General features: G+C 38.9%; 6 protein-coding genes across 8 annotated transcripts in view; 2 read left to right on the forward strand and 4 right to left on the reverse strand.

Annotated features, from left to right (window-relative positions):
- Nucleotides 1-10132: 10132 nt before the first annotated feature.
- aacs (acetoacetyl-CoA synthetase) lies at nucleotides 10133-60197 on the reverse strand. The gene is made up of 18 exons (XM_085181054.1): nucleotides 59876-60197; nucleotides 58743-58846; nucleotides 57932-58052; nucleotides 56677-56790; nucleotides 48874-48971; nucleotides 48169-48283; nucleotides 47870-47951; nucleotides 47636-47789; nucleotides 45126-45206; nucleotides 44139-44263; nucleotides 33094-33158; nucleotides 26928-27050; nucleotides 21325-21438; nucleotides 20349-20474; nucleotides 20015-20084; nucleotides 19760-19818; nucleotides 19244-19446; nucleotides 10133-19127 (listed from the first exon to the last, which is right to left on the reverse strand). Exons 1-18 carry the CDS (start codon nucleotides 60012-60014, stop codon nucleotides 18990-18992), a joined length of 2031 nt encoding a protein of 676 aa, XP_085037180.1. The 5' UTR covers nucleotides 60015-60197; the 3' UTR covers nucleotides 10133-18989.
- Nucleotides 60198-64938: 4741 nt separating this feature from the next.
- Nucleotides 64939-92155, forward strand: gak (cyclin G associated kinase). 3 transcript variants are annotated; one of them, XM_085181044.1, is made up of 29 exons: nucleotides 64939-65290; nucleotides 69839-69900; nucleotides 70690-70749; nucleotides 71328-71442; nucleotides 71836-71978; nucleotides 72192-72317; nucleotides 74300-74389; nucleotides 74553-74688; nucleotides 75156-75268; nucleotides 76987-77065; nucleotides 79017-79134; nucleotides 81958-82007; nucleotides 82151-82299; nucleotides 82531-82653; nucleotides 82763-82896; nucleotides 83002-83196; nucleotides 83307-83424; nucleotides 83515-83594; nucleotides 83769-83962; nucleotides 84148-84309; nucleotides 84433-84599; nucleotides 84742-85003; nucleotides 85100-85294; nucleotides 85440-85577; nucleotides 85693-85791; nucleotides 85880-86146; nucleotides 86522-86670; nucleotides 87833-88009; nucleotides 88193-92155. In XM_085181044.1, the coding sequence occupies exons 1-29, from the start codon at nucleotides 65149-65151 to the stop codon at nucleotides 88292-88294; spliced, it is 3945 nt and encodes a 1314-aa protein (XP_085037170.1). In that variant the 5' UTR covers nucleotides 64939-65148; the 3' UTR covers nucleotides 88295-92155. The 3 variants fall into 3 exon arrangements, with proteins under 3 accessions (XP_085037170.1, XP_085037171.1, XP_085037172.1); XM_085181045.1 differs by having other exon boundaries at nucleotides 85693-85779; XM_085181046.1 differs by lacking the exon at nucleotides 85693-85791.
- Nucleotides 89385-104282, reverse strand: LOC146506432 (uncharacterized). Its single transcript, XM_085181059.1, has 13 exons — nucleotides 104140-104282; nucleotides 103994-104049; nucleotides 101225-101656; nucleotides 96002-96049; nucleotides 94976-95020; nucleotides 94419-94793; nucleotides 94109-94141; nucleotides 93908-93958; nucleotides 93680-93784; nucleotides 92731-92829; nucleotides 92506-92619; nucleotides 92255-92350; nucleotides 89385-92155 (listed from the first exon to the last, which is right to left on the reverse strand). The coding sequence occupies exons 2-12, from the start codon at nucleotides 104036-104038 to the stop codon at nucleotides 92288-92290; spliced, it is 1410 nt and encodes a 469-aa protein (XP_085037185.1). The 5' UTR covers nucleotides 104039-104049; nucleotides 104140-104282; the 3' UTR covers nucleotides 89385-92155; nucleotides 92255-92287.
- Nucleotides 104283-110663: 6381 nt separating this feature from the next.
- On the reverse strand, nucleotides 110664-115985 carry LOC146506433 (uncharacterized). The gene is made up of 4 exons (XM_085181062.1): nucleotides 115585-115985; nucleotides 114119-114215; nucleotides 113613-113877; nucleotides 110664-113499 (listed from the first exon to the last, which is right to left on the reverse strand). Exons 2-4 carry the CDS (start codon nucleotides 114145-114147, stop codon nucleotides 113386-113388), a joined length of 408 nt encoding a protein of 135 aa, XP_085037188.1. The 5' UTR covers nucleotides 114148-114215; nucleotides 115585-115985; the 3' UTR covers nucleotides 110664-113385.
- Nucleotides 115986-124465: 8480 nt separating this feature from the next.
- erap1b (endoplasmic reticulum aminopeptidase 1b) lies at nucleotides 124466-137017 on the reverse strand. Its single transcript, XM_085181048.1, has 19 exons — nucleotides 136659-137017; nucleotides 135841-136351; nucleotides 135355-135493; nucleotides 135035-135169; nucleotides 134729-134849; nucleotides 134239-134393; nucleotides 133702-133815; nucleotides 133397-133528; nucleotides 133035-133166; nucleotides 132825-132908; nucleotides 132535-132692; nucleotides 130617-130696; nucleotides 130311-130494; nucleotides 129920-130076; nucleotides 128291-128475; nucleotides 128038-128199; nucleotides 127794-127934; nucleotides 126390-126471; nucleotides 124466-126243 (listed from the first exon to the last, which is right to left on the reverse strand). Exons 1-19 carry the CDS (start codon nucleotides 136693-136695, stop codon nucleotides 126073-126075), a joined length of 2880 nt encoding a protein of 959 aa, XP_085037174.1. The 5' UTR covers nucleotides 136696-137017; the 3' UTR covers nucleotides 124466-126072.
- A 3319-nt stretch (nucleotides 137018-140336) lies between these two features.
- The window catches only part of naaladl1 (N-acetylated alpha-linked acidic dipeptidase like 1), an 11151-nt gene continuing 7308 nt past the window's right edge, over nucleotides 140337-144179 (forward strand). The window contains exons 1-7 of the mRNA XM_085181053.1: nucleotides 140337-140719; nucleotides 140871-141043; nucleotides 141463-141584; nucleotides 143047-143166; nucleotides 143597-143789; nucleotides 143937-144030; nucleotides 144125-144179. The exon at nucleotides 144125-144179 is cut by the window's right edge and continues 50 nt beyond it. Coding sequence (XP_085037179.1) covers nucleotides 140520-140719; nucleotides 140871-141043; nucleotides 141463-141584; nucleotides 143047-143166; nucleotides 143597-143789; nucleotides 143937-144030; nucleotides 144125-144179 — 957 coding nt within the window. The 5' untranslated portion in view covers nucleotides 140337-140519. The remainder of the gene's footprint in view (nucleotides 140720-140870; nucleotides 141044-141462; nucleotides 141585-143046; nucleotides 143167-143596; nucleotides 143790-143936; nucleotides 144031-144124) is intronic.

Raw genomic sequence — 144179 nt, forward strand, 5'->3', positions numbered from 1 at the left:
CCATTTTTATATATACCGACAGCTTCATGCATCCTGCCACATTCTTTGTATGGATGTCTTTACTTTTCTCCACTCCTTCCTGGCTGAAGAATTGTAAAATACTTACCATTAGCTAACGTAGCAATACCACACAGTGAAAAAAAAAACCTTGCTACATTTAAAATTGGCAAACTGTATCAAAAATAAAAGTTAGATAAATGTTAGTGTTATATGAATCTATATCACTGGTGTAGATTTTTATGGCTGAGCTTATTTTAAATATTTTATATTCAGTTTAATCACCAGTAATGCATCATATTCTCTATATTTATAAATTTATAAACATATTCATAAATATATATTTTTTATTAACTTGTTTTATTAAACTGGACATGGACGGAGATGTTTGCTTGGTAACAACTCTGATAACTGATCCCGGAGCAATGAAGATTCCCATCGCCATCAAGGAGCTGGACCACATGCATGTGTAAACAATCAAAAAGAGCTGCTTTTGCTATCGGAACATGGACTTGCCTCTCAAAATTACAAGCGCTACTGATTTCAGTGAAATTGGAGTAAAGCAGTAAAGAGTTTATCATGCTTCTAGAAACACTAACCGCAAATTGGCAATAATTTAAAGGATGCAAAGGATGCCTGCTTTATGACAGAATGCTATTTTGAAATACAAGGAGAGAAATTGCTTTGATTTTTACTCACAGCTAATTTTAGATTTCATTGGACAAGCATTGCCTGTCTTGCTTGTCCAGTTACATCTCAATTGTTTGACTTTATTTTCAGACTTAAATTTTTTTACACAGTGTTTTATCATTATTGCACACCTATGCAGCCCCTGTCACGATCCTGGGTCTTATGACCCAGCGTTTTGAGTTTTAGTTCATTTTGATGTTTTTAGTTTAGGTTTAAGCTCATTAGATTTCTATGTTCATTTGCTTATTATATTCCTCTTGTGTTTTCAACCCTTGTGTTAAGTCTCCCTTATCCTTCATGTGTTTCATGTCTGTTTCTTATGTTGTCAAGTCCATGTAGTCATGTCAGTGTTTCATTGTTTCCTATTTTATTTTTGAAAGAGGTCCTGTGCTTTGGTGGTCTGTTTTGCTCTTTCCCTGTGGGCGTCGTTATGTTCATGTTGTGTCTACCTTGCCTTTCTGTCCCATGTTTCAGCTCCCTATGTTCTGTCTCAGTTGGTGTTAAGTTTACATGTTTTGAGTTCAGTCAGTGTGTTTCCTGTTTTACTTTGAAGGTCCATGTCTCATGTGAGTGTTTCTAGTTTTGCTTCCCTTGTCTCGTCCAGCCTGATTACTCCCAGCTGTGCTCTCCTTCTGTGTTTCATTCCCTCGTTATCCCTCTGTGTATTTAAGCCCTGTGTTTCTCTTTGTCAGTGTCGTAGTCTCCCTCATGGCTGTGTTTCCCTGTGCGTTAGTTATCCATGTCCCAGTTTAGTTTAGTTATATTTTTTGTGCCCTTCTGCAATAAAGCAGCTTTTTGAGTTTAATTTCGTTGTTGTGAGTCTTGCGTTTGGGTCCTTCTCCTGCCTGGACACAGCCGAAACATGACAGCCCCTGTTTGGTCTTACACCAGCAGCACACAAGCTGGAGGTAAAGGCATGCCTTTTCTGCTGCACCACATCATGCTCTTCCTGCTGAGGTGAGGCAGTTGTCTGCAAAGTATTACTTAGAAAATTTCATATATTTTTTTTTAAAAAGTATAATCATCCTTGGGATTGGACCCAGGATTTTAAGTTCACAATTTATATCCTTCAGTTTAGGATTTTCTTTATTTTTTATAATAATAATTAGGGTTTGCTCTATTGTCTCTTTGGATTGTTTATATCTCATTCCATTCCCAGACCTCCCTTAGTGTTGTGAGACTGTATGTTTGTGGTTAGTCTGTGTATCTGTTGGTTTATTTCCCCCTAGAACTAGACTCTGTCCACCTCAAACATATATGCTGTGGCATTGCTGGTCCAGTTGTTGCATTTAACTCTTTCTCACAGAGTGAGTCAGAAACTTCAAGGAATTACCAGGAAGCAAAGAATTACTTTGAGAACCAGGAATTACTCGGAGAATGTTACAGGAGTCTTAGTCACAAGAGGTTGGCTGGAGTAACACTAAAGTGGAGACCAACAATCTGTGAGAGAACAGTTGCCACAACTGATCCTAAAGTAGCACGTACAGATGAGGGATATGAGCTGCAGGTGTAAAGAAGCAAGCTTGGGAAAAAAGATGCTCCACCCACCTCCCACCCACCCAAAAAGAAAGGGTGAAAGAGAGCGCTAGGGCAAGATCAAGAGATGGAAAAAAAAACAGAAAACAGAGAACGAACCCTAGCCTGTCCTTAACCCTAACAGACCACATCAGAGTCTTGTGTTCAAGTCCTAAATTCTGAAATTCATGACATAAAGGCCGTGAATTTTTCCAAATGCTCATGTCAGTTTCCATTTCATGTTGTTTTTTATGGGCCAGATTAAAAAATTAGGGTTCATCCAGGACATTTTATAAAGCTAAAACATCAGAGTATTTAAGTAAGGGGAGCAAGCGTTGACTTGAGATGTTCACTGATTGAGTAGCCTCTTTTATATTTGCTGTCCATCTGGCTTCCCTTACACTGAAAGATTTTAGTTTAGTTCTTTTGCATTTGTGGGTCCCGCTTCTTGCTAATAACATGTGAACACTGCAAATAACTCAAAAAATAAATAATTTCCTTAAACCCAGACATCATTATTTTATGATGCATGCTGTGGCACACAACTGATGTAGCAAAAGTGCAGAAAGTTTTAGTTCTAAAAAATAAAAGACAAGGACAGACAGATGAGACAATGGAATAATCGAATACAACATAACCTGCATCTGGATGAACTGCGTAATGTATACAAGAATACACACCTATTTCTATATCTGGGTGTGTATTTGCTGTGTGTACACAAGGTGAGCAAATGCAGTGTGTGTTTAGTCTTTGGGTCAATATCAAGAGTCAAGCCTTATCCCTGTGTAATCCAGCTACCCCGATAAAGCTTTTTTTTTTCTGTGTGTATGTTTCTGAAGGTGTGTATACACACACACACACACACACACACACACACACACACACACACACACACACACACACACACACACACACACGTGTTGAGGATGCACGTTTTATCCCTGTGTAATCCACTGAACTTAATGATCATGAATGGAAAGTGATACTTCAAATAGGTTTGTTTGTATGATGAAATCCTTTCTCAGTTTTTCTTTTTCAATTATATCTCCTTGGGAGTGTGATCTCATAATCAAGGACACAGACTAATGCGCATTTGTACTAATGGACCGTGGGAAAAATCAACATGAGTCATTTTATCCAGACTAATATCAGGTAGACATTCATATGGTCCTTAGAGAGTATAGTTTGGGTCTTCTTTTTTCCTGCTTCTTTCTCTCTCTCTCTCTCTCTTGCCTTCTCAAACCCTTTCTAGGTGGTTATATGGCTGGCTCTGTCTTGCAGGTGCACCTGTTTGAGCCATCCCTTCCACACTATTTCTATATTGTGTAATCAAGTTTCTGGTATTTAAAGGCTGGATGGTGTACCCAGTCTCCACCAGACTGTCTTCATGAATATGGTTGTACTACTAATGGTTGTGGCTTTTGGTCTGTAACGTCATGTATCCATCTTCTTTTCCACTTGGAACCCAACCTGAAACCTGTCCATCTGGTTCTCCACTAAACTGAGGAGTCTTACAAGAACCTCAAGCCAAATCTACCCACTTCATTCTGTTTCTCCCATTCCCAGCCAAGGAAAGGACTTACCTGTGCTCCACCTGCCTACCCACTCTCCACCTGCATTCTCAAGGATTCCCACCTGCCATTTGTGTACGTCTCTAGAGGCCCTATTGAGGAAACAAACAAGTGAGCCAGTGAAAACACACTTAATTCTAAACAATATTCTATTGTACTCACTTTGGCAGTTGCTAACATCCTCTCTCCTCTCTGGCAGGATTTCCAGTCTCTGCCCTGCAAAATATACAACCTCAACCAGCCATTCACCAGTTGTTGTTTTTTTTGCAAACACTTATCTTTCATTCAATAATCCTTTTAAAACTGCCAACTGTTGTTTGAGTCTGTTCTCTGAGTCTGCTTTAAGCCAATACATGACATTCAGAGACTTCTGCTGGTTCCTGAGCACTGAAGGTCATCTTGATTGTCTTAATATGAGTCATGTTTGTCCTTTTCTATGGCACACCAATCCTAAAAGGTTTTAACATATATTCCATGTCTGAACCAAATGTGTTTATAGATTCATTACATTCCAATCAGTTTTACTAATATAACAACAACAGTCATAATACTAGTTACATCATATTATAAGATAAAGACCCTGCAAGGTAAAGCAATAATAGAGAGAAATTGAGAGAAACCCCCAATCAGAGGACTCTCTATAGAAAAATCTCACTTTTAATGGGAAGAAACCTCCAGAAGAACCAGCTTCAGGGAGGGGCAGCCACGTGCTGTAACTAGTTGGTGTTTATGCGTAGGAAACAGGACAAAAGTCACACTGTGGAAGAGAGTCACAGTTTATTAATGAGTAATGATTAAATTCAAAATGGTATGAAGAAGAAATATTGAATTTATCATAGGAAGTCCCAGCAGCTCAGGCCTGTTGCAGCATAATCGAGGGGCGGGCGTGGGGGTGGCTGCGTGTGTGTGGTGGGGGTGCAAGGTCATCTGATCAAACCTTAATTATAACCTTTATCAAAAAAAATCCAAATCTTACAAGTAGAGAGGGTCTGTCTCCTGAATCCAAAGAGGTTCCACATAAGAGTAAATAAAAAGTAGGTCCTTGAAAGACAATTAGACAATTCTACCATCTATTTTTATGAAAAGGTAACTGAACCTAATATATAATATAATATAATATAATATAATATAATATGTTAGTACACGGGAATGCAAACGTTAATCCCATCTAAATTCAAAATCTCACCTCGAATCTGTTCTGTATGGCACAAGCAAGTAAAAGACAAGTTTTTAAAAAATAACCATTTACTTATATCTGCATTGTAGAGGTTGACTTTGCCTCCACACTTAAAACAGAAAAAAATGAATACAATCAAGGGTTCATTGAGGGTTCATCCCCCAACTGCCAAATCTCATGGCATCTCATGGCAGTTGGGGGATTTGGCAGTATACTGTGTGGGGCATTTCCATCCCCCACACAGTATACTATCTTTATACTAGATGGTGTAAAGCTAGTACAAAGGTTTAGTTAATAATTTGAAGTATAATCAGCTTGTATGCAAATTAATGTTTGCTACACTTGATGTAACCTAACTCTGACCATGAGCATCACAGCCACTGAGCACCAGTCCAACACAGTGCACAGTTTACTAAAAAAACATTTACCACAGCTAGCCAACCTGAGATGAGACGAGTCCACAGTCAGAGGTCATAAGAGGACCATTCATCACCTTCATTTGTGCTGTTTCTAAACTTAAGGGATTCTGAATCCTGACTGAAACTCTTCAAATAAAGACAACAATTGTCTTTTGTCTTGTTTGTAGCTCTAGCTTGTCTGTTTTTTACATCTTCTACATGACTATAATAAATATTATGTATTCTTTTGTCTTCATCTTCTTTCAGTTGCTCCCTTTAGGCGTTGCCACAGGGGTTCATCTGCCTCTTACCCTATTCCTGGTATCATCTTTAGGCACAACACCCCTCTGCATGCCTTCACTACACTTATGAACCTCCTCTGAGATCATCTGCTTTTCCTCCTGCCTGGTTCCTCGATCTTCAGCAGATTAGTGTCTCCTGTGTTATATATTTTATTTATTGATGTTTCCAATTTGGACTAATAATTAAGGCATTTCTGGTTATTCCATCTGAAATCAAAATCAAAACTAGTATTTTTCCACAAAAATCTAGTTGGATAGATCATAACTTAACTATGAGAAAGCTGCTTATATCTACCCTAGGTCCTGAAAACGTGGAGTGACCAGGGAGTTTGTTACAAGAGGAAAATAATCTGATAATAATCTGATTGTAATTTACACTAATCTGCACACAAATAGAAACCTTATCAAGTGGAGTGGGTGTGCTTAAATTTTACTGACATATTAAAGTTTGCCCAACGACAAACCATAAAATGTTATTTTCAGGGTTTTTGTTGACACCTACTGTCAAACCGTAATCTATACAAGTATATCAAGGCTTATATGGTACTTTTGTAACAGTCTAATTTGTACTACATGACAAAATAAAAAGGGTACATTTAAAAAAAACAACAACATACTGGCCTACTTTCTTCATCAATTTTGTATATATTTTTTTCTGCAGTGATCCATTTCTTCACTCTGGCTGAATTTCTTCCAATGTAAAGTAACTTGCAGCTCAGAAAGCTCCTTCAGCACTGCCTTTCTATCATATGCATTGTGTCATCTCTAGTGGCATTCATTTTTTAATTCATTCATGTTTTCTGTCTCCCTTGAATAGATCTGTATCTGTCTGTCAGTCAAATGTGAAATCTCAGAAGTCAGTGATCCAGTTTTTGGCAAAACTCAAAACCGCCATATTTCCATTTTTTCTTAGATTCCAGGTGTATTAACTCAAAACAGCTAGTGAGACACTGTGAAAGAATGGGTCACTTTCAGGAGCACAGTGATTTCCAGTGTGGTACCATGATAGGGTGCCACCTATGCAATAAATCCAGTCATGAAAATGTCTTACTAAATAGTCCACGGTCAACTGTTAATGGTTTAATAACAAAGTGAAGGCAAGTAGGAATAACAGCAGCTCAGCTACAAAGTGATAGGCTACATGGAATTATAGAGCGTGGTCAATGGATGCTGAGGCTCATAATGTCCAGAGGTCACCAACTTTCTGCAGGATCAATCGCTATGGACCTCCAAACTTCAGGTGGCCTTCAGATTAGTGCAAGAACAGTGCATAATGAGCTTCACAAAATAGGTTTCCATGGTTTAGCAACTGCACCCAGGCCTTATTTCAATGCAAACTGTCAGATGCAGTAGTGGAAAACACACTGCCACTGGACTCTAAAGAAGAGTCTGGTGTTCTCTGGAGTGACAAATCCCACTTGTCGATCTGGCAACGCAACTTACAAATCTGGTTTTGATGGTTTCCAGGAGAATGGTACTTGTATGTGTATACTCCATTGTGCTAAGTGTAAAGTTTGGTGGAGGGGATGTTATGGTGTGGGGTTGCTTTTTCATATACCAAATATGGGCACGTAAACTAATCTCACTTTGCTCCTTTGAAGCTGAATGTTCAATTAGCTTTGAGCATCCGTGAACCTACCCAGAACAAGAGAAACTGTAATTAAGCATAATCATAATTCCTCAAGCATGCATCCATCTTGCATTGTTGTACAATGAGTGTAAACACACACACACACACACACACACACACACAAATAAAAACAGACTGACAGTGTTTTCCGATGTTTAGTAAAACTATTTAAAATGCATCTGACTCGTTATCCATTTTTCACCAAACTAATTCCAATACACAAAAGAGAACAGAGCTGTATCTTCTCCAACAATCAGTCTCTCACTTAACACTGAGTTTCAGATTTTGTTGTGGCATAGGGGAGAGCCAAGATTTTTCAGGCAGTTAAACTGATGCACTTAGAAAGTCAATGATGTCTCCAGCAGTGGAAACTTGGTACAAATACACACTCACAAACTGCACTCAAATAACAAAAATCATGCTGTGAGAGGAAGCAAGTGAGTACTGGTTATTTTCACAAAGCAGGAAGACACCTACAGATGAACAAACCCCACACAAAAAGACGGAAAGATTGACGGGTAGAATTGGAAAAAAATCAAAATGTTCATGGCATTCAGCCTGCCTGACTTATATTTGTGACTTCATATATGATTCATCTTTTTCTCTTTCATTTCTTCCCCTTTTTTTCTTTACTTTCTTCCCGTGTTTGGTTTGTATTTGTGTTTCTTTACACCATCATTTTGCATCAAGATGGATTAGCTCCACTTTCCTCCAACAGTCCAAAGATTTGCATTTTAGGTTAACTGATTATTGGCTATGCATGTCTCTCTGTGTTAACCCTGTGATAGTCAACCCAAATAGCCCAAAAGAATCTCAAATCCCATTTAAATTTATTTGAGCTCAAGTGCTACACCTTAGAGAGAAACAAGATCTCTTTGGATACATGAGCAGAAAGTGCAGTCACTGAATTATTTTCATGCTATTCAGTGACCATTACCTAATAAAATTAACAATAAGTGAATGAAAGACATTTCAATATTTCTCAAATTTGATTTAATTTTGGAATAAGGTCACACTGACGTCTTTCTTAATTGTTTTTCTTTTTGCCCCTTTCACTTCATAGTGAGGTTTTCATTTAGGCAAGCAAACTGAAATGTGGCGCTTAAATGAATGCATTATGTATTAGCAAATTGTACTTAACACAACACCAAGTGAGGGTGTGGGTGGTACCAAGAGTCTTTGCAGTTGCAGAAGACAAGTGCAAAGACTCCAGAATAATAACACTGCTCCACGGGCAACTAAAATGACTAAAAGTGATGCAGGGGAGCAAAACAGAAACTCTTGAAAACAGCAGTGAAACATCGGGAAGCCTGATTCCTCAGACAGCGTTCGCTTGAGAGAGCTTATGGGGATACCTTGATGTTTTCTACTTAAATTGAATACTTTTTTATCTGTCAGGCACTTGTCAGGCGACAGTAAGAAAAAGTTACTCCTCAGGTAACCTAAAGTAACTGCTGCAGTCTCTTTAAAAGGACACTGCTCGGCAAAAGTTAAGAATGCATTTTCACAATTTCTCAGTCAGTGTTTTGAAAAAACAACAAAAGGCAAAAACTATCAAATGTAATAACTCAGATAAATAACTAGAAGACTTGAATGAACACTTAAGAGGCTGATAGTAAGGTAAAAGCAATTTGACTGATGATGATTTTCAAAACCATGACTTGAGAAAGGTCTTAATGGACCATATGAGTAACATTAAATAAAAGGGAAAGACATTTTACTACACTGTGCATACAAAATAAGTGTGAACCAGATTTTTAACAATTTTATAAAATTATTTTTATTGACAGTAAATTGATCATATAAAGACATGGACAGAAAAGAAATAATGAGAGATATAAAGAACATCAGTGGTTTGCTTGTTGCAAACAGGGTTTTTTTTCCATTATTTATGATTTTTAGTGATTGTTTTTACACTGTGTTTAATAAATTTAGATGAATACTGCTGCCATTTATCTTTCAGGAGGATCAAGGAGGTATGAAGAGTTGAGAGGAGTGAATTGAGGGTCAGTTCATTAATAGTATGATGCACTGTATGATGATGTATGATGAGACTGTGCACTGTATGGGAAATACAGTGTTAAATAGGAAGTTCAGAATAAGTGATTGTTATTATCACCATGGCAGTCTGATCAGAATGTAAAGACTACAGTCGCCAGTGTTGCTCCAGTGCTCATTTTATTTTTAGATAAAGGCACTTTTAACTACATGGACTACTAAGCTCAGCTAAACCGCCCCACATGAAGAGAGTGGAAGGGAATGCAGTCCTTTAATCATTTGTGCCAGGTGATTTCCATTAATTGACAAAGTAACACAGGAGCCAGTCGGTGATAAGAAAATGAGGACAAGAATTGACATACAGGAGCTGGAGGAGGAAGAGAAGGAAGCATGGATAAGCGAGAAAAGGTAAATAAAATAGGAATCTTTACACCACATTGTCATTATATTAGAAACCGTGCCTGTATAAAACATGCTCATCAGTTAATCAAAACTTGGGAACTAACTATATCATATGCACACAGCAGCATTTTTTTCACTTGCTATAGTTGCCTCAAAATATCTTTGTGCCTCTGTGGCTACTGCCAGGCTCTGTAAATCCTTACAAGAGCTGTAGTGCAAAAGAAAATTAGTCAGGTGACTCATGGAAAGGAACACGATGCAAATTTAGGAGCTGATGAAGAAAACGATACCAGGTGTAGAGGTAGAGGTCAATGCTGAGTGCCAGTGAGGGCAAAAAAAAGCTGAAGGCAAGTGCAGGCCAGAGTTCTTGGACAAGAGGATTCAGTTAGCCGGCAAAAAGCTTTACTTTGTTCAATGTTTTAACAGTAAACAACTTGAAAAATTATGTCACATTTTTATAATAACATACTCAGCTCCTTAGCACATTTAGAGCTCAGTATTCTCTCTCTGGATTTGCAGATGTGATTCGACAGTGGAGGGAAAAAAATCAATAACTCTAAAGGTTATCAGGTTTAAGGATACATGTAAGTGTGTCATCTGTTTTTCAGTAAAATAACAATACACCATTTACCTTTGTATAGATTTTTAAAAATATTTTTGTTATACAGAATCCTAAACATAGAATTCATTGTCACAAAACCAATATCAGCCTGTCTTGGTTACCCTGATCCGATCAGCTTAATTATTACAAAAAAAAAAAACCCTTTCTGCACCGCATTTTGTTTCAAATGAACATTTGGAATGAAAGTGACAAATTATGAACATTACTTAGACCTGCTGCCACCAAATGTCCTCTATGCTTAGTCCTTTTGTCATGTACAAAGGTAAAATTTATGAATTCATTGTATGTCGCATGGATGTTCCCCACATTGCACCGATCCATCATGATGGGCAGACAGAACATGTATCAATACATCAACATTTGGCATTTTGCATCCGTCATGCTTTGCATGTGCATAATTCTACCGTATTGTCCTTTAACCTCTTTACTGATTATTCAGAATAAATGAAGGTGGCAGTTACAGTGAAATATAAGCTTTCGGGTTAAAATAGGTTGAACTAAATTGTACATTTCCCCTTTACTGTTGTTTGATTTGGGACTTTGTTTCATCCACAATCCCCTACCCACTCTGTCATATACACTCATGCCTGTGGCCTTTCTAGCGCAAAATAAATTGCGTCTAGTCGGCTTTTGAACAGTTTGAGAACAAGGAAATTGCCATTCACAGGTCCCAGGTTCCATGGAGACTGTAACATTTAATTAAATATGCTTTAAACATTTTAAAAGAAATTACTATTTTAGGGGACATAAGAAAAAAAATTTCTATGTGACAATCTGAAATCAAAAAATATATGAGAGCAATTTGCAAAACTGCTCATCTCAATCTGAGCCACTCTACACAGCCACGACTCCTTTACATTTTAGCTGCTTCCTGTGTCAAACTCAATTGATTGACTGTATAAAACAAATTGAAATTCAATTGCTTGCAGGGGGACATGAAAGAATTACTTTTGGAGATAACAGAGTGAAGGGAAGAGGGGCTCCTCTCGAACAAATTATTGACTGTGAATATGAAATAAAAGTCATGCTCAGTGTGTTCCTGCGAGAAAACAAATCTAAAGATCAAACAGGAAAGGAAGCAGGAAGAAAGCAGACTAATTGCCAAAGTCACTTTTACTGTGTAACTAATGGATGGCTATTATGAATTCTCCTTTTCATTATATGGTTATAACCATACTTTGGGTTTTTTTTTTTTGTGTGTATGAAATAGATATGCTATAGCATACACAATCAATGTTGTGGTTTTAGGTGTTGAACATGATTTATTCACATCCTTTTTTGTAAATCATCAGTGTTCATGTTCTGATTTCCAGTCAGTTATACTTTCTGCCTCCTGCTGGTTTTATGCTCCCCTTATAAGATATCTAAATGCATTTATAATGTATATACCCAAACATCAAACACATTAGCGGCCGTATAAAGACCTGTTTATAATGAGATTTCCCCAGCTCCTAACCCTGCCAACATGTTGACCAAATATGCAGTAGCTTTTACAAAATTACTAATACTAATACTAATGGGCCCCATCTTCAATGTTATGTCACTGAAACAGCAAAACAAATAAATATCAAAGCCATCCAATTTCTACTGCTAGAAAGGACAAAAGCAGATCTCCGCAGTTTAAAAGCTTCATCTTCTATAGCATCTTATTGCAATCTATTAAATAGCTGTTGCAATATTTCACTCTGGACCACACTGGTGGATTTACCACCATCTGACCCACATTGCCATTCCCAGAACTATATTCCTTGTGCGTCTAAAGATAAATCAAAAGTTTGCAAGTTCAAGGCTAGCTCTGTTTCACTTATTTTGTTTCATTCATTTGTTTAGCTGAGCAGTGATTTAGTCCTATTTTGACATTATTAACTGAAAACAGGAAGCCTAATCCACCCCCTGCTTAGAACTACCTCAGATTTACAGCAACCTTTCAACCTGGGCGACAATATGGTTTGGTTTAAGGCACAGAAAAATATAGGTATTATTATCATATTATTATTATTATTATTCTACAAAGACTTTGTGACTCTGTAACTATGTCACCTCACTTGCTCCCCATCAAGCTTGAAAAAACAACCTATGGAGTCGTTTTGATGACGGGACATGAAGCAATATTCATTTCCTGCAGAATCCCTGCTTACCAGATTTCTTCTGAATTACAGTAGACACTTAGAATAAATAAAACTCTCCCTTTCTCCTCAACTCCCCGTGGTGATCCTGTGTCCTTTGATCAGCCTAAAACGGAGGCTCCTTTCCATTCCTTATATATGAATATGACAGAAACTGGGTGAGGTGCTTCATTTTCACTTCAAGAACAAACATGTCTCTGCTACATTTCTGTCACCACAAAGTCTGTTCAGAAGTACGTGTGTGCAAGCATGTGGAATATTCATTGATGTTGTGATCAGCCTTTCAGGAGAAAGTCCCTTTGGAGCAGTTTAGATTTAACAAGTCTCCAGTGGGGGGTGAGAAGGAAGGGATGAACAAAGTCACCTGAGGATAATTGGGAACGCAGACAATAGAATAGACTAGACAAATTAAGTGAGATGGGATGACAAAGTAAACGTGGAGCTCCCAAGTAACTCCACTTTTGTAATGTATGCTCTTCTTTCGTATAGCGTGATTGATCTAACATTTTGTGTGACATCTGTCACGTGACCTCAGAAATGTAATAAACCAAGGTAAATGTTTGCAAACAAAAATATCTTTGTGATTTTCATAATGTATGTTGTCTGTAAATCTGTAACCACATAAACATCAACTACACACATACTGCAGCTAAGCCCCACAGAATATTGGATCTTCTTCTAACACCATAAATAATATATCAGTATTAAATTTAAACATTGTCATTTAAATAAATCAGTATTGTGACCGGAGAACAACCTTAGTTGATTTCTTTCTCAGTGTTATACAGTTAGTCCCCATTAGTATTTGCACAATGACACAATTTTACCTCTGTACATCACCACATTTGATTTTAAATGTGGTGATGTACACAATATAACAAATAATAATAATGTGTGACTGAAGAGCAGACTTTAAGCTTTAATTCAAGAGGTTTAACAAAAGTATTGTATTCATTGTTTAGGAATTACAGCCATTTTGTACATATTCACCCATTTTCTGAGGCTCAAAAATAATTGGACAATTAACTGACAGGCAGTTTGTGTACAGGCGCGTCCTATTCCCTCATTATTTCATGACAAATTTAGCGGGTAAAATATCTGCAGTTCATTCCAGGTGTTCCAGTCGTATTTGCTAGCTGTTCACTGAAACACTGTTCAACTGGAAAGTAGAGATGCTGATGTGATGAAGTCATTAGGCTGAAAAACCAAAATAAAGCTATCAGCTTTAGGAGTGACCAAATCAACAATGCGGTACATTTTAAATTCTTAAAAAAAATAAACGCACTGGCCAGCTCAGCAATATCAAAAGGCCTGAAAGTCCGAAGAAGATAACGACAGTGGATGACAAGGAGGAAGACAATCGCCGCCAAGGTTTATAAGGTACAAATCATGATGTTACACTAAAGAACCAGAAGACCTGATTAGGTTTTGTCAGAAAATTTATGAGCCTGTACACTTCTGAAGATAATGATAACAATATAATTTGGGGGCTGACAATTAACCTGCTCCAGAAAATTGGGTAGAGAAAAGTATGGAGAAGGAAGGGAATAGCTTGTGATCTGAAGTATACCACATCATCTGTCAAACATGGTCGAGGTAATGTTGTGGCATGGGTATGCATGGCTCCAAAGTGAACTGAGTCATTAATATTTACTGATCATGTGACTCTTGTTTTAAGTAGCAGGATGAATTGTGAATTGTACAGATAATAAAAAAATACAGAGAATTGCACACTGCTCAGATTCAGCTAAATGATGGAAAGCTGGCTGGATAGCACTTCACAGTGCAAATGGATAATAACCGAAAGCATACTGCAAAAACAGGCCAGGACTTCTTCCATCATTTCCTCTTTATTGTCCAAATACTTATGGACCTGACTGTAAAAAGTAAATATGTTACTTGACCCAGTGGTTAGCTCTCTTTAGCATAATAACAAGAAACTATTCTCTAAGTCACAGGTGTCGAACTCTAGGCCTCGAGGGCCGGTGTCCTGCAGGTTTTAGATGTATCCTTGATCCAACACAGCTGATTTAAATGGCTAACTCAACGTGTCTTGCAGTTCTCCAGAGGCCTGGTAATGAACTAATCATTTAATTCAGGTGTGTTGACCCAGGATGTTATCTAAAAGCTGCATGACACCGGCCCTCGAGGCCTGGAGTCGACACCCCTGCTCTAAGTTAACAATATCAGCTTATGATCTCCACTAAAGTGAAACGTTTAAGCTTGATACAAAAATAAAATAAAGAGCTTAGAATCTGTTGTGTAAACTTCAGAACCATAACATACTGCGGGCAACCTTCATAGGAGTGTCAAGCATGCAGTGTGACTTTAAACATGTTTTACTGCCACAACTATGCCTGGCCCATCTATGAGGGCAGTGTTGGGAAGGTTACTTTTAAAATGTATTCCATTACAGATTACAGAATACATGCCCCAAAATGTATATTGTAACGTATTCCGTTACGTTACTCAGCGAGAGTAACATATTCTGAATACTTTGGATTACTTAATATATTATTATGCTTTTTACAACTGCATGAATGTACCATTGCTGTGTGATTTATTACTATTACTGAAGGTTATTCACCATACCAATAGCAACTAGATTTTTAAATCTTAATATAAAATGAGTTACACTAGGGTGGACATTAGGTAAGGCTGCACGTTTTGCAGCGATCTTGTATAGAAAACTATTCCGCGTGTATATAAAACAGGTTTGCGGCTCCGAGCCGTAAAGGGACCTCCGTCGGGTTCCGTGCCGGGCTCGTAGCTGAAAACTAGCTTTACTTTGTTGTCTGGGTAAGCTTTGCTAGCGAGAGACAGAGAGAGGCGTTGAAAGCTGCTCCAACGGAACTTATTGTTTCGGAGGAAAACACGAACACAGTATACAGTCGAGTCTTAATTGCTTACTTACAACTGGGCTCGTCAGGCACCCTTTTTGGCTGCAGTGGTTGTTATTATATTTACATGATTCCAGTTCCCGTTTCTGGTCAGTGACAGCTCGTACTTTTCGACTCTTTTTCTCCCTCCCTCGCGCTCACCGACACATAACGGGTATGTATGCCAGTCCATTCTCCCTGTAGAACGGACTACACTGCCCATGAGGCTACATTCTTTAGGGCTATGCCTCTAACACTGCCTTCATATTAAATCATTTTTTGAACAGTCATTTTAAAAAATATTTCTTCACGTCATTATGAGACGTGAGATTGAGACACAGGCATTTGAGTCTCTTAATGCGTGTTTTGTTTGGGTTTCCACCGGCGTGGAATTACCAAAAATAGGCATAGCCTAACATATGAAACAGGAAAAGACCGCCGTGTAATCCCTTTATTTCAACAAAGTAACTATTCTGAATACCACCTTTTTAAACGGTAACTGTAACGGAATGCAGTTACTCATATTTTGTATTTCAAATACGTAACGGCGGTATATGTATTCCGTTACTCCCCAACACTGTATGAGGGTGACCTTAATTTTCATCTCACACATGCAAAGTTTTGTGAATATGTCGTTACATGATCAAGATGTTATAATTTTGTCAAAAATTGCTCACAAACCAGCAGTAAACACCAGCCAACATACTCAGAACTACCTTTGTGTTAGTTCCCACTACAGGAGACGTCGCCACAACCACATTATATGAAGCACAAACAAGCTGATACACAGACACAAGGTTCTGGATGGTAATTAGCAGTCAACCTATGTAAAGTGCAACATCAGGTGGTAAACAGTCCTTTCCTGGTTTGTGATGTGCTCTCTTATGAGACTGTTGGGATAAATCAAACAACTCAGAGCCCCTTGGGGAACTGTTTGGTACTCAGCACTGATATTTGTTAGCCTTTCTACACTGAGGAACTGGACTCTAACCAAGCCTCCCTGTTTCTATTTTTCTCACTGCTACATTTTGAAGTTTGGGTGACTGGCAGGGCTGAGCATTCACACTTATAAAGGTTATAGGGAGCTTTTAAACTGCCAAGTTTATTTCTAAAAGAGCTGTCTGTCAAAATGACTGGCTTTACACAGATCAAAACACACAAGCTGAGACACAGTTACTCAAACACACGTGCACACACATTTTTTGTTATTCAACGAGTGTGTCAGTTTGTTTTATGGTGCGTTTTTTTTTCCACAGTTCGTATGCCGAGTTGTTCATCTCACATCGAAAGCTATAGCACCAGTGCTAATTTAGTAATATCATATTGGCTGTGGATGAAGATAAAACTCAAATAAGCTGTATACCTCAGCTCAGAATATTTAGGTCTATAAACTTTTGGCAACTACTTATTAGTTGCTGGTAGTTTTATGTCAGAGCTCAGAGGTAAATATTTTAGTTAAGCTGTTAAACATAAATGTTGATTCACACTCCTGTTTACTTCATACATGTGTGCTGTGCCTAGAAAGCCTTGGATAAAGAGCTTCCCAGTTTATCTTAGGAAAGCAATGTGGATGCGTACTGTAAATTTACAATAAGCATAAAAGGCTTACATTTTGGAACACACAACTTTTTGTTTGCTCTCAGACTGGCCTCACTTTATTGGTTAGCTGACAGTTTCCAGCCAGAAAATGCATACAACAAAATCCCTGTGTTAAACAGCTTTAAAGTTGTTTCTTACACAGATATTCCCTCGGAAAACTCAACAAAGACAAGGTGTGCAAATAGCGTTCACAATCACACAGCTCGAAACCAGAACTACACTGACCAACGTTATCCCGTTATCAAAAAGAACATACAACCTAGAATATCGTCCAAAACATCTGTCATGTTTGATTCTTGCATTCTCAAATTAAATACACACAGTAAAAATGCTTTATCATAAGAAATAGTTGATGCCTAAAGAACATATATTTACTAAAAAACAATGCAGATCTCCAATGTTCCACCTGATTTCACTCAAGTGCAAACCGTCCAGTTATTTATGATTCTTGTCTCCTATAGGAGTAAAAGGACTTGTGCATCTTTATGAGACGAAATAATTAAATTAAATAATGAAATGAAATCGTCTACATACAAAATAGCAGTATTCCAATCAAAACTTTGTTCCTGGAGCTTTTGTTTGATCTAGGCATGATTGTGAACTCAAACATTAAACGCACATGTATCCAGTTTAATGGTTTACAGTTATACCAAATATTTAAAATAATCATAAAGAAAAGAAGCTTAACACACCAACTTATACAGGAAACCACACACACAATAAGCCAAATGAGAAATTGGTCCCTATTTTTAATTTTTTTCAGTTTAATTCTTATCCATAGATCAAATGGCTCTCTGACATCTGTTCCTTTGCACAATTGACACTCTGCTCGGGTATTTGCTTCTCATGGAAAACGGAAATCAAACCCAAAGGAATTGTGTTTTATTACAGATTTACTAGTGCCCAAACCACTACAGTTAATAGCATCAACAAGGCTACAGAATTTGTTATTATAATTAGGAAATTTTAAATAAATAACTAATTTTTCTATGTACAAAGTACAACACATGCTTTTCTTAGCGTTGTAACAATCATGGAACAAATGTATACAACAGGCTTCTGTGGTGAAATGAGAAATGTGCATCTTGACTGAATCCTTGGTACAACAGATTGATAGATAACGACCTATTCTGGTTTTGGATGGGGGGACAACATTGAATAGAGGATTTCGAAAATAAAGGTTCAGAATCAATTATGAAATATTATATAGCTTTTTAGGCAGAAAAAAAAGCTATATTAGTTATTAGTAAGCTATATTAAATTATATTAGTTTAGTTTTCTAGGCTCCCTTATTCAAGAATTAAGTAAACTAGAACTGTTACACAAACATAACACAACTTCCATGACTTTGGTTAACAAGTTTGGGTGGCTATCGTTAAAGGCATAACTGTAAAGTCAACACAGTTTCACAGTCCCAAAATATATACTGATGTACAAATATATCCACATTAAGATAGCAATCCACACCACATAAACATGATATGGTGATATGAGCCAAAGCTGAGGCGTAACTCCAAGATGCGTGGGTGTATTTATCTACACACCTCCATGGATTTTATTCAGGGACCCACTCAAGGTTACAGGCAGGTGACACAGGGAGATATGGTTCTTCAGTAGCTGATAACAATCAAAGTGTGAAGCTGAAGCAAAGCACTTTATGCTGCGTTTCATTTCTTCAAGGGCTTCAAAGCATGAGCTTATTCACAAGCGCTGCTAAACACACGATATTATATCCAAAGCCTCCTTCAGTGTTCCATTTCCAACACTTAATTGTGCAGTATGGTAGACTATGAGCAGCTGCTTGATGACTTGTGGAACACTACGTCTCTCTGTCTGCCTGATATCATCAATTTATTATTATAATACATCTTGTTTGGTATTGTTATATATTATTTTGACACACATCATCACCTTTTTGCCCTGTATGCAGCGCAGGGTGCCTGTTTGAGGAACCCATGCAATGAACTTTGCACATCACCCTGTACCTGTAAATTTACATAAAGTTAGTCTAAAATCAAAGTTAAAATCTTTTCAGGCTACGTGTCTTTGCAGACCCTCTCTTCAGCTCTGTGAAGCCACATCTCTAATAGTTTTGCAGTTCAGGAATGTTTTTGTAGAGGTCCAGTGAGTCAGGATTGGAGAATGCTCCTCTTTGTGTCACCTCCCGACCAGCAATCACTTGTTTTACAGCTACCTCCACCTTCTTACCGCTGATGGTATACTGTGGAGGAATAAAATAAAGGCTGTCATTCAAGAAAAATGATTTTTCTATTTGCAGCCTGACAGAATAATATAAAGTTTTTTCATAACTAACTGATAGATTTTTTTTTTTCTTACAGGAATGTCTCTGGTCTCCAGCAGCAGGGCGGGTACGTGTCGAGCAGACAGAGCTTTTCTAATGGCTCCTTTAATCTTCGCCACCAACTCTGGACTGAAGGGCTTACCAGGTGCCATCTTTAAGAACAAAATAACTCTCTCTTCTCCGTCAGCGTTGTACTGTGGAACACAAAGACTGTCTGACACTTCCTCAAACGCCTCCACTGCAGAGAGGAGAGCAAAGGAGAGGGCAGAGGGCAAAAAGGCAAACCAAAAAAGATGAGACACAGAGAGAAAAAGATGTGAGAGGTGAAAAGAAAATGAGAGTAAAGATTAAAAGAACAGAAAAGACAAAACGTGTCCAAACTAAGCAGCGTGAGTACGTACGGAGAATGGCAAGTGAGTAAACTTTAAAAAGTGGACAATGGGATGGCAAAGTCTTATTTTTCCAGGAACATAAAAAGAACCATGACTCAGAACCATTTTCTTTTATTATCTTACACCCACACCCTACTCCATCTGCAGATAAAGACTCACCAATGTTGTAAATCTCTGAGCTGCCGAATCGGACTCCATTGGGGTTCAGCGTGCCGTCACTACAGAAAAAACAGACTTTCTAAATTCAGAGCTGGCGTTCCTGTAATTGCGAGCCATTTTGCCACAAATTTCCACAGGAAAAAAATGACTCTACAGCCTAGAGTTGTGACAAAATATCACGCAAAAGGGTATGAAGTACATTTAAGCCTGTCCTGATGAATCAATAAAACTTATTGATTGCAGTTAATGGCTGACCTTCTGCCCAGCATGACAATGCCCCCTGTCTTTGGATTGATTTTACAGTAGTCTCCGTGGGCCCACACCCCTACAGAATGAGAAAAGGAAAAATTTGTCTGAAACTTTGATTGTTTTTGTGCATACCTGAAGAACACATACTGAAAACAAACATTAAAAAATGAAGGAGCAATAAATGCAAATAAAAACAGTTACATAATATAAGCACAGATAAATTTAAACTGGGCGATATTCCTTAAAGGGTAGCTGTACAGCAAGGGTATTACAGGTGTCTCTTTATGTACATGTAAACTGTAAATATGTTTCTATTTTTACACAACATTTGTGTGGTTACCGGGATATGTAGAAAAGTATGCTTTATGATATTTGCTCTGATTCTCGTCATTCCAGAAGTGTGTTGGCTGGCAGGGGATTGGCTTCAAGCAGACAAGCTCCCCACTCTCTCCCCACACAGGCTCACCTGTTAAAACACATATTTCACAGGAACAGAAAGTTGCGGTGTGTGTTTCCCTGCAACCCATATAAACCTGGGCACACATCCATATGCACAAACACATAAGCGTATAAGAGACACAGTATAAATCCTTCTCTGATAAAAACAAAAAGAATGTGTGTCGCTCTCAGAGAACCTGATACCTTTAGTGTGTGGTTTCACACAACCCTAACAGCCTCCCTCAGGACGGTGTTATAGGCTTAAAGACTGACTAAAATAATCCCAAACTCTTTCTACAAAACTGCCTTTAAATTATCCTTCAATCCACTCTCCTTTGAGGTGGTGGAGACATGCCAGTACAGCCTGCAGCAGGGAGCTGGGGAAAGAGGGACTGAAATCAATGACAGAAACCTAGAGGGCTTTGAAGACTTCCACCGTGATGATGATAAAAAAAAATAAATAAAAAAAAAAGAACACCCTTTTTATTTGAAATTAATAATTTTTTGCTAAAGTTGGTCAGTATATTGTTCCAGGGAAAGTTCACACATTCCTTCAGTTACTTTTTGGCCTGGCATATATATATACATATAAGCTCCACCATCAGTGACATGTAAAATAAAGGGAGCATTTCTAATTTCCTTGGTAACTATATATATATATATATATATATATATATATATATATATATATATATATATATATATATATATTAATACAGCCTGAACCTGAAACTTATTTAAAAGCTGAGCACAATCCCTTGACTCTGTTGCTCTATTGTCCCCATACAGTAAATCTCTTAATTGCTATTGAGGTTGAATGAAACAGAAAGTGGTAGGAGGGATTATTAAATTCTGAAGAGATTCACCCGGAGTCTTACCGTCAGGGCTCCAGGCTTCCACAGCCATGCCGAGATTTCTTGATTGAATCTCACCTCGATACACTGGAACTGTTGGGTTCTGGCCCATGAAACACGACACTATGTCAGTGCCACCTGGGAAAAGAGTTGAGAGAAACCGGGAAGTTTTCCATTATGTTTCTGCAACAGACATATAATTTTTCTAAGAAGTTAAAATTGACCAGCTTGTGTCTTAAGATTTTGTCATTAACGCTGTTGAAGGAACCTTGACCTACAAATAAGACAGAGCAATGGGAAGTCTGTTAACTCTGTAGCGTCTTAATAAATCCATTGCTTTGGTTTTCATTGTACCGTGAATAAAGTCAGTGAACCCTATAACAGTTATATAGCAAGGTTCTCCCATTATAACAGAGTACCATCTGTGTTTCAAAGAGGTGTTCTTTTCTTTAAAAGCAATTCTTGTTTGTTTGTTTTTCTTATTCCTCAGTGAACACGGAGCTGATGAGCGATTCTAATTGTGATTTCTCCTACAAGCACTGTTGCTCGTCTACATGTATTTTAGCAAACTTTATGCTGGCTTTTTTATTTCTGTTTTAAAAGTGGAATCTCCTCAGCTCTTGCCACAAAGAACCTGGGCCAAACATTACTATTGCCCCTGTCCCCTGGATCTTAAACTTTATAAATAATAGGAAGAGCTGTGGTAACAGGAACAGGAAGTTGCTTTGGTGATTCTTCTAGTCTTAACTTTGACCATGTTTGACATATACTTATGACGCCTATGATAAAGACAATCGTTAGTTTCCATATTTCCATATTCCACTTATTTATCACCATTTCTGAGGGGTACCAATAATTTTCTCTACAAATTTTAATTTCAAAAACTTTTCAGGAAGGCGTAGACCATTCTTTAATCCTTTAGAGTCATTGGATGTGCCAGTTTAAGATGACCTAGCAGCAAGACGCAGCCTCCCTTTTAAATTATATTGAAAGTGCAGACAAAAATAGATTGAAGCCAACAAAACAGGGTATGCTTCTGTTTTAGACACATTTTACTGTAAATAGTCAGAAGTCTCTTAGATATTTTATGATGTGATAAAGCTAATGAATCACATTTAGTGTTATATTGTACATAATTTCAATATATATTTGGGATTCAGGTATTTATTTTTGTTTGATATTGCAAAGCACCATTTGTGAGGAAAGGTTGTCTCCCATACTGTGTGGTAGGACTAGGGTTAGGGTTAGCACATATGATGACTTAGACCTCAAATGGTGAAACTGGTTCGAGGGAGGCAATTTGTAGATTTTTACCTTATTTCATTTAGTTTGGAATACTTGGAATGTACAGAGCCACACCCATATCACGTAACTATGTAAAATATCAGCAAACACTGACCAAGAGACATTATTACACTTAATACCAGTGTCTTGTATTTTTTTCCTCCACACATAGGCAGCATTAGCTCGCTGCTCCACCTTCATTGACCTATATAGGAGTTCCTTCCCTTTGCAGCACTTTCCTAAAACTGTCATGAAGACGCACACATCTATTCATCTCTTTCTACCTTCCAATCATATACCATTTCTGACACATTCTATTCATCTCCCTTCTTATTGTTTGTTCTCTACCTCCCTATTTCGTTCCACTCTGCGTGACAGATACCATCCATCCATCTTGTTTGCTTTCTCTCAGCTCTATGCCCTTCTACTGCTCCTTCCTCCTTTCTCGCATTTCTTTGTTCTTTACACTCGTTTTCTCCGTCTCTCTTTCCGGCAGGTTCTTTATTGAGCTCTAATTGGCTCCCAGGAGGAAGTAGAAACTTTGTCTTCTGATTAAACACACACACTTATAGTGGGACGATACGCAATTAGATTAATATTACATTTACCTTAATAGGTGAGTACAAACACACAAAAATACATACATACACACACACACAAACAGAAGCACATTTAAGCCAAAAGTCAATGTGGTTTTCTTGGGATGCCTTCCATCATCTGACATGTAGTGTGCATGTGTGAGTAAGGTACACAAGAGTGCAACGTGTCACACTGATCTGATGCTCCTAACAGCAGTGACTATTTTGAAGTGAAGAAAAAGGTTTTTTGAACTCCCCAGTTAGTTTTCATAGATTTTTTGCACATGTGAGTGTGTGCACGCACATCTTCTTTCATTTGTGGAGGTGTTACTGCTTTGAAAAACTACCGGCGCAGTTTGAGGTCAAACAAAGCCACCAACTGAGACAAACCAAGCAACCTACACAGCTAACCTACGCATGAATTCATGTATCCAAAAATGAACTGAATTGAAACCAAAAACTAAAGGAAAATTGAAAAGATGACTTGGTAAATACTTCAAAATTAACACACAGACACACACAAGAGAAGAGAAGAGAAGAGAAGAGAAGAGAAGAGAAGAGAAGAGAAGAGAAGAGAAGAGAAGAGAAGAGAAGAGGCAAAATGGGTGTGGAGAGCTGACATATGGAGAGTCAGATGGAGGTATATTAGGATTGAGTAAATCCAGCAGTGAAAGTGTTAAAATCACCCACTGAAGAGCAACAGGGGTCTGAGGTCCCTGCTGAACAGAAAACACACAAACACTCTCCTGATATACACAACAATCTCCATTAAAAGTTTTCACAACCCCAAGTAGACATTAACTGAAGCACATGTTTATACACACACAGTGACATGGGGTAAAATCAGCAAGGGACCCACATATATGAGCATTCAGAACACACACACACAGCATTGACCTCATGGGTCAAGGTTAGGTCGGTTGGCAGCCAAAAGGGTTGCAGCCCTCTGTTGCCCTTGGCAGCAAGATGGAAAGTGACTGGGGCAGGACCTGCTGTTTCGAGTCACACATACATTCACAAAGAGCCAGCGCTATAATTCCAAAAGGACGAGTCCAGATGAATATCAAATTGGGTCTTCTTCACAATTTTTTCCCTCATCCTTCTGCTGCTGGAGTATGGCAGTCCCAAAACCTTATGGTAAAATATAATGTAATTTGGCACAATGGCTGAACTGATGCACCTCAACGGCACTGTTGGGATTAAACTCATTTTTCTAATGCCAAAAGCTACAACAGTAACAGAACCTACTGTTTCCAGTTTGACTCATTAAAAAAAACCTTTACAAAGTAACTATAAAGGATCTTTAAAGTGGAGGAAGAAAACAGTTTTATCTGTTCAGCTAACATGGTTTCTCAGTGCCTCTGTTATGTGATACCATTTAATACTGAACTTGTTTTATTGACTTACTAACGCAATTAAAAGGGGGATGAATACAGCTTTGTATTTACATGGAGCTAATAAGCAAAAACTTATTTTTCCTCGATTCGTTCTATGTGTTTGTCTCATAAAAGTTGTGGATGTGTGTCACAAAATCGTATGAGTTGTTGAGTAACAACCTATAACGCAAACAAACGAAAATGTGTAATTGCCATAACCAACTATTTTTGAAGTTTTCAGTAGATTCTTAAGCCTACAGCAAATTTTGCACAGACCACCTTCCTCACTAAACAGATTTCTTTCTTCACTTATCTTACAGGCTCTGCAGAGACACAGATATTTACGACAAAAATAACCCAAGAAAATCTGCTTGCAGATTTCTTCTGTTTATTTTCCATCTCTCACCAGATTTCTGCCTGTGATTGACATTTCAGCTGACGCTTGTGTCCAGCATTTCGACTTACATGTCATTGTGAGCATGTGCAACTTTGCATGTTTGCTTGTGTATTTGAGGCTATATGCTGTACCCATTTGGGCTGTCATTCACAATGGCTGCGTGTATGTGTATGCAAGCGTGACATTCCAAGCTGCGTATGTGTGTGTGTTTGTGTGTGTGTTTAATACGTCAGTCACCCAAGCTCTGCTAAATGTTAAACGTTTCAGGACTCACAGAAAGAGACAGATAGCATTCTACTGGCCTGACAACATCACAATGGGCTGAGAAGCACTGTGTGCGTTAGACCCGTGCGTGTGTGTGCATGTGCGACAGTTGTGGGTGGTGAGGAATATGTAGCCTTCTATACAATTTATTGTTTTATTATTATGCATCAGTCCTTTTGTGCTTGTGTCACAGATGCTTTTCTGTTTTAGTTTTAAAATTTCAAAATACAAATACAGTATATATTTTAAATGTTTTAAAATACTTTTTTTTAATATATATATATATATATATATATATATATATATATATATATATATATATAAAATAACATTAGGTTAAATATAAGTAATCTTATATTTACATAATCCTTCTTTTCTTTCATTTTTGTCAGGGATGTTCCTTACAACTAACGTATTAGTTGTTTAAACATGAGAGAAAAAAATCAAAGTGGTCAACTAGTCTAAATTAAAGAAAACACTCAGAACACATCTAAAAATAAACACAATCTAATGGACAAGGCTAGACATTGCATTTGTATTTGGGTTCAACAGGCTTGCTAGTTTTGCTAGTGCATGTGTATGTGTGTGTTCTAATGTGCTCTTCTTCAGTTTTGTGAAAAGCACTTTAGGGAGAATTTCAAAAGGTCAGAAAAGCTCATGTTTCAACAACAATGAAGTATTGTACAGTTATGATAAATGTTAAACTGGCCAGTTCACACGTTAATGTTAGCTGTTAGCTGTTAGCAATTACCCGTTTACCAAAAACCTCGCCTTAGGGTGTCACAAGCTAGTGCCAGTGTTGGTCCCAAGCCCAGGTAATTGGGAGGGTTGTGCCTGGAAGAGCATCTGGCATAAGATTTTTGCCAAATCAAATATGTGGATCCAGCTGCTGTGGAAACCACTGGAGAAAAACACAGAGCAGCTGAAGTTACCTTTATCCAATAGCCACCTTAGCCATCTGTTATCATTAAGGTAGTGGTTAGCAGCTATGGCTAATATTAAAATGATAACATTAATGTGAGAACCGGGCAACAAACACCATCAGTCCTGTCTGCAGAGTTGTAATGGATGGTGTTAATTTTACAAAATAAAACAATTACTTAAGTCTAAAAAATGCCAAGTTTCTCTGAAAGTACCAGACTGAAACTGAGGAAAGTCTAGACACAAGATAACAGCCTACCTGACTAACTCTATTTGATTGGTAATTAAAATGTGGATCAAATTAAAAATAAACAGAACTTGGTTTCATTTGTTAATGAACAAAACAGACAACAGATCTTTAGCAGTAACTGGAGAAAAAAACAACAGCTGGCACAATTAATCTTTACTTATTGTGCAGGCATTTCATGCATTATGTTCCTAGTTAAGCAGCTATTAATTTGAAGCGCCACAGATTGTCTGTCAAACTTTTATAAAGAATATATTATAGACAATAGTTTTTTTGTCAAACCACAATCTGATTAGCAGAAAATGCACTAATATGCACCAGTTGAATATTTCATTCATTAAAAATGTATACTATAAATGGTTCTTATTGAGTAAAAGCTTGACATTTTTAAATTAATGAAAACTTTAATATTAATGTTCAAGAGAAATATTTATCTACAGTGCTTTTTAATGATTAAATGATTTTGTGTCATAATTCTAAAAAAACAATATGTTGTTCTTAAATTCTTAAGTATTAGGAAAATAATATGTGTCCTAGCAGGGTATGTGTTATTGAGTCACCTGAAATGGAGCCCAGCAGCACGGTGCTCTTTATGCAGCGGTAGACATAGTCGTAGATCTGAGGTTTGAGAGGAGATCCAGTAGACAGGATAGTGTGGAGGGACTGGAGATTGTGTGTTTCTGCTAGAGAAGGAAAACACAAAAGATAAAAATAAATAGCGAAAGAAGATGAACAATAAACTCCGTCGTTTTGTTATCAGTAATACATAACTGTGTTTGAACCAAATTAGTAAACCAAACACATAAAATGGGTATTCACATTTGAACAGCTGTGGCTTGCTGCACCACAACTTGTTGTGTTATTGTAGTTTGCCACCCTGATGTGACAGAGCATGCAACGTACCGCACACATCGCTTTAGCCATCCTCAAGATCCATGTGCATGTTCTCTGTCACACACATATGCCCAAACCACAAGCCAATAACACTCTGGGAACTAATAAGGTTCCAGCAACTGGCCCTTGCTCTGCGCAGAAACACACAGACAGTTGGACTTTTGCTACCCCCCACCATGCCTCCAGGTGTCCAGTCCAAATGTCATCCTAGGGAAAAGGGCCTCTCCGCTGGGGCAGCCAGTGAAGAAGCTCCCACTATCCTTCTCGGGCCAGTGGAGGCATGCATGTACACACACACACACACACACACACGCACACACACACACACACACCAACATCTCCCTTTGCCACGCTCTCTTTCTCTAATAAGCATCCAAATGCACACACACAGTGCCAACTGGATCAAGTGGCTGGCTGACTAATAGGGGTGGGGCAGCGAGCGGGAACAGGAGAGCGAGACAAGCACAGAGACACAGCAATGTTTTATTTTTTTTATGCCTTTCTGTTTAGTTTTAGAATTAGGAATGGATTCAGCTCATTTAAAGTTAAAGAGAGACGCACAAACAATGGGCAACAAATGCAGATTTGTGGCGATTATCAGAATGCACTGTGCTACATGGTGACACTTGGTATATGCAAGTTTTTTCTGTTTGCACTTCTGACACAAAAATTGTTAAGCCTGGTGACTGCAATTTAGCCATACACTACAAATGTTATTACTGCAATGTGTATGGATGACACACACAGAGCTCTTAACACACACAGCTGGTTTGGTACTTTACTTGGAATCCTATTTCAGTGTCCCACTATTTCCTCTACATTGTACTCCTGAGTGTAGATGGACAACAAAGTAAATTTAGACTAAACTCACATTAAAACCATTATATTTTGATTTGATGAAAATCATGTAATGTTTCTGATATGCCATATAGGCTTAATAAATCCTGGACTTCACTGTGATTTCTTCATGTTTGTTTTAATTTTTCCAGCTGGTAGCGGATGTTTAAACCCATCAATTTTCTTCCACAAATTAGGATAACAGTTGGGCTACAGCCTATCCCAGCTGCCATAGGACAAGAGGTTGGGTACACCCTGGACACAATGCCAATCTAAAGAGAGTTAACACAGAGAGACAAACAGCTATTTCTGCTCACATTCACACCTATGGCCAATAAGAATGTCTTCAGGCTGTGGAAGGAAGCTGGAGAGAGAACCCACGCAGACATGGGTGGAATACAGACAGCCTGTGGATTCGAACCCAGGACCTGTGAGGAAACAGTGCTAACCACTGTGTTACTTTAGAACAGTGGTTCCCAAACTTTTTTCGCTGGGCCCCCCTTTGTTTTACAGAAAAATGGTCGCGCCCCCCCCCCCCCCCCCTCGCGCACACACACGCACGCACTAACACATCCTCCAACCACACACCATATTTTGCTCAATTGCAGTTTATTTCACACCTCAAACATTTAGTAAACAATTAAGCAAAAACAAGTAAGCTAAGAAAATAAACTGCTAACTAATTTACACTACGTCCACACCTACACGGGTATTTTTGAAAACGCAGCTGTTTCGTCCACACATAAATGGCGAAAATGGAGATTTTTTAAAACTAATTTTTTGCATTTACGTGTGGACGAGGAATAGAGTTCATGTGCCTTTTTTCACGTCAGCTGTGCGCCACGTTATTGTTTACATGAGAGGAATTGCAGAATGGCAGATAGTCAGATTAACAGTATTTTGTCTCTATCTTCAGGTTTTACACGCTTACATATAAACACGCAGTTGCTGTCTATTTAGAAAGGCAGAGGCATCACGGTGTGATTATTTTACATGTAGTTGTTTTTTCCCTGTGTAATAATATTCAACATTGCTATCAATACAATTTTCAAAAAAAAATGCCTCTCTGTGCAAAATGGGTTTAAAAACATAAACAACTGTGGGATACTGTTTGTCCGTGATTTAGACAGGGGGAACAAATCCTGGCAGGATCAGCCTGATGTTATTTGTATCCCACAGTAACTTTACTGTATAAAGAGCTAACATCTCCAAAATGTCAGGAGTAGTTAGTCATTACAACAAGTGTTTGTGAACTAAAAATCAAGAATGTGGGATACTGTTTGTCCGTGATTTGAACAGCCAAGCGTGTGCTCCCGACAAAGGGAAAACCAATTCTGCAGGGGAGACCTACCTTGGCACTTGTGCAGGTGAAACCAAAGGGAAGATATGCTTCGCTATATTTTCTAGTCTTTGGCTTAGAATGAAGTTGATTTGGAAACATATTCAGCGATGCTTCATCTCCTGCTTTGCGTTTGTGTAGGCGCCCCATGCTAGCAGCATTGTTGTTTATTTTCCCCTTTTCATGCCGCGCCCCCCCTGCAATGGCTCTGCGCCCCCCCTAGGGGGCGGGCCCCACACTTTGGGAACGTCTGCTTTAGAAGTAGCTAACTTCCTGATACCTTCTAATTCTGTTAAATTTAATATATTCGGGGCGGGGGGGCTGGGAAGAGATGCTGGCTGTCTGATTGGCCTCCCTGCTGCTGCGGAGCCTGGGGCGGTCTGCTTGCCTCCACCCCGGAGGGAAGGGTAACATCTCTTGGGTCTGGGTGCCGTTTCCATCTCTGGGGGTGAGGATACCTGGACCTGGGGTATAGAGTATGTTTGGGGAGTGTGATTGTGTGTACATGTCCATTTACGTTTATTCCTACGTTGGGTGAGTGCTGAGTGTTTGTATATGTGTGCATGAGGGTGGGAATGCATGTCTGTGTCTGTGTGTGCCTGTTTGTCTGTGTCTATATGTCAGGTCGGGTCTTAGACTCCACCTCTCTGGGAACTCCCAGGCCCCCCAAAGTGTGGAGGCCTATCTCCCCTCACCACACTCCCTGCCGGTGACTGATGCCCTCAGGGGTCGGTGCATTGTTGGTTCTTGGTGTCCGGGGCTGGGCGCTCAGGTCATGTGCCAGCTCACTCCCGGTGGCTACTTGGCGGAGCCTGGCGCCTGCTGCTCGGTCAGGCCTCTTCCGGGGCGCGGGGGGCCCTCGGGCCTCCGGCCTCTGTGCCTGCGGCTCGGTTCACTCAGGCACAGCTGGCTGCCGGCGGAGCCGGCGGGCACGCCAGTGCAGCCCCCTCTAGCTTCTGCCCGGTGGCTACTGGGTGACCCCTCGTCTGGGGATCCTCAGCCCTTCCCATGAAGGTGGCACGGATGCCCCTCCGGTGGTCCTCCTTGGGCTCTTGCACTCTGGGGCCTCTGGATGTCTGGGGCCTGGATCTCCTCCATGCCTGCTTCATGCCCTGGGGGACGGGGCTATGGCTCTCTACATCCTCTTGCAGACCATTACATGGGGAAACCATTTGAATACAAGCGCGCCGATCCACACAGGTGTGCACATGGGTGTTCACTGTTCGTAGACTTAAATCACACCTTTCTTGGCTGCTACTTCAAAGCACATTGTGCGCTGTCTGTCCTGCGTGCTGCACAACAACATTCAATATTTAGTATTTACTGCTGTTTACACTTAGCTAGATTAATGCGATGGTGTTGTGTATAGTATGTTGCTTTGTTTTGTTTTTTTTGCTTGTTTTCTATTCTTTTTCTCTCAACAGGTGATCCCGGAGATATTTTTTCTTCCCCCCTTTCTCACTGTCCCTCTCCCCTTCTGTTTTTCTTTTCCTTCCTCTTTCTTTCTCCCTTTCCTATCCCTCACTCATGTCTGTCCCGTCTGTAACAACTGAAAATAAAATAAATAATAAAAACAAAGGTCGATCAAATGGACCAATACGGCAATGCCATGATGATCCATTTGGCAAAATAAATCCATCGGGTATCCTTGTTGGTCTTCAGACAACAATTCTGATGGCTAAAGAACCAAATGGGACAGGCGGAAAAAAAAAAATAAATAAATAAAAAAAATAAATAAATAAATAAATTTAATATATTCTGTTTTCATGGATGCCTGGATGTTAAACTTGTTATACCTGGTAAAGCAGCAACGCTGATCATTTTATTAAAGATGAAAGAATTTAGACAGTTTCTAACTCACAGTAATGCTGCAGTGTTCGTTTGACTTTGGGACCTGAAGCGGACGGAGTTTTGGACCCAGATTACTCTGCGAGGCTCCTGACTACGGTAGCCGTAATGCTCCGACAATCCATCAGGCAGTGCGGCTTCGTAGCTTACCAAAGTCGTAATAAAACATTTTTTGACAATTCAGATGAACCAGAATTGGTTTGTAAAAATGGTGCAACTTCAGTGGTGTGGAACTAGTTTGGTCTTCGTCCGTCAGATACAAACCGAAGCACAATTTTTGGTAGATCATGCAAGCGGGCCGTCGTTATTACCGTACTGATTTTAGGTGGTACACGGCGCTCAAAAATCTGTCAAAAATCTGTCAAAATCCGTCAAGCCGGACCGCTTGACGGATTGTCGGAGCATTACGGCTACCGTAGTCGGGAGCCTCACGGAGTAATGCGTACTGTGCTTCAACATAATATTACTGCATTGTGTGCGTATAACCTCTTTTTAGGTTTTGTGGATATTATACATTTTATGCATTTTTTTCCACTGGAAATGCCTTTTGGTTAAACTGTCAGCAAGGAATTAGCATTTGCACTGTTAAATTTTTATATAGCTTTAATGCACATAAAAAAAACGGCTGCTTGTCTAAGTGAAAATACATCGATGGTGGTTTTTTTGCACTAATAAAGTTGTGGAGGAGACAAAGTATTTTGTCTCGCGTCAATTATATCGTCAGTTATATCGTTATCGCAGATTTTCAAATATATATTGTGAGAAATATTTTTGGCCATATTGCCCTGCCCTATTGACATATCTATTGTAGTAGTAAGGAGGTGGACTACAATGTCAAGCTCAACTGCAATCTGATCAGATCTTAATGCCAGCCCACATCGATCGAGGGCTAATTGGAAAATCTAATATATTTATATCAATATAGTTAATCTGCTTCAGACTGCTTGCAGTGAATGCATATCTGCAGGTATCTTTAAAAACCACCTCCACCACAGCTCCTTCTTTTATGCTGTGTTTCACTTAATCAATGTAATGTCTGCTTTCATTGATGCTTGCTCTATTTTGTGCTAACATCTATGGATGTGGAAAGGCTGGGAGGTGTGCAGTCCCAGAATAGAGGCATCAGATATAAATTACTGAAGATGGAAATAACTGTGTCTCTCAAACTATAGTTTTGCTGTCTAAAATATGGCTGTGTGAAACTGAAATATAGCTTAACTAATTTAACTAGAATTCCTGTTGCTTTCCAATGAAATGAACACCTACAATAATGCGAAACAGGTATAAAATCTAGAATTCTTACAAATAAGAAAAACCTGATGGAAGTTACTCTATAGCAAAGACTAACAACTATGCTGTGATAGTGTTTTGTTCTAACACAATACAGTATCTAATTTATTGCTGCACAAGTTCCAAAGAGTAACCACTACATGAAAGCTAGCAGCAAGTCAAAAAAAAAAAAAAGCACCAGCACAGCTCTGGTTATCTGTCCAGATCTTTCTCTAGAAAGTTGTGTCACTAAAAGCAATTAGGTGGACCTATCCATGACTCATATGAAAAATCATAACAGCCTTTTTATCCTTTCGATTCAGTGTCAAACTCCAGAACACAGGGCAAACTGTTATTTCATCCAGCTAATGGAATAAAGGACATTCAGAGTCAAACAACATTGCTATTATAATCATTATTGTGTCCATCTGCTCTTATTGCTACAGATTCCATTCTCATAAAGTAGGTGTGTGTGTCTATATGTCTGTGATCATGCTCACATTTTCTTTTACTCTTTTCTATCCATGAACACAACTTACAGGGTGTCAGGTTCCTCTCCTGCAGCACAGACAGCCACTTGGCCCCGGTACCAAAGATAGTGATGCTGATGAAGAAGAAAAAAAGATAAACATTATTCAGTTTGCCAAAAGTAGCGAGTGTTCTCATATACTTTGAGAAGAAAAAGAAAAAAAAGAAGTAAGAATTTGCGTCAGTGTTGCCAACACCGACAGTCATTGCAAAAGGCCTCCTACATACATGTACTATATTCTGCATTGTGACAGCAGGAACTCCAAACAACAGAACCAAGCTAGCAGACTTTATGAGTGGGGGTGGCATAAATATTGTTGCCAAGTTTCACTGCAATCTGGCTGGCTATTTTGGAAGGATGCTGCTGGACAAGGTGATGGATGAATAAGTGATAGATTCACAAAGCTGCCAATGATCCTTGTGACATCACAATCTTCACCATCACTGGGATATTCCTGAGTGTGTCAATCACAATTAAACATACCCTGTTTTAGTTCTTGGATGCTTTTGATTAATATCGTTAAACAAGAGACGTGGTGAACAACTGAAAATATTAAGAGAAGCATTTTTAAATTCTCAAGGAGTTTTGTATTTAAAACCCTCACAAATCTGTGACACCTGTTACACCTACAGGCCAGTAGACACTCTGTCAATGAGGATATATACATCCTGGACAGGGAGGAACGCTGATTTGAGCGAGGAGTCAAAGAGGACATTTACGTGAAAAGGGAAAGACCATCTCTGAATCGAGGAGGGGGCCTAAGGGTACATCTTTCACCACCTTACAATGCTGTTATTGCAGTAATTCACCAACTCTCTATGAATGGTACTCATGGCAATTGATCAATGGTCATTGACCAGTGGCCATGACAATTTTCATATTATTGATCATGAAACTGACCTCATGGCCCATTGTTAGTCAGTGGTGCTAGTTTCAGTCATTATGTAAATGTAATGTTTAAAAGGTTGGGAAAACCTGCAATCAGCTGAAAATGAAGAAGTCACTTGGATGAGTGACGAAATGTTTCTCACGCTGAAAATGCTGCATCCAGATGAAGAGAATCAATTTTTGGGGTCTCTGAATTCTAAAAATGTGACACTTTAGATATTAGATAGTATGAAGGTTATTTAGATGCAAAAACATTGTACATCGTTTTAAACCAACATTTCTAAAAAAAAAAAAGAAAAAAAGGTGAAGAGTAAATTCAGGTAAAATTAGTCATCAGCCAAGTCAAGTACTGTTAAGTTTATCTTCTTCGTAACATTTGCCAGATTGTTTGCAAGTACTCTACTCTTTATGGGTTTCAAAACATTTTTTCAGTTGTCCTATGAAATCCATTGTCAACAAACACATGCATGAGTGCAATAAAGCCCTTATATATCTGTATTAACATCACTGTACATTACTATTAAGGCAACAGTCAAGTAACTTCTGAATACAACATTTGTGATACTTGAAAGACCTGCCAGTCTGCTTAAGACTTTGGTACTGAGACTGAACTGTAACATGGCTTCACTTGTTGCCCTGAATCTATGCCGACAAGGGATAATTTCATTGTATCTGCTCTGAATGCAAAAACATAAAATGGGCAACAGTTATTCAGCAGACCTTTGCCCTTAATCCCATGTGCTCCAGTGGAGCTGCTCAGTAGTCTGGTTGGACAAGGAAGCTCCCAGCGGGGGAGTGTGTGCCACTGTGTAAATGTAAAAGAAGGTGATGTTAAAACAGCTTGTGTGCTCATCCTTCTAGACAGATAAAATTTTAAAAAGGAAAGAAAGGGGGGGGGGGGAAAAAACTGGCAAGGACAACTTTCAACTGGGTAAATACAAAAGAGAGCCGAAAAAAATAAATAAATAAAGACAAATTGCTTCATTTTTAGATGTTCCGCAAGAAAATTGTTCAGATGAGAATGCAACAACACAACGGTTGCTCACAACAATTCTGGGAAAAATAATTTTAGAAAGTTTTGTCTGCGTGAATTGATGTCACCCTGACAGCTGACAACAGTTGGGAAACGTGGATGGTAAGAAGCGACAAAACGTCACTTTTGTGTTCCCCTGCCGTTTTAATTTTAAAACAAAGGGCCTTTTCAAGCCTGTCTGTAAATGGGTTTATTTGTGTCTCAGTCTATGTCTTGCTGTCTTTTTAAGTTATTTTTGTTGACATTAAATCAATCAAATTTCATCCATCGCTATGGTAACCATTTATGTCAATCATAAAAGGGCTGTCTCTATAAGAACAAACAACAGCTTGATGAACAATAATCAGGAATTGTTTTGCAGTGCAAGATCTCCTTTGCTCTCGGTGGCTCATTTTGATTAGTGGTGATAGGGGTAAATGAAGAGAGTGAGGATTTGATAACGGTCTCAAGATGCAACATGAAGTATGATTACACAACTGTTGTCAGTGCTCTTTCTGTCAACTCACACTGAATCAAGTGTTTTATCTTGTTTTACCTTGTGAGTCAAATGTTATATCACACTATGCGTAACATTAAATGTTAAACCTATCTGACGTGATCAGACTTAACCAGACTTGGATGGCCATTTTCTGCAAATCTGGGAAAGAAGAACTGGGACCAGTAACAGTGGTTTATGACATTCATACAAAAACTGTTTCACTCTTGTCGTCCTAAAAGCATGCCAGTGTTTTGTGGACCACCCATTTGGCACAGCTATAATACCTCAAGGGCACCAACTGTACATGATGGAAAACCAAAATGAATGCTAAATTTTCAAAAGGTCCTTCTCCACCAGCATTTGTACAGATGATTTAACATGGAAACTTACAAGACTTCGGGAAGACAACAGAGGAACGTAAAGTATAGAAAGTACAAAAGTAGAACTATAGTGTCTAAAGTGCCTACGCCTGTGTGTGCGTGTGCTTTCAAGCTGTACTTCTCATTCACTTACAGTGTGGTTCATAATAAGGTAATAATATATTTCATGATATTAGAAATCTAAGAAGATTCAAACAGAAGAAAATATTAGAAAACAACATACTTTATAATACTTATGTATTATTTTGTCAGTAGTTAATTAAGTTCTTTTAAAAATAGATTTTAATCATAAAATCTGTACTTCATGAAATTAATTTACAGAATAATCTCCAGTGATATACACTGCAAATGTATTCAAATCCTTTAAATATTAAATATAGTGTGCTTGTTTTAGTGTAAAAGAAAAAAAAAGAAGATCACACACCAAGCAATTTAGACATATCGATAGACTAATGGATGTTTTTTCTGCATTTTGCATGCAGACCCTTTTTTGTTATCTAAACCTACATACAGACAGTCATTATCCATCCTACCTATCATCTCTGATCCGCATATGAATTTTTTGATTTCTGGCTACCATGGAAACAGTCGCTCTATTCTGATTGGAGGCAGGTGGCCAGGTGTAGCTGCTAATTGGGTGCTTAGGATGGAGGGTGGAGGAGAAGCTGTGAGTCTCTGTTTGTCAGAGTGTGTGACAGCATGTGCAAATATACCCGTGTCTGTTTCAGGGAAGACATGTTACTGGAAGCTACTAAGTCAATAAAAGACACTCAGGAGCAATCAGACACAAGAGCACCTCTGAGCAATTATCATGGTAATGTGTCCCTACGCGTGTCGTGATGTAGCAATTGAAGCTCCACTTGTCAGCGGAGTTTACAAATTATTCTCACACTTGTTCTCCATCACAGTTTGAGTATGTTGGAGATATGAAGCATTGTCCTCTTCACATGTGCGTTAGACTAGAAAGAACAATGAGTAACTCCTGTTTGACAATACATTTGTTTATTCAAATGTGAAAAATGAGGGAACTTTAGTGTAATTGCTATAGTTTACACTCTAAAGCTGCTAAATAGACGTAACCTGGTAACCTGGATTTCAAAATTAAAGTCGTGACATTCTTTATAAGGTAAATATTGCATTTTGGATGTAAAAGAATTGTTAATTATGTTAATTAATTATGTTAAAGATTTGAAGATACCAGAAAATCCCATTACAGATAAGCTTTGAGTGCTCAAATACAGTAGAAAGCTGTGTATATGAACTATTTACCATGTACGATAGATAGATGGATCCAGCTTGAAGAAGTGGATATTTTAATTGTTAAGCCCACATGTCTAAAACTGTAGCTGAGCTGGCAAGATGCAATCTGTTAAACTGTCTGTACTGTACTGAATCTCTTCCAAAGAATAAAATTAATAAATAACTGAGAATTTCATCTGGCAGTAATTAAAGATAAGACTTCCACACGGCAGTCGCTGGCACAAGAGTGGAGGAGGAGTTTTCCCGGACATAGTAGTTCAAAACATAATGAACAAAGGATTGAAGGGAAAACCTTTGAATAAATCTTGTGGCCACTTCATACATAGAACCCATTGAATAAAATTTTATTTTTTTGGCTCTTCTCAGAAATAATGCTAATTCAATTTTTACTCTGGCTGGTAAATCAACTAAAGTATGACACCTTACTGTAATACATTTAGTGACTGACTTTCTTCCTTGAAAGACTTGGAATGCCTTCCATTCAATTAAATGTTTGTATTTCTTGCTTGTCTGAATGTTTTACTTTAGAGATGACATCCAAATGAACAATTTCCATCACTGGGTCCCTTTAGGTATTCAGATCCCTTCATGGCTTTTGGCAGGTTTTACCACTGCCAAAGTAAATACAGCTTACTGCTTTTCATCAAAGCCCCATTGTGACCCATTACTAGTGGTAGTTTTCCCTTCCCATCTCTAAAAATTCTTGAATTTTATTTCCATTGATATTCTGATTGGTTAGTAACCCAGCTGCATAACTGCACACCTAGAAAGTTTGATTGCAATCAGAGTATTACCTTTGGATTAAGATAGCAAATGTGATACTAGGCTATGAAGATAAGATCTTAAAGCTATTCGTGTGTGTGTGTGTGTGTGTGTGTGTGTGTGTGTGTGTGTGTGTGTGTAACCGCCACAACTAAAAGATAACATGAATAGCTTTTTAATAAGAATTTAAATGTCTTTGATATTTGCCTGAATCCCAACACTGAAATTAACTCAGAAGCAGAAAGAGAAGACTTCTAAAAATACTATTATCTCTAATGAAGCTTACAGGATGTTTCTGAGGGACAGCTGCAGGGAAGAAAAGAGGGGACATGAAAACATAATACTGTTTTAATAATATTGTGTGGTGGAATTGAGCACTAGTCTCCCAGCCTTGTCAACCCTTTCCAGTTTATCTGGATGTTGCCTAGCAACACAAACAGAAATTTAGAGGCCCAGAAACAATTTCATGACATTTAAAATAGGAGACTGAGATCAAAATTGAAGTGAATTAATGACAGATATTTTTAAGTGATTTATATGTGGCATTTTGTAGGCATTTTGTGGACTGGATTGCAACGATGTGGTCTCGAAGTATTGGTGGTCAATTTTTTTCTGCCTCATAACCATAACAATTTACTTGTACACAAAGAACTAGTAAAATGCCTAACATTTGTTATGGATCATCTCAAAATCAATATGTGCAACCAATTAAAATAAACATCTCTACAGAGATGCTCCACAAACCTCAGCCTCCCCTCACCTTTTCTTTTCTTTCCACATCATAAACACAGCAAATGTGCTCCAACTGCTAATCTTTTCCTATAATTTAAAATTATTTTATTCAGCATAAATTCAGCTGTTAAATCATTATCATGAAACACTAACCAATAAAACTCGAGGCAAAATGGGGACGCTTCAGTGTATGTTCCACACTTCCTGGGGCTCTAGCAGATTTGGTGCCAATTAAAATGTCCACCTTGAATTGAGAAGATCAATCTGTGAAAAAATTCATGTCAGTCTTTCCCAGAGGATTTTTGTTTTGAACATAGAAACTTGCTAATAGCGCTGACATCAGCTCTTAGCTGATCTTCACACAGTTTAAAAGGTTCTATCCATCTTTCTGTCATGGTGGTAGTCTTTCATTAAATTACGTGGGTATTTTTGCTAACCGCACTCTTACCTTGCTCATTGAATCGTTCCATGACATACAGGGCCATAACCATCTGGACAATTCTACTTTTTTGTCATTTTGCTTCTCTTTTCCCAGAACTGTGCGGACACTTTTAGGTGTTTTCTGGCTAATTATAATCTGCTCTTCTTATTCTTGACTGTAACCAGTGGTTTGCACTCTATTTATAGCCATTAAGACATCTCTTGATTGTAGACTCTGACAATGATACGCTTCAGAGTATTCTTGATTTCGGTTTTCTTAATAAAGGAAATAATTCTGCGATTATCTGCTTTAGTTGTGTTTTTGTAGTCTTTCGGGCCTTTTGCCGTTAAAATTTTTCCATCTCTCTGATTAATTTATTTTAGGTTTTAACCTACAGTAATAAGAGCCTTCTTTAATTGCATCAATCTCTTTAAACCTAATTTCCAGTATGCTACAAATTCCGCACTTTTGAGTCAACTCCAGATCTTTTATCGGTTTCATTTGTGATGGAATAATGAGGGCACAGGCCTCATCTGGCAATGAAACTGCTTGTGTGTCAATTGTCCACTTACAACTATGAACAAATATGGCTGCATTTTCTAAACAGTTAATGCAATACATTTGTTAAAGCTCCTGAATTAAAACTGAAAATCTGACATCTTGAATGTTTAACTTAAAGATTATAGATCCTAATATATCCGATCATTGAAATGACTACTAACAATGAAATTTGGTGTCAGGACCTACATACCGATCCTGTTAATAGTTTCTGCAGGAGTACTTTTTCTTGGCACTTGAGCTACTGCCCATGTGTCAAAATGTTCTCCCCATTATTCCAATTCTTGCTGAAGGCAATATGCCATCTCTGAAGATGGGTCTGCTACCTTAAAGGGTTTTGCTTTTGCTGACCACAGTACATTTCTTTTTCAACTACAGCATGGCTGAGCATATAAAATAATGCACAGTTACAGTCAGGAGTCCCACATCACAAAATATATGACTGTTGCTCGAAATTGTGCAATTGCTCAAAAATGCTAAATACAGGCTAGTAAATATAATAATGGATTGCATTTATATAGTGCTTTTCGAGAACCTCAAAGCACTTTACAATCCCACTATTCATTCACTCTCACATTCACACACTGGTGGAGGCAAGCTACAGTTGTAGCCACAGCTGCCCTGGGGCAGACTAACAGAAGCGAGGCTGCCATATTGCGCCATCGGCCCCTCTGGCCATCACCAGTAGGCGGTAGGTGAAGTGTCTTGCCCAAGGACACAATGACCGAGACTGTCCAAGCTGGGGCTCGAACCAGCAACCTTCCGATTACAAGACGAACTGCCAACTCTTGAGCCACGATCACTCCCAAATATTATAAGGTACATTGTTTTTTAATTAAATGCAATTCACAATCCGAGTAGATGGACTGCTACTAAGTATAAGAAAAGCAAATATTTCTGGTGTAATAATAAACCATTAAGTGTTACTGGGCATTTATTTGGGCCAAGTTACATAATACAGTTTACGCTATCATCTTTATCATCTCAATCTTTCACTTTTTGAACACTTTCTAACTATAATCTCAATTCTTTAAAATTGTGGCAGTAGGTTATTACAGAGAGACCATTATCATATATTATTTTTAATGAATAAATTACTGTATTCAGAATCCATCAAAAATACTCAATATCAGTTTTGTTTCCAGTGGATGATCAAATATACTGCTGGTCAAAATAGCATATCCATACTACTGCTGGAAACTTGTATATTGTATTTTGCAGGCAATTATCCCCTGCTATTTTCCACTTTCTCACAGACCATTATGCCATGTCCTAAAACTAGCATTTTAATTGGAAATGCTATGAGTATATCTACTGGAGCAGAGCACTTGCATAGCTTTTGAGAAGATCTACATAGCAAACAATGAGGAAAAAATATGTGCTGACCATCTTCTCTATCATATTTGAATCAATTAATTGCTTCTCTGCATGCACACACTTGAATCCTTGACCATTTGGTCTTTATCCCATCTGCAGTCAAATGATAACAGGGGTTTAAGGTTGTGCTGGTGGATGATGATGTCAGGGAGTAACACGGGTCAAAGCGATTGGCGACTGCTTGCCAATTTATGCATTAAATTAATACAAATATTATAAGATCCATAACAAATTTCATCTGCCTTGCTGTAGTTTCATGTTGCATATCTACAAATAACTGACACGTGCAACACAGATGTATCTCTGTGTGCACAGACACCCGCACACACCTTCTCAACTTCATGCCCAGACTTCTGCATGCCTTCAAATTAAGTTTTAGAGTGGAGCAACAACACCGATCAATAAACATCACCATCATCATTATAATCCTCAAATGAGAGAGAAACAGGAGAATATTTCTGACTGCTCGTTTGATTTTTAAATTGGAGCGTAATGTGTCTGTAGATTTGCAGATACATTTGTTTATCACTTCTTAACCCCCGCACCATTTTTTTTTCACCTAGCATTTTTGTCATAAAAAAAAAACAAAAAAAAAAAACTCTGCTTCAGCATCAGAGTACAATGCAGAGTGGAGGACAAACAGATGAGATATTTTACACAGAAAAAAATAAGTTGACAATGTAGTCAATTAGGTCTAAGGGAAAAGTAAAGAGCGTGCATAAAAAGGCTTAAGGTGTTACCCCAATGAGTGCATGTTAACCTCTCTGACGCCGATCCTATTGGTTATCGCTGATGTCACAGGGCAACGACAGAAGAACTGAACTACGAAGCAGATCATCCAGTTCTACAGAGGATCAATACCCAGTTTAACATTTAAAATTTTTGATTCTGATAGTGGTGGTGGGAGGTGTGTTTAGGACATTTACCAAGATAGAAGATTTGCTGGAAATATTGACATTGTAGACTAGACAGTTTTAATAACGTCAAACTATCTAATCCCAGTAGCAAACTCACCTTTAAATCTTGTTTTACATTATCAATTTATTTCGATGAAGCAAATTTACAGTGGGGGAAAAAAAACATAGAATCTCTGAATTTGATAAATCTTGACGAGCTTCTAAACCATGTTTCCAATGTGGGCATGACATTTAAAAATGAAATGAAATTCCTGTCTTAATATGATCCACATTGTGCATCCTTTGAGGTGAACGTCCTCTGAATTGAATACCCAGATCCAGGTTTCGGTACCTGTGGTTGTCTTGCATGGGTTTTTAGGTTCATCCAAATGAACATCACCATCAATCGCCACATCAAAAAGCTTAAAGGACTGCTGACCCTGCTGACTTGGAACAGTCTGTTCAGCTGAGCACAACACTTCACTGTGCACTTTCAAAATGACAGCAAGGCAGCTCATTTGTGGCGATCAATAATGGAGTTCAGGGTGTCTTTTGTAAGTTTGAGCTGGTTTCTTTTTGAGATATGTGAAACTACAATTATGTTTGGTCCAAATACCAATACATCATGTGGTAAAACTGTCACATAGCTGCTGCCTGGTGGCTTGTGACATGACAAGTTTTGGGAACTTTTAAAAACCGGTTTGTTTTTTTGTTTTTCAAACATATTTTTTAATTCATATAAATTTGTTTAAAATATTCCAAAAATATAACAGTTATCTCAATTGCCACTATATGTTCCCTTCATTTCTTCCATGTCCTCCTTTACAAACAATCCATCGTTTTGAGATGATTTTCCTTTATCTCTTCTAATTTCATAAGTAATAAGTTATATTGATTGTTAAATATTAATGTGCTGCTGCTGCTGATGTTAAATATTGTATGAACATTTACAAGGGTCCCAAAAAACAAAACTGTATGATTTTCTCTGTATTCTTAATATCTATTTTCTCAGCACTATACAGTTAAAGGAAAACTCACTTGTTCTTATCCCTTATTAAGAATGCTGTGTTTCCCAGACTTCAGGTCCAGTAAAGCTACAATAGATGTCAGTACGATCTATTAAGAATTTGGAGTGTCCATTTTTTAGACAATTAAGGCACAATGGTTTATCATTTCAGAAGCCCTGGTGCCAAAACCTAAAGCTTCACTTACTAAAGTACAGTCTCAGCTAAGGATGCACCGATACCGATACTGGTATCGGGTATCGGGGCCGATACTTAAAATGTGTGTGTACTCATACTCGTAAAAGTTAACCGATACCATGAACCGATACTAACTTATTTCATTAGTCAGAGGGTGGCTGGTCATTTCTGTTATAGTTTTTTAGATTGGTCACTAGGGGGACATCCCGCGCTAAACAGGCACAGGGTTAGGCGAGTGAGACTGGCGGCTCCAGATAGAAAAGAGAAACTGGAGGCTGCTGTAGCTAGGCTAAACAAAAACTTTAACTCAGGTTTTGGAAAAGCGATGAAAAATGTCAAGAGAAAATCCACGGGCAGTTAAAATAACAGAGGCTCTGACTCATTTTATCGCTCTGGATGACCAGCCAATGCCGGTCGTGGAAAGCATAGGATTGAACCGTCTTCTCAGCATACTCGAGCCGCGATATGAAATTGGACACTCTGCAATAATTTAAAAGTTTATTTTATTCTCAAACCTAATTTGTATTTATTTTATTCCAAACAGAAGTGTTTATTTATTATTCTGAAAGCTCGAGACAGTGCCCAATAGTTCAGTGATATTTTGTTAAATTACAATGTGGATACTCTGCAATAATTTAACAGAAGTGCTTATTTTTCACTTGAAAATTTTTTTGTGGTCATTTTTATTACGATTTTATTTTTTATCGGCAGAGAATAAAATAAGAGCTGTCTTCCAATTCATTGCATTTGTGTGTGTGTGTGTGTGTGTGTGTGTGTGTGTGTGTGTGTGTGTGGTAGAAGTATCGGTTTTTGTACTCAGTATCGGCAAGTACTCAGATCCAAGTATCGGTATCGTATCGGTTTGAAAAAATTGGTATCGTTGCATCCCTAGTCTCAGCAGGTCAAAACATTGAAAACGCTAAGAAAATATAAACAAAAATGTTAAAAACAACTTATATAATAAGTACAAAGAGCATATCCTCTTTCAGCACAGTTAGCCACTGTCATTTCCTTTTTTATCCTCCCCATGTGTGCATGCGTGCGTGCGCATTTGTGCGGCTAACTCACCCCAACTGGTCTGTCAGGTTCCACAGTACACTGGGAGTCGGCATTAGTGGTGAACCGTCATACAAAACAACAGAGGCTCCCACTGCCAGCGCAGATACCAGCCAGTTCCACATCATCCAGCCAGTCTAAGACCACACATGCAAACACAGTGGTCAGTTTATCTGGTATAAAACACCTTTTGTCTTCACACGGATAAAGCAGAGTGTAGCAAAATGGACATCTGCAGCAGACTGTGATTCACCTGATTATTTTTCTCATTTTACTGCATGCTGAGATACTGCTTTGGCACCTGTCTTCACATGCGAATAAAGTGAATTTTGGTTCTGCTGCACAAAAACTGTCAGTGAAGAGACTTTTACAAAACCGCTGAAACTCAGTAAATTAATCAGTTTAAAGAAAATGTCTCAAGAAGTTTAATTTATTTTAGGCCGGTATTGCCAAACATTTGATGAGTTGTTGCTTTTCGTGATGTTTATCTTTGACTTGCTCTAAATAATTATCATTTGTCCTTCTGACTGCTTTTTAGGAATAAAATATGCTATTTAGATACATCGACTAAAGACTGTTATGTATATATTTCAACAGATTACTTGAATCCAATAGCTGGAACTTCACTGAAATTTAAATTGGTGCACGCTTGGACATCACATAAAAAAAAAACCACATAATGCCATGAATATTAAAAAAAAAAAAAACATGAGTAAAAGAAAGTAATTTTGTAAAAAGGAGTTACCGATTCCACGATAGCGTTCACAAGACACTGGAGTGGACTTGACATATTCATCAGAGGTTTGTTCAAGTAAATCAAATGCTACTATCAACCAAAACTACTATTGGTTAATGCAAAATAGAAGGATTCACTAGTAATCTCAGACTTTTCAACCCGACTTGCACATGAAAAGTTAAACTTTTAAACATTACACACCAGCTGGTATTTGAAAATATTCAAACCATGAGTGTGTCACTTTGAACAGGTTGTGAGCTTACCGTAGTGTAGTAAATGATGACATCACTGCTGGTCATATTGCCATGGAGAATGTGTTCTTTCAGGTGCTGGATGAGAGAGCCCTAAAAAGACAACAAGTATTAGAGACTAACGAGTAATCTAATGATCTAATGGTGGATTTATCTCATTATTATCTGTCAGTAAAATTTAGTTCATTTGAGCTGACACAAATTTGACACGTGTCACTCATATTTTAAAAATTCTATGCAACAGTTCTGACAAGGCTTCGACACATGACACTTTATTTTTAGACTAAAAGGGAAGTTTGTGGTTAAGTGTGAATTATCTTACAATCTCCAGCATATCACAGCTGGGTGCACTATTATTGCTGGTGAAGGGTACGCAAGTATCTGACCGTGTATTTCGGTTTTGAGCCCATCCTTACATAGATACAGGTGCTCCAAGCATTCGTGTGTTTGTGTGTGCATATAGTCTTTAGCTGGACTCAGCTGCCATACCCATCCTTTGGTGCGTGCCATCTTGTTACTGACAGCATGTTAACAGAGCCGTAACAAAGCAGAAAGCACAACAGTACCCAGGCTAATTGGCTGAGCCAGAGAGGACTGCCAGCGTCACAGTACGAAATGTTTTCACCAACGCATTACTGTCCAATTATCGGCTGCAAGGGGAGAAAGGGGGGTGGGGGGTTGGGGGGGCAAAGGAAAGAGAAGGGGACAGAGCGAGAGACAATAAGGGAAAGAAAGAAAAGGAAGCTATACTGTAGGAGAGAGAAGGGAAAGCAGAGGAAAACTAACCTGATGAGGATCTTAAAAGAAGAACTAAGAAAAAGGAATGCAAGTTTAGAGCATAAAACCAATGTGAAAGAAAGGTGAGAGACGAAAAGCCAAGTTGGAAGCAGCAAAAGGACGAAAGGAAAAAAAACTGGGTGCAGAGAGGCAAAGTATGAGCCCATTAAAAATCTAATTGAATTTTTTTCTTTTTTAAGAACCGCGCAGCTGTGTCTCAGGTGGTAGAGCGGGTCATCTACTAATCGGAAGGTCAGTGGTTTGATCCCTGGCTGTCAAGTTGGCCTTGGGCAAAATACCGAACCCTAAATTGCTCTTGATGCACCCATCAGGGTGTGAGTGTGTGCATGACAGGTAAAAGCCTTTAAAGAATAAAGTGCTGTTGGAATGTGGCTTGTAGTGTACCCGAGCCCTCGGTAAGAATGCTCGTTACCTTTCACATTCTCTCAGAGTATGCTTTCCATTTCTTCTGGTCCATATGCTGAGCTCAACTCACTGTTGTATTCTTATGTCGCAAATATTTTATTACAAGATAACGGAAAAAGTCCTAAAATAAAAAAATCTGTTTTTTGGGGGAGACTTTCCTCAGACAGATAGAGTGCAAGACCAACTGTTTAGTGAAAATGCATGAATGCATTTGTTTGAGTGGGTTAAACCTTTTGAAATGGTGAGTGCTCCAGCTTTCCAAGTCCAGTGGTCTTTTTGAAATCAAATATTCTTCTCACACTAGCCCTACCTCTGATGTGGTGTGTTGCAGGGAAATGTCATTCATGCACTCTCTGGAGAGCAAGTAACCTTTTCTAGGATCTGCTGATGGAGGTCTGCTGCCACCTTGTGTTGGGAAGCGGAATGAAACAACAGACCATTTCAGCAGATGTCTTACTGGAGCTGCTTTGTTAGGATACTAAAAGTGATCTCAGTAAGATGTTCAACAGCATTAAAAAATAATAAATTGGATTAATGCCCTTTCAAAAAATAACAATACAGATAAGACCATGAAGTAATCTGCACTCACACAATGGATATCATAACATTAATAAGCCTTCGTATTTTGCTAAGTCATAAAAACAGGTTTTTCTCATATTAAGCAGGATGTGTGTAATCACAGACATTTTATTTCTATAGCACACATCACAAATCATCCAGCAACTAAATGAATTTTTTTCCAACTTCTGTTTTCAAGGTTGAAAATTGGCTTCAAGACTCAGCATAAATGAGAAATGCTTTCAATGTTGACAAGATGGAAATCCAGCAATCCATAATCTCATGACAACTGGGCATCAAACTGCAATCTGCTGACTGATGCGCTGATGTTTGACTAATGATGATGTGATGTTTTACTGATCAAATGCTTCCTTAAAATGTTCCCTATTTGTCTTCTTGAAAACATTAATCTAGTCTTTTAGAGAGGATCAGACTCTTTACACATGGGTCAGCCCAGGAGAGCTTTGCAAACAGATGTGACCAGAGTGGGTTTTTTCTAAGTAAGTGAGACAGCTGCCTCTGCCTCTACCCCTTGTGGAGCATTATCAAAGTATGAGCTACAAAAACAGCAATTATGTTTTATGTTATACAAGGACAAACAAGCATACACAGCAACCCATGGGCTTTAATCAGTGATGGCATTGTGATTTTTTTTATTATATAAAGTTATCAGCAGTGTGCTTGTGTTTATGTGTGTGTATTTGTGTATTTAAACTAAAGACTTTTAATTCAGAGCAAGTGCAAGCCATTGTGTTTCTTACCCCAGCAGAGTGGACCATACATTTAGGAGCTCCTGTGGTTCCAGAGGAATACATGATGAAAAGAGGATGATTGAAGGGAAGCTGCTCAAATTCCAACTGAGGGAACTGGTCACCATCGCCACGCCCAGATGCCAAAAAGTCATCCATAAATACACTGTGAAAAAATAGACGTAGAGCATGTCTCTTTTTGTTTCTCAGTTTAAAAACAGTGTAATTATATTTACAGACACACACCTGTTGGGGATTTTGGAAAGGTCAGTTTCATGTTTGGTGCGAGCATAAGGAATCACAATGACTTTCTGCAAGTCTGGCAAACCTAGAAGACAGAGCGAAAAAGGCTAATGTTTTATATTCTCTTTCATCCTCAAACATAGTTAAAGCCGGCAAGTTGCGCAGAAATTCTGATTTGTAATTACTGTCAGTAAACATACATACATGCATGCATGTATGCTTGCATGCATGCATACATACATACATATGTATATATATACATAATTTGCTGGTAAATGTCTTTCTCCAATATGAAAACCAACCTTTCACAACACTAATTAGCTTTTCCATGTGGTCGTGTGTTTTCCCATTGTACACTACAGCAGCAACAGAGAAGATCAGTTTAGGCTGAATTTGAGAAAACCTGTCAAGGACACCCTGAAAAAAAGAGAAGGACAGAGTTCAAATTTAGGAATTTAACAAATATACATAAAACCCTTATTTCTGAGAAAAACACACACCTTCCAGAGAAAAGAACAAACATATAAACAAACAAACAACCCCCCTAGAATAATAATGGAATACAATAATAAAATAGAATAATAACATACATAATAAAATAAAAACATTTTATAACAAAAAGGAAACAAGAGTAGAGCAGAATCCAAATCCACAGGTTTGTTTCATGGTAGCAATGGTAATTCTCGGATCTGCCAGTAGGGGGAGTAGAAGCTCAAAAAATACCGAGACCAAAGACAAAAAAAGTCTCTCGGGAAAGAAATCTCAAAGGCAAAGTTTACTCCCCGATCCTCCAATAAGAGCAGATGAAAGACCAAGAGGAAATATAATACAACAACCCTAATACTACTACGGGTATACTACTACCTAACTTACATCCACAAATATATAAACTACATCTAAGATGTCAGATTAAATACAGCTGGTTTATTACAGCTTTAATACAGCAGAGGGGAAATAAAAGTCTGACTCAAATATATATAAATTAAGAAATAAAGGAAAGTCCTTACATTGACTCCAAAGTCAACAGATGTTGAGCTCCAAATAGCTCCAATGCTGGCTGCTGCTAACATTGCCTCCACTGCGTGGATACCATTGGGTAGGTAGCCTAACACGGGAAGAGAGAGGAGGATAATACAGTTCAGTGCAGAATTTTAAATAAAGGTTTCCTTATTTAAAAATTTGCATGAAAATGATGACTTTTAAAAATATAAAATATAAAAAAGTAGTAAAAGTACACAGTAACTCGTTTAGAACACTTCAGAGACAGAATGCACATAGATTAATCTGATTTCAAAGCAGCAAAAATTAGCTTTGTTTGTCAAGTTCTGTAGTCATATGCTATCCAAAATTAGTACAATAAAGCAGCTGGTCTTTTGTAGTCTTATCTGTAGTCATACTGAAAAACTTCACAGTCAGTTCACATACGGGGGAAACTTAAATGACAGAATATTGGAAAACATCAAAGAAACGAAGAAGAAACACATGTAGAGAGATACACTGAAATAAAACAATCTGGATACTAAGAAGAGCGAGGAAATACTCTGGCATATTTCATTCTTAACAAGTAGAACTGAGACCATAACTACTGTCTTGCAGTGACATATTCCCAGATCAATAAGTGAAAAGGGTGACCAAGGCAAGCAAGCACACAGAGAATAATTAAAGAAGAAATAATTAATTTTGTGTTTTTGGGACAATCCCACTGTAAACTGTTCAAATTAACTTCCCTCCAGCCTCCAGTCATTATAAAAGTTCAGAAAATTACCAAATCTACTGCATTTGATTTTTGGTGATCAATGTTTCCTTTGAGCAGGGAAAAAGCTAGATCATTATGACATGCATGACAAAGTAGTAATAAACACATGACTGGAGCTACTGTGCTACCTTTAAACATAGAGCTGTTCATAATGTGTCTTATCTAAACTAATAAAACATAAAACAACTGGTAGTTCCTGCTAGACAAGCTGACAAATAGCAACTATATTGATAATCTCTATGTATAAATTGATTTTTATGGTTGTTATGCATACTCTTGCTGCAACAAGGATGCTGATACTGCCTGATAACATCTCGGGCTGACAGATCACCACCCTGCTACGCTGGCTCCTAGACTAATATCTCCTTACCTTAGCCGGGAGCAAATTACGTCACGGATCATATTCATACTACAAAATCCTGTTTGACGACCTCTGTGGCTGTGATTATGAAAGACTACTTTGTTACACTGTGAGAGTATTGCTTACGCATCAGTGTAACACACTGCCCTACCAGTTTATTCATGCATGCTAAGCTGTCAAGTATACGTGCATGTTGGCAATGAATTAGAGACAAATTTCTCCTCATGTTGACAGTAAGCACTTTAGTGTGATCCAGTTGTTTAACCACACTGGATACTAGAATTCGATGATGCTTTCTTTTCTAAAACAAAAGAATTATTTAAGTAAATACCTGGGTAAAACTGAAAACTATATACTGAATACAGCCTGCAAGGTTTTAAATAAGCTGGGAATTGCTGAGTGAAGTGATTCCCGTTTTTAAGTTTTGTAGGTAAGTGCTTTTTAAATTCATTTTACTGCATCAAGGCTTTTTGACTTTGTCAGGAGTCTCAAATTAAACTTTATTTAAACAAAACAAAAAAGAAAAGCACAATTTCATTAAATTATAAAATCCTCTGATGAAAATTAGGATATTTGTGTTGTCGGTTTTGAACCAGTTATAATATAACACTACAAAAAAATAAAAGTGCTAAAACTGAAATCATGAACACACTCTGAGCTCACCAACACTGTCAGAGAGAAGTTAGGGGCTTCTCTATTTACCTGTTTGTCTCCTTCCCTGAACAAACAGTCCCCTTTATCCCCACTGCCTCACTAAAAATGACCAGATGGAAATGTACAGATATGTAATGTACGGACCAACTCAGTTTAGTTGGTGACTTGCAGAGTACAAATCTCCAGGTTGTAGCATACAAAAATAAGAAGATTTACAACAAATGAAGCTCTGGATCATATCTTCTGCATCAACAGCAATATGGATGACCCTCTTTCTGAGAAGGACGATGATTTGGATAAATATAGATACATCTGATAAGGAGGTAACAGGTGCTGAAGCTGCTCCTGCTTCTGCTGAAACATACAAATCCAAAAGTGGTTATATCTTTTGGAGTCCAATACCTCCTGGCTTACATGGCAGGGCAACAGCTGCAAATGACCCCTGTCATTACAGGGGTTACAGGGGTGGCTGTAGCTCAGGAGGTAGAGCAGGTCACCTACTGATCGGAAGGTCGGTGGTTCGATCCCTGGCTCCTCCAGTCTGCATGTCAAGTATCCTTGGGCAAGATACTAACCCCAACTTGCTCTCCGATGCAACGACATTCATACACATCCATCGGAGTATGAATGTGTGTGAATGTCGTTAGAAAGCACTAAGTGTAGATAAAGTGCTTGTGAGAATGGGTATGATTGGATGAGTGAGGCATGTTGTATAGAGCGCTTTGAGTACTCCGTGAGAGTAGAAAAGCGCTATATAAGAATCAGTCCATTTACCATTATGTCTTGTTTGCTGTGACAAGACATGTTTTGATCGGTTTATGCTGTTGTCACCAAAGAAAGTCACCACTGCTATCACAGACCGTGAAGGAAAAAAAAGCCAATGGTGACATTTAGAATGACAGTGATGATGAATGCTTGAAGCAAGGGCTGTGTGATATGACCAAAATCTCATATCCCGATATAAGACATTTATTGTCCTGACAACGATATAAATCACAAAAATGTAACATTTTCTGTAAATTCTGAGAATCACGGGCAGCTCGACTTGCGTGAAGTGTTTCCAGCTGGGCGTCATGTAGCTGGAGTCGAGTGTTTTAACCAATGCATGAAACGATACATTTTTAGACATAGGCTATAACGGCCGCTGTTTTCTTTGTGAGTATTTATTACACGGTGTACTGTGGCGAAAGGCCTGTTCTAACGTTTGAGTCTATTTTTTAGCACTTGACGGCTCTTTTTTGATTCTCATCCGTAAACTCATTCATTCACATGATTCAGTTTATTTTGAAAAGTCTCAACAGGATCTTGAGCTTTATAGTGAAAGGTTTACGTGGAAAACAAACAAGCGGACGGCGGAGCCACGCGATGGTTTTACCATCATTGTTGCTAACAACAACACGTAAAAACAGGCGCTTGTCCGTCTGTAGTGTGGTTATATTAAATATAAGAAAGAAAGAACTTTAAAAAATGAATATAGCCACTACAGTTACGATCAAAACGATGAAAAAATATTGCTGTAAACAGTTTATTGTGCAACAACACGAAACTAACGATAGCGTGATAGGAAACAATAGACATCATCCGATATATATCGTTATATCGAACAGCCCTACCTGAAGCCCTATACTGGTGTTCCTTTTGTTGGAATGTACAGATCCAGCAACGACACCACTGATAATCACTGGGAAACATCAACAGGAAGAACTATCTGGTCTTTAAGTTTGAGTTCATGAGCTGTTTGAGTTCATCCGCTTCAGGTCCCAAAGTCAAACGAACACTGCAGCATCACTGACAGTTACAAACTGTCTAAATTCTTTCATCTTTAATAAAAATGATCAGTGAGGCTGCTCCACCAGGTGTAATGATCAAGTTTAACATCCAGGCATCCTCGAAAACAGAATTTATGAAATTTAACGGAGTTAGACGTTAGCAGGGAGTTAGCTCGCTAGTCTTCACCCAAATATAACATACAATGATCTGACTGAGGGATTTCTTAAAAAATTAAAACGTACAGCTCTGATATTGTTTCCAACATAAATGAAGACAAAAAACGAAACAACAGTGACGTTCTGTAGGGCTACTAAAGTTGGGGTAGCTGGTCTATAATGATGTGCTACATGGTGGATAGCTACACAGCTATGGTAAGCATTAATATAAACACAGTGAAGCATGAGGATGAACACTAACTTTTTTCCATTCAGTAAAAGTTAACGTGAGGGTTCCCAATGGTCAGGGACAAATGTAATTGCATGGCAGGAAAAAGATGCTGTAAACGGACTAAACTTCAGTTGGGAGAACAACTGAGATAATCATCCACAATACGAGGTTAGTCATTCATTTACTGCTGCATGGGCTGGGCTGTAGTTACATGGTAAGGTTTTAAAAACTGAGCTTTAAAATGAATAGTGGTAATAAAAACCGAGAGAGGCCAACAATGATTACTGACTTTTTTAGGGGCTTGTTCAGATTAAATAGAACAAGATACAGAGCATTAAAACATGTTAAAAACACAACAGCCTTAATAAACGCAGAGTAGTTTGGACCCAGAAGCAGTGTTCATACATCATCATTTAAAGACAAAATTTTCCAGGCAACAATATTATTTCAGACCTTTTGAATAATATCAAGCGTCCTCAGATTTTACAACAACAGCAACATCTGACAAGCTTGCTCACATTAGGGATATACGGAAGAGATGGATCCAGCTCCTTTCACTGATGTTCAACCCAAGGCCAGAGGTGACAGTAGATGAATATTTTGCCCCTTTCCATGGAAAATGCTCCTTCTGGCAATAAATGCTCAGCAAGTCAGGAGAATATGACATAATGTGATGCAATCAAAAACCAGCTATGCATGGAATTGAAGATGACTGGAAGTTTTGGAAAAGGCAAACCTGCGAGTGGCATTCCTTGAGAAAATGAAAGGAAAACGTCTAGTCCTTGATATGACTACTGGACTGCAGGGGTCACAACATCACATGTAACAATTTGTTTGCCATCTATGATGTTGGACAAGAACTTCTCAGGAGGAAACGTACCATGGTGAGCAAAATAAAAACACAACAAAGCAAAACATTTTAAATCTGAGCTGCCCCCTGAAATTTTGCAGCTAAAGGACACCACTCCACTTTCTTCAACATGTGTTTTTATAGACACCAACACTGGTGTTTAATATTGTCCAAAACAAAACTTTAAAAAAAAATAAAAACACTTTTTTTAAAACCCTTTTCTTAAAGTAAATACGCACGAGTCAAAATTGATCTGTAAAACCAGAGATGTTACTATAATTAACAATAATAAAATAAAAATAAATAAAACAAATTTTATTTTAGAGATGTGATCTAATACTTCTCAGTAGTAGTAAGGTAACATAAGAACCTTTTATTTTTTTAATATTAATATTAGTATTAAAACCAAACAAATTAAAACCAAACTATTCTTGGACAAGGAAGTCTAACGGGGTAGCAAATAGCAATTTTTTTTAAACCTTCTGTTTGTTTTAGCTTAATACATAAATGCAACTACACTGCAATTGCTAGAACTGAAACACACTTCTTCTCCGTATACTTAGTTTAGTTTTAGTATGTGTTTAAATAACACAAAAATCGAAAGAAGTAGCGGCTGAATGGCGGTCAGGCAAGATAGGGGCTTCTTAACAAAGTGTAGGATTATGCTGAAGTTAAAGTGACCAAGGAGAGCAATGAAAAGCACATGAAAGGGAGAATACATGTGTGTGTGTGTGTGTGCAAGTTTGGCCCAGGGTCCACTATAAAGCATGCCAGGCTTCATCAGCTAAGTGCTTATATATCTCCTGGATTACAGACACTGACAAGACATTTCAGTCACAACTTGGGGGACAAGGACATTTCTGTCTTAAACACTTTGAACACACACACACACACAGACACACACACGCACACACTCTTGTTTAGACATGCGAGGAAAGTAATTGGGATAAAGGAGAAAAAAGGAATGGTGTAGCTGGTCTCTCTCCTTTTCCCTGTTTCTCTAGCCCCCCTCTGCCTTTCTCCATCCTTCTTGTCTTTCTAATGAGATTCCCACAGAGAACAGGTCATTTAGCTAATGGATCTCCCTACTGCAATATTCCTCTTCCTTCTGAACACACATAGCCAGAACCTTTCATATATACCCTGACCGTTCCTCAACAGAACCGGCTCAGAAACCAAACAATAAGCTCATAAACAGTCTTAGAGATTTACCACATTGTTGCCTTGTAACAAAAGCAGAAACCCCTCCTTGATTTACTTCATGACTTTGGATTCTAGCACCCTACTGACGATGGTCAGAATATTTTGTTACACATACTAAGATCTGAAAAATCTTAGCGTAACTGAACTCCCTAATAATACCACAGTATAGACATGTCAATAGACACTCATTTCCATGACATCCACCAGTCTGCCACATCCCAAACATCCCAAAGGTGCTCTATTGGACTGAGATCTGATCTGATGGTGAATAGAGTGAATTTACTGTTATGTTCAGACAGTCTTGGATTTTTGAGCTTTGTAATATGGTACATTATCCTACTGGATGCAACCATCATTAATGGGTACACTGTGGCCATAAGGGGATGGACACAGTCAGCAACAATACTCAGATATGTTCTGACATTTAAACAATCTTCTATTGTCCAATTTTTGTGAGCCCGTGCGAACTGCAGCCTCGGTTTCTTTTATTCTTAGCTTCCTTCTTAGACAGGAGTGGGACCCACTGTGGTCTTCTCTTGCTGTAGCCCAGCTGCTTCAAGGTTCCACGTTTTCACAGATGCTCTTCTGCATGTCTTTGTTGAAATGAGTGATTATTTGACTTGCTTTGCCATCAGCTTGAAGCAATCTGACCAGTCTCCTCTGACCTCTCTAATGAACGAAGCGTTTTCACCCACAGAAGTGATGCTCACTGGATGTTCCCTTTTTCCCCCCTTTTCTATAAAGACCATTCTCTTTGAGATGGTTGTGTGGGTGAATCCCAGGAGATCAGCAGGTTCTGAAATACTCAGACATTCTCAGGAATACCTTCTGGCACTAGCAACCACGCCATGTTCAAAGTCACTTAAAACAACTTTCTTCCCATATCTGATGCTCAGTTTGAACTTCAGCAGGCTGCCCTGGCCATGCCTACGTGCTGAAAAGCACAGAGTTGCTCCAGTGTGATTGGGAGATTGATTAGATATTTGGTTTAATAAGCAGTTGAACAGATGTACCTAAGAAAATGGCAAGTGCCGTGTCATTGTTGGATTTTTGTTACATACCACATAATGAAACACAGACAGTGACTGATAAGGCTCAGTGTAGCGAACCATGCTTCACCTTTAAAGTATGAAGAAATGACGAACAATTCAAAAACTTTATGGTGGCAAAAAAAAAACCCAAAACAAAACAAAAGGTAGTCTCATTATTTAATGATACTCATCTGGAGCTTGTAATTTTTTATATTAATCATAAGTACTACAACAACTATAATCAGACTGGAATGATGCTGATAATAAGTTCGCCACACACCAAGTCCACAGTCTGTGCTTGAAAACTCCAACGTATCTAATCGCCAGATAGCCCAGTGTATGTTTCCACAGCCAGCAGCAGTGATACAGACAAACTTGCAAAAGAAACCCAGATTGTAAAAAATAAAATAAATACTTAATTTAAAAAAAAAATTGACTTGAGAGATGTAAACAACTGCATTACAACTTTTAAGATTACTGTTCACTGGAAGGTTGACCTCTTAACTCTATACGAACAAACTTAATGGTGGTGGCTGAAAAAAACCAAGCACCTCCCTATACAAATATGAACTTTGAAAAAATAAATGGTGCCATTCAGAAAGAGGCTGCAACCTGAGCCAAAACAGCCAGCCAACCTTCCCAGTGAGTACATGGAACACACTGACAGAGAAGTAAGGGATGAAGTGAAGAGGTTGTAAAGGACAGGAGTTAAAGGAAAACAAACTAATACATCACAGTGAACTAATTTATGAGCTATCAACCAGTGTGTGGCTACCAGGCTTTGAACACGAGACTCACCTACGACCCTGTCTCCAGTCTGGACTCCCATCTTCCTCATGGCTGCAGCAAACAACGCCACATCACGCCTCAGTTCTCCAAAAGTCACCTTCACAATTTCCTCATTTGCCTCCTCTGATAGACAAAAACACAAAGTAAATTTAAGACACCTACACAGAAACAAAAATACATTTGTAACATCCAAAAGGTTAATATGCAAATCAGTAAACAGGAATTTAATCACTTGATTTTTGATATTGTTGCAATAAAGTTGCAAGAGGAGTGGTGCACATGTTGCAAGTTTATCAGCTTCAAAAGCCTTTTTCTACCACTGGTTGAGTTTAAGCACTAAAACTACTTGGTTAGGTTTAGCCTCTTACAACTGCTTGGTTAGGGTAGAACAAGAAGATCACATGCCCCTTTGCACCTGTTATCCTTCTCATTCAAAAAAAAGTTGGTAGTGACAGCCCAGTGTATCTGATGTCATAACCTGGCATCTCGCACATTCCAGAAAATTGAGTTATATGGGTAAGATATGATTTTTAAGAAAGAAAGAGCAACATCATCCAGTACCACAGACAGGAAGAGTCCTCTTATCTCTCTAAGTAATAGTTTACTGACATTTAGAGGCTGCATAGCATTGTGACCAATGGGGCTTCTTATAATTGTGTTACAGCTCCTGAGGGAGCTTGCACACAGGAGCAAGGGCCCACTTTGCCTCATATATATACACACACATAGCAATAAAAGCAGACCTATCCATTAGTACCTGACAGAGAACCATTAATCTAATAACAAAGTGACGTATGAAGCCTCATGCACAACAACGCATCAATCCTGTGCCCAACTACCCTCCCAACTCTGCACAAAAAAAGCTCAAACAAACATGAAGATTAAATAAATCACTAAGTAATTACAATCTGTGTGACACGGGGAAGAAAAACACAAGAGACAACAGTGCACAATTAGTGGTGGAAAAAGGACATTAAAATTCACCATTAAAAGAAGGACTAGTAATAAAACCAATAACAGCAAAAAAACTGAACAGAAATGCAAACATTATATGAGCGCTAAGAGATGTGTTTATGATGGAGAATAAAGAGAAAAATGAGTGCCTTGTGGTGTCATTTTAAAAATTCCCATTAACATGTGTGGAGTTGGCGCCAGGATTAGGGAAGTTATCCCCCATTAAAGCATCATAAATTCTGGTGCAGAACTGTCCCTTTTAATTTCTTATACCTTCATCAGCATAACATACTCTTAAGTATATACATACTTGCAGCGTAGAGAGCCACTTTGTCATGGTCTGCATGTTTGAGCAGGTTCTCAGCGTAGTTGAGCCGAGCTCCTTTAAACCACTCGGGAACATCTGAGATGCGTTTGGATACATCCACCACCTGATAAAAACACACGGAGGGGAGCGACACATCAGAGAAGCGCTGATGCTTTCTATCTTTCTCGTGAAATTGTCCAGACAATAATGTTTCACAACTGCTATGCTCTCCTTTTCTGTTTTTTTACTGTATTCGCAACAAAATTTAAGAATTGCGAACAAAATTTAAAAAGTAAGATAAACAATTTCCTAGAAAACTCCAAGGCAACACTGGGATATAACAGTGCAGCCCACAGTGCAAGACTGTAACAAAACGTTTGATTGACTGGCTAATTGCTTGCCTGTCCTCTATTTATTGTCTGCTTAGACAAAAGAGTGAGGAGGAAACATTAACCATGTGTACAGAAGGGCGTGTGAACTACACACTACGGTGTGAGACACTATTTGTTACCTCACACACCCACGTCAGCATTGTATCCTGGAACTATCCTGGAACTAAGCAGTATTAAGCCGATGAAACAGGAAATTATATAATTATCAGAATTTAAAATCACTGAACCTTACTTCAATTCTAGTTGGGTTTTCAGTTTAGCATGACCATTATATTGATGTACAGTAAAATATTAAATATTATATGTTTTAGTGACCTAAACTGTTTAGAAATGTAGTCTTTGGCTTTAAAACTGGGATAAGAAATACACACATTTTTCTATTCCCATTTTTAGGTTATGACATACATGAAGGTTGGACTCACCTCTTCATATGGCTTTGAGCTCATGATTCCACAAAAGCGCCAAACCTCTCCCCAGAACTCTGGGTAGGAGTCCACTGACCACTGGTACAGGTCACTGTAGTTGGCTAGAAGACAAAGGATTTGTCATTATTTGAGAACACAAGTTTCCAATTATTATTGTATAATTGTAGAGATAAGAGGAAACGTTAGTATAAGCACCCCTTATGCTTAGACCAACTGAAACATTTTGATATGAAACATTTTGGTATCTCTTCTTTCCTAAATCCTTACTCAAAATAAAATTGCAATTTATCTGGGAAAACCTTCAGCAGAGAGAAGTGGTCCTTATTCCTGAAAACTATATCTTTTTATTTAAAGGAAAGGTTTTGCTGTCCATGAGATCTACTTAATCACTGTAGGAATGTAGGAATACTGTAAGGATCAGAACACCTGGTGAAATTAGGAACACCAGATTAAGGAAAATAGAAATATGGATATCAGCACGTTGAAAATAGGATGATACTATTTTTATTGTTTCAATTACACATTCCTTCTACACTGCTCATCTACACTGATGTACCAATCCTATCCTCGTCTCCTCTCTACTTATTCATTAGCCGGCTGCCAAGTTTTTCAGCATTCCTTTAATCCTGTTTCTTTAAAATGACATGGTACTAGAAAGACAAGTAAAACAGGCCGCTCTCTTCCATCCTGGCAGCTCTGCAGGCGCAGTCTTTCAGTTCCGAGCTGGAAGTAATCAAAACACCACAGGCTTGTAAACGACTAATAATTACTGAACAGGGAGTGTTGGAGTGGTTGTAGGTCATCCTTAATAAAACTCTTCTAAGACAATAAATTCGTAGATGTGTTTATGCTGATTCACCGCCTATACATGTTCTTTACATGTGTTCAAATGGCAATAAGCTAGCTTGAAATGCTCCACAGCAAGCCATCACTACACTGTGCCGATTGTGAGGCAACGTACTGCCTTTAAAAGATGAACTGACACATAGCAAAAGGGAGAGATGCTGCTCGTTTCTGTTTTTCTATCTGGCTGAGTTATGCAGCTTCGTAGGCTCAATAATCCGACTTGTATTCTCTCCAGCACACCTACTCTGGAGCCTGTCTGGCTCCCTCCCTCCGACCCCACTCACCCAGATTAAGCCCGTAGTCCTGGTTGACCTGTATCCTAAACTTATCCATCTGTGTGTTCCTCTTAGAATCCGGGTACCACAGAACCTTGCTCTCCATATCCATAATTTTCTCACTCTTTCCTTCCGTGTCTTTGGACATCTTTGTCGAGTCCCTTTGTCGCCTGTTAACAACAAGTTAAAACGAGTCCCGAGCGTCTTATAAAAGCTAAGTGCTCCTGAGGTGACAGCTCTGGGTAAATTAGATCACAGGCTAGCCTCTGAGATTGAATGGCACCACACTCCAGTGCGTGACAGTAGCTACGCTCACTGTCAGCGGAGAGCGTGGGGCTGCCTAGGAAAACTGAGAGGCCACGCCCCGGCGTCGTCACGTAGCAGGGCAAGTTCGGTTCAAGATCGACTTTGGTTGACAAGTGTTTGACAGTGTTACGAAGAATGCAAGCAACAGTTCCTAATTTGTTTCTTTCAGACGTCTCAATAGGCATATATGCACACTTTTAGTCCTATCTTAAATAAATAACGATGATTCTGAAGAAGGAGGCCTTACTCCTGGCCAAAATATTATATTTTTTCATCAATACATGTTAAATAAAAATGTTGATATGATGCAAATATGCAACGGTAACAAGCAAATTCTGAGCAATATATTGGTGAGCACCTGTAACACATCATCATTGACTGACTGTATTTATCAGATTGCCACGGTCCTTCTGCTGCTGTTCATGTTTAATTATCTACATTGTTGTGTTGATATTTTTTAATGATGTTTGCACACAAAATTCTGATACTTAATGAGATGACAAAGGAGGCCGAAGAGAACCATGAGAGGTGGAGGTATGCACTGGAAAGGAGAGGAATTTAAGTCACCTTTAGAGAGCCAGTCAAAGATCCAAGGATTAAAATTGGTAGAAAAATTATCTTAAAGCCATTAATTCCACTATTCAAAGCAGTAGACAGCGCTGAAGAGGGATACTGAAGAGACAATGGGCTGGGTGGAAGATGAGTGTCAAGGGGGATTTGTGATAGAAGGATAGCACCAAGGGTGAAATGGAAAGTTAACAAGACAGTACTGAGACCTGCTATGGTATATTGTTTGGAGAAAGTGTCGCTAACAAAACGACAGGAGGTAGAGCTGGAGGTGGCAGAGATGAAGATGTTAAACTTTTGTTGGCTGTGAGCAGGACTGAGAGAATTGAGTATGTTAGAGGGACAGCTCGGGTTGAGCAGTTTGGAGTTGGAGAGGCAAAGCTGACCACCACCACTGGCCCTTTATGCCTCTTTTCATTAAAAGTTATCATTCTTTAACCCGCGCACAAAAGCTGCAGTTGCAGAAATCTTGAACATCTCCCGCACGCAAAGCGAAGGCTTTCGATTGGTCCTCAGCGCACTGGCTCCACATCAGCCGACAGATCGCTCTATGTGGGAGGCGCATAGCTGTCAACGGACTGGCGTCTAGGTTGCTCAAGGGAAGGCTGTCTTTTAGGTTCACGATGTGGTTTCAAAAGCATTTGAACCAGTCAAAGAGCAAGAATGTTGGGGTCCGGTTTGAGGGGTCTGCCCAATTAGAATAGAGAAATAACGACACTCCTTATTGCGTGGTGGTGTCAGCCAACCTTGTTTTCATTAAGTGATGGAAAAGCTTCTATATAATTGTATCATGTCCTGACTGTTCTAGTCAAGATTACATAACATACCAATAGTTTTGTTTCTGTTACTATATTAATAATAATTTGTATATTGATATTAATCCCCAAGCCCAAAATGAATTGTAATCTACTGATGTCAATCTATAGCCTTAAAATATCCATGTACACATGATAGTGAGCATGAAGTCAAAATCTCTAGTTCCCTAGCTTTGGAGTCCAGATTATAATACCAAAGGCCTCATGGCCATTCTACCTGGAGAAATATGGAGCCAACAAACACAATAAAATACTTGAGGAGCTCTGAATAGCCCCAGTGTGTCTTTTGATTTCTTGATCTCAGTCTCTTAGCAACATGCCTTGAGTATACCTTGATAAAAGGCAAAAACAAATAGGGAAGGACAACGAATGTGTTCTTGTGTGTGTGTGTGAATACATATGTGTGTTTATAAGTCTGGGGAAAGGACGTGTTGCTGAATTTACACATTTTGAGAAGCATGGATATTCATTTTTTCCATGGCAGTTTGCAATTAGCAAATGGAAATTTTCACATACTTTTTCATGCAGGCCTGGTTAGGTTTGGATAGATGTGCGCTTTAAAACTGCATCTTGTATTTACTTGGGTTGTCTTTGTCTAATATTGAAATTTGTTTATTGATCTGAAACATGTAAGTGTGACAAATATGCAAAACAAAAAAACAAAAGAAAAATACTTTTAAAAAATCAGGAAGGAGGGAAACTTTTCACAGAACTGTATAAGACTTAGATTCAGCCTGCATTGTGGTTGTATATAAATGTATTCGTAAACCTACAAAGTACTTTATTCACATGGGGAAAGTACATGAATCAAAGCAACAGCATAACTTATACAAACATTCTGTGATCAGGGGTTGCTATTCAGTTGAACATATTACTGGTTTGGGAGCTTGACTGTAGTAGAATTAAATGCATAAATGTCACTGCATTTGGAGACAATTGTATTTAGATGTAACTTTTTCAATATTTTCCTAATACATTGAAAAACTGATGTCTAAAAACCCATATGAAACATATATGTTCCATAAAATCTGTAATATTCCTCATTCATTTTTTAAAATAAATTATATCAAATCATGACCAATGACGAACATTTTCATTCAGACTTAAGAAAAGTCTCCCAACTTCTATGTCGTTTTTCTTTTCTTCTTTTTTATTTTTTTGTTTGTTTTTGTTTAAATTGCTTGTTTTAAAGGTCAAAGTTCACAATCAAGTGGATTTTGGCTTTGAAAAGGATTTTGTCCAGTTGTAAAATATTGTGCCAAGGTATGAGATTGCTTTAACCTCTTAAAACCCGAACTCTTCCACGGCATGCATTTTTTATTTCTCTTTGATATTTGGGAATATTTGGGCCCGATGAATGTAAAAACAAAGAATTACCAGATTTTTTTTTCCTTATTTTTGTTTTTAAGAAAAATAAGAGCCGCATATGAGGATATTTGTTTAAAACTTTGATAGAACAGTAGCAGTATAATGTCCTAAGTGGATATCAGGCCCTTGTAGAGCAAAATTGAGTAATTTGGTCTAAATAACCCAAAATGTGATGTCCACATATGTGGACGCCAGGTCCTAGGAGGTTAAAGACTTGAAAGAGTTGACCTTTAGGTAGCTTGCTTCATTGTTAGTCAGAAAAACCTTCTGTCACTGAATTTAACCCGAAATGGACTCCTGTCATCACGCCACAGTCAGTGTTTCCTTTATCTATGCAATCACATTTTGGCTCTGTATGTCTAACGTGGTCCAGCCATATTTTGTAACAAGCTATGACCACATCTGTAAGTTTATTTTGAATTATTTCACAATGACTGGTCTTTGGGTTGTGCAACATAAAATTTACAAGTAACACATTCCATATGGAGTAGTTATAGTTAACTACAGCATAACCAACCCTAATTTTGAAAATATTTTGTGTCAAGTTAACCAGCTTAGACTGACATAGGATGACATAGTGTATGTAGAGCTTTTACAATAAATTTTCTTAGAGTGAAGTACAAAAAAGTGTTTGCTTTTTTCATGTGTAATCTTCAGGTTTAGCCATGTGATTTGGCTGGTTTGAGTTGCATTATGCATGTCAAGTGAATATATTATGATAAAACACCTTGAGGATTTAGCTTTTGAATTTTAAACTGTTAGGTCTTAAATTTGAGTTTATAAGCCTCCTTTTAATGAATATCACGGTCCAAAGTCCACTTGGATTACAAGACCTTGGACAAACTGAGCAGCATTTAGTATGCTGCCAATGTCCAAATTTTCATTCTTTAGCTATTACAAAGGTAAAGAAATATCTGCACAATGCACATTGCACGTTCAAGAAAGTGCCCCTCTAACTGGAAGCATCAAATTCTCCCACCTTATTCTAAAATGGAATATAAATGCAAAGAATTGCCACCTAGTGGCCAGAAATAACACGATGACAAAACAAGAATTGTCTAAATTACATACAGAAACCAATGGGCAGTAAAAAAAAAAAAAAAAGTAACAAGGTATAAATATTGTTCAGTATTATAGAGGAAACGTGTAAATTTTGTAGTTCCGTTGGCCTATCCCCTTAGATTTGATGCGCAAGTGATTACGTGTTTGCTGACCTATTATTACAATTGACAAATATGTGCTTGTAGTATTTCCATTATTTTACACTTGATTATTGTTTTGTAGGACTCCATATTAAGACAAAGTCGTTGTTAATGTGTTAAAATATCCCTCAAATTCTTTTCCAAGTTTCACTTGATTTTGCCACATCGTTCATTTTTTTCATCTTGTTTAGCATAATCCTATGGCACCCTGAGATAAAACAGCAAAAATGCTTTTTAATAAGCCTGTTTCACATAAGGTTGATTTCCCATAAACTGTGAACTAATACAAAATACTTTATTATCTTAAAAGACATTGCTCCAGTAGATGGCAGACTAATATCATGAAGTTGTATCCAGTGATAATCCTATTATTGTTTGTGTGAATAATATTTATATATTCTTTCATTCATTTATTTAGACATTTTCCCCCGAAAATAAACGAACTTAACAAAGGCCTGTTGTGCATACAAGAAAAAAACATTCTTACAACGAGCGTAAATAAGATTACTAATAGTTTTGTTTGTAATAATTTTTTGTTTAACTTTTACAGTTTCCCCCCTCATTTTGGAGAAAGCTACGTCTTTTTATATGGCCGCTTCATTTAGCCTACTCAAAATTGCAATTCCATTCATGCAGAACGTTTAGGGACAGTTTTTAACTGATTTATATGGGGATCTCAAAACAAGATAATATAAATATTTTTTCCATTAAAATTTAAACAAATGTTAATTTTACCAGTTCTTAAAGGTTCCTTACGACACTTTTAAGTCAAACCTACCTTTATTTTCCTTCTACGTCATATGACTGAATCGTGTCACGACGTCATCACCCTTCACGGAAGTCGGTGCGGTGATGATGGTGTCCCCGTTTATGTAGCAGCAGGAAGAGGATGTTTGCTTCCATTGAAAGAATAATATCACCTGCTTATACATCTTTGTAACGTAGTGAACTGCTGTAGAGTTTTTCTGCGGACCCGGTGAAGATTTAGGTAGCTCATTCCCTCTCCCGGAGGCGGCCCGAAAACATGTCCCTGTTCCAGTCGGCACTAGATTTCTTAGCCGGGCCCGGCTCCTCCGGAGCGGCCAGTCGGGACCAAAATGATTTCGTCGGACAAGTCGTTGAACTCGGTGACATGAAGCTGAGAATCAGGAGGGTGATCGCGGAAGGTGAGATACGTGCGCATCACAACAAGAAATTTTGGTCACGTCTTCAGCGGCTAGTCATGCTAGTTAGCTGAATTTGCTAACATGTTAGCATTTGTGAAATACCTCTACTGGAGTAAGTGATAATATAGTTAGCAAGTGCAGGACAGCGAGTCGCCGAGCAAACGCCAGGTGATAATTTGGTTTCGACTGTATCTAACAAGCGCTAAATCGATTTCCAGAATTAGGTACTTCAAGGAAACGAATAGACATTTCAAAGTTAAACTTGACGTGTCTGCTTTGTGTTACCGCTTTACACCTCACTGAAGGCTGTGTGTGTGCAGGCAGAGCTGCGCTTTACGTGTCCACCTTTACCGTCTGTCTTTCTTGGAAACACGGCACTCTTTGCTTCATGAGAAAGACTTGATAAAAGTGTGAGTCAGGCCTGCCGGGCCCCGAAGATATGAGTGATGACGGTGTTGTTGCTTACCAAACCAATTGATTATCTGTAACAGGGCAGGCTGGAAACTCTTTACAAGTTTCAGTCGAAACAGAGCACTTGAAAATTTCTGCTGGATTGTTTCTTGTGACGTCAACAAGAGTGGCATTCCTGTGCCAGCACTGGTTGACTGGTTGAATTCTTTTTGTTAAGTATAAAAATATCGTCCCACGTTTGTGGTTAGGGCTGCAGTAGAAACAAGTGAATACCACAGATGCCATAAGGAGAAACCTACTGGTGGGTTTGTGACAGCAAGGAAGGGTCTTGCTGCCTGGATTACTGCTTTTTGAGCGTGTAATAAACGTTTAATATATCAGAGTAGACCAATTATGTACCAATTTGGACTGATAGTTTAGCATTACAAAACACTTAATTTGGTAATTGTCAACAGTTTAGTGTGATCTGATTAGTCGACTAGTTTGGGTTTTTATTTCACAAACTAAATAGAAATTGTCTTCCGAGGCAAAAAGGAAAACGCTGATCTGGTGTTCCTGATTTTTAGAGGTATCACTGATTATTTGTTTTTGCTGTGTCTGCAAGTGGTATATTCTGCTTCTTGAGAGCAGGTGAGAAGAGAACATGGCATACCCTGTCAGGTTACACAACATGATCTACTCCAACATTTCACACAAACAATTAAATAATATATTTAGATCCATGATTACTGATGTGATCTCCACCTGGTGTCTTGCAGAAAACTGCTTAAATTTTTGGCTGATTATAGCTTCAATCTCCCAACTGTATAACTAGAACCTCCAGTTGGAAAGCCATCATATCATTTCTTCCATAGCAATTTCCCAGACATCCAAAAACCTTTAAATCTACCTAGGGCATCTTTTTATCTATATTGAATACACTTTTATATTCTTAAAAGTGTCTTGGAACACATCTCTATATATCTGTTTTAAAAACCTACTCTTTGACCTACTCTCGTAGACTGGTCATGGTATATATATATATATATATATATATATATTGTATGATGCCCCCTGAAAACTGCTATGAATTTAGAAACTGTGGAAAGCAGTTCACTCTGAGGGTTAAGGGTGGGCTTCAAATAAACATGCTCCACTTTTCCTTTAATTATCTTTTTCTTTTTTTTTGTCTTGCCTCCTGTATGGTGTGCACCAGCAAACATGACTATGTTGGCAAATAAGATGGCATTTACTGTTGTCTACGGCTGATTGCTACGTGTTTTGTCACATCGATTTAAAGTTGACTGAATATTCAAAGCTAGTGTGATAAAAGACTTTAGTTAAGTCGTGTTTTTTTTGTTGTTCTTGTTCTTGTTGTTTTTTAATAGAGAACATGCAAAATTCACATAACCAGGAGTCCTCTATCTGTGAGGCATCATTGCTAACCACTGTACTACTGTTCTTCAGATATACTATCAACTTTCTCTCTTTGTTAGTATTGTGATTTCACTTCCCGGTCCACAATAGTTTGATTCAAACAGGTTAAAGGAAACACACAAGACCTTCCAAATCAAAGCAAATGGAGTGGAGATCATTTTACACTAAAACGCTGCCTGTTTCAAACTCCCATCATGCAATTTCAAAGGTGTCTTTGTTGGGACCTTTTGCTGAGACAAAAACAATGGATTGCTGTAACCAGATGGTTCTGTTTTTTTTTGTTTTTGTCTACTACACCAGTTATAGTCCTACAATTGTATAACCCAGGCACACATATTGTTTAAGAGTGAGATTGAATAAATTAGTGTTTGATAAAGAAGGATTTAAGGTATTTTTAAATACCTTTCTGTATTTTTTTCTTAGACTCGTTTGGAAATTGGAGCAAAGAAAATGGAGCTTTTCAGCTTTCAGTCTCTTCCCTTCCGTTTTACAAAATAGTGGAAGACATTTAATCTCCGCAGGGAGGTTATCAAAATGAGTCGCATAACACAACATAACCTGTAAGGAACAACACGCTTTGTTGCGGTTTGATAGTCAACTGGAATGTTTTTTGTGTGAGTTGAGAGTTGAAGCACAGGCAAATAAATAAATAAATGTAGGCAGGCACGAGGTCGCTGGTGAGAGTCCCAGAAAAAGAGGTTTTATGAGAACTGGGGAAGTGACCACCATACGCACATGGGCCTATGCAGAGCAACCTGTTAAAGATTAGATGGCTGGTAGTTGATTTACTCATCTCTGTGGTAATCTTGGCATTTCCTTGTTTGGCTTGGTAAGTAGAAGTATTTGAGACACACACAGCCAGACTGAAGTTTCTCCTTTACTAGTCACAGTGACCCGGGGAAAAGAAAATCAAAATAATGCAAAAACCGCCCCCCAAAACATTGTTCCACGAGTACATCTGCTGTTTAGACAGTTAGCTTTTATTAATCCCAGATTGATAATGTTATGTCAGTTTAAGGGACTGGCTTTAAGCAGCACAGAAGTTTTTCGTGAAATACATTATGATGAGACTGGTGTTGTTCCCTATGACAGTAGTGTCTACAGAGCGGTATACTACGAAGGAAGTTCAACACCGTCAGGCTTTCTTAGTGTTAGCTGGCTCAACCAAACCTAAAGCCATAGCTGGAGATAACGGGTCTCACAACAGTGGTTATCAACTTTCTCTTTTAAGCATGCTTTCTATTTCAGGCTCTGTGTGTGCTCACTTAAAAAGGAGTGTTTTCATAGGTCACAACTCCTCCACACAGGCAGAGATCCTATCAGATAAAATAGTAATCTAAAAAGAACAGCAATAGACAAACAGTAAATTGATAAGATAAACCTTTATTAGTCCCACACATGGGAAACTTTAAATTGCAACACTCTTGAAAATAAGACAAGAAAGTATTGCTACTGAAAATCATTAATCTGGTGACTTTGTCGATTGTTTCTAACATGAAAGGTGGTCTTTAGAGCTCTGATAGTTTAAATTTGATACTTTTAAACATTAAATTAGGTTATTTGACAAAATCAATTTGTCAGCACATCAGATTAAAATACATTTTCTTGATTGAATAAGTATTCTTGGTCTGTTTTCTGTTTTATAATTGCTGCATTTCTAGCAGTGTAAAAGAGAGTTAGCAACAGATTAGAATCAAGGATAACAAGGTTTAAACATTTCCTGCATCACCAAATGAATACATGTTCCAGTGAGAATGCAGGTGTCCAGTTTGCATTGCTTTAACTTTACAGCTGGGCTTCATTTGTGATCTTACTAAGGTGCAGCTTAACAAGCTGCAGAAATGACACATATTCCCATAGGAGAAAATCTATATTACAGTTGAAACTGCTGTAGATAAAAGAATAAGTAAAAACTAGGCAATATGTCTGTGAAGGTTCTCAGTCATCCAGGTCATCGTAGTCAAAGGAGCTTGCAAAGAAAAGCGTCTGGACTTCTTTAAGTTACTTCTGAAGAACTGAAGAAGCTTCTCGGATGAGAGGTGAAACGTCTTCAAGTAACTTAAAGAAGTCCAGACGCTTTTCTTTGCAAGCTCCTTTGACTAAAAACTAGGCAGCCAGATAACTTTAGACCAAAACTCTGAATGTAACCTGTGCCACTTTTGTAACACAGAAAACTCATAGCTGTTAATGTTTTATTAATTGTAATTTATAAAACAGCCCTCTACTGTGTAAATATGGAGAGCGATTATTATAGAAAAATGGATTTGACAACATTATAAGCAGTCAAGGTTTTAGCTGCATCTTCAATGAACAGGATACCCAGTAGGGCTTACAGTCAGTATTGCATGAAATCAAGTGGTGCATGCTGTAATGGTTCTATTCCCAAGTTAAAAAGGAAAACAAGCGCTTGAACACAGCATTAATACAAAAAATAATAATACATTTAAATATTAAACATGTCATCCCATGTGGTTTATTAATTAATTGTCAAGTGATTTTGTCATTTTAATTGCAGAATAATTTAAACATAGACGTTTGATAATAATCCAGGACACCAACTAGACAGTATTACAATATATCCTGGTCAGTATCACAAAATTCTTTCAGTATCCTGAACATTTGAGAATCGTCAACCCACTAACACACTAAATCATAAAAAACTGTAAATTAAATCCTCATCTTCTTTTTTTTTTTTTTTTTTTTTTTTTTTTTTTTTTAAAGGTGGATTTGCTTTTGTATATGAAGCCCAGGACATGAGCAGTGGTAAAGACTACGCCCTCAAGGTAAGATAAGGTGTACTGACCCACACCCTCAACGTTAAAAATGTTCCACTGTTATGTTTTGGCTGTGTTGCTCATCACTGAGCATGTATTTGTTAATGTGCGTGTCATTGTGTGCACTGTATTAGCCAATGCATCAAATCAGGCACATTAGCTCTCCTTACATTGGTTTTTACATTCTTCAGCACCTGCTTTTAATATGCAAAACAGACAAAGTACTACAGGTTATTAGTACATGCACTTGTCAGCAGTGGAATGCATTATTGTCTGCATTACACTGCTGAATCAAAACATGCAATTGGACGCGTCCCTTAACAGAAAGATTTTCCCTTTTTATCTATACAGCTGTACTAATGAGACAGTAACTGAAAAAATGTAGTCTTAGCAATGTGGACGGCCGCTTACCAGGTAGTTTGTTGTTCATATGCAATATGCAATTATTATTTATATTAAAGTCATTTTGTACAGAATGATGAAGCTCCAAACAATTATGTTTGCACCGTTTCCTACTTACTCAATTCTGTTCATGCTGTATCATATATATATATATTTATTAGCTTCTCATTCAAGTATAAAAACCTTAAATGCTGAACAATTAAAGTGTCCTTTGAGTGTATTTATCAGATAACCACATAAATTATCTTTAAAGTAATTGTAATTTTACTATTATTATTATTATTTATTTTGTTTGAAGCTAATGCTTTATAGGCAGTATGCTGGTTCAGTCCTGTTAGACATGTATTATGTTGATCACAGAACAAAGCAATGGTTTGTATGCATTTTTTTTTCCAGAGACTGCTGTCTAATGAAGAAGAGAAGAACAAAGAAATCATACAAGAAGTCTGCTTCATGGTATCCTTTAATTATTAAGAATAGAATAGAATAGAATAATCCTTTAATTGTCCCACAAGGGGAAATTTGGTTGTCACAGCAGCCAAAAAGACCCATATACAAACAAACAGTACACAGGACACGGAACAGAAATGTACACAATTTTTACATATTTACATCAAGGACAGTGGTTACTATATACAGAGAGTACTGTACAGTTATTAAATAAAATAAAAATAACTACAGATAAGAGGCAAAGCAGGTTAATGAGTAAAACACAAAAGTGTTTCTGTAAAGAGTTGTTTTTTTTAGTTTTTAGTTTTTTTTACTTCACACCAAATGTTAATATGTAGCTGACACTGAACACCCATAGATCATCTGCCATAGCTCTCTGAGTAGTTTGCTTTTTGGACACCTGCTGCAATCTAAAACTGCTGATAGCTTAAACAAAGTAGGCTGACATGCGACAGGTGAAAACCAGCAGCTTCTGCCACTAGAAACTGGTTATGATTGTGATTTATGAAACAGCAAATTTAAGGCAAGGCTTGTCACAGCAGCAGTGTTTATTCTGTATGTTCCTTCACCTGCTGGCTCTATAGAAAAAGCTGTCCGGTCATCCAAATACGGTTCAGTTCTGCTCTGCAGCCTCCATCAGTAAAGAGGAGTCGGACACGGGGCAGGCTGAGTTTCTGATCCTCACTGAGCTGTGTAAAGGTAAAAACACACACAGTTTTGTTTCTTTAGTGCTGAATCAGTTCTTACTCATTCATGAAATGCGCATGCAGTAATTCAGAGGTGCTGGAACTGTTTCTGAGTAACTCCCACTGAAAGGCAATCATGATGAAAGTTTCCTGTCTGTAGCCTTTGTTTCCTGCTCTGCTTCCTTTTTGTGTAGTTTAAGCAGACAAGGTTTTTTCATTCAGCAGTTTTTCAGCTTTCTGGGCAAATACTTTACTGCTTACCACAATAAGTATGTTAACAGAAATAAATCATTTGTAGGATGTGCGCAAAGCACTTTTTCTTTAATTTTGTAATTTTATTACTAAATACAAGACTTTTATCTACAGTTTCACATTCTTTTGTCTTTTTGTACCTCTTTCACCTCAGGTCAGCTGGTGGACTTTATTAAGAGGGTAGAGCAGAAGGCTCCTCTATCATGTGACACTGTACTAAAAATCTTCTACCAGGCGTGCCGCGCTGTTCAGCATATGCACAAACAGAAGCCTCCCGTGATACACAGAGACCTCAAGGTTTGTCTGCCTCTGGTATTTAAAGGATGACTGATGTGTCAGAGGGGAGAATAAAGAAAAATGCACAGTATACAGTGCAGTTATTTAGTTGGTGCTTTTACTTATGACCACATTTTCATCATATCATGTGCTGCTGCCCTTGTTCTGTCTCAGAAGTCTTACTTATGGCAATTAAATGAAATGCTAACTCACTGCTTGGTTGATGTGTTGCAGATTGAGAACCTCTTGATTAGTAACCAGGGCACCATCAAGCTGTGTGACTTTGGCAGCGCCACCACAGTGTCACATTATCCAGACTACAGCTGGTCAGCACAGAAGAGGTCAATGGTGGAGGATGAGGTACCCAAGCATGCAGACAGTTCTTGGTGATCTTAACAGTGACCTGCTTATACACAGTGTTGGGAAGGTTACTTTTAAAATGTATTCCATTACAGATTACAGAATACATGCCCCAAAATGTATTCTGTAACGTATTCCGTTCCGTTACTCAATGACAGTAACGTATTCTAAATACTTTGAATTACTTAATATATTATCATGCTTTTTACAACTATGTGAATGTACTATTGCTGTGTGATTTATTGCTATTACCGAAGGTCCGCGGCTCCGAACCGTAGTAAAGGGACCTCTGACTAATACGGCGGGTTCCATGTCGGGCTCGAAGCCGAAAAATAGCTTTACTTTGCTTGCGAGAGACAGAGAGAGGCGTTGAAAGACTGCTCCAACAAAACTTATTGTTTTCGGAGGAAAACACAAACACAGTGTACAGTCGAGTCTTAATAGCTTACTTACAACTGGGCTCGTCAGGCACTCTTCTTGGCTGCAGTGGTTATTATTATATTTACATGCTTCCAGCTCTCTCACCCAGGAGGCACAGTGTCGCCCTGTAACCATGGCAACCGTAACGCTGCCGCCTGGAACAACAGAACATAGCTGTCAAACAAACCCAAACAATCCTGACCTGCGACAATGTGAAACAGGAAAGTGCCGCAGTGTAATCCATTTATTTCAACAAAGTAACTGTATTCTAAATACCACCTTTTTAAACTCTAACTGTAACGGAATACAGTTACTCATATTTTGTATTTTAAATACGTAACGGCGGTACATGTATTCCGTTACTCCCCAACACTGCTTATACAGTACATGCGTTGTTAAGCTGTATTGGGTATTATATGAGATGATATTTTCTGAGTTTCATTAATATTGAAGTCTGTCTAAGATTTTGAACATATAGATGGATTAATATATGAATTCTAAAGTTATTGGATTCAAGTCACTTATTATAAAGCAGATTTAAAACAACAGGAGAAGGAGCCACCTCTCATTTCCTGAAATTTTGTTTCCATGGAGCCAGATTTTCTTTAACAAAATTTTTAAGTGATCTTTAGCAATAGTTCTCCAGGCTTTCTGAAGGTCTGTCTTTGGGCATTGGCTCCTTTCAATCGGAAATATATTTTTAAGAAATGAGGGAAGCTCAAAATATTTGCACAGTACTGTAAATAAGGAAAGGAATCAAAAGTACCCTTAAAGTTTAAAAAAAAAAAAAACATGACAGAAAAAGCAAAACGCTATTAAAGATCCTCAGAGTGAACTAAAAGAAAGAGATAAGCAGCGAATGAAAACAGTAAATAGTAATTTCATCACTGATCACAAGATTGTGTTGATACCCTTGAATATGTGATTAGAGATTAAAGGTTGAAATCTGCTTCACAGGTAGACATTTTATATGGTTTTAATCTTTTAAAGAAAACATAAAAGGAAAACCGCAGCCACTTTGATTTCATTTTGTTTCCTTTAGTTGCTTTGTAAAAAGTAGGATGATTAATTGAGAAGACAAAAATACACATACCAAGACAGAGTGGGTCAGTGGCAGTATTGATATGGTGTTGAGCATAAACCAGAAACCTTTAATTGGATTAATAGCCAGAGGTCCAGGAAGCCCTAAACAATCATGTAAATTATATTTGTACCATAACCACACAGCTGCCCACTTACACACTGGAGCTTTGCCGCAGATGAACTTCGAATGCAGAACACCAGACGTCTTGGCTTGTAAATCTAATAGACTTCTTGTTTACCAGGCACATGTTGCACATAATAGAATAGAATAGAATAGCCCTTTATTGTCGTTGTACATCTACAACGAAATTATGGAGATGTGAGTAATGTACTCATCTTGTGCACTTCTTGTACAGAGCACATGGCTTTTTCAGTTCTGTCTAATCGGGAGAAAGAATTTTACAAAGATTTACAAACATATGACTTAAGCTTGATATTTGCTTTCATGTCAATTCATTTTAAAAAATGTTTTTCTGTAGATAACAAGGAACACCACTCCTGCGTACCGAACGCCAGAGATGATCGATCTCTACTCCAACTTTCCCATCAATGAGAAGCAAGACATCTGGGTCAGTCATTTTCAGACATTAGTATACCTCCATTTATAATTTAGACACAACTGCCTTTCTCTTCTTCTGCCTTTGTTTTGATTGTCTTTTGATGCATGTTTTTGTGTTTTTGCTGTAAACAAAGGAGTTTGATTATTGTACTGATGTGTCGTCTCACATGCAGGCTCTGGGATGCATCCTCTACCTGTTGTGTTTTAAGCAGCATCCATTTGAGGATGGAGCCAAGCTACAAATTGTCAATGGAAAGTACTCCATGCCTCAGAACGACGTGAAATACACTGTGTATCACGACCTCATACGTATGTACTGCCCGTCAGGCACCCAGTCCATTTATTAATCGATACCAGCTAAATGCCTACAAGATAAATCTGATGCCTTAAGCCACATTATACCTTTACCAGACTGCCAGATGTTTAGCATTGCACTTGTAACAATAGCATTCATGTAGAAATGTCATGCAATTCAATGCAGTACAAAAATGCATTAGTGATTTAAAAACTTTTAACAATGTTAGTTTGGTTAAATAGTTTACAGTTTAAAGTAAAAGTCTGATTCTTTTTCTGTGTTCACCTTGATTTCTGTGTATGTGATTGATGACCAATCGGTTATTAATTAATTTTAACCAGCTTTCTGCCATTTTTATTAATATTTTTACAATTGTGTTGTCCACAAACACCAGTTATGCTATCATAATTTTTTATTTGTATCTTTTTTTAATAATCATACTAACTTCAACCCACATTCTACACATTCTCCTCCTCTTCAGGTTCCATGTTGAAGGTGAACCCAGAGGAGCGTCTGTCTATTACAGAGTTGGTCAACCAGCTCCAGGAGATAGCAGCAGCACGCAACGTCAACCCCAAGTCCCCCATTACTGAGGTAAATGCGTGTTCTAAAAGTACCCTCGTCATTGATGTAAGATGTGATAATACGGAAAAAAACACTGTACATTTACAGTAGTTATGGTAAGGCTTGCATGTCTAATCCTTTAATACGTGTAAAGTAGCTCTTGAATCTTCATCTTGAGTTCATCCGACGAGTTGGTAGCAGTTAAAACGTTTCTGCTCCAGATATCGTGTGACAGCTTTCACAAGTATTTTAGAGTAAACAACGTGATTGGTTAAGGGCACTGAGTCTCATCCTCAGTGTGTGCCAGCCTGTGAAGAGGCTATTGACAGGCCAACCACACGGCTTCTTCCTCTGTGTGTGTATGTGTAAACGTGCACATGTACACACACACAACTTGAACACTCTCAAATTGCTGATGCGGTTACATTTGCTAAGCCTCACATACACCACACACAGACGCACAAACACACAAGCACAAAGGAGTCTGTATTCTCTTTCCCAGCGGCCTCTCTTGGCAGCTGGTAAGGTCTTAATGGGCCAAAAAAGAGGGAGAGAGACACACAGAGGTGAAGACTGAGAGAACTGAAATTTAAAGCAAACATGAAGTGATACCGACAGTTCAGTGGTAACACTGTGTTTTCATTGGCATGGTCAGTGTTATGGCAGAAAACAGCTTTTTTGTCACCTACACCGCGGTAGCTAATTGAGCACAATCAGATTTAAGATTTAATCGGGGTTTTGGAATAGAAATCGTTTTACGCTGCATGATGGCTGACCATATTCAACCTATCAGCCCCAACTCATTATGATTCTTACCGCAAATCCTTAAAAATCCAGGTACTTATCACTAAATCCTCGGTCATTGTTGTGATTGACATAAAGCTGCTTTCAGTTTCAACATTTGCCAGGTTTACACTGATTTCATTGCATTTTCCTTGCTGTGTGCTGAGTTGGTCAGTGTCAGTATCCTGAACTAAATTTATATTAAAGTACCGTTTAATCATTAGGAAATTAGGAAATCAAGGCAGATAGACTTTTTTTTACATTTCTACAAATTTCTCACTAAACTGAATCCTGATAAGGCTGGTAAGTGTGTGCAGAGTGAAGGCAGATTTGGCGATTGCTGATCTGATTAGGGTTAAGAAGGGGTTTCCCTGCTGGATGTAAGGAGATTATAATCCTCGGACTTCTACTCCTCCTCTTCCTCCTCTCCCTGCTGCAGTTCAGCACAGACATATGGAGAGGCTGAGAGGAGGGAAAGGAGAAAACTTGTGAGGGAAGTGAGACACTGAGAGGGAAATAAGCAAGACAGTTACGCCGAGGCAATCATCTGACACAGCCTGTTTTTAATTTGTTGTAATTTATCGACTTTTTGGAGTTACAGATTTCTATTTTATTTTATTTTTCATTCAGGGACCTGACGTGTGCTTAACACATTTTTTTCCTCTTCCTTTGTTTAAGGCGCTCTGACTGATAATTTTCTATCAAGTTCTATTTTTATTTTATATATTTAAAAATTTTATATTTTTGGATTTTTTTCTTTCTTTTTTTGGATATTTTCGATGATGTTTTTCTTTCCCGCGGTGGTTTAGCCATTGTGGTTTTTTTTCTTTTAAACACAGACAGTCTAGGTCACAGAACATCTTTCTTTCATCATAACTTTTTTAAATATTGTTGACCTGCTCGTTGCAATGTTAAGTACGTACTACTGTTGGCGTCCAGTGTATGATGGATATGAATGTCTGCAGCTGCTGGAGCAGAACGGAGGTTTTGGCAACAATGGAGCACAGCCATCAATGCAGATCCACAACAGCCATAACAATGCAGGTAAATTGTTTTTTACATTTATTTTCTTCTTGTTGTTGTTGTATGACAGGGTTTTGGGTCAGTGTTTGTTAGTTTGTGTTTTTATTGTGTTTATTTGTTTCAGGTGTTAACACTTAAGTATAAGAGACTAATACTGAAGTTCTTGAAAACACTATTATCGATATTTTTATATTATTGATATTTCATTCTTTCCTAAATGGAAATGTCACGACATCTTTATTTGCACATTTCATATTCATGATCTGTATAACCAGCTGTGCAGTGCATTTTAGTAGAGTTGCATTATGTTTCGAGAAACTGCCTACTACTCATTTACTTAAAGTTGAGTTCTGTACCACATAATGCAAATCAGTAATGACCTACATACGTCAACATCTAGGAAATCCTCTAAACTACCTGTTGCTGATTTTAAAACAAACACAGATTGAGCACCTGCACGGTTTCTTTAAGTCCTGTTTTTTAAAATTAGTTTAAAAAAACAACTCTGGCTGGATTGTTTTTCCGATAGACGTTCACAGGCAAGCCAGTTTATTGGTTTCTGTTTGAAATCCCTGCACAAACAGCCCTAGCACAAATGTACTCAGGTCTTTGCCTGATTGTAGAAGGCTGAGAGAAAGAGGGAGCACCTGTCAGTCGCTGTTTGGTAGAACACCAGTCAAATGTCTATCGGTGAGAAAATGCGTGACTCCTTTTGTTGAAAAATGCCCCTGTGGGCAGGTACCATTAGAAACTGCCAAATCCACATCTTTCCTATAAAGTTTACCGTTGAGCTGTGATTGAACATGACATTTAATTTCTCGACCGTATCCCTGAAAGTCACGCAATAAATACGGTAAGCTGGTATGTTAGTCACCATCCAGCTGTTGACACATTGCCAGGTCTTGCATATACAAAGTCCTGTGAGATCAGTAAAGGTTTCCTCTTTGTCTGAGCGAGAGCCCAGTATGATGTACTGTCAGGAAACCAGCTATTTTTAATGGTAGAACAAATCCTCTTACTTGTTACAATATCTGTTCGGGTTCCTGGCATGATGAGTCAGACAGTCACTATAAATGCTTCTCAACAATATTTTTTTCAATCTGTAATACACTAATTTTGATGTATCATTAGCCTTAACCTGCTAAGAGCCTCTTGTGTAGTATAATTAGCAATGTTTATATCACAGCTGATAGTGGTGTGCTCAGATTTCAAGGGTTTTTTTTTTGGTTTTGTTTTTATGTGAATCTGTTGCAAAAAATAATTTGATTCAAATGCACCTTAGGAAAAAAATTAACATTACATATAGAGACCAACAATAGAGACCAGTGTGACTGTCCCACCATACAATAATGTCTCATTTAAATGAAGTAAATCATGAAGGATATAAAAATAACTAATTTATGTGTTGGTTTTTTTGTGGGGGTTTTTTGGAAAAAGATTTAGATTATGTATAGCATAAGCTCTAAGTGCTTGTTGGGAAAATTATATTTGTGTCTGTCTGTTTATCTCAGTGAGCATAATAGGCTTATTTTTCACATAAATATCCACACAGACACACACACAGACCTGCAAGCTGTCTCCTGTCCACTCACTAAGAGGATTTCTGCACTGCCTGTCAACCATCTGTCGAAAGGCAGAATATGTTTGCTCTTTCCTGTGAGGAGTGGCTCCAACTGCCTGTTGTTGCACCTCGGCATCAGGCAGCTGCATTGCAGCTAAAATAAACTGATTTTATCTGAAATATTTAGTGGTAAAACACTTCCTTTTGAGCCCTTTTGATGAAGCCCAGAATGTAATTAAGTATTTGTATGTTCATGATCATTTGTCACAAGTGTCACACCTCAGCTAATAGGTGCTGGGTGTGCTTTCACCAGCCAAACCGATTGTAAGTGCTTAATCTCAGGCATCTCAGGCATTGCCTCTAAAGGCATTATATTTACCATGTTCTTCTTTTCCTCACCATTTCTTATAGGTGTATATGACCCCGATCAGTCTGGCAGTGGCCTGTTTGATATCTTAAAGGGAGGAACAGAACGCTTCCTGACAAACATAAAGGATACTTCCTCCAAGGTCATCCAGTCAGTAGCTAGGTAAGAAGCCTCTCGTTATCAGGCGTATTATTGTTACATTTATTTATTTTGCACTTTTAGTCATATGTCTTTCAGTTAATCTTCATCATTATGTATGTATTTTTCATTTTGGGAGTTAACATATATTTCAGTTAAACTTTTCACATTTGACATTGGTTATTATAACTTAAAATAGTTCCACTACGGTATTTACTTTGGCACTGACAAATTTGAATTTCCCGTAATGAAAGTATGCACTTTTGGCCCTATAACAAATTTTTAATTCAGACATCCAGCAAATGGCAACCATTTTTAAGCAATACTGTTTCTCAGTCATGTCATCATCTGTTATCATGTTTCATCATAGTTGCAAAGGCCTAATGTGAAAGCAGTTGTCTGCGTATGTCTCATTCTCACTCATACCCTGATCCCAGATTTACCTTTAAAAGGAACATTTTGTTGTCTGCTGGTAAAAAATGTGGTTCTACACTCAGATTTCATGTGTAAGGTCCCAGGAAATGACACACCTTAGTTCATCTGTCCTCCTTTTATTGACCATTGCTATACAAGCAAGTCAGTGGATTTTCTGGGCTGCTACACTTGGCTGCACTGGCCAGTGAAAATGGTAATGATTGCTGAAGGTATAGAAAGATTAAACAGCAAAGTGTTCCTTTCATAGTCCCATTATCCGCATCTTTAAAAATTTGCCGTCTCATTTGGTTTTGTCATTGACTTTTTTTGATGATTTTATTTTGTTTTTTTGTTTTGTTTTTGTTTGTTTTTTCTTCCTCTCTGTCTCAAACCCTCATGGTCCCACTATGTGTCCATCTCCTAGCAACCCAAGGTAAATATGGGTCAGCGGAATGCGTCAGTCCATGCGTTACTCTGTGTTCTGTAGTGTGTGCTTGATTTAGTAGGAAAGAAATGTTGCACATCTTCTGTTGCTCAGTGCCCACCATCCTAGCTTTCTGATCCTAACATCACGCATTCAGTAATTCAACTGAGTGAATGCAGAGCATGATGTGAATGGACAAATTCCCATACATATTGGTGAAATAACTGGAAAATTATATCAGCGTAGGGCAGTAGGGCAGACTCACTGTCCGTGAGTTTTCCAGGAAACTATTTTCTATTTTATGAGAACTTTGTTTAAAGATAACTAGAATTGGTAGCATAGCAGTGATGGCCTTCGATTAAAAGGGTAAAGTACTCATTAACTTCAATTAAATGGCCTTTAATATAGCAATCATAGTTCTTGCTATCAATTTTAAAAAATATGCATTTTTCTTTTCTGTCTAAGGGAAACAACAACCTTTTGATTTTTGCTTGTTATTTTTGTCAAATCAAGTGCGATAGCTCATTTAGTTCAATTGATTTCTTACTGTGAAAAAAAATTCACATGTTAAAAATTACTTAATAACATATCTGTATAAAACTGATGTCATGGACTTAACATTAAGCAGTAATTAAACAAACAATATAGAGCTTAAATGACTTGTTAAGCCTGAGCCTTCGTCTCTGATTCTTCAAACCATGTGACAACACTTATGGACTTGCTAAGTAACTATGTCTGGAACTGAAGATAATGAATCCATACCAAAGTAGGCGAAAAGAAGCATCCAGCTTGAAATATTCCATTTACTGAAATGTAATGAAGAAATGACAGTTACGTGGAAGGTAAAGAAAACCATCCAATACAACTGCAAAGTCACATGACTGCAGGAAGCTGTCGTTTTGTCACTGGAGTTTTGGTGTAGCTTGAATCAGCTGAGCTTTTATGATTTACATGGAGAATCCCATGATATCCAGTATTACTTTTAATTTAACTTCAGCTCAAAAATCAAAAAGGATATTTAATTTACATTTGACTGTTTTCATCTGTTTGACCTTTTTATTACATTTCTCTTTTCAAACCCGTTTACCCGTTTTATCTGCTATCTGAATCATCACATTTAATTAAGTTGTCATTCAGTTGCATGTTTTGCTTTTGCTTTTCTTTTTTGGCTGTCTTTTTCCTTTTAGGGTTCACTTTAACTCAGAATGTCCATATTGTTTTAATTAAAGTAGCTTCGGCATGGGTTGCAAATGTATAATTGCAATCGCAACTTTATATGTAGGCTGTGGTATACAAGTATGAGTGACTGTTTGACTGAATGTTGGAAGTTTTATTATGGTTCCACTACTTACCTAATATTATTTTCAGTTATATGTCTTAATTTGCATCATCTATTTGTCCTAATACTGATTAATACAGATGAATTTAATCATCATAGATGGGCCAAGCAAAGAAACTGAGCTATGGTTTGTTTGTCTGTCCTAAACTGTGCAGTAGAAATCAGGCTGTGTTCTTTTACCTGTTGTCATTGTTCCAGTATGATTGCATGTGCAGTAAGATCCAATGAAACCTAACTACATAATTTTACTGCCAGTATTACTTAATACTCACTACTATTTGTAGTAATGAAAGTTGCCGTAATGAATGCTGACAACAAGCATCTGCCAAATGCTTGTGCTATAATAAAGGCTCAGCGGAAGGATAAACTGGGGACTGTCTTAATCAATTTTGCATAATTATTGAGGCAATATTCATCACAACTGTTTAAAATTGTGTACTGAATGGCTGCTCTGGCAGAGATTAATATTTTCAGTTGATAATATTTCAACATCTGAGATTCAAAACCAGAGTTGAAAAGTTTTTGGCCAGCTTGCATCTGTTGGATTTTTTTTCAGTCTCCCAGACATTAATCACCAGTTTAATTTCCTCTATTTTCTTAAATGTATCATTTATGCTTCTAACTTGTTTACATGCTGCTTTTATAACGGCGCTTGTCATTTCTGTTACAGCTATGCTAAAGGGGACCTGGATATTTCTTACATCACTTCCAGAATTGCAGGTAGGTAAAGTGCCCGAACACTTTAGCATTCAGTGACTATTATTTGATTGTCAAGTAATTTAATATTACAGGACAAGCATAGCATCATTGGTTACCCGATTCATACATGCCTGTAATGAACGTGTGCGTGCATGCGTGTGCAGTCATGTCTTTCCCAGCAGAAGGGGTGGAGTCTGCGATAAAGAACAACATTGAGGATGTCCGTCTGTTCCTCGATTCACGTCATGCTGGCCACTACGCTGTGTACAACCTCTCCAAACGATCATACAGGCCTTCTCGATTCCACAACAGGGTACGCACTTTGTGATACAAGGTTGTGTCGATGTGGGAAATAACTTAAACCAAGGCTAAATTATAGCTTTGTGTTATACTTTGTTTACTCTCAATGATCACAGGTATAGTAGTGTTTATCTGTGCTTTTGTCATGCATAAGCTTATTATTGCCACAACAGTAGCTATTGTTGAAGCATGTGTCCTTGTTACGTCACTATTTCAGTAATTTGTATTATTTGTGCGCGCGCAGGTTTCAGAGTGTAATTGGCAGCTTCGCCGTGCCCCTAACCTCCGCAGTCTCTACAGCGTATGTAAGAACATGCATCTATGGCTCAAACAGGACCAGAGGAACATCTGTGTGGTACACTGTCTGGTAAGTAAGTCAGTAATTTGCGCCTGCTCTTATAGAGAGGAGTACATGGCGTCAAATTGAATGGAGTGTCACCTGTCATAAATTTAATGTGTACCCTTTCTGTGTGCAGGATGGCAGAGCAGCATCAGCAGTGGCAGTTTGCTCCTTCCTGTGTTTTTGCCGCCTTTTCACCACCGCTGAGGCAGCAGTCTACATGTTCTCAATGAAACGCTGTCCACCAGGCATAGCACCTTCACACAAGAGGTATTGAAAAATATTCAAGTTAACATGTGTAGAAAAGAGGACTGGTGTGTGCTGGTCATCCTTAGTAGGTCACGTATCAAATACTACATGATCTCAATTTTGCAGGTATATAGAGTATATGTGTGACATGATGGCAGAGGAGCCCATCATCCCTCACAGCAAGCCTGTAGTTATTCGCTCCATCATCATGACACCAGTGCCACTGTTCAACAAGCAGCGTAATGGGTGCCGGCCATTCTGCGAAGTCTACGTTGGGGACGAGAGGGTGCTCACCACATCACAGGAGTATGACAGGATGCAGTAAGTTTGTTTTTTTTGGTTTGTACAAGGATGGCCTGACAAGTTTCCCTTTATTTTAACAATCTAACATGTATGTTACTGTTTTCCTCTCTCACAATCTCATGTTTCAGGGATTTTAAGATGGAAGATGGGAAAGCGGAGATTCCTCTCAATGTTACCGTTCAAGGAGACGTGCTGGTGGTGATCTATCATGCAAGATCCACGCTGGGAGGACGTCTGCAGGCAAAGGTATAAATACAGACACCCTTGCTTAAAGCCTCAAGGTGGCAACGAATATGAAGAAATGCACTTTTCAGAGCATTTATAATTGTCTTTCAGATGGCGTCCATGAAAATGTTCCAGATCCAGTTCCACACAGGCTTTGTACCAAGAAATGCAACGACTGTCAAGTTTGCCAAGTACGTATGTTGCCTTGATCCATAACATACTGCTGCAGGTTATATTTTCTTATTATTTATTAACAGCTGAATGTGGTCTTCATTGTTAAACTTTTACAGCTGCACTGCTTGTAACAAGTAATTTAAACTATACTTTCTTCATTATTTCTTTTTTATCTGCTTGTTGTTTTTCAGGTATGATTTGGATGCCTGTGACATCCAGGAGAAGTACCCAGACTTGTTCCAGGTCAACTTGGACATTGAGGTTGAACCCAGGGAGAGGCCCAGCACCAAGACTCCTCCATGGGAGGGCTTTCAAACCAAAGGCCTCAACCCCAAGATCCTTTTCTCCTCTCGTGATGAGCAGCAAGAGATCCTCAGCAAATTTGGTACATGGCTTTACTTTGCCTGAATGTTAGTTTAGTAGTGGAGAAGCATTGGTAGAAAGTGTTGTCATCTGTTTATTTTATTTGTATATTAGATGTTTTACTTCTTACGTGGCTTTAAGGTGCTTTTAAGTTCTTCTAAGTTTGCTTCTACAGATGAAATAAACTTGGATCCTTTATCACTGCAGGTAAGCCCGAGTTGCCTCGTCAGCCAGGTTCTTCTGCGTTTTATGACTCGGAGTCGGCCCAGCCAGCTCAAACCCCAGACAGCTCCAATGCAACAGAACCAGAGTCTCCCATGAGCAACGATACTAATTCCAGCAACTTTTTCCAGACCCTAGACTGGGAAGGTAATGTACTGTCATATTCTGTTCTGTTAATCTGTAATGTGTAATTCTATTAATCCGTGTAGCATTTTCTTAACAAACCTTTCTCCCTGGAAAATCTCACTGACTAGCTTCCTGTGATTATAGATGTACGTAGTGCTCAGGATGCCTCAGACAGTCAAGAAGGAGGATATATGAATGAACAGGAGGATCTGAGTGATCAGTCAGAAGGAGAGTCCTATTCTTACTCTGCCACCAGTGGAGAGCCAATGTCACGTGACCACAGCGAGCCGCTGTTTGATTCTGACTTTCAGGTGCAGAAAATCTTTGGTTGGCTTGTATTATTTTATCAATAAACTATTACCCTGTTTATCACACTGTTAATTAGTACCAAAATTCTTTATTTCTTGTATCCATGCATTTCTTTATTTTCCTGGTTTCCTTGTCTCCTCTCAGACGGCTTCTCCTGCAACACAGGAGGCTCCTCCTGAAGACACAGCTGACCTCTTGGGGTTGAACTCTGACCCTCAACCTCCAACCATGTCCTCAACTTCGTCCTCTGCTCCACAACACGGAGACCAGGGAGGAATGAAAGGTGCTTCTAGCAATAGCGACCTCCTTAATGACTTATTTGCACCTCCTGCTGGTCAGACTGGAGCAGTGCAGGAAGACTTGTTCTTCAGTGGGCCAGCCAGCGGAGCCACACCAGACCAAAAACGTAAAAGCTGAGGCTTCACACATGCTTACTGCATTAGTCTGAGATTTCTTGGGTTGCACTTAATAGATATTTCCTGTCACTTTGCCTGTGTTGCAGCCATGGGGGATCTTTTCGATCCGTTTGGGATGGGGTCGGGTTCTGGTGTTGGCTCCAGCGTTGGTTCATCTCGACAAGCCTCTGGACCAGACCTGTTTGGAGACTTGTTGGGTTCTGATAGTTCAGCAACCAGTGGATTTGGTTCAGCTCACAGTAACACCACTCCTGCTTCCAACACCAGCCTCTTCAACCTCAGTAAGTACATCAGTTCCTTGACATCAGTGATTGTTATCGCCCAGCTATCTTTGAGCTGGATTTCATATTCTTTCTTCTGGTAACATTTTGTATTTACAGTGGAAAGAGTCCATTGTTGACACTTAAGATGGTTCTGTTATTACAGATAAGCTTGTAAATGATACCCCTAAAATGACATCATCAGCCAGCCAACCAGACCTGCTGGGTGGGTGGGACAGCTGGGCAAAAGGAACCACTGCTGGCATGAGCACCACTGCCAGTAAACCAAGTTATACCAACACAGGTAGGAGAAACCTTTCTTACAGATCTTTTGGTGACTGAACAACTTTGAGATTTAAAGCCAAAATCAAAATTGAAACCAGACAAAAGTGTTGACTTGTATATTTTGATCATTTTAGCTTCTGGTATGCCATCCATGTCAAAGGCCAAGTCTCAGACCTTTGATCCTTTTGCTGACCTAGGAAACCTGAGCTCCAACTTGCCAGGTGGGAGCTCAGGTAAGCTGAGGAGTTATTTCCATAAAAGAGGAAGACTGTCAATCTTATAAGCCTTTACATTTATCTCATCTCCATCTTTTTCCTGTAGGTTCCTCCAGCAGTAATTTTTCTGGGCCATCCTTCGGCACAAAGGGTCCTTCTTCCTCTTCTTCCTCTGCTAAGCCTCAAACTCAGCCATGGCAGTCTGCAAGACCCACCTCAGCCCAGAACAAACCTTGGATATCTGGATCTGGCCCCAAAGGGTCTTCAGCTTCTCAGCCTGCAGGAACACAGTCCTCTAAACCCAACTACAACCTTAACTTCTCCAGTGTGATCGGTGGGAGAGAAGAGAGAGGAGTTCGTGGGCCTGGATTTGGTAAGAGAGACATGATTACAATACTAGTTATCTATTTTGAACAAAACAATGCCAGTGATATTACAAAGTTAAATTAAGTTTTTACAATTTAGAAAATTAAAAATGAGTAGAAAACCGATTGATTCAGTTAGTTTGTCCAGAATTTTCCCTTGCATTGTATGTAATTAGCAGTAGGCAGCTTAAAACAGAGGCTGGAAACTAAAAAGATGGAATTTGGAATATTTATGTTCATTACTTTGCTGATTTTCTGTTATTATTTTGTATTTTCCTGGTCTTCTCATAAAAGGCTTCTCATTGTATGACTAACCCTAATAAATGCCCATAAAATTTCCATATCATAAATAATTTTGTTTTATCTGTGCTGCTGACACTCAGGGCCCAAGCCAAAGGTAAAGGAGGATGATTTCGGGGATCTGCTCTCAACTCAGGGTTTTGCTTCTAAACCTGACAAGAAGGGACCAAGGACCATTGCTGAAATGAGGAGACAGGAGATCACAAAAGACATGGATCCTCTCAAATTACAGGTAGGTAGCAAACTGAACACATATGTGAAGTCACTTTTATTTATATGCCACATTTAAAAACAGAAGTTGTCTCAAAGTGCATTAAGATATAAATAAAATCTAAAACTCACATAACCATGACTGCAACCATAAGAGTTAAAAGGTAAATGTGCTAAAAACATGGTTACAGTAAAAAGGAAAGCAAAAATTAGAAGTGAATAAATGCATTTACAAAAACATTCAAATATAATAGAATAAAATTATTAAAAAATAAATGAATGCATAAAATTGGAAACAGTAACCAACTAACTAAGCTTTTATAACATCAACAAAAACGATAGAGACTTGTCTAAAGGCAGCAAAAAATTGGTAGATCTTTAGAAATGGCTTGAAATTTTCAGCTGTTAAATATGATTTATTATGTTTCATCTGTTTCATGTCTGCAGACAACAATGAAAGTCCCTTTTTAGGCAGTAGTGGTGGGCTAACAGGAGATGATGGGAGGATGAGATAAGAGACTTGTGGCAGAATATGTGAAGGGCATGTTGGACACTTAAAAACACACAGTGTGGAGAAAAATCTAATCCTTGTGAAAAGAGTCACCATTGTCCACAGACACAAAAAGCCAGCCAAGGATGACGACCTAGAATCTCGGCTTCATAGAAAAAAAGAGTCGAGCAATGATAATGTCAAAAACAACCAGACTTTCCAGTGTTTGCAATGTCATCCCATCTATATGCAATATCTGTTTATGAACTGCAAACAGCAGTGCACTACTTTTCTCCAAATCCTCATGCAACATGCCTGAAAATTGTCCCCTTACTGGTGACTTTTCCATCTTTAGCCTGTGGTAATAATGCGGTGTGTACCGTGAGCAATCAGCTGATTTCTTGGAAACGTGGTAGAGTTGTGTTTTGTTTTTTTGTTTTTTTTATTACAAAATCTGTTTGCATTGTTATTAAAATAGAGTGATTCAAAGATTGGACATCTCTGAGTTAATGAACATTTTGGGCTTGGCCACGTTTTTGCATACTGCGTCACACATGTAGCAGGTGATTTTACTAAACAACAATAAGATTGAGTACAGCTAGGATGCCTTTTGGCAGGTGAAACTCTGCTTTCATCAGCTCACTCATACAGTAGCTTCCAACTAGTAAAGATTTGTTTTGTTATCACGCTGTAGATCTTGGACTGGATCGAAGGGAAGGAGCGAAACATCCGAGCACTGCTGTCAACTCTACACACAGTGTTGTGGGAGGGTGAAACGCGCTGGAAGCCTGTGGGCATGGCAGACCTGGTGTCAGCTGACCAGGTGAAGAAATACTACAGGAAGGCTGTGCTGGTTGTCCATCCTGATAAGGTACAGTATCAAATACTGTGAAAGTGCTTTAAAACTTAAAAAAGGTGCAGCTCCTCTGTTTGTGAAACAACAGGAAATGAGATGAATCTCGAGTATGAGTTTACGGTCTTCTTTCAGTATGAATGCTCTTGTTTTTCTGTTCTTAATTCAGTATTAAACTCCAAACCTTTGAATTCTCTTCAGGCAACGGGCCAGCCTTACGAACAGTATGCGAAGATGATCTTTATGGAACTGAACGACGCCTGGTCAGAGTTTGAGAACCAGGGATCCAAAGCACTCTTCTAAAATCCTGGCCTGGATTCCCGCTAGACCAGACCAGACCGGACCAGGCCGGACTGGATTTGGCCTAACAAAACAGGAGACTGGGCCAGATTGGACAGGACTGAGCCCACATTGGGCCTTAGGGGCAAAAAGCCTCTGAGAGGTGTCCTCTCTTCCATTCCCTCCCCCCTCCTTTACTTTCTTCTGTTTCTTCGATCAAAAAAAAAAGACCTTTTGCCTCATGTCTGGCTGTAATGAAAGTTTCCTTGCTGGTCTATAAACAGCCAGTTAAATAAACATTGTGATCGGTCTTAAACTCACTGCCTACCTGCATGACTGCCTGAGTGGTGCTGCAAACATCAGGAGGAAGGATTAAACAACAATCACTGAGAAGACAAAGTGGGAACAAAATCAGATAATACAAGGACTTCTAAAATTATCAAGATGACTATCATGATAGTGATATTCAGATAAAACACCCCAACACTAATACATTAACTGTAGCTGAATAGTTAATTCATTTGTGCTCGACACTTGTGCAAACAACCGGTCCTTAACTGAGTGGCAAACCTAAACTGAGTGTGGCTGTAAAATAGCTAGCATGTCAGCCAACATGAACGTTTGCAGAATGTTGTCCTGAAAAATCAGTTTTTATGTTTAGTTGCCTCAAAAGAGCCAATGCTGCTGCTGAATCATACTTGCTGTAGCAGGGATTGGATTTTTTTTTTTAAAAGATCCTGCAGTAATGCAGAAGTAGGATTTAAATCTCCCCAGGATTTTTAAACATAAGATCTATTGAAAATGACCTGTATTACCTGTACTGCTGCACCTTCAGGGGTGAAGGCTTCTTTGGGGTTTGTTCTCCAGACAATTGCCTGCTGAACACTACTAGTGCTGCTTGTACCATTCTAATTTATTTTGCTGCACACACTCCTGAGATTGATGTTAAATCATGCTATGAACTCAAGTGGGCAGTCTGTTGTTTTTGAAGTGCTCTTTTAATCCCTCCCACTCAAGCTACACCATGTAGCTAACTGCATGCTCTCCTACACCAGACCTCTAAACAACTTGAGGTAGTATGTTTGATTTTTTTTTAAAACCAGGGTAGTCCACATGGGCAGCAGCTTTTCTTCTTTTTCTTTTTTTTTTTTTGGATGAAGTGCTCTTTTTCTTGTAGCAGAAATGGAGAAGGGATCTCCATCGTAACTGTCATTAAGCCCTCTCTGTCTCTTTAAACTTCGCCCACCTCCAGCATTTAGTTTTGTTTTTTGCAAGAGGAGTAACTGAAGGATCGAAAAAGAGAAAATGGCGATTTAACCTAGTTGCTCTGTGTTTTCTTGTTTTTTGGGGGTCCATTCTGTGTCTGTATTAATCTGTTTGTTGGTTAATCATCACTTCAGTGTAAATATGAAAGTACTATCCATCAGGTGGTTAAGAGAGCTGTTTTTTTGAGCTTCATGGCTGGTTGTGTGAATGGTTGTGTGTGGGTGTGTGGAACATAAAGAAACCTTGTTGGATAAAATGCTTTCTTGTCTGCAATCACATTTTTCTTCTTAATTTAATTCTCAGCCTGTCCCACACTTTGTTATTATTGTGGGTTCACGACTCTTTCCAACTCATTTTACCTTGTTTTCCCTTTTTTTTTTTGTATTTCACATTTTACCTCATGGACCAATCAAATCACCTGTTTTCTTATTTATTACTATGTTTTTGGGGGGAGAGGGAGGGAGGAGGGGTTGGTAACATGTATTCGTGCATATTAATGGCACAAATTGACCTAATATATATAAGTGGAATGTGATGAGTTGAAATGGGAAAGTGGTTATTTGATCACAGTGAGCCTCTTTGTTACTGTCATTCCAAAGTATCAAATATCAATACGAATGTGCTTTTACAAATATATATATATCCTCTCAATTGTTATGTGCTTATCAGTTGTCCATTCATTTGCCTTTTTTTTTCTCTCTTAAAACAACTTTTCAAATTTTTGCTTCTGTTTTCCATTTTGAAATTTTGTTACCATTCAAACAAGGGGGCCAGCAAAATGAAAAGAGGTAAAAGTTATTTTGATGCTTGAAGTTTACTTGAGTCTCTCATCCACAATATGACATAACAGTATAAAGAGTGTCGATGGCAAAAAAAAAAACAACAAAACTACACATCGCATCGGCAGTGTGCTGTACCAAATTACATCCTACTAATATGAATGTAGATTTCATTGCAAAAACAAAAAAATTAAAATCATTTTGACCTGAGGCAAATATTTGATTGTTTTCTTTCTTTTTTGGTGGGGTAAGCGGAGCCTTCACATTCAGAACCAAATAGTCTTCTAAATTAGGAAAAGCTCATAAGTAACTTTAATTAGGCCTGTTTGTTTTGGGGGGGGGTTTGCCTTTTCTCAGCGTAGTGGCATTACTACTATCTTTGGAATAATAGGTCAAGGATTCAAATCCTGCCCAGGGCATGCATCCAGGATGGAGATATTTAACTGAAGCCAGGATTTTATCCTGTTGGAAGAAGCCAACAACAGAAGATAGAAGAAGGGATCCAGGCACGATGGATCCATTGTTTATGCCAGATTTTACATGTTGCAGTAGAAATTGAGATTCAGCAAACCAGGAAGTGTTTTTTCCAATCTTCTGCTATCCAGTTTTGGTGATTGTAGCCTGTTTCCTGTTCTTATTTGAGTTACTGTTGAGTTATTGTTGCCATGTTCAAAGAAGTGCAGCTCAGGTTGAAGTAGCTTGCAGACTTCATGCTATTTATTGCAAATATTCTTTCACATCTTCTGGCCCAAATGCAATTTCTGAAGCTTTAGTCCCTCTATTATTTGTCTTTTTCAGCTGCACTCCCAAGGGATAAAAAAAAAGTTTTACTAATAATTTTCTGGAGAAAACAGGCATAAAGTTCTTTAACAATCACAAAATAAAACCCTGTACAGACGTTTCATTTTGGAAGATTTTAAAATTGAAGTTCTTGTCAGTCCAGCACTGACTGATTCTCTGATAGTAAAGTAAAATGCAGACATCCCAATCAGGTACAGCTTTATTTCAAAGTTTAGGTATGCCCATCAGCAGCCCAACAGCAACCCAATTACATTTCCCCTCCAGAACACAGACTTCAACACGAAACTGTAGCACGTCATGTTGTCTAAATACGATGAATTGCAAATAGGAAAAGGTGAAAAGGAAGAAAAAAAAAAGAATCAGAAACTGATCTCCTCCACTCAAAATCTGCCAGTGTCCAGTGGCCAGTAAACCTAAAACTGTAACTTCAGGATGTAGTTTTAGCATCACACCAACCTTAGCGCTGGCACTTACTTGAGACAGAGACAGTTCAAGGACAGAGAAAAAGCTGTATGTATATATCACATATGGTGGAAAAATACTACTAAGCAGTAAGTCAGTGATTTTGAAACAAGTAACAAAAAACAACACGTTTTGAAAATGGTCTTAAGGAAAAACTGGAGGTGCATTCTTCAATGCTACAGTATTTACATGCATGTGTGGAAGCAGATGTTCTACAGAGACGGGGACGTGCTGACAAATATCAGATCCTGTCCAGTATGATTTGAGAGAATCATCATCTCTGCGGCACTTCTGCTTCCACTGCTAAAACAAAATCCTTGTACGTGGTTTTGGGGGTAAATGCTGTATAAAAGGAGCCACAATATGTGTTATTCTTCTGCTCCCTTGAATGCAGGCATTTTTTGCATGTTGACATCTGGTTTGATGTTATAACAGAAACCAGGGCAGGAAAAGGCACTTCAAAGTGTGGATGTCTCTTCGATTTCCTGGCAGTTCGGTCTTAAGCCTTAAAAAATGAAAAGGTCAGCTGGTTGCCTCCCTGCAAGCTTCGAGTCCTCCAAAAGAAAAAATGGGGACTCTGAAAGAGACACTGAGTCATTTGAAGATCAGAAAGTAAAATATAAAATACAAAGAAATAATAAGAGTCCAGGTTAATGATGTACTTTGAGAGACTTACAAATAAAAAAGATCTGAGCTCTGTGATGTGGCTCTACCCCTCAATAGAGACCTCTGGAACAATGTGTGCATTCAGCGCCGTCTCCACTGGCACCTCCTGTTGATAGTATTGACAAGACAATGTTACTAATAACATTAAGCTATCGCTCATCTCTGAGTACCTTAGCAGAGCCATACTGGAAATAGCTCATTTTTAACTTTAATTCTACTCAGTAAATTTACAATGCTCCTTAAAAAAAAAAAAAGTATTACCACTGAACTGAGCTGCACAGACTCCACAGAGATTTCCATCTGACATTCCACATCACGGATTTCTGACTTTGACGCTTCTGACTGCCTGTCCAGACATTTTGACTCTGCGGCATCCTGTAAAGGAAGAGAGAGAGAAAAACTAAGGGAAGTTCCCAAAATATATGTTTTAGAAGACAGCGTTCCATACAAAGCTACAGTATATGAATGTTAAGAAAGTATAATGACCGTATGTTCTGCAGGTGCAGCAGCAGGTTCAAACTCAGAAGTCGTCACATCCACGGAGTCTGGTTGGGCACTCAAAGTGTCATTCACGGGTAAAATTTCCTAAATGCCACAGAAGAAGGGTATGTTAGATGGTTAAACAAATTGAGCTTCTGAATGAAACACAGTAAAATCCTCCTGGCCATTCCAACAGACTAAAAGAGAAAAATTACTTACAATGAAAATAATGCATCAGGATGGAACCAGCTACCCCAGTAATTTAAAACTCAAGTCCAATACACTCCAACTGGGCACAATTTTAAATAAAGGAAGAAAGCATCCTTGTGACATGGTGTTCAAATGTAACAACAGGAACAACGGCAGTTTTTCTGTTTTTATCATGAACACTATACTGCAGGTTTTTGAGCAACTGCTCATAATAATTAACAAAAAAAAACAAAAAACAGAATAATTTTAACGTTTAAAAAAAATCCTTGTATTATAATTTAATGTATAATTTTAACCATATATTTTTATGTTCTTATTCCTTATTTGTTTAATTCTGTAGTCTCAACGATTTCAAGAAAGACTTAAATCGGACCCTAAATGTCCACAGACTGAAAATGGGCAATGGGCAATTTCATTACCTGGAACTACACTTAATTTAGCATCACTTTATAATAATACTACTACAGTACATAGTGCTCTATAAGCATTTAAATATTTACTACAAGATACATTTAAACTGCACTCCAGCAATGAGATTGCTACATATGACAGAGAAACATATCCCCACCCTCTTTACCATCAATTCCACCCAGGATTAGTCTATAAATGTTTGCCTTTCCTTCTTGTGTCAATCACTTGTAAGCCTCCTTTAATTTCAGTTAATTTATTTGACCTGATCAGCCTTCAGTGATTTTCTGAACGGTTCATATGTACACTGGTAAATTCCTGTTTGCTTAGCTGTCACCTGCTGGACAGCAGCAGACTCAGTGGCAACTTCTACTGCCGAGACGGATTCTGTCACAACAAACTCATCAACTGCTGTGGCATCAATCAGCGTGGCCACAGCATCCTGAATGTCAAAGGAGAACAAGATGAGAGAGAAAACTGTTCTTGTAAAATAATTAAAATAATGGTTTTTTAGCATATGAGTAGTACATTTCTGTATTGAGGATTACATTTAAAATCTTTTTACCTCTTTGGGTTTAGCCTCTTGTGCTGTAGCCTCAGGGCTGGTGTCAGGTACCTTGTGAAACACAGGTGCTGATGTCATTGCTATGTCATATATGGAGATTGTACTTTTTTTCCATGCAAATGCTGCCAAATAATCTAAAACACAAGTAATAAGGGAATTTCTACTTTACTTTTTTATCGACAGAGAGGGAAAAATACTCACTGCAGCCGCCTCCAGAGAATCAACAGGAGTGTGCTGATGTAAACAAACAAACAAACAAACAAACAAACAAACAAACAAACAAACAAAAACAGGACAGAGTGTATCTTTAGTCTTTGCTATTAAATTTTGGAAAAAAAAATACCTTACCCTTGTGATCATTTGTTCTGCTTATGACAAAACTTTCATTAATATTTAGGCCACATGCTATACAAACAGAAGATGCCTGCAAAATGTGAAAAAGTCAATGTATTCTTGTAAAGACTAAAAACACAAAAAGAGAGAAGAAGAAAGTATTTTCATCAGGTGTCACCTCTGTTTTTATAGCAGTCTCGGAAGGGACTTCGGGTGCATTCTCCTCCGCCAACACCTCTTTCCCATCTTCAGCAGCTGGGGTTGTAGGACTGACAGCCGCTTCAGTCACTCGTTCGCTCTCAGGTACATCTGTGACAACCTCCACCACTGATTCAACAACAGTCTCTGTAACCACCTTGCCCAGAGGAGGCTCTGCTTCAGCAGAAGCTTGGCCACCGCTAACTGCATCTCCCACTGTTTTTTCAGAGGCTCGTGTCACAGGCTCTGGTACGGCAATATCTTCTGTGACAGCCACCTCCACCTCCACCTCAGTCACAGCACCTTTCTCTGCCAGGGCCTCAGCTTCTTCCGGTCTCTCACATTTATCCTCTGTCTCCATGTGCAAAATCAACACAGAGCACATTAAAAAACATAAAACACAACACCGGAGAGAAGAAACAGTGATTCTTGGTTTTTTTTAGTACAGTTCATACAGAACAAAAGTACATTTACTTAAAATATACCATCATTTTTGTCACTATGATGATGCAATTTTAATGTCAAGACATGTTTTACCTCCTGAGTCTCAGTTTTTATGATCGCAGAATCAACTGTGTGAATCTGGAAAGGAACCAAGAAAAGGACACTTAACAGCCAATTTTCATTATGAATGACTGACAACTGAATTAATCAGAACACGGTTAAAGGTTAAATCTATCACATTTATCATAATGTTTACTGCTGCAGTTCAAATGAATAGTTTCAACTGCAGTGTGTATGATATATAAAAAGCCCTAATAACTGTCATTTTGGGTTGTTTTGATTTCCATTTTCTCATTTCTCAATTCATTTATATCTTTCGTATATTAAGCTGTTTGCAGATCAATGAAACTGTAAAGAAAAATATGATTCTTTTCTCTGAAAACTTTTGGAGTTCTTGAGCCAGATTGTGATCTGAGTGCTTGCATAAGAGGAAATTGTCCTGAGGGAAAAAGCGTAGTTGCTATTTTTTTGATGTGAAGCTTAAGTCACAGGAGTTTTCAACACCTTTCTGTTGAAAGAATTGTTTCTTGTTCAGTGACTGCTGCTATGAACTTGTAAAATATGAGTGGAAACTGTGCGTCAGACTGTTTTTATGCATGTCATCATTTCTGCAACTGTTTAGGTGTCAGCAAAACCAGCACATACACAGATCTATGTGTCTGTAAAATGTAAACTTTGTATTTAATCTATGCATTTTACTTTTTAAACTATAAATTTTGCAGCTAATTAACAAAACCAGTGTGCTTTATTTGTCTATTAAAAGTTGACAGAGCATGTTTGTGTGAAAAATGCCTCCAGGGGGACCTGTAACGTAAGAATTCCATTTCCACGATGTGCCAATGCTTTTTGCTCCCACTGAAGAAAAATGTTCCATAGTATCTACATAAGCAGCTCAAAAATCAAAGTCTAGCTCACTTGTAAATCATCAAGTTCAGCTTTTGTTCAACTGTTACATGATTAGTCTGCTTCTGGCTTAGCCTAAAGATACAACACACTAGTGTTTGGTTTAAATGGAGACAAAAGAGGGTGTATGTGAATAAAAATACACATTTGATTTACCTCAGTTTCAGAGGCAGCAACCACTGGAGCTTCAGATGAGGGTGTGACCTATGAGCACAAGAGGTTAAAGAGTGTATTCACAAGTTAGCAAAACATGAAAATACACATGCTTCATCCAACAAAACAGAGTGTAGATGGAAAAAAGAACATAACCTGAAAAAAGGCACTCTGGGATACGTTAACAAGTGTATCAGGCAGTTAAAAATATGTGCCTCTTGTTGCACTGGAGCCAGTATTGACTTTTTAAAGGTTGAGCTTTGGGTGGGGCACACACCCATACGCAGCACTACTAAAAATGTGCCCCGAGCCAAATAATCTTCTATAAAACAGTTCATGTGGCAGATCTGTAGCTGTGATGGGCCTGAGGATAAACTGCAGCTCGAGTCTTTTCTGTATCCAAAAATGGAAATATTTACCAAAATTAGAAGTGGAATTTGGACTGGCTTTCTAAACAAACACAAATATACGCACTCCCCTTACACTTTGTGTGAGCATAGCTGTAGCTGGGCAATTACAGGGGTATTACAACCCAATGCCATGAAAAGCAGTTATTCCCTCTTTTTGCTTCCCTCTGTATAATCCTGCAACAGAAAACACTTTCACATCATGAAATCTGTGTTCTCCCTCAAATCCTTTCAATACAAAACTACTAAAAATTTAAATATTAAAAATGTTTGGTTCCATCTTTTTATTATAAACTACATAGTGTGAACATGTTGCCACTGGAAAAACAATCAGATATTTTTAATACTGAAATGTGTTTGAATGATTACATGTTTACCAGAATACAATAAATGTCTTGCAGTTTACACTGATTTGCAACCATTTATTATTCACATCACAATATTGTTAGTATTACTCATAGGCGCGGTTATTTCCCAGACAATGATTCACCAAACAGCTCAGATAGTGATAGAATTCATCCATATTTTTCCATCTTGCAGCCATGCTGCCAATGGCCAGTGGCACACCAACTGTGCAACCAAGTGTGTTGAGCTATAGTGACAATCACAGAGAGCAGCGTATAAATATTTTAAATCTTCATAGTCTGACTCAATTATTTAGTCTGTCTTGTGCCAGTTCTTCTTCGATATAGGGCAAAGTCTACTGCAGGCTGCTAATCAGCAATATGAGTGTTTTTTTTGTCCAGAATCACTCAAACTGATCTATTTGGACGTTGAGTGACACACGACAACCTGATAACATTCAAAGATATCTTACTACCTCCACGTTTTTCTCCATCCTCCAGATACTGTCATTTCTTTAACTTTAAAAAAAAATGATTTCATTAAAAAATAATTTTGTACATTTTACATTGCTAAGTTATGTCCTTCAAGAAACAGATGCATGCTCATGAACTCTGAATGTATCTATTGAAAATACAAGGGAACTGGCACTGGTTTTTGGAGGTCGCCATGTTGCCCCGCCCCATATGGACATCGTGTTTCCGTCTAATTTATATATGTGGCTAGAGACTGGCCACATATGTCGTACGTCGTACTGGCTACTTCAGACTCAAGATATGAAGAATCGTACCTATCTTTTACCGCCTTAGAAGGGGTCCCCTCCACCAAAGAAGCGACAAGATGACCTGCATAAAATGTCACACTTCTTTCTCATCTCAAGCCTCATCTCCTGAACTGGCCAGCACTCAAACGCTCAAAAATGTGCATTTTTATGTGTGCAGATATTATAATTACTTATTGTCAGCAGATTAGACGTGTGACCCTACTGTCTTTGGACACCTGACAATAAGCCAGGTAAACAACAACAGCAGCTGGTTGTAGACCAATATTATCCAAGTAATGTCCAACAACAAGTCCAACAATCACAGATCCACTTCAAACAAAATTCCACTAACAGCGGCAAATACAGCAATGCTAACGAACAGAGAAGTTCATGTTCATGCTAACTCACCTCAGAATAATCCTTTTACAGCCTCCTCCACAGTAAACAGACATAGGCACCAGCAGAGGTAAACAGGGAACTGACAGCCCATGCTCACTACAGAGTTGTTTGTCCTACAGTGGCTACCATAGCTACAATTATGCATTTCAACTGGGAGAGGTAAGAAAACAGAATTCAGATGACTTCAGTCTCTATTTTACTGACATCTAGTTGTGAGATTTTGAACACAGTAACTTTAACAATTTTTTTTATCAACCTAGCCTCTGAGGAAAGAAAGCAGTGGTTACAAAGTGTCTATACACGCCAAACAATTTCTTCCAGCACCAAAATAGCAAGTACTAAATGGATTTGCACAAAGATCAAATTCAACAGTCTTTCTAAATCAATTAGAAATGATTCATAACAGATAATTTTTTATTTTTTGGAACTGTGAACTCTGCAAAACATCACTAGTGATGGAATGAAAACATGAAGTTAGAATTGAGCATAATAGGTCCATTTACAGGGGATGGGACATTTGTATGTACAATATTTTCTTCATTTTAAAGGTCAAACTACACACATATACAGACACACTTCAAACAGACAAATTTCCTCCCAGCATTGAATTAAATATTTAGTATTCTCCAGCTCTCAGCCCACCCAGCAAAGAATCAATTAGACACGGGACATGTAAAGGTTCAAATCACACGAGTTCATAAGGGATCATAGCCTGACACAGAATACTAACAGAAGTCAGGAGAAGCAGCATGCAGAAAGGAAAGGAAAGAAAATGAGAAGAATAGAAAAGGCAGAAGAGGATGAGAAATAGTCATAAAGAAAATAGTGGGAGGGTAGAAAGTGTAGAGGCAGAGCAGATTTATGATGAAAAGAGGGGTAGCAGATTGGACAGGAGAGGAGTGGAAGAACATAGGAGAGGAACCAGGTACAAAATGTTCAGCCTACACAGAGGGTGAGTTGCACTGACTGTTGCTTCAGGCCACAAAAATGTAAATGCACTCAGTCAGTCTGTAGAATCTGCTGTGAGTTTATACTTTCTGCAGCCACATCCAGAGGTGGTGGGGCGCCTCTTGAGTTAAAGCCCCATTAAACCTCTTGGTCAGTCAGCTGACCAACTGTCACCATCTGTGGACTTGTGATGTTACAGATAAAAGTCACAGTTTTAACAGTGCAAGTGCAAAAGTTGTCTGCGAACAAATGTTGATAAATCTCAACAGAATAACTTGCAAATTGTCTCAAAATTAAGAAAAGTTCATAATATAGACATTAAATATTACATTATTAGAATGTCAGTCAATGATGATACATTTAAAATTTTGCATAAATGTCCAGTTTTTGTTATCTGACCTGAATCTGACAGTGAAGCAAAAGGGTTAGAAAGTGGGATTATTTGGACCTGCACACAGATCAACTAGAAGTGAGTGGCATGGTGAATGAAAGCAAAGTCCTGAGACAGTAGAAATGACCACAGCACTACAGTATAACTACACAATGGCAGACAGTCATTCTATAGAGATGTCTGTATGCTGCCTGTAAGGTTCAGTGGGCATAACCCATAAAGGGTTTACAAATAGAACTCCTAACTGAATGGCACAAGTGAAGTGAATAAGATGGACCCACTGGAAAACTGGGAAGCAGTGTAACACTGAGTGAAGTCTTAACAAAAGGCCATGCTATAAATACTGTAGCACTGCCTCTCTCCTCTTATTTTAGGCTAGGCACACATGTGAGCATATACATGTACACCATTGGTTGTTGTCTATCCAGACATTTCTTTTAAACTGTTTATCTAACTAGGGTAGAGTAGGGCTAAAATCTAGCCCGGTTAATACTGGGGAAAAAGGTTTTGTTCAGTTGCTGGAAGAGAAGCCGCACAGATTTGCATGCATGTGCAATTTACTGACTAAAACAGAACATCCTGGTCACAAAATATGTGCAAGATGGCTACAAGGCACAAAGCTCAACTTACAATTTAAAACTGCAAATAGTCAATTATAGATGAGGTAGAAACAATGTTGAGAAAACATTACTGCATAGAGGAAAACCGCAGAAAAAATTGCAACTATTTAAAATTAACTGACAACAGCAATCCATTTCTTTACAAAGAACACATGATATACTGTAAGCTTTTTAATTGTATCCACAATCTTCTCTGACTCAAAACCACATTATGTGATGGCAAAGATAAAACGAATGCACACGATGTAACGTTTTAAAGATTTTCTCACAAGACGATAGTAACCAAAAATAAGTAACTGATAACAAACTCAATATCTGTGATAACAAATAAGCCTGTTCAAAAAACAACAACAACAAAAAACATGCATGCTCAGAGTCACTATTTGGTTTTAGTGTAGGTGATAATGGCCATTTAAAAAGTTGTTCCCAGCGTGCCACCGATGATTCTTTCAGTCTCTCTCCTACTTTCCACCTTTTTGCTAAATAGAACATGTTGTTCCCTTCGCTTCACTACCTCCAACAGTTCCAGCTCCCTTTTCCCATAAGGCCCCAAACACAGCAAATACTATTTGACCTGGCAACAACAGAGAAATAGAGAGAAACCATCTACAAAAATAGCCTGTTTCCATATAATCTCATACAAACAATATGTAATTTTGATCCCAGTGACATTCATTTAAAGGAAGCATTCATTCATCTATGAGTGGACCTCATTCACTCATATGTCCATAGAACTATATTTCTGACGAAACACGCACACTGGTAAATTTGATTCTTACTGCAACTTACCAGGCTTGTAGAAGATGTTGACAGTTGCTGATTGCTAAAGCCCCATTCACTCGGGCCTAGAGATTGGTCAGCAACTCCCAGACAACTGCTGGCCTGTAGGGAAATCTGTGTGTTCTGCAACCAGTTGGCAAATGGTTGCTGGCAATGGCAAAGAGGTATATGGTGCTCGACCAAGATTGTTTTAGTCCCTAGCAGATTGTCAAAGCTACTAGCAGTGTGCATGGATAACGATCACTTGTTTGTAAACTACTCACCAAGCAGTAGTGAAACTAAAAAGTACAACACAACCCATTCACCTTTATAGTAAAAGTTTTAGAATTAGCAACCTCCAGAAATCACTTTCCAGGTTGTTAAACACAAATTTAACCAGAAAAAAAAAAAGATCAATCTTTCCCTAAGGTGGGATAGCCGCAGTAGCTGAGGCAGTGATTCCCATGCCGGGTGAAACATTAGAACTGTTGACTCTGGTATGTGAAATGTTGGAAATATTCGTAGACATGATTTAAGTTTAGATTTCTGCATACAGAGGCACATGGGAGACTTATGGCTGCGATATCTGTTTCTTACCTCAGTTATTGGTTCTCTTTCAGGAATCTTGGGTTCAGGCTCTTGCACTACATTAGCTTCAACTGTAGAGGGCTTCACTGGTGGAGTCTCAACAGCTCGTGCTTCTACAGTGACAGGTGTTGGGACTTCAATCTCAGCTGTCGCTGGAGTCTGCTCCAACAGCACAACCTCAGACTCTGGTGCCTGTACTTCATCTGGAATGGGCTTTGCAACAGGTTCTGCTTTTGGTTCTAGTTTGGGAGTTTCTACAGTAGGAACAGCAGCAGGAATGGACCGTGAGATCTTTTCTGGAGCTGGAGCTGGAGGCGGAGGTGGAGCTTTAGCCGCTTTTTTTGTGGTTCCTGCAGGGGGTGCACTCACTGCAATCCCCCGGCTGGCTTTCACCGGCGGATTGGCGGCATGTTGTTCTTCAAGTGCTCTTCTCTGGGCTTGCTGCAGGGCAGGAAAGACACAATAACATCTGATTACCGTTCTGATAGTAGTATGAGAGGCATTATTTATGTTTTTGGGCATACAGTTATCTTAACCCTGACATGTAGTTGGCACATGATAACATGAACTGATATTTTCTTTTTAAAAAAGTGATATTTGGAGAATACAAAGTTTGCGAACATTTGCCTTTCCAAACAAAACAAAAGTGACACTTCATTTATAATGGCTTCAAAGACATGTTCAGTATGTAAAACAAGATAATAAAAGATAAAAGTGAAATACAAAGAAAGGCAAATGACAGTGTATGAGGTATGGATGTTCTTGAGGCTTTATCGTGTTCAGATACTGATGTTATTGTCAGTTTAGCACCCAGGAATACCAGGCATGCCATACCAGCCACGTCCAACATATTTTTCAGCTTTGGACAAAACCCCCTCAGGCTTTGATGGAGGTTTTAGTAGTACAGACCACTAGAGGGAGGGGGAAACTGGGAGTAGACACAGCAAAGCTAGTTAGATAATGGGAGCTAATTAGTTGAATCAGACCGGTCCTGACAGGTTTGGTGAAGCGGGAACGGAAACCGTGCGAGTCAGCAGCACTGATGGGTGCCCCGCAGGCCAGACAGTGGGGCTAATCACATCATAATCAGGTTATAATCAGGTTACAATCACTCCCTGAAAATGCTTTTGTTAGGCTGAAGGCCAGTAAGGTATTCGCAGTGCTGCACCCATGCTGTAAGCCAAAAGCTCATGTGTGTGAAAGCGCATATATTTCTGAGTATCTAGCTAGACACAATCAAAACAACATAAATCACCTGTAAACATCCCTATGACAAAGTAATACATTGTTTCCAATGATAAAAAGTTTTAACCATATTTCTCAGACTTTGTGAAACTGACACACATATGCACACATACAAAGGCATATGTGACCTGAGTATCATTCAGCTATATGTCTGAAAGTTCCAAAAACAAAATTCGCTTCTCGTGCTCTGATACCTCTGAGGTAAACCAATGATAAAATTGAATTGTGAATGACTTTAAAGGTCATTTTCATCTGTCACTGCCAGACTGTGGAAGAATGAGATAGACAGAGTCCACTCTGGCTAAAGTGGGGCAAGACATTCCTTCAGTCAACACATTACCAAATACAGATGTGTGGTGTTCAGAGTCATGCACTGGTCAGCCAGCCAGAAGCTTAAGTTTGGTGGGGGTTAGGGGCAGAGGCAATGAGGAAGGATGCCAGAAGAAGTCTGCACTGAAAAGGCTTACCAGAGCTGGAAGACTGGGCTTCAACAGTGGATCAGTGCATGCTTTTATTTTTTAGTTTTTTTTTATATTAATATATATTGTTAATGATTAAACATATGCTAAAGAACAGTATTGGGTTATGGAGTATGGCGTTATGGAGATATGTGTGTGATTTTCTCATTGATCTCCCCCCACACCCACCCCTCCAACACACACACACACACACACACACACACACACACACACACACACACACACACCACACACCCCTTTTCTGCCATACCCCTTTTCCTCTGGGCACTGAATGTTGAAAAGTTGCATATCTCCAGGCATTCGGCTGAATTAGCGTACAACTGGCAAAGCGCATTCATCATACTGAATTATAAAGAGCAGCACTGTATTGTGTACTGCACTGCATTGTGTGGCCTACTGTATTTTTGGTCCAGAACATGAAAAACAGGCAAGTGGTCATTTCGTAGTATATTTAAAAAAAAATACTAGAAAATGGAATTTATCGCATTTTATGATAAGAAATTCAAGATGTGCACAAACGTTTAATCTCTACCCGTAACCATTTAACAGAGCGCACCGAGAACATTCATGGCGCACAGGAGCTGAGCACAAAATTAACAATTTCTCTGTCTCTTTCTTCTAATATAGAAACCAGAAGCATGCTCGTTAAAATTAAAAATAGGTGTGAAATTTATACGTTATTTATTTAGGTCCAGTTTTGGTACCTTTTTGGTACGGTCTTTTGTCGTTGCCAGATTTTACGCACGGGTTACGGAGCGTCTGAGAGAAGCAACGACAAAGTGGAAATCTGCCAAACAATCACCAAACTGACTTAAGTGTAACAAAAATAAAATCATGCGCAAAAAAGGAAAGGAAATGTAAACGAAATTTGTTTTACAATTTAAGCACTCGCTTCATTGATTTTTTCACAGAGGCAAAAACGCGTATTTTACATTTAAATCCATGTTTTTGCAGACCATTATTTTACAGTGAATTGAACAAAGAAATCCCATAATACTCTATACTTCATTTAAGAATAAACGCCTGACGGACAAGTGCGCATGCCACCACTTACCACCCTTCTCATACGACGCTTGTTCTTCTTTCTCTTGCTGGGCATTTTGGTGCGCGCTGAGGAGAACGAGGATAAATCAAAGAAATGGAACAAGCAGAGAGGCAGAGTGAACAAAGTGTTTATAAAGCCGACTGTCGTTCTGTTACCTCTGTACCGAACCTATAGGAGGACTTGGATGAAAGATAGGGGCGTGGAGAAAGAAAGAGAGAGGAAAGAGAGAGAGCGCGCGCGCACGAGAGCTCAGTCAGTTGTTTGTATTGGAGTTGGTCTGCCTAGCTGGATGTCGAGTTCTGTTATGTAACCACTCCATCAAAGCAGAGAGAGAGAGAGAGGTGCGAGGTTGTGTGGTGCCACACCCCCTCCTCTCGATTTGTTAGAAATACTTTGACGCAAATGGGAACACCGACGCAATTGATCTATAGTTTTCTGTCCTGTGAGACTTTTAATGTGTCGCTTCTGGAACAGAACATAAACATAAAAAGAACATAAAACACGCAACCATTATAACCTAAAAGCCATATATGTTGAGAGAACAACCACAAGAGGAAAATACAGTCAGGCTTGTGCAGAAAACAGTGAAAACAGCCTCTGTCAGTCTTTTTTTTGAATACATTAAAATCATGAAGCCAAATAATAGTGTTCATTGTGCTCGTTTTTCATGCAGAGAATAAAGAGAAACAAAGCTTGTACATGTGTCTATGCCCACCGCCCCCCTGGTCCCTGCATCAGTTGTGAGAACCCATTGTTTCCAGTTCCTTGTGTAGCGTTGTGCCAGTTGTCCAATTTAAGTAAATGCATAAGTTCCATAAACAAATTTTATACTTCCCGTATGTTTTACACTGATATGGATGTTTGCGTTCAGTTTTCTTATCTGAGAACGATTTTAGTGTTTGGCCGATGCTAATAAACTGATAAAGCAATTTGACAGCATACACTGTGGCAGTTTTTGCTGAAGCCTTGCTGCTTGAGTTACTCCTCAACAGTGTGCAGAAGAGTGCAAAAGGACAACAGGCAAAAAAATCTTTTATTGCCAGAAGCATGCCTATGCTAATATTTCCATTCAAGTTGCTGTAGCTCTGGAAAACCTCAGTCAGTAAATTACGGAGGTCGATTTTCTCGACCTTTGAACAGGAACCACCAACCAAGTCACCAAACAGCAAATCTTATAATAATCTGAGATTATTAAGTGTTTTAATGCCCAAGGGAATAATAAATATACTGTGCTTTTCTTGTGTTTTATTTTAGGTTTCTTTTCCATTGTCAAACAAAAGGTAAGCTAATTTGTAAGGCAGACGTGCAGTAAAATCTCAGTAGATTTTGGGTTACGGTCCCATTACCACTGGTCAATTGTTGTTCAGTCTCGACAAGAAAGTGATGAAGTAGGCCGAGTATTTCCAGACAGCATACAGACATTTCCTCTCTTACCCCTTAGACAACCAAATGTTTCTCAGGGGAGAGAGGTCATGAAGATATAGTGGATCATCTGCCTCCAGCTCACCCTATCCCTGGCATCCACTTCTGTCACACCAGTCTTCTACATCTCCTCCATCACTGCATCCATGAACCTCCTCTGTGGTCTCTTCCACCTGCTCTGCTGCTCCAAATTCAGCATCCCTTGTCCAATATATCCTCTCTCATGTCCAAATAATGTCAGCTTTGTCTTTATAACTTTGTTTCCAAACCTCTCGACCTGAGCTATTGTTCTGATCTACTTGCATGGTATTTGCATGGTTGATCACAGGTATTTGAACGTCCAGCTTCACTTTCTCTAATACTTGCATCATCACCTTTCCACCTGCCTTCATCTCATTTGCACGCATGCATTCTGTCTTGCTTCGTTCCTTTTTTCTATTTAGCACACCTCCACCTTTCCAGGCTCTAACAGATTAACACAGACATGGTGACATTTTGAAGACTCTGCATTTCATGTCCACATTTGGATGACAGGCTTACTGTTACGACCGTCCCACACTCATGAAAGCCATGGTCTGCTGTTGATTGGCTGGCATGAGAGGATCAGCTAATTTGTGTCGCCTGTGTCTTACAGACTATACAAGCTGGCCCAGATAACCTGCTTAGTCTCTCTCTTTCACTCCACCTTACATCAACTTATTGGTTATCTTTGTGTCTTGGTTAGGTTATCTTTAATAAGTTATTTTATATTTAAGTGAATTTCTTGTGTGAACTCCCTCCTTGCCACCGACTTTAATCCACTATGTAATACAATTTAAATTTTATTATTTAACCCTTATTTAATTTATTTAAATTATTATTTAAATTAACTGCGTATGTTATAAAGTAATATACACATAAAATACTCATTAAAGCCACAGGACAGACTTTTTGGACAGGCTGTTCTTTGTCTATAGTTTTATTAAAGTGGTCTGCAGTTTTTCGGTACTTCTTCAATGGCTGAAGTCTTCAGCCCCAGAAGATGCCACTTAATTTAAATGAGCTGATTGGAGTTCCAAAACCTTGCAGTGTCATCCATAGGCATACTATGACTGCAGGAAAATGGGATGGTAACTCTCCGTTAAGGCAGATGGAGCCCCACAACAAGGGCTGACACACTTTAGCTATCAGCTGGTCAGAAGTGAATCACCATCTTTAAATAGATTCACAGTGTTTACCTGGGATAAACTGGGTTATCATGTCAGCACATGCTTGAATGTTGTGCATCAACAACACCCCTCCGAAGCTTGGCTCCATGGTTACCAGTCCTGTACTATTAATGAAACTAATGCATGCTCACATGCAGACACATCAGAGAAAGACAGCCCAATGCTATTTTTAGGTTTGGGAGTTTCACCCACGCCCCCAAGAGATATTTTTGGTTACCAGTTAGATACAATAATGCAGAGTTATGTACAGATACTTAATTGAAGCATTTATATAACATAACATACAAATTCATTTCAATTTAAACGGGATCCAACAAGGATTGCCATAATTTGTTCGTAATTATGATTCTTTAATGTTGTATTTGATGTAGAACAGAGAATATTAATTTTAACAATGAAGATAGTAAATAAGTAGCACGTCAATAACATAACGCGTTGTATATAAAAAATTCTGTGTTGTGTTCTCATACGTATAAATATTATTTTTGTAACTGTCATGCATTTCACGTCTATTATTTTAGGGTCTTTACCTTACAATATAAAGCACCTTGAGATAACTGTTGTTGTAATTTGTTGCTATATAAATAAAATTGAACTAAACTGAACTGAACTGATTGTTCATTTTGTTTAAGGTGTGACTTCAAATGCAGGTTAGGTTTGGTTACATATCAGCGATTGGTACAATAAGTAGCACTTTGGAGTTTTGAAGCATATCCAGTAAGGAGTGTTTGCCTGAATCTGGTATTTTAGTATTGTTGCTGTGAACAAAGGCAGTTTTATCATTTTGTTAATCATGAATTAATCATACATTCACAAGACTACTGGAGGAATTCCATATGAGCTGGTTTTCCCTTTGTGAAGCTTGTTTTATTCTTTTGAATTTTTTTGCTAACTTAGTCGGACAGTGAAGTTATTTTTGTCATCTATTTGTTCAGCGATGTAGCATAGCAGTACAAACTCAGAGTTTGATGGTAAATTTGCTAAGTCCACTTTACAATCACGGGTTAATCTCACATGAAGAAGAATACAAACAAAACCAGAAGTTTGGCAGCTGAATTTAAAAAGAAGAAAAAAGAAAGAAAGAAGCTTGAAAAGGACAATGATCTCCTGCAACTCAGTATCCTGGATCGGAGGTGGCATGTGTCAGTGCGAATGTCAGTTACTGTGATTAGCAAACGAGTTCACAGATAGTGCAGGGAGTGTTCATTAAGAGTTACAGTCCTCTGATGACAGAGGCCAGACAAAGATAGCAGCACAAGGAAAGACCTGACAGAGCAATGCCAGGGACTCTCCAGTGCATGTTTGAGAAGCAGCAGACAAAGAGAATGAAGCAGGGGGAGAGGGATACGACTGTCAGTCATCACAGAATATTTTCTTTCATTTCTTAACGGTTCTCTTGCTCTAAACTTCTGTTCTGTCACCGTCACCCTCACATTCACAGATCTATCCCCATGCATTCCATTTTATATTATCTGCATGCTCCTCTCTGTCTGTGCAGCCTCGAGGGAGTTTCTTTCTCGAAATCCATCCCACATTTCTCTTTCAGAACGAACAGGGTGAAGACGTAACACAAGTGGACTGAAACAGTTTTAGCGGATTTCTTTGTAGTTTGGCTGAAGGACCGACCTCCAGAACTGCCCACATGTCAATTTAACCTAATTCTTTCAATTCAGTTTTATTTATATAGCACCAAATCACAGTAGAAGTCACCTCAAGGTAGGCATGTAGCATGTAGGGAGGCTAAGAATTACTTAAACCAGCAGCTGAGTTCCTTAAATTGTATTTCAAAATTGTTTACTAAACAAGGGAAGAAAAAATACTGCATTTCTCATTGTCTTTCAAATAAATTAAATGAAAGCTGAAGGGCACATTATATTACCAAACCCCATAGGAAGTCAGCCTTGTGAAGCTTCAGTTTACCGCAGGGGTGAATTCCCACAAGTTTTATTTATACACTTCTTCCAGTGTTATACTGGGAACAGATAAGTGTGTGACACTCTTACAGAGAAACAGTTAGCTACATGATGTACTAGTACCTGATTCTAACCAGGGGTGGCATAATCAAAGCCATTTTTTTACACACATACAGGTGTTACATTCTGTAATATGCACTATATATGGCTAAAATATGTCAAATTCAGCAGGTACAAGGTGGTACAAGATATAAAACTAGGGTGGCACTAGGGGTGGCAAGAGAATATTTTAAGGTGGCAAATGCCACCCTATGCCACTGCGGTAGATCTGCCCATGATTCTAGGTGTGCTTTGGAGAACAGTTAGCAGAAGAGCCACAACAAGGCCTGAGAAAAGGACAGATTAGAGCTTACTTCAGCTTACTGAAAAGAGTGTTGTTGCTTTAATTTCAGAGAGTGTTGCATAACGTTAATAATTTTTCTATCAGAGGAGCATAGAGAGTGCTTGGATTCAAGTTTCTTTGTTTTGTTTACCCCCTTAGGCAGAGTTAGTATTCAGCAGACAAGTCATTTATCCTTTTAATATATATTTCACAAATAAGACCGACAGCTAATCGTGTAAATATATTGCAACACAGAAAGAAATCCCAAACAACTTATGCTCTTATGTATTTAAACAATGATTGGAACTACACATTATTGCTTTTTGAAAAAAGAAAATAGTAAAACATGGCATTGTGAGTATAAAGTATTAAAGGCAATAACAGAGACAGAGAAAAAGAGAAAAGGTGGGATTAAGTACACGGTGTAACAGCAGCAAGAGAAGCAGAACTTTTTCCATTTGTGGAGGTTATTGTTCTGACTCGTATCAAGGCTGAAAGAAATGTCAAAATCTCCTCCTTTAGTTTATTTCTCCTTGTGCAATCATTTATATCACTCCTTTAAAGAGATGTGTCAGTAAGTGAACATACAGGGTTTTATTTTAACACTCCATATAGTCTAGCATTATCCCAGCAAATATGCCTTAGCAGACCTAACCATGGGTGAACTGTGGGGCTGTGTGAGCAGGGCAAATCCACTCTCACCCATGCAGGACTCAAGTAGATGTGTCCACAGCAGTTTTGCCTTTTGGAGACCTTGTAAGAGCTTGACAATACACATTCCAGGTGTTAATCCTAGACTGCTTCCTTCAAAGTCTTTAATAGTAAGAGGCTTATTTAATACTTGTAGTATGATACTTATTCACAAAATGTAATGTGGTTGTGCAGGAAGTAAAAATAACCAGATTAGCCTCAGAGTAATATAAACCTTTAACAGATCTGTGACCATGTTTTTAACAAAATTATATAATTATAACAAAACAGATAAATGTGCGTTTAGCAAAGTAAAGAAAGACCTGGAAACTACAAGATGACAACAAAAAAGCATGAGTGTCTACACGCTTGGAGTGCCCCCTGGTGTTAAGTTTGGTCACTGTTAGATTGGATCGTTTGACGAGACACTCCCTATGTGATATTATACTGTCATAAAAGAAGGACTTTGGCTTCTCCTGTGATTAGTCATTTTGCTATCAGGAAGCTGACAGAGAATAGTTCGTGCAGCAGGTTAGTGGGTTGTTGCTGTGAAGTTTTAAAAGCTGACATAATGACACCATGACTGTAGTTGATATGTAGTTTTATATATAAAATAAGCATAAGTGTAACATATTAAAGGATTCATTGACAAAAGTGAACAAAACTACAATTGTCAGGCAAAGTTAGATACATAAGTATATGGACAATGGCACATTGTCTCTGTACACCACACAAATGGATTTTAGATCAAACAATCAAGATGTGAAGACTTTCAACTGTAATTGTAATTCTTGTAATTCACTATGTAAATTTGTAATTCACTATTATTTGGCCTTACACAAAAATCCATTAACAAGCTCCAACGTGTCCAGAATTCTGCTGCCTGTATTATTACTAGGACTTCCTCTACCCACCACATCTCTCCAATCCTGAAGCAGCTACACTGGCTCCCAGTTAAATTTCGCATCCATTTAAAAATAATCCTTTATACATTTAAGGCTATTCATTCTCTCTCTCCACCATACCTCTCCGATTTAGTACAGATGAACTTCCCATCCCGGTGCCTCAGATCTTCATCTTCTCTTTCTCTCTCTGTTCCTTCCGCTCGTCTGATTACAATGGGGGGCAGGGCTTTTAGTTGCTCTGCCCCTCGACTTTGGAATTCCTTACCCCCTGACTTCAGAAATATTAGTTCATTCCCTCTTTTTAAGTCCACCCTCAAAACTCATCTGTTTAAAATTGCTTATGTTTAAACCTCTGTATGCTCTTAACTTTTATCTGTTATTCTTATTATTGTGTATATTTCCAGTTTTTGTGTTTTTATCTGTTGTACAGTGTCCTTGGGTGCTTTGAAAGGTGCTATTTTTAAATAAAATGTATTATTGTTATTATTATTATTAATTCAAGGGGGCTCATCAGGAATTGCAACCATTTTTACACATAGGACCCCATTTTCAGAGGCATTCCTGTTATTCTGTGACAAATGAAGCAGATGAAAGAACCTGGAAATGTGTTAAACGTGCATGTGGTAGTTGTTGACAGCAACTGAGATCCAAAGACATTTCAGTGCAAGTGACAGGAAGCCATCATTAGGCTGAAAATAAATAAATAAATAAACCTGTCAGAGAGCTAACAAAAACTGTAGGAGTGGGATAAAGAATCATTCTTTCTTTGGTTAGAAAAAAAAAACATTCACAACATCTAGCAAAATCAAGAAACGTTCTCAAGGAGGTCAGTGAGACTCTCAAGAGATGACTTCATGAATAGAAATGCAGTGAGTTTACGAGGTGTGTCTTTTGCCCCGTCTTCTTCCTCTTACCCCCACCTGGTCATGCAGACGGCTGCCGCTGTCAGGGTTCTTGGGTCGTTGACCCAGTGTTTTCAGTTCGTTTATGTTCAGTTTATTTCTCTGTCTTGCTGTGCCAGTTCCTTTCCCATGTGTCGTTAGTTTGATTAAGTTCAGCTGTGTACTCACCGGTCTCTCATTATTATCCTCATCAGTCTGTGTATTTAAGTCCTCAGTTTCCACTCGCTCATTGTCTTGTCATTGATGTTGTCACTGCCGTCGTTCCCATGTGTGTTTTCAGTTCAGCCAGCCATTCAGTCATCCAGCCAGTCAGCGTTCGTTACTGTTCTGTTCATCCACTCACTACACTAAACACCCTTGATCCCGCACTGTGAGTCCTGCGTTTGGGTCATCTCTTCCTCGCGTCCACACGTGACCCCTGACAGCCGCTCCCTGAGCTTGTCGGAGGTTTTCTCCTGTTAAAAGGTTTTCCTTCCCACTGTGCCAAGTGCTTGTTCATAGGAGGTCATCTGATTGTTGGGATTTCTCTTTGTTATTGTAGCATCTTTATCTTATTGTATGACTGCTCAGATTCAGCCAAATGTTTCCAAACTAATTGGATAACCCTTAATGGCACTTCAGAGGATAATGACTAAAAACCTGCTGCAAAAGCACCTAAAGAGTTTCTTAAGCCAAAGAAACTGGAAATTCTTCAATGTTTTAAGTTGCACCGAAGTGAATCCTTGTAAAACATTTCAACTTTTATTCCAACTTTGTTAAAATTTATGACAAGCTTGATTTAGTGTTTTTCTTTATTTAAACGTATCCACAATATGTACATGCGATACAATCATTATTATGAACATATATTTACATGAAAAATTTCCTAAACATTGAAATCTTTTTCTAACCTCTGTTTCCAGGTTCATATTACAGACTTTGTTGGAGTGTTCAGTCTGTTCAGAGACCTTTAAGTAGACCAGCTACTATAAATATCATTTACATTTATTTTTTCCTGAGAACAATTTGAACAATTAATTTGTGAATTTTGTCTATTTACAAATTTCATTTCAGTAAAGTGACTGTTTCATTAAAGTCTTAAAGCAAGTTTTCAGAAATCATAACAGTAATTGAATGGTACGTGAACAGCTGTAATAAATAGCACTAACTGATTGTTCGGCCATAACCAACGGCTGAACAATCAGTTACACCTATGCAGTCCCTGTCATGAGTTAAAATGTCTGCTGTGAAAAAGACCTCTTCTAGCACAATATGAATACAACATCACTGCAACCGTACTATTACAGTCGCATAAGTTAATCGGCATACATATATGAAAATACATGCTTGTCAGGCACACTTCATTCAATATCATGTACTTCACTGTATGTGCTTGTTTAGAACATCACTTAAAAAGCAACCAGAGAATACATGCTGCGCTTTCCAAAACAGTCACCCAAAGCTAATATTTTGATGAAAGAATGAATAGCGAATATCTAAACCCTTTTAGTAAATAAACACAGTGTGAACAAGCAAAAATGCAACCATTTCAGTTTCTCACAGTGTTATTGTAAATGCCATGAGTGCAATCCCTTTACTGTCTGTTGAAATGAAGTCTGTAAAAGTGGTGAAAAAAATGCATCTTGTCCTCAAGATGTTGAGCGCAAACCAAAACAACGTGTATTTCAGTTTAGCTCTGCGCTAAATGTAATAAATACCTGATACCTGATACACTTCTTTGATATCCTGCTTATAAACACAGAGAGAACAAGCTGAAACAGAAACACGTTTACAGTGTTGTAACTTTAAAACTTTTCCATTTCCACAACTTTGATTCTCTCCGTGCCGTCATCAACTCCCTTAAAACAATAAAGAAAACGAGTCTAACAATAAAACCAACCCTTAAAAGATTAGAACTTCTCGTTACTTATGTCCACGAGGCAGTGCAATATCGTGAGTGTCCGTAACCTCGACACAATAATGATTTTTCCATAGGGTTGTTACTGTGCCTGTGGTTGAACCATGTCTGGGCGAGGCGGTGGGGGTGTTATGGGATACATAGAAATGCTTTGTTCATTGTAAGCAGGTGGGAGATCATCAGGCTTAAATTCCAGCTGAAGATAGAGAAAAAAAGACCTATAATTTAGCAATAGCCGAAATGTACTGATATATGGGTGCATTATTTTGTTAGCGCAAGAGAAAGAGATACCGAGAAAATCGTAATCACCTCATTATAGGCAGGTGGGGGTCCTGAGTAGACTGTTGTGCTGTATCGTGGTGGTCTCATGGCATCACCACCTTGATCTTCGCTGTCCTGCTGTGATATGCTCCTGGGGAAGGGAATGAAATATATGGACTGCGGGACCCTGCCCCGGTCACTATGTCTTATAGGCCCCCGTGATATATGGCCATCCCTTTGGCGATGGCATACTCTGCATAAAGTGGTGCAGAACATCATGGCGAGACCAAAACCCAGGATGCCCAGGAAGATCCTTGGAGAAAGACAAAGATGTGGAGAAAGCAGAGAACAGGTTATCTAACAACTCTGGCACAGTTTGAAAACTCTCAGCCTTCCCTGGTGGTGGAAGATGTTACTAGTTTATTAGTTTGCTGTTTTAATAGAATAAAAGAAACTGAAAAAAATGATTTTTTTTCAGCCAATAATACATAGTACACACAGCACAGGAAAGTAATTATCATAGAAAAGTATCAATGAAAAGAAATGAGTCTTACTGTAGAAAGACATTGTAGTCCGAAAACATCCTTAAACCTGGTGGATGAATTCTTAATGGGCCAAAATGATAGTGGAGTAACAAACCACTGAATGAACCTGAAAGACAAACATGTAAAACAAAAAAAATTAATAGATTTTTTTTTTGTCATCAGTGATCTAAAAACATTGCAGTTAAAATGTAAAGATCTTGCTTTCAAGAGCTTATGTGGTCACCCTTTCAATGAAAATGTTCCATTTTTAGATCTTTTCGTATCAGTTGGAAAATGTGTACACTTTGAACTTTAAACCCAATGTTTTGTCATAGGAAAAATGAAATCTCCAAGGAGCTTTTATTGCCTGTCTAGGTTGTACTAGGATAGATAAGATAGGATAGGTAGGTTCTGGAAGCTGATTTCTTACAAAGCAGCACTTTGCACTACAGTAGCCTCATATAATTTGCAGTCATTTAGTTTAACTATTGCTGTCAGTGATATTTTGCAAAGACGGGAGGACTGCACTTGTTCCATGATACCCAGAAAGCAATCAGGTGACGACTTGGAATATTAAATTGATTACAAATGGGTATCAATTTCATAGCCTGATAGCAAATCAAATCTTAGCTTATTTTAGGCTGTTGACATATTAGTGAGTGTGGATTTCAAAACTGTGAATCAGAGAGGTGAGATGGATGAATGATTCCACAAGTTACCAAATTCTGATTTGTGGAGTCATGTTAAATGAAGTAAATAAACCATGACTTACTCAGAAAACATTGTTTTTATACAACATGATTATAAGAATGAAGTGTCTGACAAATAAACCTTGAATTCAATTTGTGACAGTTCCTTTTTCATGAGTAAATCATAATATTAGACCTGTTTATCAAATAATTAAGCGTTCACTATCAGATGGAATGGAAAGACAGATATATTATCAAAGGCTTAAAAAACACAAGATACTAATACAGCTGCTGTACCAAGCCAAAAATCAAATCAAGGTATCCACAATAAGAAGAAAGGTCTGAAGAAAGGCAGCCTTGAATTGAAAAAAGTAGGTCACTGTGTTAAACATGGCTTTTAAGGCTGGCTCAGTTGCCAAAGTTAGGGTTTTCCCAAAATGATCTTGTTATTTTCTTAAATGTAAAATGCTGGAAGGGCAACAGATTACAAGATTTTCAACATAATGAAACTGTGATAGTAAAGCCACAAAAACTCTGCTGGTACTGAGGTGATTTAGCATTAAAAGTTTAAATAAATGATTAAACAAAAGCAAACAAGAGAACCCAAAACAATCACATGAAAAGTAGGCTAGGTGAGCACATGGTCGGTAAGCAAAGCGGGAAAGCGACCTAGTCTGCGCTTCTAAAACAAACAGCTTCTAGTATTTTCAGATTTTTATTAGATTCAGTTTTATCAGCTTCTTGTAACTGAGCAGAACAGTCAAAACAAGGAATCAGAAGAAAAAAAGGCCAGCTCTGTGCTCTTACCTTCGATCCAGCCACAAGTTCTCTCACGTATGAGACTGGGAGGGAAAACTCACTCACACTGGAGCAGAGTGCAGTTTTTATTATGAGTGTCCTGATAAGAGGCGGTGTGTACAGTGTGTTCAAGCATGGGGGCGAGTGCAAAGAAGGCATGTTTAATAGCACCTGAAATACACTGAGAATTGTAGTATTTTTAATTGTTACCAGGGTTTTTCACCTCTGCTCATCTTACACACACACACAACAAAAACTTATACCTGTGATTATAAGCCAGGGGTTGGCAACCCTGGGGACGCGTGCCACAGTTGGCACGCGAAGGGTTAAGTGATGGCACGACCAGTGAACTGAACTTCAGGTAAGAAGTTATGACCTGCAGGCTATCTGGGTCAGATATAAACCAAGTTTAGGTGCAGTTTATTTGACGGAGAGTCTATACAGCTCGGTGGGTGCTATGATGTTACTGATAGTGAACTTTATTTTATTCATAAGGTTAGTTAGTAGAGTTGCCAACCGTCCAGTAAAAAGACAGAATCGTCCCGCATCCAGAGAAAATATTATGCGTTTGGTGTTGAGCTGAGAAGGGACGCAGTTTGTCTGGACTTCAGCTACAATGAAAAAGACAAAGCTGGAGCTGCACAGCTGCCTCTTCTCTCATTCTCTCCCCTCTCTCTCTGGGTCCCAATCAGCCAGAGTTTCGGGTGAGTTCATTGTGAAACCTGGCCCCACCTTATCATGCGAATTCCTGAGGTCAGATGGCCCAGGGTGTGAGTGGGCGTAAAGGCGTCTGGGAAGGGATCTCAAAACTGGATTATAGATGGCAGAGAGTTGGTGTCGTAAACCACCGCCTCTGTTCAAAGATGGTCGCTCACAGTGGACATAGATGGCTTCTTTCACTCCTCTTTCAAACCATCTGTCCTCTCTGTCCAAAATGTGAACATTGGCATCCTCGAAAGAGTGTCCTTTATCCTTAAGATGCAGATGGACAGCTGAGTCTTGTCCTGTGGAGGTGGCTCTTCTGTGTTGTGCCATGCGCTTGTGAAGTGGCTGTTTGGTCTCTCCAATGTAGAGGTCTGGGCATTCCTCGCTGCACTGTACGGCATACACCACATTGTTAAGTCTGTGTTTTGGCGTTTTGTCTTTCGGGTGAACCAGTTTTTGTCTGAGTGTGTTGCTGGGTCTGAAGTACACCGGGATGTCATGCTTGGAGAAAACCCTCCTGAGTTTCTCTGATACACCGGCTACATAGGGGATGACAATGTTGTTGCGTCTGTCCTTCTTATCCTCCCTCGCTGGTGTCTGATCTTCTTTTCTGTGCCTCTTTGCTGACTTTAAGAATGCCCATTTAGGATAGCCGCACGTTTTGAGTGCTTCCTTTACATGTGTGTGTTCCTTCTTTTTCCCCTCAGGCTTAGAGGGAACATGTTCTGCCCGGTGGTGTAGGGTCCTAATTACTCCAAGTTTGTGTTCCAGAGGGTGATGGGAGTCAAACAGGAGGTACTGGTCCGTGTGTGTGGGCTTCCGGTAAACTTCGATGTTGAGGTTGCCATTCTCTTCAATGTGCACAGCGCAGTCCAGGAAAGGCAAACAGTCATCCTTTGTGTCTTCCCTGGTGAACTTGATGTTTTTATCCACAGCGTTGATTTATATCTGGGACTCTCCACCATTTGACCTTAGAACTGAAGAAGCCTCTCGGATGAGAGGTGAAACGTCTTCAAGCAACTTAAAGAAGTCCAGACGCTTTTCTTTGCAAGCTCCTTTGACTACGATGACCTGGATGACTGAGAACCTTCACAGACATATTGCCGTACATTTTGGGAGGAACACCCTTCAACTGGTGCGGGAGTATGAAAGGGAATCAAGGAAACTAGCGGATTATAGGAACCATCTCCGTTTCAACCTAAGATGCAAACAAACCAGAGTTGTTCCTAAGAGCCTGCGCCTTGGATCCACTGTCAGGGGATACAGAGCAGACTTGATTCTACAGAGAGCGCAAAATCACCTTTTAAGTGAAAGGATAAGACAGGTCCATTTCACTATAGATGCCCTCCAGATCAAGATCAGCCAGACTCTGCAGGAACTGGAAACCCTTCTACCCTCTCCAATCTTAGAAGAGGTTTACAAGTTTGTGGACAAGGCTCAGCGGGCCCAACACTCGAAAGGAAAAGAAAGACAACGCAGGAAATTTCACACCTTGCTTTCAAAAACACACACTCCTCATTCTGAATCTGAACCTACACAACCCATAGAAGAAAACACACCTGAAGACAGTCAGGAGAAATGGGTTAAGAACTTTTCAGACAGGAATCTCACTGAACCTGAAAAGAGAGTATTAGCCAAAGGTCTCAATTTTGCCATTTCTCCACAACAGTTGCCCATAGTGGACCTCATCACAGCCACAGAATCTGCCATACGGATTAATAAATTATCACAGACAGAAGCAGAGCAAATCAGGATGAAAGTCTCAGCCACCCTCTCCAGTGCCAAAGTCCCTCCGTCCAACCTCACAATACAGGAAAAGAAAGCCGTCGCTTCCCTGAGCAAAGACCACAACATCACTGTTTTACCAGCGGATAAGGGAAGATGCACCGTGGTCCTAAACACTACAGATTACCATACAAAGATCACTACTCTCCTCAGTGACAACAATACCTACGAAGCCTTAAAGCGAGACCCCACAAGCAGCTACAAAAAGAAAGTTATAGCTTGCCTTCAAGACTTGGAAAAGGACAAAATCATTGACCGCCTTACTTATCACCGCCTTTACCCAGGGGATGCCATACCCTGCATTTACGGACTTCCAAAAATCCACAAGGAAGCTGTCCCACTCAGACCCATAGTCAGTAGCATAAACTCAGCCACTTATAACATTGCAAAACACCTTGCTACCATCCTTGCTCCTCTCGTGGGGAACACCCCACACCACATCAAGAACTCCACCGACTTCACTGACAAGGTCCAGAAACTTACCCTGGATCCAGATGAAACCATGGTGTCCTTTGATGTAGTCTCTCTCTTCACGTGCATACCCACCACGGAGGCAGTGGAGACTGTCAGAAAACGACTACAAGAAGACAGCTCCTTGGAGGACAGGACCAACTTCACACCCGATCAGATTTGCACACTGTTAGACCTCTGCCTCACCACTACATATTTCAAATACAACGAAGGCTATTACAGACAAAAACATGGCTGTGCCATGGGCTCCCCCGTGTCACCTATTGTAGCCAACCTTTACATGGAGGAAGTGGAAAGGAAGGCTCTTGGCTCTTTCAAAGGAAGAGTACCCAGCCACTGGTACAGATATGTAGACGACACCTGGGTCAAAATCAAGACACAAGAAGTGGAATCCTTCACTGCGCACATCAACGCTGTGGATAAAAACATCAAGTTCACCAGGGAAGACACAAAGGATGACTGTTTGCCTTTCCTGGACTGCGCTGTGCACATTGAAGAGAATGGCAACCTCAACATCGAAGTTTACCGGAAGCCCACACACACGGACCAGTACCTCCTGTTTGACTCCCATCACCCTCTGGAACACAAACTTGGAGTAATTAGGACCCTACACCACCGGGCAGAACATGTTCCCTCTAAGCCTGAAGGGAAAAAGAAGGAACACACACATGTAAAGGAAGCACTCAAAACGTGCGGCTATCCTAAATGGGCATTCTTAAAGTCAGCAAAGAGGCACAGAAAAGAAGATCAGACACCAGCGAGGGAGGATAAGAAGGACAGACGCAACAACATTGTCATCCCCTATGTAGCCGGTGTATCAGAGAAACTCAGGAGGGTTTTCTCCAAGCATGACATCCCGGTGTACTTCAGACCCAGCAACACACTCAGACAAAAACTGGTTCACCCGAAAGACAAAACGCCAAAACACAGACTTAACAATGTGGTGTATGCCGTACAGTGCAGCGAGGAATGCCCAGACCTCTACATTGGAGAGACCAAACAGCCACTTCACAAGCGCATGGCACAACACAGAAGAGCCACCTCCACAGGACAAGACTCAGCTGTCCATCTGCATCTTAAGGATAAAGGACACTCTTTCGAGGATGCCAATGTTCACATTTTGGACAGAGAGGACAGATGGTTTGAAAGAGGAGTGAAAGAAGCCATCTATGTCCACTGTGAGCGACCATCTTTGAACAGAGGCGGTGGTTTACGACACCAACTCTCTGCCATCTATAATCCAGTTTTGAGATCCCTTCCCAGACGCCTTTACGCCCACTCACACCCTGGGCCATCTGACCTCAGGAATTCGCATGATAAGGTGGGGCCAGGTTTCACAATGAACTCACCCGAAACTCTGGCTGATTGGGACCCACACCCAGTTCCACACCTTGGCTCAGGCGATTAGAGGATCATCAGGGGGTCCTTCTGTCCCTCTGTGGGGGGACACTCCCACCAGGTTTATATCTGGGACTCTCCACCATTTGACCTTAGAACTGAAGAAGCCTCTCGGATGAGAGGTGAAACGTCTTCAAGCAACTTAAAGAAGTCCAGACGCTTTTCTTTGCAAGCTCCTTTGACGATCAGCTGATTGGCTTTTCTCTCTTGTTTGTTTATCGCCCACTTTGCGCCAGAAAGAGGAAACCAGCAGATGTCGCGCTAGACAACAGCAGCATGTTTAAGCTTGATCAGCTGTTGTTAGAATTTATTTAATATTTCTTTCTAGTATCAGCTGATGTTTGCTGGAGCCACAGCTGTAAAACCTGCTGGTCGTGATGTCGGTTTGGTTATCTGGTGAGAGGGAAACATGCAGATGAAACCAGGAGATGTCCTTACTGAATCATCAGAGCTGAACAGGTTTTAGGTGACATGAATGAGTTGAAGGGTTGGGTTGAATATGAACAAACATGCCATATTGGCCCAGTTTATTTCTCTTATCATTGTTGTGAGGAGACCATGAATAGGATTTGTATTTTCTGTTGTACAGTTCATTTGCTGTTGTGGAGTTCTTGTTATGGATAAAAAGTGTCAGTTTTTTGTTTCAAAACAGCTGATAATTATTCGCTGATAGCTGCCAACATCTGCGAACAAATATAATTCTATGACGTGGTTCTATATATTGTGTAACTGTTCATATAGAGCAGGGGTAGGCGACCTTTCTGATGACGAGTACCATTTAAGATTTCCTCAGAGGTCAGTGTGCCATATGATTGCATTAGCAATAAATCTAATAACGCTCTATATGAACAGTTACACAATATATAGAACCACTGATAAGAGAAATAAACTAGGCCAATAGAGATTGAAAATGTGACGTCATTCAAGGGTAAAACCGCAAAGAATTCTGGGAACTCGTGGCAAGAGGTACTAGCGCATGCAGGCTTTCAATTGAAATCAGTTACACAGCGATAAAAAGAAACACAAAAAACTGTCAAGAAGCTGTTGTATTATTAACTGACAGCCACGGGAAGCCGACGGGTAACGAGATCGTTTTTTTATCGGATTACGTCGTTGAAGAGAAATTGTTTGAGCCATGTTTCCGAAGTAAAAAGAGGCGACGGATGGCCTGGATTACAGCCATTCAAAGACCAAATATAACGTCCCAGAACACTCCAGCTCACAGGCTAGTTTGCTCCAAACATTTCCACAAAGGTCAGTCTTCTGTTGTAGTTAATACGTCATTTTTTATAACATAATTAGTGATATAGGTTACAAGCAAGTCTGGCGCTGAACAGAAATTGTGGCGCTATGCTCATTTGTTTATTGTGCATAAATAGTGAATTGTCCTGACACAATATTGCGTTTCGCTTCATTTATTACCATGGTACATTGACAAAAACATATACTTTTATTCACAGGATAAAACAGGTTTTTTTGTATCACTAATTGCCCAGTACGATTACAGCATACAGTATTATTGTCACTGCTACATTTCTGTAATGCGAACCAGAAATTATTTCCACTGCTAATTAATTACCGTTGAGCTCAAAGGTCCTATTAATAAACGGTTAACGAATGTGTATTTATGAAGACGATTTGTGAGACTGGTAAACTTATGATACGTACGATGGTCTTTCGTTCTACACGGTGCATTTCAAGGTCCTGTACCCATCCGTCGGTAAACTGTACCAGGGCTTGTTGCAGTGACCTGAAGTTACTAAACTCCATGAGTGTATGCACTCACTCCAAGAACCGTATGATTATAAATATGAGCGTGGTGAAAGATGGGCAGCACGCTAACGTATTTTGTCCACTCTGTGTGCTTGTAAGGGTATAACCCTTTCACTCCTTTGATTTTTTTCCTCGTATCTTTTCTTTGACTTTTCATCAAGTCTGTCTTTGTACGGTCCGGCATTGTTCTCCTTCGTTTTGTACATAACTTTTTTGGGGGGCAAAGAAAAAGCAAGAAGGTATTGGAACCGGAGAATGAACGTTTTGGTGCTGCAAATGCTTGCATTTGATGCGGTACTTGGATTTTTTGCCACGAGTTACCGGCATGCAATGCGCGAAAGTCACGTGGTCTGTCAATCTCTATATGGCATGTTTGTTAATATTCAACCCAACCCTTCAACTCATTCATGTCACCTAAAACCTGTTCAGCTCTGATGATTCAGTAAGGACATCTCCTGGTTTCATCTGCATGTTTCCCTCTCACCAGATAACCAAACCGACATCATGACCAGCAGGTTTTACAGCTGTGGCTCCAGCAAACATGAGCTACTAGAAAGAAATATTAAATAAACTCTAATAACAGCTGATCAAGCTTAAACGTGCTGCTGTTGTTTAGCGCAACATCCGGCGGTTTCCTCTTTCTGGCGCAAAGTGGGCGATAAACAAACAAGAGAGAAAAGCCGATCAGCTGATCATTGATCAGTTTCATGATTGAAGTAGCAACAGGAGAGAGAGGGGAGAGAATGAGAGAAGAGGCAGCTGTGCAGCTCCAGCTTTGTCTTTTTCATTGTAGCTGAAGTCCAGACAAACTGCGTCCCTTCTCAGCTCAACACCAAACGCATAATATTTTCTCTGGATGCGGGACGATTCTGTCTTTTTACTGGACGGTTGGCAACTCTACTAACTAACCTTATGAATAAAATAAAGTTCACTATCAGTAACATCATAGCACCCACCGAGCTGTATAGACTCTCCGTCATGCTAGCTAGCACGCAGTACAGTTATTGTAACTGACTGTAACAAGTCAGCACAACGAAAATAAACTGCACCTAAACTTGGTTTATATCTGACCCAGATAGACTGCAGGTCATAACTTCTTACCTGAAGTTCAGTTCACCTGACACTTGGACCTCGGGTCTCTCCTCTTGCCTCCCCTTTCTCTCATCCACCTGCTGGCATCCACCACTTATTAATGTCACTGAATCTGTGGAAGCTTCGCCATAACCACCACCAAACAACTGAGTTAGTTTTTTACACACCGACCAGCATCTGGCCAATCCACCACTTTCATTATATACCGTTACAAAAAAAACCCAAATCATCGGCCACCGACCAAATGCCCGGTATGCCCGATGGCCAGTCCAGTAGTGATGTGTCGGTCGCGAACGAAATGGCTCTTAGAGCCGGGTCTTTGACGTGAACGACGCGAGCCGGCTCCTTGTCGTGGTTTTTTTTTTCTTTTTCTCACCCTCTCTCTCGCACTTTCTTCCGCTTCACTCCACTCACGAGCTTCGTGCTTTGTGCTGGGAAGAAGGGGGGAGGGGCGGTAGTTACACATGCTAGGTAACAACAGACAGAGAAAGAGAGCCAGGGACAACAACATCACATTAGAAAGGTATAGTAATGATCCACAACTATTTTCAGTTGCGGATGATAAAGGATTCAGAAAGTTTATTCATGCAGACCCATATGACAGAGAATATGCATGTTCTTTTTGTTTTCATATTTTAATTTATATTTAATTGTATTGTGGTTTGCAGTGTTTTGTGTTGTTTCACTTTAAATTTGTAAAAGGAAAAAGCTGAAAATTTAAATAGTTAAAAGTTGAAATGTGAATAGTTGGTTTTTGTATTATATGATTTATTTATTACATTTTATGTGGAGTGAAAAAATAAAAGCATATTTATGGTGGCCCCTAGACACAAAGCACGTGAAAACTCCAAAACACATTAAAACTGCAAAACACGTAAAAACTGCAAAACACGTAAAAACTCCAAAACACGTACAAACTCCGAAGCAAGTACAAACTGCAAAACACGTAAAAACTCAGAAGCACATAAAAACTCAAAACATGTACAAAATACAACAGAAGTGCTCCAGGATGCTAGGGGCAGTGTTGAGCTTTGTTACCTAGTGGCTACACAAGCCAACAAGTACCAACGACCGGATTTGGTGTGTGGTAGTAACAGGTAAATGAACTTTTTTTTTTTTTAATTATTTGAATATATATGAGTGCTTGTGTATAAATACACAAACAATACACACATGCTTTCAATTGTGTCATTTAAGTGATCTAGGTAGCTCTATTTTGGAAATTCAGTTAATGCTAGAAATGTGTTTTGGAGTTTGTACGTGCTTTATCTCTAGGGGCCACCAATATGTAACAATTTGTAATTAATCTGGACACACTTAGCTTAATAACATCTGATTTTTCCTTCACTATGCATTCAGGTGCTGTGTCATGACAAGTCTTGTTAAAAGGTTTATTCCATTCTTTCAGAGCAGCAATATTAGCTATTATAGGCAGGATCAATACACTGCTGATCCTAATTTATAAAATCTTTTTGGTGTGTGTGTGTGTGTGTGACTGAGAAGAAAGCCCAAACAGGAAACACTCCCAAACTGGAAGAACACCTGCTGATCAGAGGGATGAGAAGATACAAAGGTTATATCCATAAAACTCACAGGTACTGAACTATAACCCTTATCAAACTACTAATAGAATTAGAACACTATGCTGTGAGAAAAAAAATGCATATTAGTTCAAAAGAAAAACTTTATTTGTCCAACGTTTAATCAAACCAACACACATCTTTACTTTTTCAATAACGGTTTTAGTAACAGGAGCATAAAAATGGAAATATGCTACTCTGTTCAATAAACCAAAAAGCAAACAAAACAAACAAAAACAAAACACACACACACACAAAACATTTTTTCTTACAGTGCTTTTTGTCTTGCCGAGCTTACTCATTTCAATAAACTGTACCAAAACACACACCAGCGCTGCTGGAATCCATGTTTATCTCCTCAGTATTAAAATTCACCCAAACTGTGGAAAAATATAAACATACATAAGTGTAATCTAATCTTTTAACGACAACCAATAAACTGTAAAAATATATTAAGTGCAGCGCACTACATTGTCTGTTTCATTGGTTTTGCAGCATTCACTCACAGACATGCCCACATTTTTAGTTTTTTTTTCCAACAAAAAACTTAAGTCAGACATTCAGTGCATTTCTTTTGCACTATTTATATCACATCGTATAATCTTCATGCTGCTTCGCACTGAAGCAGAATTCAACATTTACTGTTAAAAAACAACAACTGTGACTTCATCCAGCCAAAACACAATTTAAACTTCACAGCTAAACATACACACTTGCACAAAGACATACTCAGCACACACAAACCTCTCTGTGGAAAAAAAACAAGATCTTTTCTTCAGAAAAAAGAAGATTATTACAAACAACAAATAGGTTCATTTAATAATTATGTTATATGCTAAGGCTGCTTTTCCCCTTACTGAGGACTGTTACGTTAGTGTGCTCACATGTTGTTTCGCACCATGCCTGTGCACGGTTTGACCTCTGATGTTCTGGCTGGTTTGATCATTGTGTAACATTCCCTGGCACACTTACACTGTTGAATGAATGGTTACACATACTGTGTCTGTGCTCACTTTAAGAGTTAGGCCACAGATCTCACATGCGATTTAGTTGGACTCCTGTACGATTGGTTTCCATGCAAAAAAAGTCTCCCATTAACCCATTTAAACTTTAAAATCAACTTCATTGTGAAACTTTTTGGAAAGCAGGTGTGCTGGAAACTGAGAGGAAAACACAAACACACATCAGCAGATTGAGGGAGAAGGAGGGAGGAAGGGAGAGAGAGCGAGATGCTGAAGCAAACTGAAGCAAACCTGGGCACAGAGGGTTAAATGCAGCTGGACTGGAGAGCAAGAGACTTTTAGGACATTCTTAGAATGGTTCATTAGTTTTGTTTGGATCTGAAATGCACCTGTTTAACATTTTTTTAGGCTGTAGTTTAAACAAGTGTAATTAAAAAACTCACTAGTGTGGTCAGTCAGTTTCAGGGTATTAAATAATACTTATAATGACCCACAATCTTTCCCAAAGCAAGCTCATTTTTTTGTAAACTTGTGGGACTGGGTAGAGATTTAAAGTGATTTTGACACAAAAAAACATCCAATTTAAGTCAGGACTTACTGCTATTATAGACAAACTTGAGCTGAAAAACAACCGTCATTGTGATCAACTTCATCTATTCTGTGGTTTGAGTTTACACAAATTTGTTTCTGTTTGTAATTATTCACTATTCATTATTTTAACCCTCCTGAAGCTATAAATCCTCATGAGACACTCGTCGGTTGCGCTTGTCCAGCCAAGCCTGCAGAAGAGGAAGATTTTTGTCCATCCAGCGGATGTTATCCTCAATGGTCTCGTAGGCCTGCTGGATGCACCTCATCTCTGAGCCCGTCTCCTCTGTCAGGGAGCCGAAGAAGCTTCGTACCTGAGTCGGTGTAAAGGAGGGAGACTGATCGACATTCTAGATGCAGCGTCCTTAATATTTAGATCCAGGCAATATTCTTGTTATCCGAAAAACGGACATGCCTTCTGATCGAAATAATGAACACCCATGTAGACATGCATACTTACCTCATCTAGCATCTCTCCAGTAGAGTACTGGTTAGTTACCCCAGTTACCAAGTGTGATATAGTGCTGGAGCCGAGGTCAAACCTGTGACATCAAAGCAAACAAACACTAAAGTTCAGATTCTTTTAACCAGTGATAGAATTCCCTGTTTTGTTAGGGAATAACTTCACATCAATATATAAATAATAAAATAATAAAATTTTCTGTATATAAATAAAGTTTATACTATAGGCTATTCTAGGGCTGGGCGATATGACCCAAAATTCATATCTCGATATTTTTTTTAAAGCCATAAAGTAAGAACAAAAAGAGAGTTCTTAGTCAAAGCTGTGTCCCAGATGTCACACAGGCACTTTTATTAACATAGAGCATAGATGTACATAAAATTTACTCAAAAAATTATTAAATAATAATGCTCCATAAATAAAAGAAAACAATGTTGTTTTTGTGAGTAACAAAAAGCTCACAATTGTGCAGTCAAAATGTAAACTAAAAGACGCTGAGCATAGTAACAAAGACAGATTTCACAGCTGCTCTGTTCCCAACTTCTACTGTGTGACTGACAGCATTGAGTTTGAAATCCTCTTCGTAACCACGTCTCTTAACAGGTGCCATTTATGGTCCTTATACACAGTAGGGTAATGTTACGTTGAAGCACAGTACGTATCACTCCGCGAGGCTCCTCGGTAGCCGTAATGTTCTGACAATCCATCAAGCGGTGCAGCACCGTAGCTTACCAAAGTCGTACTAAAACATTTTTTGACAGATTGCTGAGCGCCGTGTACCACATAAAATCGGTTCGCGGCCATCAAGCACAACCAGAATTCATACATAAGGCGCACTGTAAATTTTTGAGAAAATGAAAGGATTTTAGGCTGTGCAGCGCCTCTGGGCTGCATGGTGTTAGCGTGGTTAGCTCGTTAGCGTGGTTAGCTAGCTAACACGTTGACGGCGTCCAGCCCCACGCACGGGGCAATGCGCAGTAACTCGTTAACGGAGATTTGCCGTGTCCATCTTGTCGCTGCAGGTGAAGCGATAGGGGAGGAGGGGGAGTTGTGTTCAGTGAAGGAGGGGCGAGGTAGAGTAACGTTGCGTAAAGACAACAGTGGACGAAAGAGAGGCAAACTTGCGGCTCCACAAGTATAGTTATAACGTAACATAGACTATATCGATATAAAGGATATTGTCACATCTTATATCTCGTATAAAAATATATCGATATTTTTTAAAAACTCGATATATCGCCCAGCTCTAGGCTATTCTACCAATTTTAATACTCTTGGCACAAGCAGTGCTCTCTCCTGGCTAAACAAAAGTATCAATATGTGCAAAACTGACAAGACTGAGGATTTAAGGCTGATGGTGTATTGTGGATGATAAAACATGTGTGTGATGGGCTGACTGACTTCTTGATCATAGTGTGCCAGTTGGCTCTGAGGAAGTCCCAGGCCAGCTGGTAGCCATGGGGGTTCTTGCTGACAGAGACGACTACGCCTGGGAGGTCCTGAGTCTTCATTATCTCACCGATGAGGCTCTGCTCCATCATCCTGCAGACAGAAAGGGAAGAGTAAAGGGAGAGCAGGGGTAATTATATCCCCTTAGCTTTAGCTAAGAAATACTGATGTGTCCCAGTTCCCATAATCTACACACCACTTGAGCTTGTCCTGCAGTGGGCTAACAGCCATGGCAGTCTTCATGCGGCTCTTGACCGACATTTGCAGCGAATGGCGGTACTTCTCAAAGAGGAAATCCCAGCCCTCTGGTGTTCGAGCTCCAATCACAAACACAGCCATGGTGATATCAACAGGAAGGCTAAAAACAAAAACAAGGAGGCTTTCAGTTCAGATGTATATACATAGTAAAATCAGATTTTCTTGTGCTATTGTTGACTATGACTCCAAACCTCATGGTGCCATCAGAGTCCTTCCACTGGTTAAAGAGCTGGGTGGCTTTGGACACACAGGGAGCATAGTTCCTGACACAGGAAAACAGCAGCAGGTAACTTCTCAACACTCGCTGAGACACGGAGCCGGAGTCATTCCATTCCTGCTGGTCAATCAAATCCTGGAACAAATCTACAATATAGCTCTAAAAAACAAAAAGAGACATTAAATCCTCCTTAGAGAGTATACAGTTACAATCCACATTCTGTATGTTTGTTTTCCTGCAAAGAGGAACGTCAGACACCCCTCGAACGATGTTTGAACCAAAAAATAAATACATTTTTTAACCAGTTTTTCTAAATTGGAGTTTTATTACATAATCACAATGGACATGGTTGAAAATAACAGGAAAATGCATTTAAGGTACCATAGATTCACTGCTTTTAGTGTATGCAGTAATACTAGCGAATGACTTCAGGGGTATACTAGCAAAGTGATACTTTTGTATCAGGGTTTTCCTGGTCCTTACCTTACCTTCAATTTTTTAACAGAAGATTAATTCTTTTAGTCATTTCTGAAATAAAAAAATATCACTACAAATTCATCTTAATAATGGGGAGACATAAATAAAAAGAATTAAGAAGCAAAATAGCTCTTAGCAGATATTAAATATGATATTTTGTCACTAATAAATCAAAAGCATGACTTTGTTTTTGCTCATTTTTTCACATTTCTGTATTTTTGAGTATGGATTAGACAAGACTAGACAGAAATCTGCTGCTTCCTTTAAGGTTTAGCACAGCAGACCATCTGCCTCCATCTCGTGCGTTCCCTAGCATCCTCCTCTGTCACACCAACCCTCTGCATGTCCTGCTTAACTATATCCATGAATCTTCTCCGTGGTCTTCCTCTTTCTTTCTGCACGGCAGCTTCAGCATCTTCTCTCCAACATATCCACTATACCGTCTCTGCTCGTGTCCAAACCACCTCAGCCTTACTTTTCTATCTTTGTGTCCAAACTGGTCTGCTTGAGTTAAGAAGTGAAATTTCTAAAACGGTCCATTCTTCATCTCTGCTTCCTGTCTCTTTAATAAGTATCACTGTCTCCCAGCATCACTACCATCTTGTAAACCTTCTCTTTTCACATTTGCTGCCATCCATTGTAAAATTCTAACAAACTGTAATTAGAATTATAGTGTGAACCCTGCTTCTTAGACATTTCACATTATAAACTAAATTATATACAAAATGAAACTTTCATTACACTGATTTTGGGACAGTACTTTTGTTTTGTGACTCAAGTACTCAAGATAACTTATCTTGAGTACCTGACAAGTCCATGACAAATTTCCCAGACTGGACAATAAATTTTATTTCATATCATATTGCACCTGGGGCACTCTGCTTATAAAGCATGTGCAAAGTCAAAGCCTTTTTATTATTTTTCAGTCCAGTGGTTGATATGCGTGGAACACCTGAAGTCAATAATTCAGATGGGTGAATGTATAGTTTTACCTTAAACTACTGTAAAGGCAAAAGTTATTCTTTTTTTCCCTAATTGGGGCTGTGCTTTGTTGAGCTTGGTCACACTATGCCACTGAGTCATATATGTTGGTATAATGTGCCAAGTAATGTGCCAGCAAACTAACCTTCATCTGGTTCTCCAGCACCTTCATGTCTCTCTTTTCCATCAGTTTGTAAAGCGGCACAAGCTCTCCAAAGCCCTGAGTCACGGCCATGATCTTGGTTTCTCTGGACAGGTAAAGCGACAGCTCCAAAGCCGTGTCGAGCCTCACCTTCTCTATACTGCAAGACAAATGTCAGTTCTAAATGTCAGATCTAAACATAATATAGCTGATATATTTCAAAATTCTTGTCTTTAGAACAAAGAGTAGGAAAAAAGCAATGTATGTGGAATGTATAATACTTTGTTTTCCTGCAAAGCTTATATTTACTCAATATATCAAACTGCTTCACTTAAGCTAGATACCAAAGGATAGACAGCTAATTTTGGTGTTAATATGCAATGTTTAAACACACCTGACAAGCTGGAAGACATTGTGGATGAGGTTGGCACGGTCATTACCGCTCAGGGCTGTGTGATTGTGTTGCAACAGCTTGATAATAGAGTTCCACCCCTCGCCTGCATAATGAACCATGTAGTAACCACTCATGTCCACGTTGAACTTCACCCAGTCTACCTCTTCTGGCAGGAACAGGACATCTGAACAAGACAGAAGAGTAAAGAGAAGCTTTCAAGTGATGATGACTTGTGAAATTTAAATGAATATTGCCGTTTAAAAGAAAACCAAGGCTCAATGTCATCAAGCTGAGTAAAGTACTCACCAGTCTTTGTCTTAAGCAGAAAGCGGTGGACGGTGTTGGAGGCACTGGTCTTGTACGTCAGCGGGATCTGCCACAGGAATCTAGACACACAAAATAATGATTAATTAAAAGGTAATGTCTTTGTTTAATCATGATTAAATCAAGATAAGCAACTGTCAAACTGTTTATTATAACAATAAAAATACTGGAGACCGTCAGGGTGATCCCTCTGCCTCATAGCAGACACCTCTATGGTATCTAGGGATGGGTATCGTTTAGGTTTTATCCGATACCGGTGCCAAACCGGTACTTTTGAAACAGTGCCGGTGCTTAAACGGTGCTCAAACCGGTGCTTAAAGAATGGAGAACATAAAATTGGTCCAAAAACCTCTCATGTTCAGCTGTTTTTTTGTAAAAAGATAACAATGTTAGCCTTTTCTGCAGGTATGGGACATATATGGTATCATTCTTGGCTGGAAGCAGTGCTTAAACAATGGAAAAAAAACAAACTTTGTCCAAAAACCTCTCATGTTTAACTGTTTTCCACTTTTTCTTTGGTCATTTTAGCCTTTGGCCAGGGTGAAGGGAGTATCTGCCATCAAACAAGAAGACAGCTGCATGTAGCTATGATGATGTTTGCTAGTTCACCTTACATGCATTAATGTAATAACGTGGTTAGCCTATTCAACGTAAATTATACACGAACAACATTAAGCTACTCACGCAGAGAAGAACGGCTGCTGCTGCCATCATCATCCTCATCATTTCTGCTACACTGGCAGGGCTAGGGGCCAGGACTCTACTCTTCGGGTTTTTGGGGAATGTTGCAAATTCCGGGTCCAATAACAGGCACCACACCCGCAGTAGATGTCTCGCAGCAAGCTATCAAATACGGCGCATTTCTCGGCTTTTAAAAAAAACGCTATGCGTCACCAGGTGTTTCATCAGATTTGAGGTGTTACCTTCTTTGACAGTATCACAGTATTAGCTTAAAGCACTTGTTGCAGGCTGCTGAGTTTGCATCTTTTGCTGTGAAGTACAGCCAGACTTTGACCGCTTCGCCTTGGGCATTTTTAATCTGTAGCTCTGCTCTAAAAGAACGTACGTACCTGGACCCGCCTACTATCCTCGGAAACGTAAAATGATTGGCTAGAATCTAAAGTGTATCACAGCTCAGGAAAAAAAAGCACCGAAATAAAGCACCGAAATGTGCGCTGCTTTTCGGTCTGGTTACTACCGTTTATGTCAGAACCGGTGCCATCATGGCACCGGATACCGGTACCCATCCCTAATGGTATCAATTACAAAATCCTACATTGCCAAGTTATTGCACTCACAAGCGTTTCAGAAAACCTGACCTCTGACCTTTAGGTCAAGTTCAAGTCTTGACCATGAGTTCAAGGTCATAGGTCATTGACCTTGAAATCAAGGTCACTGAGAATAGAACTCATCCGAGATTTTTAGTAGATGCAACTATGGTATCAATTTTAAAATCCTACACCACTGTATTCTTCAGTTATCACATTCACAATACTTTGGGAAAATTTGATCTCTGACCTTTGACCTTTAAGTTGAGGTCACTGAGATATTAAGTTGTCCAATATTCTTAGTAGATACACTTATGTTATCAATTGAAAGCTCCAACGTCTCCTCATTCTCGATTTATCACATTCACGAACTTAGTTGTCCCCGCCGCCCGCCCGCCCAGCTGGGTGATGATAATACCCCATCAACCTTTTACAGCCGAGGGGTAAAAACATAAGACTATTATTGGCCGGAGAAATGAAAGTGATGATTTTTCACTGTAAGCTTCAAAGACGGCTACACAGTTACAGGAACTGTTCAGTAAACTACACCCTGCTTCCTGCACGCTCCAGGCTGAAGACAGCTTAATGCTGTAAACGTGCATTGTAACAAAAAAACGCTCCTGACAGCATACCCTTCACTCGGGGAGGGGTCGTCTGTCTTCAAGTAACGCTCCTGACTGAGCCTGACTTCCCGACCTCTGATCTCCACCGTGACCAGTGGGAAGCCTTCCTGCAGAGTCCAGGTGTCCATGATGGCCCTGACGTCTAGCTCATCACCAGAGTACCACTTCTGTATATACAGACAAACATAATGTTGTATAAATACAACAACGTTACAGGAGTTTATTGTAATTAGTAAGATATGATCAATCAGAGAGCTTTGTTGAACAAGTTTGCCACCAAGCATCAAACAACAACTTACCGAGGCTCCGGACTGAGTTTTGCGTTTAGAGCAGAATTCTGTGTGTTTCAGTCGACCTTCATCCAGATCATCTGAGCTGCAGATCTGAAGCACATTTAGCAGAGACGTGTATCACGATGAGCCACATTCAGCATTCGCAGTTACATAAGAAGAAAAATGACTGATGAAAAATCAGTCCTCTAAAAGAGAGACCGCTCACACATCACTCACATTGGTCAGGCTCTCCCACAGGTGGCTGTTCACAGTGTTTTGGTAGCTGTAGCGCTTCAGGTATCGGACGATGCCAATCTCAAAAGCCTCAGGAGTGAGGAAGTCCCGCAACATATTCAGAATGCATGCACCCTGAAAACAAAATACATACATGCTTCTAAAAAAAAGGAACAATATGAAACTTAGATAAGTCCTTCAGTGTTTTGATTCAACTGCACAGTGTGGCTTCAGCTTTGGGAATATCTAATTCATGTCAAATATTAACTGATTTTACATGATGATGAAATACTGAGACGATTGTTAGTTTCAATATCCTACACAAGTACAGAAACATGAAACAGAATGTAACAGCCGAGGTTAACCTTGTCATATGACACATCGTCGAACATCTCCTGGATCTGTGTGGGATTTTCCACAGGGGTGGAGACTGGGTGGGAAGAGCTGAGGGAGTCTACTTCCATAGCCTCAAAACATTTTGCCAAGAAGAAATCATCCTGGAAGAATGGGAGGATGGAATCATGTTTATGCACATCTTTGTAGCCTTATCCAGCAAAACATAGGAGTTGTTCAGCTAATGTACACTACTAAAACTATGAGACTGTGACTTTAATGTCCTTCTGGTTTTAAGTAAATCATTTTAACTGATCTGTATGTATGTAAGTCTCACCACATGAAGTTCTGGGTACGTGATGTCGAGAGAAATAAACTCCATGAACTTGGCGAAACCTTCATTGAGCCACAAGTCATTCCACCACTCCATCGTCACCAGGTTTCCAAACCACTGGACAGGTAGGAAAACATGCAAGAACAGCATTAAACATGCTCTTTCACCTTCAGTGTTGTTATACTGTACTAACGACTGAAAAGTCAAACCTGTATCTACTGCACATGCTACGCTCAATCATACTGACAATAAATTTAAGCTCTGACTTGGAAAACTCGGTACAGACTGATGAACTCTGACACTGATGAGTTTATTTTTATTTATTTATTTTTAGATTTTAAGCCTTTATTGTGACAGAACATTGAAGAGAAAAGACAAAGCTGGGAGAAAGACCAGGTGAAGACATGCAGTAAATGGCCTCGGCACTGATTCAAACCCAGACCTCTAGATTAGCCTTACAGCACATGGGTTGTCTGCACAGCCTAGCCATCCCCTAATGCTTTACTTTTAACTAAAAACAAACAGAATCAGTGCAGCTACCTGGTGCGCAAGTTCATGGGCGATGACCTTGGTGATGCCCAGCTTGTCTGAAGCTGATGACTTTTCAGGGTCAAAGAGGAGGCCGGTCTCTCTGTAGGTGGTCAGACCCCAGTTCTCCATCGCACCTGACTGGAAGTCAGGAATAGCTGCCAGGTCTGCAGAGGGAACACAATCACAAATAATGTGGTACAGTCATGTCACCTTATCGTTCGACTAGGTATCGCTTACGTTCTCCTCTGATACATCTACAGAGCAGTCTACACCTAAATTTACATATCTGTCCTGTCAAAGCGTTAAAATATGAGGCATCATGTGATCCTGAATGTCTGCACAAATCACAGTTTCCACACAGGCGAATAAAGGATCAGAAGCAGACAGAGACTTATGACTCATCAAGTCTTTCTCTTGCTGTTGTAATATGTTACAAAATAACAACTGCTACACCAGTGTCTGTCTCTTAACATGGAAACGTCATGTGATTTCCACTGACCCTGTTTGGGAAGTGGGTAAGGAATGTCAAAATAGTCATCATAGAAGTCCAGCAGCTTGACAGCAGCATCCAGTGCAAAGGCTGTCTGGTCGATCTTCTCAGGGACAGCATAGATTGAAATCTGAAGGGAATCACAGTAAAGAACAAAGAACAAGCAAGTTTTCTCAGTTAGTACAACAGTCGTTAGATGACACGTCTGATATGCTTTACACCGTGTAGATGTATACAGTACCTATGCAAAGTATTTTAGTCAAACTGCTGACTAAAAAAAGTCTTTTTATAAGAAGCATCTGGTGTGCATCTCACCTTGACACCATGCTGGGTCGTCTTGCTCACAGACTTGAAGTCCGACACAATGTAGGCAACCAGGTAGGTGCTCATTTTCACAGTGGTGTCAAAGTGGTCCTCAAGCAAACCACCCGGCAACTCCACAGTTTTAACCTGAGAAACGCAGGTGTGGTTTAATAATTAAGAAAAGAAAGGAGAGGTCCATAATATTGCAGATGTGCATATATAGTCGTATGTATACAAGCATGTTGCTATTTTGTTCTTTTTAATAAATTCATATTTCTGGCAATTACTCATTTATGCTTAAAGTAAACTGGGACTGGTCAGTCTACATTTACCATTGGCATGTTGGATATGGCTATGTGGCGTGGCTCTCGAATAATTCGTATGGTGAAGTTGGCTTTGAAGGCGGGTTCGTCAAAACAGGGGAAGGCTCCACGAGCAAAAGTCGCTTCAAACTGCGTGGACGCCAGGACTCTGAAAATGTAATCAAGCACAAAGTGAAAGTGGATTAAAGCTGGTGTGATTAGGAGCTTTCAGCACTAAATAATCTTTTTTTGGTGAACTTTAAGCTTTTACTTGCACTGATTTTATAGTCAATTCCAAAGTTGCACTACATTTACAATAAACTCTTTGTTTTCTGTTGCAAAAATGAAAATTTTACTTCAGTATCCGATAACAGCCAATAAAATGGAGGTGAACAAGAATGCCATTCATTTTTTTATCTGACGTTCTTCAGTTATTTTAGTTATTTGTCAAAAGAGAAATTTAGTATTATTAGTAAAATAAACGCAGAGAACATTCAAAAAGCCTCGTGGCCTTACCTGACCTCCCCGCTGCTGGTGCGGTAGCTTCCCTTGTAGAAACCATGGAAACTGTCAGACAGGTTGGCAGCAAATGCCAGATGAACTTCATACTTCCTACCTTTGATGAGCACTGAGTCTGACTGCAAGGCTAGCTGATGGAAGCGAGGATACTCCAACACCTTAAGGCGCTTAATGCCTTCAGGTGCCAAGAGGAACACATCGGATATCTGCATTTGCTTGGCATGGAGAATCACAGTGTTGGTGTCTTCATGCACATCAAGCTCAATACGAACAACGCCAGTGAAGTCCAGGGTGGTCAGATTGGGGTGTATGGCCAGGTCATAGTGGAGTGGAGTGACGGTTGTGGGGAGTCTCATGCGGTCCCAGGGGAAGGGCTGACCATTGGTGGCAATAGGGAGGTCTTTGGCCTTGGCTTGATTTGGTAACTGTGCTCCAGATGAGGGAGAAAAGGGAACGAACAGCACCAGCAGGAGAGGAGCCACTAACATGGTGACAACAGAGGCGGGACCTGAAATACAAACACAGAAAACTAAATGCAATATTTCTCAGCTTACTTGTAGTGTCACACAGCAAACACCGAACATCTCAGGATAGCTGGACTGTCAAACGAACTACTGCTTCTCATGGTACTTTGTAACACATGACAAAGGACCGGGAAAAGCATTACTTTCGATTTCACACAAATGGATTCGTTGTATAATCATGCATTACAATCAAAATGACTCAGATTTTCAGAAGCCATAAAGCAGCTTATCTTATATTCTCATTATTTTTATAAATTATGTGAGCTATATGTAAAAAAATTGCTAACTTACCGCTTCGTCCCCTGCGCGCAGTTTCAGCAGAAATCATTGAAAAATGAAAGTGAAACACAGAAAGGGGGGAATTGCATGCTGGGAGAAAACGAAGGAAAGGTTCACTAAGCTGAGGTGTCAGTTTAGGTAATTTCACTTACAGCTGTGGCTGTAACTCTGAGTCTAAGACCTGATAATGACGCTTAAAATTCAGGGTATCCTGTCATGTCTGCAGCTCATGCTTATATTCCAGCTGTGAGTTATGAAAACATACCGCCTATTTTTTCTTTATCAAACACTAATGGTGCACATTTTTAAACTACTGACTGTGTTACTCCACCATCACAATAAAAGTGGACAAAACGCACGAGCAATGGACGGAAACAGGAACTTCCGTGTTTACAGTCCCCGCAGTAAATATATTTAACCACTAGAGGGCAACATTGCTTCGATTAACGGTTATTTCCGTGCACTTACTGTCTCAACTCTCTTGTATTTCGGTTTTCAATTGGTCCTCGTCGAACATTTTGCAAGAATCCGAGATTAAATAACGTGTTAAAGTTTATTTCTTTTGAGGAACACTGATCCATCCTCAGTGAGGATCAGTTCCAGATAGAAAATAGTAGTGTACGCTATGGTCACCTGCAAGTCTACAGTTATGGACCACATGTACCCTTTGGGTGTCAGTGTATGTCACTGAGTGACAGAAGATAAATCTTTCATTATTGTTAGGATTTTTCTGGTTGAACATAACAAGTAAAGTAAATGAGTCATGAATACTAAAATTAGTTGAGCTCAAGCTCATGGAGTGGCTGTAACTAAGGAGGTAGAGCAGGTCATCTACTGATCAGACAGTTGGTAGTTTGTTCCCTGGCTGCTCCAGTCTGTATGCTGAATATCCTTTGGCAAGATACTAACCCCAAGTTGCTCTCTGATGCATTCATCTGAGTATAAATGTGTGTGACTGACAGATTTTAAAAAGCACTTCAGCGTTGTCTGGTGTGAATGGGTGAATGAGGCATGTTTAAAGTGCTTCGAGTGCTCTGGGAGAGTAGAAATGTGGCCACATTAGAATATTTATATTTACCATATGTAGGAGTTTCATAGTACTGTGCTGAGTCACCCTACATATCTTTATATTTTGTTTCCAAGGAGCGAGTGGTCTGCAGCAATAGTTCTCCAGTCCTTCAGAAGGTCTTTTAACGTTTTTCAATGGGTATTTGATGCTGTTTCATTAATTTTCAGTCTGCTGACCATTTTCAGAGGAATGCAAGTGTTGTGGAAAATTTAACAATAACCTGCAATGGGGAAACCTTTTGAATACAAGTGCGCTGATTCACACAGGTGTGCACACAGATAGACATAAACTACACCTTTCTTGGCTGCTACCTCAAAGCACATTGTGCGCTGTTGGTCCTGCGTGCTGCACCACAACATTCAATTTTTAGTATTTACTGCTGCTTACACTTAGCTAGATTAATGCAATGGTGTTGGTTTATTTGCTTGTTTTCTCTTCTTTTTCTCTCAACAGGTTTAAGCACCCTTTCTCACTGTCCCTCTTCCCCTCAGTTTTTCTTTTCCTTCATCTTTCTTTTTCCCTTTCCTATCCCCTAGTCATGTCTGTCCCGTCTGTAACAACTGAAAATAAAATAAAATAAATAATAACAACAAAGGTCGATCAAATGGATAAATACGGCAAGGCCGCGATGATCCACTTGGTAAAGTAAATCCATTGGGTATTCTTGTTGGCCTTCAGACAACAATTCTGACAGCTAAAGAACCAAATGGGACAGGCAAAACAAAACAAAAATAAAACAATAACCTGCAACACACCCAGTGAGCTTGATTTGAAGTGGGTTTAATAAACACATTGCAATGTGGAGAGAGCATCCCAGTGAAACACTAGGACTATCTCTGAATTGTGGCCACTGCCTTCACATCTTATATACAGAGACACAGACAAAGAACATTTCACAAACTCTTACATGTTGGCCTTTCTCACGGGGCCCGCTCTCACGGGGGCTATACCTTCTCCCTCACAGAGAGAATTATGACCTTGTTTTCTGCTTAGCCGTCACCTAAGGATTTACATCCCTGATAAGCAGAATGAGTCTCACTATCTGTATAATGCCATTGCAATGGCCTCACTGTGTTAACATTCCACATGCATGCGAACTAGTGACAGGAGTGCTCTTAATATAGTAAAGTGAGAAAGTGATATTACTATAACTAATGTGATATGATTAAATATGTGATTAATACATGAGAAAAGAAATCTACCTCCACATAAGCCACTAAACTCTGACCTATGCACATAACAGACAGCTTAATAAATAACCCACTGGCACTTTGTTACTAGCTTCTTGTTACAAAGCTGCACATTTTGGCATTTCATTTGGCATTTCAGCCAGTGATATTTGGGATATTGAAAAATAAAGGTGGTTGTACAAAAAGACTTTCAAGCTTGTCAGCATAAGCTCTGTTTTTGCCTTATAAACTGTATTTCCAGTTATGTTTACCTGTTTCAATAGATCACTGCACTTATTCACATCTTCCTTGCAAAATATAAAGAAATGAGGAATTGTTCAAGGCTTTTACAAAGTAGTGTCGAAAGCAGCCTGCATGCAAAGCATGTTTAGTTAATGTGTTGTACGACAACATTAAGGGCTGAAGGATTTCTGCATATCTTTGACACACATTTATTTCTTTCCTTACCTCTGAATTCAAACGGTACATCCAAACAGTGCTTACTGTAAGATAGACTGAACATTTCAAGCTGACTTACACAGATTGAAAAGACACATTTTTTATTGGCCTTAAATCAGATGTAGTGAGCATCACATTGTCTTCACTTCTCTAACATTTGAAAGCTCTGTAAAATTTGAAATATGATAGTTTAGCTTCATGACTATGTTATTGCTCCCATAAAGATCATCTGAGAAACAAATCAAACAGTTTCACATCTCACATGCTTTTAAAATGAAACAAAGCATGCAAAAGGTTCAAGTTTATTCTAGTTCCATGTGACAAATTTTCTTAATCGGTCCACGTTACTGTGTACTTTTTTTTGTTCTCCACATAAAATTCGATTCTTTCAGGTTCCTTTTTTGGCATGCTATCATGATGCAGTTAAGTAACAGGAAGTCATACATGAAAGTCATTAGTCCCAACAAAGATTGTGTTTATTTAGTACTGATACCAAATAACTCACCGTAGTCTCACAAGATCCATCCATTCATTATTTAAAGACACAGGCAACAGTCTCTCATCTCTTGTGTATTAGGAATATTTGGACATTCCCATTTTGGTACAACTTCGGCATTAAACCCTACGTGGATTTAATGATTTCAGTGGATTTTCCTTTATTGGTGATATTTTTTGTTTGTTTTTGTTTGTCTTGTAATCTTTATATTGTTAATATAGTTTTTAATTACATTTTAACAATATTCTAACTCTTATATATTTTTTACTTTAAGAATTCTTTAAATATAAATATACATACATAAATTGACTTGAAAGTAAGTTAAGAAATTGAGAATTGAGTTGAGAATGACATGTTTAAAAAGAAAAGAAGAAAAGGAAAAAGGTGTGCAAACATAGAAAATAAATGATTTTCAGGCCCCTCATACACTTACACATGAAGGGATAAAGTCCAGCGCATCTGCAAACATTAATGAGTAAACTTTACAATGACCATGTCTTATGGGAGGAGACTGCAGGGGCTGCACTGTCATTACGTTCAGGAAGTAACAATGCTGACTTACATAAGACGGGATTCATAAAAAGCTTACAGGTCAAAAAAAGATCTTTGGGGAAGACTCACGGTCAGGGTTCAGGTCCAAAGAGACTTTTTCACAGGAGGATCTCATCTCAGGGAGGAGTATGATAAAACAGGTGATAATTGGAGTTGTGTGTGGTGCTGCCGTACTGACCGTAGGCATCCTAATTGGTCACTTTGGTATTGCCAAGAGCGGCACCTCTGCACCATCGTGGCTGGAAGATGTGGCCAAGGATGTGGACGAGAGCCTCATTGAGAAGTTCATGTCGGAGGTGGACAACATTCAGATTCAGGAAAATCTCAGGTCAGTTTCCTTATTGTTTAAACAATGTTATAAAATCTCACCAGCACCTCATTTAAAATCCAAAGAGTATAGTTTAATACCATTACCATTCATTCAAGTATTTCAAAGGCTAAATTGCCATTGAAGTTTTATCGTTCATCTTCCTCCACAGGAGCCTGACAAAAGTGCCCCATATGGCTACCACAGCTGGAGATGAGGAGACTGTACAGATAATGCTTAAGAGATGGCAAGACCCTGAAACTGGACTAGACAAGGCCTGGCGAGAGGAGTACTGGGTCTACCTGTCCTTCCCTGACAAAAATAACCCTAATACAGTCACTGTAGGTGAGTGAAATGCTTGTGAAAAGCGTGATGACAGAGGGAATGGTTACATTATCTTGGTCAAAGTAAACATTACAGTATAAGAATGAATGGTTTAGTTAGCTTGTGTTGTATGATTAACTACAGTGAAAAAGCTGCTCTATCAGCATTCATAGGATTATTCCATGGAAGACAAAATCCTTTAAGTACTTTTACATTGTTACGTTTTGGTTATATTGTATATTTTTTTTCCATACATACGTATTTTGTCTTTTAAGAAAGTTCCATTCCATACTCAATCCAACATACCAAGAAAACTGGTATTAAGTGAAAACTATCCACTCTCTGTATTTAACACTCTTTCTAACACTGAGAAGCTCTTCAATCTGCAAGCGCCCTGATGACTCACAAACAGACCTTTCACCATGACTTGTTAATTTCAGTGAGCCCAACCGATACGGTGCTGCACACAATAAGAGAAAAAGAAAAGCCTTACACTCCGGACCAAAGCGATCCTGAGGTGGTTCAGCCGTACGCAGCATACTCCCCTGCAGGACATGTAAAGGTAAAAAGCTACAGCCTTACGCATCAAGCACTAAATTTAACTTATAAATGCAAATCACTCAAAATAAAACTGAAAACACATCAATTATATTACATTTAAAATAGCAGCTTTATTCTCATTAACCAAACAGAGTTGACTAACAGCTTTCATCCTGTTCCTGAAATGGGAAAATCTGGCAAAACAGTCCTCAAAGAAACCTCCAGTGTTTTATTGTGTGTTTGTGCACAAACACTGAAATATTCTGTGCCTATGGAACGCCTACACCATTTCTGACCATTAAATTACTGAAAGAATGATAAAATAATAAAATCACATGATAGTCATAATTAGCTTACTTGTTGTACCCTTTGAGGCTGTACGTTGTATGCTTACTGAAATACAGTCAGTATACTTTTAACTGTTGCAGTTACATGACTGTATATTCAGGAAAGATGATTAAAAACCTCTGCTCTGAACAATGATTAAGTTGTTGTGCAACAAAAGCTAACAGTGTTGGGGTTAGTTCACATAGAGTGTTTATGTGAAAACCTTAAAAACAAACAGGGAATGACTATGTGACACAGATATCTCCAGGTGTAAAAGAGATGGGATTTACTATGATCTACTATGAGAAAATTTAACATTGAATGGAAAAAAAAAAAAGAATAAATACGCTACAGTGACAGATTATTTTAGTGCCACTCTTTTCAGTAAATTAGGCAATAGAGCTTGTTTATTGGTGCCATAAACTTCTCAACATCAACTTCAAGGCTAAAATGTCTTTCACTGACTTGCCAAGTACTGATAATTTCACGAGTTATGATGTAGACTGCGTTAGCAAAACGTCAAGAGCCAGTCTGTAAAGATATGTATCACTGTCAAGCTTTCTCATGGCAGTAAAAAAAATGATACCCTGATTAGGAAAATAGACTGTTCTAGCCCGACTCACTTTATGAATGCACAACACACAATTATAATGAAAAAAAAAAACTTTCTCCAGAGACAATACAAAATACATGCAGGCAAATGAACTCCAACTGAAGGTGGCAGCAAAATGCAAAGCAAAAGTAAAGTCAGGGGAAACTGAAGCAAAGTTAAGATAATAGTAAAACACTTGAACGCCAAGAGCTACATAAAGGTTCAAACAGAGACATAAAGTGATTCTGTGAAGTACACAAACTGATTACTAACAACCAGACTGATACCAGATTGATATTGATGATAACAGTGTTCTGGACTATCAGAGCCAATGGGGGAAAGGCAGACAATGACCAAGGGGTAAAAAAGACAAAGACAGGAAGCAAACTAGCAAAGATACAAAATGTAAGTGGCAAATAAAAGTGGAGCATTAACAGACCATTACATAAACTTTAAATGTTTTAAAATTTGGTTACATAAAAATTTAAATCACCTTTTCTTCATATCAGTTCACTTTCTTGAGTTTCTGTTGCTCACAGAGCGTTTCTATTTCTCATGGTTTTAGGGGAAATTGGTTTATGCCAATCAGGGGAAGCCAAGTGACTACAGCGAACTGAACAAGACAGTGGACCTCAGAGGAACTATTGCTATCACCAAATATGGTGGCGCAGGAAGATCGGCTAAAGTGAGTTTCAGAATGCATCATTAAATCACCGATTTGTACATTTTAAGCCCAATTTTGTTTGGTTAGAAGCAAAAACCATCAACTAAGCAACAGGGTTAATTCTTATTGCCACTAGTTACATATTAGTTCAAACTCTTACTTTAACAAATGGCATAATTTTTTTATCTAATCTACATAAACACTATTCTGTAGTCACAAACTTTTATATTAAGATTTAAAATATAATACGCTGCCATCACGTGAGCTAAAAAAAATGAAGATTACTGCCACACACTTCTAGTAAATTCTAAATTTATTAATATAGCACTTTTGCAGCTCAAATTCCTCTAGAATGGACAGGTTTAATGACAACTGAAATGTAAATTATAAAAGAATAAAAGTGTAAACCAACAAATTACTGTTTACAAAATGCCTTATGTGTCTCATCCAGGCCATCAATGCAGCACCATATGGCGTCGTTGGAGTGCTTGTCTATACAGATCCTTTGGACATTAACGATGGTCTCATGTCAGACGCCAATGAGACGTATCCTCACTCCTGGTACATGCCACCCAGTGGCGTGGAAAGAGGTTCCTACAACACTGACTTTGGAGACTTGCTGACACCTCACTTGGCTGCCAAAGGTTAACCATTGCACTTCTCCACACTCCAAAAAGATACAAGCTACATAGCTTCAAACACATACACTATGGAAATTCAAATCACGTTTAATTACTTTTTTATTATTTCTCTTCTGTATCAATTCTTAAATGTAACCATTTATTTTACAGAGGAAACATACAGAATCAGTGCCACAGACATTACAGGCATTCCTCCTATTCCAACTCAACCAATCGGATTTGCGGACGCCTATCGATTGATCTGGTTTGTGACAAGATAGATCTGCATGTGTAACTGATACAGCCTAACAAAGGTGATGATTACTTTAATAATATATTTTTTCCATTGGTCATTTCAGTGAGTTGGGAGGAGAACCAGCTCCAGATGCATGGCAAGGAGGATTCAACTGTACC

Source organism: Neolamprologus multifasciatus, chromosome 12 (genome assembly GCF_963576455.1).
Source record: "Neolamprologus multifasciatus chromosome 12, fNeoMul1.2, whole genome shotgun sequence".
Classification (NCBI taxonomy): Eukaryota; Metazoa; Chordata; class Actinopteri; order Cichliformes; family Cichlidae; genus Neolamprologus; species Neolamprologus multifasciatus.

What these genes read in the sequence shown, in the direction of transcription:
- aacs (XM_085181054.1), bottom strand. Translation starts at nt 60,014, where the DNA reads ATGTCCAAAGACACGGAAGGAAAGAGTGAGAAAATTATGGATATGGAG. An exon ending in CTGTTGACTTTGGAGTCAAT is followed by an intron (nt 48,284 to 48,873) that starts GTAAGGACTTTC and finishes TCTTTTTTTCAG; the next exon opens with GGTGTCCTTGACAGGTTTTC. An exon ending in GTATGGTCCACTCTGCTGGG is followed by an intron (nt 45,207 to 47,635) that starts GTAAGAAACACA and finishes TTGTCTTTTTAG; the next exon opens with GGCTCTCTCATCCAGCACCT.
- erap1b (XM_085181048.1), bottom strand. Translation starts at nt 136,695, where the DNA reads ATGATTTCTGCTGAAACTGCGCGCAGGGGACGAAGCG. An exon ending in ACCAGCAGCGGGGAGGTCAG is followed by an intron (nt 135,494 to 135,840) that starts GTAAGGCCACGA and finishes TTACATTTTCAG; the next exon opens with AGTCCTGGCGTCCACGCAGT. An exon ending in AAACTCAGTCCGGAGCCTCG is followed by an intron (nt 132,693 to 132,824) that starts GTAAGTTGTTGT and finishes CTGTATATACAG; the next exon opens with AAGTGGTACTCTGGTGATGA.
- gak (XM_085181044.1), top strand. Translation starts at nt 65,149, where the DNA reads ATGTCCCTGTTCCAGTCGGCACTAGATTTCTTAGCCGGGCCCGGCTCC. An exon ending in CTTCTCGATTCCACAACAGG is followed by an intron (nt 82,300 to 82,530) that starts GTACGCACTTTG and finishes GTGCGCGCGCAG; the next exon opens with GTTTCAGAGTGTAATTGGCA. An exon ending in AGTTCGTGGGCCTGGATTTG is followed by an intron (nt 86,147 to 86,521) that starts GTAAGAGAGACA and finishes GCTGACACTCAG; the next exon opens with GGCCCAAGCCAAAGGTAAAG.
- LOC146506433 (XM_085181062.1), bottom strand. Translation starts at nt 114,147, where the DNA reads ATGTTTTCGGACTACAATGTCTTTCTACA. An exon ending in GACTACAATGTCTTTCTACA is followed by an intron (nt 113,878 to 114,118) that starts GTAAGACTCATT and finishes TCTTTCTCCAAG; the next exon opens with GATCTTCCTGGGCATCCTGG. An exon ending in CCCCACCTGCCTATAATGAG is followed by an intron (nt 113,500 to 113,612) that starts GTGATTACGATT and finishes CTCTATCTTCAG; the next exon opens with CTGGAATTTAAGCCTGATGA.
- LOC146506432 (XM_085181059.1), bottom strand. Translation starts at nt 104,038, where the DNA reads ATGCCCAGCAAGAGAAAGAAGAACAAGCGTCGTATGAGAAGGGTG. An exon ending in ATTCTCTGGAGGCGGCTGCA is followed by an intron (nt 93,959 to 94,108) that starts GTGAGTATTTTT and finishes GTGTTTCACAAG; the next exon opens with GTACCTGACACCAGCCCTGA. An exon ending in AGTCTGCTGCTGTCCAGCAG is followed by an intron (nt 92,830 to 93,679) that starts GTGACAGCTAAG and finishes TGTGGCATTTAG; the next exon opens with GAAATTTTACCCGTGAATGA.